The sequence below is a fragment of the Sycon ciliatum genome, chromosome 1 (genome assembly GCF_964019385.1).
Source record: "Sycon ciliatum chromosome 1, ocSycCili1.1, whole genome shotgun sequence".
NCBI lineage: Eukaryota > Metazoa > Porifera > Calcarea > Leucosolenida > Sycettidae > Sycon > Sycon ciliatum.
The window spans coordinates 8,639,715-8,769,199 of NC_088643.1; the positions used below are offsets into that span (position 1 = coordinate 8,639,715).

Below are 129,485 nucleotides of genomic sequence, written 5' to 3' on the forward strand. Positions count from 1 at the left end.
GGTACAACGATTGTTACCAAATGTTCACCCAGGAGGGTATCCCCGATGATGCCCTCCTGGGTGACGATTTGGAAACAATCATTGTACGTGGTGTAGGCGAGGACTTTGTGCGTTGCGAGTTGGAGGTGTAGTGCATATTTAAAAAAAATTGTTTAAGAAATGTCTTGTGCTTGCATAATTGGCAATATTGATTGTTTAAACAATTGGAAACTTTCCATTTTCTGCTGGGCTGGGTAATGATGGTCCAGCTACTTCCTCCGGAAACAAAAAACTTCGTGACTTTTTGACATGACTTTTCAAGGAGTTACTGTGCTCAACAAAAGTGTTCTATTGGAAGAGACACACTTCAACACATTCAAACGACATATCTATAATATCCACAGAATCGATTAGTGGGAGTAGAGTCTCAGTCCGGGTCACCAGCGCTCGACTCATCACCGCTGAAACCATTCCAAGTGGCAGGTCGATAGACGCGATGTCGTATGTCACGGAGAAGCTTCTCCGGGTCCCTGATCGTCTTCGCTGTTACCTAAATGCCTTTTCCAACATCTCGGCAGAGACCACGGTAGCCGTCAGGCGAAATTACTGGTCAGTCGGCGTCACGCATTTTTCACAAAAATTTGCGTTTCACCTGCTGGGAGAGTATGCGTGTACTCGAGTCTCATCCTGAGCACGTTTTTTTCTTCTTTTTTTCAGCTCCAGTATAGCTGTATTTTTCATTGCAAAGCCGTCCTCGATTGTTGTGTTCGTTGTTCAAACGAAGTGGACATTCAATCATGAAGGCAAAGGACATAGGAGCCTGATTGGAGTTTCTCGTGGCATAGGACGCCCACACAGAGACACTTTAGGATTTTCTGAATATAAAATACCGTACGCACGATGCTGAGATCAATTTGTGCGATATCAAATTGTTTGTGATCTACCACATCGAGCAGAACGGGATCCAAACACAAGCTTACCGACGGTTAGGCTGCCGACCTGACTGGACAAATGATCCCTGGCTTCACCAGACGCCAGACGTCGGACACCATGTCCTTTGCCGCGACGTCCATCTCCAAAAAGAACTCCATCTTCGTCGTGAAAAGGCTTGAAATACTCAATATTCAACCGAGATTCGCGGTCTCACCCTTTCTCAGATCGAATCATTTTTTGTTGTAGCAGTTGCAGGGCAGATCCCCGCCACTACTTCAACAGAAGATGGCTCCAAAGCATGCCTGGAACAAGCCATATCGAGGTTGCAAGCCACCCCTCTCAGCACTTTTTTTGAAGAAATTCGAAATTTCAATGGTGGAAGATATACTATGAAGAGAATTTCAAAAAGTATATTTCGCGGAGCGATCGCTCAACCTATGTCATTCAAACTTTGCAGGATGGTTCAGACGTACATGCTAGGCATGGAACCACAGAAGATGATATCATAGCTGACACACAGAGTCACACACACAGCAGATTCGTGTGCACAGATACTAAATTAGTGGACGTCGTCATCTTCTTCCCGCTGATCTCAAATGTACGATGACGTGCTATTTCGCCTGACGGCTGCAGCACTGGTACTCATTACCGCCTCCGCTCTCGCTCGAGGATGACCCGGAACAACAAACACAGGCAACGCCAAACATATCAAATTTCCTCCGAGGGATATCATAGTCGTACCAGCACTTCCCGACTGCCACGATCAGATCTCGCCTTCTCCTTTGTAACCAAGGACACATCGTCGATAGGGGTGAAACGATTAGTTCGAATATTTGAGTATTCGTTCGAAAATTTCAAACGAGCGAGTATTCGAAATTTTGCACTCAATCGTTTTTGTTTTTTTGTTTTTTTTTTGTTTTTTTAGTATTGGCATTCTATTTTTCAAAAACTCCGGTTGTACCGCTCGTCCACTGGTACGCATGTATAACCATGCATGCCTTTGAGTCAGTATTTTATGACTTGGACGATGCGATCACCACGGCAAGTAACGTTAGTTAAAGTTCTGAGATATGAAAGTACTGATGAAAATCGTTACTTTACACTCTGTACAAGACGTTGGAGACTTTTGTTCTATGTTCACAGATAATTTCTTCCCGAATTGGTCGAGGACTCACAAATCTAGCGCTATTGAATTTTGATAAAATACTCGAAATAATCGGATACTCGATCGAATATTATGAATGACTGATCGATTGGTCAAAATAGATACTCGTTTCACCCCTAATCGTCGATGTTGCTGGAAAAGGCGAGATCATCCACGTTGGGGTCTGGACTCTGCAGTGGCTGAACGACTTCTATTTTGAGCTTACTCATCTTGCTCTGCTGCACGAAGTGGCGGTTGTCACATCTCTACTTTCTGGAGCTTTGACATCTTGCCGACCTGTTCGCATGCAGACAGGTGTTTCGGGGATGGCGAAGATTTCAAAACGCTAGCTGCTATTGCCATTCATTTTCCACTTTTCTTGCTCCTCGTTGCCATTGTCCTGCCCTGTCAAGTTCTGAACTAAAAAATAGCTACGACGAGCAGTGAGCGCAGTGCTTTTCTTCTCATTGCGCCTGATGGACGAAAAATGAAAAAAAAACATGTTAGCTTTGCTTTATTTGCAACGTCGACACCCTTGCTCTGCGACGACTGTCGGCTCTCCAAAATATGAATCATGCTTTCCCACGATTCCGAAATGTCATGACATTGTTTCAGGCTGACAGAACCAGAGAGAGAGCGAAATAACAGCAGCGAAAAGTATTGAAAAAAAGTCACGAAGGTTTTGTTTCCGGAGGAAGTAGTTTACAGACTTGATGGCGTTGCTGATAGGTGGATAGTGTTTTATGAATGCAATTTATTGAGGACTGGTATATTGTACAACTTTCCTTTCACCTTTTTCTAATGTGCTTCTGCAGGGGACGTGGAGTTGTGTGCTCATATGGTGAGCGTCTGTTAACTGACACAATGGATGCCGTTCACATTTACACAAGTAGGACCCGCGGCTGAGCGAACTTCGAGGCAACTACTGCACACCTAGTGTGCCGGTGGTGGTGCATCATGGCGTCGGCTAGCGGTGGCTCTTGTGGGATGGCCATGTCAGTGACGGTGGCACTTATTGATGTGATCAAGAAGATCTTGAATGACTACCCTGATGGTGGGCAAATTCTGAAGGTAATTCCTGCGTATTGAAAGACAGTTATTGAACAGATTCTTGGCTGGAGGAAAGCAAATCAGCACACGAAGCACAGCAGCCATGTAGTTTCGACTAGGCCTTTCGTATCATTACTTTTCAAGTCGAATGCAATGGTGATTAACAACTAAGGCTATCTTTTAAAGTGCTATTTGGTCAATGCTCTGACCGCCAAATACAGTGCGTATCGGTTATAACGTGGTCGTGTAAAAGAATATAATGCCTAAAGGAATGAACTCTCATGTTTTCATAATCATAACATGGATTTCAAGTGCACATTTTATTCTTACAAGCAATTTTATTGTACAGTAGAATATATCGGTCCTAAGAATGGATATTGTGTAGCGAAACATTCCAGATTAGTACAAAGTATATCGCCTGTAGTAATAATATCTGTCCAATGCAAATCTGATTCGACTTGCGTTGGGTTCGTAGTGCTGCAGGTTCAACTGTTGTGGTCATGTAACTCATGTTGCATAGCCACATGGTAAGCCTATGTGACGATGACCAGCCGCATACACAGTAGCACTACATTGCATGTACGATGATCTTCCTACCTCTGCGCACATGCACATGATATGTCACACTTGATTTATCGTGTGTAAGAAATATTGGCAATAAGAATAGAAAGTCGTTTTTCAAACACCCACGCTATAACCGATACCTACTGTATGCAGTTGGCGCCACTAGCACTATCTTTAGAAGTACTATTTTGTCAATGCTCTGACCGCCAAAGTGCCGGTTATAAGGACTTCCTTGCTACCTTGTTAATAACCATTGTATTCGACTTGAAGAGTAATGATACGAAAGGCCTACTCGAATCTATATGGCTTCTGTGCTTTGTGTACTGACAAATATTGAAAGAAACACAACCAATCCACAACCAACGGACACTGATTAGTTTAGAGTTTTGACAGAAACGTTTTTCTCCGGAATTCATCAGTGACTACTCCAGGTAGATGTTAAGAGAATGAGTGAAGCCACTCATGGTAGCAGAAGATAAAGCTGCTGTATGTGCAAAAGGAGCCGCTAGGCGGGAGCCAACGAAATGGTGCAAAGAGCAGCACGGGACCAAGCGTATACTGGGAGATGTGTGCCTGACCTACATCAGGAGTGTTGCTCATCAACGCACAGTCCACATTGCCTTGACCTTAAAACAAAAAAACAAAAAGTTTTCTGCACCCGTAGGAACACCACCACCCTCAACGATCAGCGAGCAGTTGCAGCTCCAAAAGAGGTGTGTTGAAAGAGAGCAATGAATTTTCATTAAACCTTGCCGACATCATAATAATTATGGAGGTGTAGCATTCTTTATTCCCTCACACCGAGGTTGAACTCGCAGGGGCGTCGCACACGGTAAGGTCACTACGGTATTGACCGTACCACTATTTGCCCCACGTACTAGTACCCCATGGATCAATGAAATGCACTGATTTGAGCTCTAAATTCCCAAAATTTTCCGCTCAGCCATCCCTTCCCCACGAGTTAAATTGTACAGTCCAGATGGCTGACCGTACCACACTAAAATACCTTCCGACACCCCTGACTCGAGCGACAGAAACTCGCCCAAACATGCTGTAAGTTGTAGCCTGCAAGCACGGTGACCAGGTGACTGGTGTACCCATGAGCACGTGACCGCTTACTCAACCGCGTTTGATTGGGAATACGGGCCGAACGCTGTATAGCAGCCTTTTCAGACCGAAACCAGTCGACTCAGCATCCAAAAGACTACAACATGGACCAATCGCGGTCATCCTTGCTTCTATAGGAACGAAATGACGCTTTTAGTGACATTTTGCATACAAATCCCCATCTAGTAGGGCGCAGTCATCCAGTTTCGGTGGAAGTGCGGGAGTTCGTTTGGGAATAAAGGAGGAAGGGAGCGTCTCAGCTTCCTCGGACCAAGACCACTCGACTCAGCACCCCGAAGACTACACCTGGTGAACATTTGATTTTAGGGTATACTCCCCCTCCAACTGATTTTAGGGTATACTTCCCCTCCAACTGTTTGATGGTGGTGTTCCACATGTTTCTTGGTTTTAAAAGTCTGATGTATGTACAGTTGCGCTCGGTGAAATCCGATCCAAAGTGCAAAGCTGGTGCCCTGGACCAGTTCCAATTACATCGTTGTGTTTGTACACGTGTGCATCCAGCCACATTTGTGCCACTTCCAGGGCATCGAGGGCCGTGCAAGTTGAGGGCACGAAATAGGCACTTTGGGTCGGATTTCACCGAGCGCAACTTGTACACAAGACTTGCAGAAGCAGCAAGTGAACTCAACAGCTCTATGTTCGCTTCTATTCCTCTCTGTCTGTGTCCATAGGAACTGCTTCAGAATGCAAATGACGCCGGTGCGACACGTGTTCAGTTTCTACTGAACTGCAAACAGTACAGTACTGGTGGTGGTGGTCTGATTCACGCCAACATGGCATCGCTGCAAGGTCCTGCACTCTACGAGTACAACGACGGCGTGTTCCACGAGAGCGACTGGAAAGGAATCTGTCGCCCGTCGCGCAGCAAGAAGAAAAAGGATGTGATGAAAGTCGGACGCTTTGGCATCGGCTTCAACTCAGTTTACCATCTGACCGGTAAGAGTTAAAGGCTTTTAAACTAGCTGGGAATTACCTACAGATTTAGAACCTATCCAGGCATAGTGGGATGGTCTAAGACCATCATTAAAAGAAACAGAGGGTACCAGGTTCAAGTCCTGCTTGGAAGTGGAAGGGTTTTTTCCAGCCGTTCCGCGACCCACAGTTAATTGGGAGCTCGTGGCCTGGCACAAGGGAAACATGGATGCAGTGAATGGGATTTTCAGTCTTTGACCACTTTGTGGTGGGTCTGGTCTACTCACCTCCAACCGCTTTAGGAGCTGCATCTGTGCCTTGATCCTAGAGGGTGGTGGAGTTCCTGCGGATGCGGAAAATTTACGAGTCTCACGCGAACCGTGATTTTTTAAGAATTTATCGAGCTCTGGGGATTTTCACACCGGATTTTCGCAGAATTTAGGCCCAAACCCCAGTTAAAAGATATTTTTGGGGGTTCGGACCTGCAATCCTGCCCATTGGATCTTGTTAGACACAGTCAAATTTGATGAAACCTGGCTGGACTTCTATCTTCCCTACGGCCCACACCACAATGTCAGGAACCAGAAGAGTTCAATCCAAGCACATACCCGGAGAACCCGTGCGGAAACATGGCGATATTTTCAGATTCTTTCTGGTTTATCTGCCATCTTCCACTGGGATATTCCGGGCATCGTGAGTTCCCTCGGGAACGCAGACGAAAAGTCACTTTTCTCTGGTTTATAGCCAAAAATGGAAAAAACCCACTTGTACCGTATTTTACGGAATATAAATCACACTCTAAGGACTAGAAATTCACCCAAAAATGTCGGTGCGGCTTATACTACGATAGTCAAATAATAATTTAATGAACAGTAGTAACTGAGGTACCGTACTCCCGCGATCAGTACCTTTGGGGCACTATTTTTTCACTGTCCACCACAACTGGAGCACTCTTCAAGAGAGGGCACTATTCAAAAGAGGGAACTTTTTTTCAATGCTGGTACACTTGAGTCATCAAGCATAAAAACAAAGAAAAGCGGAGCCCCAAGTTTGCTGTGAACGATCATGACTCAGTAGAAACGGCAACAAGAACTGCGATTTTGATTCTGAAACCAATAGCATGGACAAGACTATTAGCAAAACAACACCAAACCTGCACAAGCGCTTGGTTATGAGCCTGGGGGGGGGGGGGGGGCTATTCAAGAGAGGGCTTTATTTTTCACTGGCTCAGTATCGGCTTGGAGACTGGGGCTTTAGCTGAAGAATGGAAGCGGGGAAGGGGGGGGGGAAACATGAAGAAGAAATATTACTACAGGCATGTGCATGACGGAATGCAAGACATATCAGAGGGGGAAGTGTGGGGGGGGGGGGGGGCAAGAACTAGGGTGCCCAAGGGTGTTCATGAACGGGCAGCTTGAAAACCGTCAGGCTGGGATTTGCGTTATGGCCCAGAAACAAAGGACAAGATCATGACAAACTAGGTTAGATTGCATGTGTGCAATGTATGAGATTACGGTGCACTTTGTGATATCAAGTGAAAATAGTGTGCTTCAAAGTAGTTGTAATGTTCACTGACCGAGGATATAAATAAACAAGAGAGCAGAATAAGTTTACAAGTTATCCGGTTTGTCCAACGCTAACGATTATAAGCAGGATAGTGGCGAGTCAAAATGTGCAACAAATAGCACGAAACCGCCTGATATGATGGCATTCAACGGCCTGAGTGCTAATTGTTGCACATTTTTGACTCATCATTATCCTGCTTATAATCACTAGTATTGGACAAAACGGATAACTTGTAAACCACTGGTTGTCTCTCTTTTTAATTCTAATCCTTGGCTCTCCATCCGAGTTTAGACCGAGGATATCATCCTTCTTTCTTGTGTGTTTGTGTGTGTTTCATGTTTCGTTGTACAGACGTACCTAGTATCATGAGTGATGGGCACATTGGCTTCTTTGATCCAATGCTGTGCCACATCACTGATGGCAATGGCGACGAAGACGACGACAATGTTGGCAGGCAGTTCACGGTGGAGGAGCTTACAGATGGCTTCCCAGACCAATACCAGACGTATAATGTGCTTGAGCATCAGATCACTCCCGGTCAAAAGCGCTTCAATGGAACATTGTTCCGGTTTCCGCTGCGACAGGCACTGAAAGAAGGAAGGGATCCAGACTCCCTTCTTTCCAAGACCATCTACAAAGAAGAGGACGTGGAGAGGAAGCTGTTTGCTTCTTTCCAGAAAGAGGCTGACATAATGCTACTGTTCTTGTCGAATATTCGCAGCCTGGAGTTGTTCAAGCAGCCACACGCCAGTGCTGCCGAGCGTATCCTGTGTGTCACCTACACCAGCATCGGCAATACAGACTCCGATGCAGCACTCAGCCAGAGGCTGTGCAAGGCAATGGAGTCACGGGCCCTTGCAACATTCGAAACACGCATCCGCGTTGCCGTTCAAACCACGGACTCTACTGCATCCGCTCAGAATTGGATGGTGCGCCATACGGTGGGCTCTGGTGACAAGAAGATCCTCGACACTGCGGCAAAGGAGAACCTTCACCCTTGGGTGGGTGTTGCGGCGCCAATCAAGGATGATGCTGATTGGACCAAGCACTGGCTGACAACGAGATACGAGAGCAACTGCGGGGGCAAAGTGTTCTGTTTCCTGCCGATCACGCCAATCGAGACTGGTCTGCCCGTTCATGTACATGGCTATTTTGCAGTTACCAGCGACCGACGCTCTGTCAAGTGGCCGTGCGCAGACGACAATTCATCGGAACCAAAGTGGAACGAGCAGCTAGTGCAGTCCTGCCTCAGCTCAGCGTACGTCGACACACTGAAGCGCCTGACAGAAGGCTGTCGATTTGAGATGCCGGAGACGAGCCGCTCTGGTACAGCTGATGCCCATGGGAACATGGTCTGCCGTGCGTACTATGCATGGCCTGATATGGAGCGGGTCAAGCATGGTGAGAACTCACCTTGGGCCTACCTGGTGCAATGTATGCTGCCTCTCCTTTTTGAAGAGAAGCTCCTGTGGTCATGGGCAAGAGGTGGCTGCTGGCTGGCAGTCAAGGATGCCTGGATCATGGAAGCCACGTGCAATCAGGCCATGCAAGCAGCTGCTGTGCAAACTGAACACAACAGAATCATCACGGACAGTGTTACCCAAGCTGTATACGCCTTTCTCCTGGCCATGAACGAACCAGTAGTTCTTCTGCCACCAAGCGTCATGGCAACGCTAAGCAGCACCTCCGACGACGCTTCGAAGCAGACACTGGCAAGGCGCACTATCCGACCCGGTTCTCTTCGGCAAATCATCCGCACCCTGCAGGAATCTAGCCCAGCATGCCAACAGTACATGCAAGGCAAGCGAGATGTTGCCAGTGCTATCACTAGCTTCATCCTGGCCGACTACAAAGTGGATGCTAAGCTGTCACAGCAGGAGGCCGCCAGGATAATGAAGGACGTTGAGCTGCTAGCCGTCTTTCCCACACTGCACAAGACAACGGTGCGGTCTCTTAATGACGGCTCGCCAATATATGCAACAGATACTGCCAAGCTTGTCCAGATTCTACCCGGCCTGGATGGTGCAATGCTGGACACAGTATCATTGGCAAAAGTTGATCATGGCACTGCGGCTACTATTGTCCACCTTGCTAAATCCCTAGGCAGCAGCCATCCAACGTTTCAGATGCTGCGCGATGACCATGTGCCGCAACTTCTCGTGCAGTCCATTCAGACATGGAGTCCGGCATTCCAACGTGGCCACACGACGAGTATAGCTTGGTCCGCCGATGGTGCAGCAAACTACCCACCACTAGCATGGTTGGAGAATGTGTGGAGTTGGTGCAGGGATCCCAGCCTGACGAAGAATTACCTTGACCAGCTTGAAGGCTTGCCTCTCATACCGGCAATTGATGGTCCAGACTCTGACCGCCTGCTCTGTCTTTGCAAGCAGTCAACAATAGTCAGTGCCGAAGACAGAATGGAGGACACCGTCAAGGAGCTGCTAGCTGTGGCAGGGTGCACTGTCATCCCCAAACCACGGGAGTTTGTCCACCGCACTGGAATCATTGGACAGTACATTCTACCTTTCCAACCCACTGCTGTCATAACTGCCCTTTTCAACGTGGTGAGGTCTTCATCTGTGGAGGCGGTGAATTGCCGTGTAGCCTCACTGTCTATCCATGCCTCGCAAGATCTACTTGCATTCCTGGCAACAGCTTCGCCTAATGAATTCACTTTAGAACAGAAGGAATTGCTACGGAAATTGCAGGTCTACGTATGTCACTCATCTGGTCTCACCATGGATCTTGCTAGCAGTGGTAAGCAGCACTATCTTCTGCCAAGAAACCTGCCACAAGATGTGCTAAGTCTAAAGTTGCCAGTGGAGTTTGTGCGGCCTACACCAGACGGCAAAGAAGAGAGCCTGCTGGAGTCACTTTCATGTCCCCAGCTTACCTGTGACGAGTTACTGGTTACATGGCTTCTTCCAACAGTTACCTGGCCAGTGAATATCACCATCCTCAACTTTGCCCTGGAACTGATTGTGATGTCAAAACTGAAGAAGGAATCTCTGCAGAGGATCAGAACAATGGCATTTGTTCCCTGCTCACCGTCTCGCTACTCACTGGCAAGACCAACAGATCTTGTTGATCCGGATGACGTCCTGGCACATCTGTATGACGATAGTGAACACTTCTTTCCACACGTACCCGAGGGCATCAATGAAGACAACTGGCTTCCTGGACTGAGAATGGTTGGTCTCAGGAAGGAGGCTGAGCTTATAGCTGAAACCAAGGTGGAAGTTCTGAAGGACAGGGTATCCAGTGTATCTCGCATCATGACTGGGTCAGCGGATCAAGAAGCTGCCAAGAAGAGAACAGTGAATCTCATCAAGTTCATCTCGAGACTGGATTTGGTGGCATCGTGCGGGCGATACATACAAGAAGAAGCACGCTGCTTTATGGCACAGCAACGTCCTCCATCCCATGACTACCCGACTATGCTCCCGTGGTGTGGGGAAGACAACAAGCAGCTGTATACACCCAAGCAGCTAGTCGCCATGCCTGATAGTAAGAAAGCCGCTCTCCTGGTTGGAAGCAGTGCTTTGCTGCTTGATGATGATCTAGTCCAAGCCATTGGCAGGGACGAGAAAGAGCTAAGAAGGTTCGGCTTGCAAACGGTTTCAGATCTACACAATGTTGCTGCTCAGCATCTGCTAGGGCTGGTTGAAACATTGGAATCGCAGCCCCAGGAAAGTGTGCCGAGTGAGAGCACACGGCGCTACTATGATCAGAGCTGTTTTGAAGTGTACCGCTACTTGAAGGCACTTCACGACAGAGATGAAAGCAAGAGTAAGAGCATCGTGGGACAATTCTTGACTGGCCGTGACTGGGTGTGGCTGAGTACACAGCAGCAGTGCAGGTTTGCGTCACCGAAAAGCCTGTTGTATTCGCTACCCGAGGGCATACGGCCAGAGTGCCTACAGCCATACCGCTACCAGATGAGCGACGAGTGCAAGGTACTGTTCCAGCCATTCTTCAAGGCATTTGGAAGCTCCAGTCGCCTGGATGAGAAAGATTTGGTGGATATTCTGCATGAAGTGCGCGATGATATTCCTGCTGGTGGACGAATGTCTGAGTGTCAACTTCAACTGGTGCTGGACATCATCAAAAGCAAAGCTTTGATGAATGGTGATCGGTATGTTGAGAGAGAATTGCTACTGCCCACGGCCAGTGCTGCTCTGGTCGATGCCAAACTCTGCAGGTTTTGCGATTGCGAATTCTTGCGCGCTTCGTCCGGAAGCCACTGCAATGCTGTCTCCCGTTTCAGCGTGCTCCATCCAGCCCTGGATCAACGCATTGCCACCAGGTACCAGGTTGCAGCCCTTAGTCCCGAGATTCTACCATCAAAGTCGTTAAGTTGCACGGCGAGCGAAGAGCACCGGGTGTATTTCGACGAACTGGCTAGTCTTCAAAGACAAGGTCCTTGGAATAGGCCTAATGAAGAGCTGCTCTTCAACAAGATGCTGGAGAATGCCGATGATGCGGGCGCACGCAAAGTGAAATTCATCCTGGATCGTCGTTGCAGTTCAGACAGCAATGGCCGAACGATGCTGGCCGAAGAGTTGCGCGAATGGCAAGGCTCCACACTCTGGGTGTGTAATGATGCCGAGTTCTCCGCACAGGATCTGGAAAACATCCGACAGCTCAGGACACGTGCAAAGCAGTCTAATCCATCCCTGATCGGTCACGAAGGACTTGGCTTCGGCAGTGCCTATCACCTTACAGATGTGCCTAGCCTTGTCAGCCAAGAGCGTATTATCTTCTTTGATCCTGCGGGCAAGAACTTTGGTGTAAGATCTAGTCGTGAAGAGCCAGTAGTGCTGGTCGATTTCATCAAGCATCAGGAAGGCGTCAGCATATTCTCTGACCAGTTCTCCACGTATCATGGAATTTGTGAATGCCAGGTGCTCTCTCCGACTGCATGCAAGTACCCTGGCACGCTGTTCCGGTTTCCTCTGCGCAGCAAACCAAGTGATATTTCCGCCCACTGTCCGTCCCCAGGCGAACTGAGTAAAAAGCTCGCCCAGCTTGCTCAAGGCGCAGATCAGCTGCTTGTCTTTCTGCAACATGTCCGAGAAATCAGCGTGGAGCTGATCGAACAGAGTGGCAAGCGGGAGCTGCTGTGTCACTGGCAAGCTGAGGTCAGTAAGCACATTGCCGGTGACCCACTGGTGGACAGGTTGCTCTTCAACACAACACAGAGATACAGCAGCTGGAGCGGCCTGAGCAAGGCGCTGGTGACTATCAGCAGGAATACTGCCGAGCCACTGCACACCGTGTACAAGCTGAGCACGAGGAACGAGCCGCGGGACCTCACTAGCAGCTGGCTGGTGGTCGGAATGTTCGGCGGTGCGGCGAGTGTGAAGTCAGCGGACAAGTTGAAGTCAAGAACCGGTGGCAGTGCTCTTGCGCCGTGGATTGCGATTGCCGCAAAGTTGAACGATGCTTCACTCCGCATTGAGCCGGTCGCAGGAGAACTCCATAGGTTTCTCCCAACAACGATCAGCACAGATCTTCCTGTGCACATCAGCGCATTCTTTGTGTTGTCTGGAGTAGGTCTGAGCCTGGCGGCTCAGGACGAAGCTGGCCAGTGGAACTCCAGCCTCATCGAGAACGATGCTCCTAGGGCTTATGCCATATTGGTGTCTGGCCTGAAGGCAATGATTGAGCAAGGCGATGAGCGGATGACCGATGATATGGCAAGCACTGTGTACTCGGTGCTCCCGCTTGATTCTCCTAAAGAGAGCCGTTGGGAAAGTCTCCAGTGTAATGTGCTGGAAGAGGTCACCTCCACCGTCCCGTTCCTGTGGACAAGCGCTGGGCGCGGCCAGTGGGTTAAATTGACTTCTGCTACCATCCTAGATCGGCAGTCGTTCAACGATCAACGCTTAGCAGGCTTTGCGAAGGATGTTTTGGTGACCATTGGTGACAGTCACGTGGGCCACAACACCGGTGGTGCTAATGAAGACCTGCTCAGCAGAATATTAGATCTATCTGGTCGAAATAGTTGTGCACTCACGTGTCAGAGCTTCTTCCGTGACAAGTTCATGAGTAACCTGCCTAGTCTGACTGATGAGCAAGCTGACAACGGGCTCAAGATGCTTGTTAGACTTGGACGAGACCAGCCAGACACATGCAGTTGGAGTGTACCACTTCTGAGAGTCAATAAATGTGTTCGATCTCAAGCTGGTCAGCTTTGCCTCCCAGAGGAATTGATTGTCCCGCACACCAAAGACGAACGCATCAGGTACCTCTTTAAAAATCGTCCCAGCATATGGCCATCGGACACGTTACGGGACATGAGCGGATTTCTAAGCGAGAAGAATCTTCTGCTTTCAGCGGTCGAAAACCTACCCATCAGCTTACTACTGCAAGAAGCAGAGCACCTTGCAGAGTCCTCTACTGATGGTGTGGATAAGCAAGCTGTATCCTGTCTGTGCTGCATAATAGCTGAAAAGGTCGAGAACGATCCACTTGGCAGCGAACCGTTTTTAAGCAAGTTACGCACTGTGCCATTTCTACCAGTGATGGCGAAGCCCAGTGACTGGTACTTTCCCTGGAAGGCTGAAGATCTTTCGGTCTCCTTGGCCTGCCTTGACGATCTGCTGCCGACGCGTCACACGGCAGTTGGTTCAGTGTCGCTTCTGCTGGACATCGATCCTGATCAAGAATGCCACAAGTTCTTCAGTAGGTTCTCGCTGGGGACAGACTCTCCGCCATCGCTGCATCAAATGGAACAGCAGATTGGAGTGCTGACGGACATTGTGGGAAATATGCCTGACGGTGTGAGCCAGCAAAAGCAACCTGACGAACTGCAACGGCAGCTGAATGTACATGTAGACACATGCATGGGCCACATCTATGGTTTCATGAAGCAGCATATGGACAGCAATACCCATCAGTTTGATGCATCTGGATTTGGTGACGTGACTTGCATTTGGAGTGGTCTACACGGTATGTTCAAGCTTCCTTGCGAAGCTGCAATGTCTGCACCTGAGGGTTACCCCGACCTCATGCCATTCCGACTAGTTGTTCAACAGCGCCACAGGGAAAACTTCTCGGAGGTCTTCAGGCACCTGGGTGTCAAGGATGAGCTGGGTGTGAATGATCTTCAGGAAGTTCTGTCCAATATCCATGCGAAGTATCTGGATGAGAATGGACAGAGAACATCATTATCTGAAGAGCATCGTGATCTTGCTATCAAGTTGATCGAGGTGCTTCATAAATCCACAGACCTTCTGTCCGATCGCAACCTTCTTCTTCCCACCATGAAGGGACTGATGCTGCCTGCAAACCAGTGTACCTACATTGACAGAGACGAACTTTCCGATTTGCTGAATGGCAGTGGTGAATGGGCAGACCTAATGGGTAATGTTGTTCACAAGTCACTGGCCTCTATCGCCCACAAGTTGGGTGCGGAATCTCTCAGTCAAAGACTGCTTCCTTCGGACAGTATAGAGTTTGAGGAGGAAAGTGTTGAATATGGTGAGAAGCTGACCGACCGCCTTGCTCATATCTTGGACGACTACCCCGCTGATGAAACGATTGTGAAAGAACTCGTACAGAATGCTGATGATGCTGGTGCCGAGAGCGTGAAGTTTGTTCTTGATTGGCGCGATTGGAGACAAGGGACTGGCGCTTTGCTGAACAAGGAGATGAGAGAATGGCAAGGACCAGCCTTGTTAGTATACAATGATGCCGCGTTCACTGAAAAAGATTTCCGTAACATCATGAAACTTGGCGGGGCAACGAAGAAGAAAGAGCTTGGCAAAATTGGACGATTCGGCCTGGGTTTCAGCTCTGTATATCATTTAACAGACCTTCCTAGCTTTGTAAGCGGAAACTATATCGTGTTCTTTGATCCACATGCCAGGTATCTGGGTTCACACCGTGTGAGCCAGCGTTCACCAGCAATGAAGGTCAATTTTGTGGACAATGCCAAAGGTCTGGAACCGTTCTCTGAACAGTTCAAGCCCTACCAGAACATATTTGGTTGCAACATGAACGACGCGTACGAAGGCACACTGTTCCGTCTGCCACTGCGCAGTCCGAACACGACAAGCGAAATCTGCAAAACACCCGTAAGCATCCGGGACGTGTTCAAGAAATGCTGGAGCAAGCTGTCTGACATGATGCTATACTTGCAGTGCGTGCGACAGATACAGGTCTACGAGATCCGCTCAGATGACTGTGAGCCGGAGCTTCTCTTTGCCGGCCAGTCCACAACTTGCGGCGGTGAGCAGGCAGCTATTTGTGAGTCCAGGCAAGGTCTGCGCAGACTGCATGAAAGGTTTGGTACCAGTATTTATGACCACATCGCTGCTCAACACACTGACAAGCCAACCTGGTCCACTGCAAGAATTCAAGTGAGCACAACAATGACATCACGTGGGACTAAGAGCTTCAACAACTTACCAGCTTCTACTTCCAATGGCATAGAAACAACACAAGACTGGTTGATGTGTGCAGGACTTGGCACATTACAGTCAAAGGTGAGACACCCACGGCTAGCAGTCAGCTAGATATTTGCAGTGGTACCTGCTCTGATTGGCATGTCATGGTATCCTGTGGTGTGTGTGTGTGTATGTAAAAAAATGAAAAAATAAAAAATAGGGATTCGCTGACCAGAAAAGCCTTTTCAATCAGCTGTGTAGTGTAGACCAGGCTAAAATCAGTGGCGGTCAATTCATCAGCCATGCAAGCTGTTGAATGGTGTAATCTCAGCATAAGTTGCTATGTTGAACATAGCTGTTCGCTATCGTCACTTCCGCGATGGGCATGTCTCTGAGTGTGTGTGTGTGTGTGTGTGAGTGTGTGTGTGTGTGTGTGTGTGTGTGTGTGTATGTGTGTGAGTGGGAGATGTACACGCATGCATGCGTGCATGTATGTGATGTCCTGTGTACGTGTTCGTGTGTTTGTGCCAATGCGTGTGTGCTTGTGGAAATCCACTTGATGCCAAGGAATGTTTTTGGCTTCGGCACAGGATGCTGATGGCCTCTGCTGAGTCACTGGTCAGTTTTGGGCGAGGTTTTGTTCGCTTTTTCAGTAAGAAATGTGACCAGAAAGGATGATGTACATGATTGCAGGGCCGGCGCCACTGGTACAGCCGGTACGGCCATGGCCGTACCAACTTCCCAAAAAGTCGGTCCACGTGGAACGTCCAAAACCGGGGAGAAAAAGTTTCGATGTATGATTTTGTACAGGGAGTGCAAGATTTGCCGTCTAAATTCCAAATATTTTCGGGGGAGGACCGCAAGACCCCCCTTAAAGATGGCACTTCGGCCACACCGCTCCATGGAAGCTGCCTCCGGCCCTGGATTGTGTAGGCTGTTTCTTGTGTCAGCATTGCCGTCATGTTGCATTTATAATGGGAAGACTCTCCGTTGCTCAGCGTGATGTGTTTTCTGCTCTTCCTCTGCAGGAGCTGGCCATGGGTGAACTGGGCAAAGAAAACGGTTTTGTGCCATGGGGTGGCTGTGCAATCAAGTGGAACGCTGCCAGTGACATTGCTGAACCTGACCTTGCAGGGATTGCCTATTCGTTCTTGCCACTGCCAATTGCCACAGGACTGCCATTCCATCTGAACGCTTGCCTATCCATGGCCACAGACCGCCGGAGCTTGGAGCATACGAATGATGACAGTCTGAAGACACAGTGGAACGAAGCTGTATTGACGGATGTCATTCCACAAACTTATCTACACCTGCTGGAAAGTATTGCCACACAATGCTTGCAGGAAGAACAGCGCAGAGTATTTGGACTCCTGTTTCCTAAACTTCACGACTCCTCAACGTTCTCCTATCGTGCGTGCATCGTGGAAAGCTTCTATGACAAAGTGCTGAGTGACGGCAACTTTGCAGTATTCTGGTGTGCTTCTCAGAAGCGATGGATTACAGGGAAAGAAGCGCTGTTCCTGGTGGACTATGATATGTTTGGGGATTACTACCCGGATGCTGTGCAGCTTCTAGATAGTCTCAACAAACCTGTTGTCGAGCAGCCGCCACATGTACGTCAAGCACTGAGGGAGATGCCCGCAGATGTCAGCGACAGCCATGCCAGCCATGCAATGACCTATCGGCAGTTCTACGAAGATGTACTGGCCGAATGTGCGACTGCTGCCAACACTAGCAGACCGGACGTTTTGAAGGCGTACACACGTTTGCTTCAATGCCTAATTGACAGTTACACGGCAACGCACGATGACTGGTGTCTGGAGCTGCTGTGCAGCAAGCTCAAGATTCCGACAAGCCATGGCTCACTGAGGATGGCAAGGCAACTGATAGACAGCGATAACCCAGTCCTGAAAGACCTGTACAGTGCGGCAGATGATGACTACTTCCCTGACGCGTCACTGCTAGCCAGCAAGAACAGAGATACTCTTCTTCAAGCCGGGTTAATACACGGACAGCTACCGATCGAGTATGTCAAGGAGCGGGCTGAGTCTGTACCCCACTTGGAGCGTGCTGCAGCCCTCCAGCGGTGCATTTCCATCCTGCAGTATTTGAAGTACCTGAAGGACATCTCCAAGGGAAAGGACAGCAGTGCACTGGTGAACACAGCACGGCTGCTCATCGCCTGCCCAATTCTGCCTGTATCGCAAGGCCTGCCTACCTATACGTTTGACTGCACAGGAAGCCGCATGCCAGGGATGTACTCCGCTAAGAGCATGTATCGTCAGCAACACATTCACATCTGCGGCTCACAGGAGTTGCTTCTTGACGAAGCCTTGCTCAAAAAGGACCTGGCCATGACAGATAGTCAGTTCAATGAAATCATGGCCCTTTTGGAGCTGAAAGACAAGGTGCCGTCAACTGCTTCCATTGTGAGGCAGTTCACTCACATTGTAGCAGCAACGACGAGTGACGACAACGTGCGAACAGACAAAAGCATCTCAACAACGGTCATGAAAGTGTGCAGTGAACTGGGTGCCAGGTTAAAGCAGCTAACTAGGGATGATTTGCCAGAGAATTCTGTGTGGATCAAGGATCGGCACCGCTTTGTTGAGCCGTGCAAAGCAGTTCATGTCCTCACCAAGGAGAATAGGTGGTACAACAAGCTGCTTCCTTACTGCTACGTTGTCGACGACCTAAGCACGGGCAATCAGCCACTGCCAGTGAAAGCACGGGATTTCTTTGAATGGCTAGGTGTCCGGGACAAGCTTGGCGCCGATGATCTGGTGGCAATAGTTCGGCGCATACGTGCAGAACTACACCAAGAGCTCAGCGTCGAGCAGATTGAAATATGCCAGTGCCTACTGCGGCACCTTGCAGACATGGTACGCAAGGAACCAGGCACGTGCACTGCTGTTAGTGACATCCTCCTGCCTACAATGTCAAAGCACTTGATCGAGCCTAGATCTTGCACGTACCTCGACTCGGATTTCCTTGACTCAGAATTACTGAGCAATAGTGGACAGATGCACAACTTGGCACGGCTGCCTGCAGAGGTAGCGCGAACTCTAGGAGCTGAGCCTATGACCAAGCACCTGCTCAACCGCAAACCACTGGGCTTCACATACAACAGAAAGGGACAGGCAGAGCCACTGACAATACGCCTGCGCAACCTGCTGCGTGAGTACCCAATGGGCATAACCGTGCTGAAGGAGCTCGTGCAGAACGCAGATGACGCCGGAGCAAGCCGAATCACGTTCCTGCTCGACGCCAGGCACCACGGCACAGAGACTCTCTTCAATCCCGGCATGGCTGAGTGGCAAGGTCCTGCACTGCTGTGCTTCAATGATGCCAAGTTTGCGGAGAGAGATTTCCGGAACATACTGCGCTTGGGCGGTGCAACGAAGCTGGACAGTCGAGAGAAGATAGGCCAGTTTGGATTAGGTTTCTCATCCGTTTACAACCTCACTGACGTTCCTAGCTTCATCAGTGATCGCTACCTGGTCTTGCTGGACCCTCATGCTGAAAACCTGGGGGAGCTCGTCGACATCGGAAATCCCGGCATGACAGTGGACTTTGTCACTCAGCAATCTCAGCTACAGAGCTTCAAGGACCAGCTGGCGCCATACGACAACATCATGGGATGCCGTGTGCTGGGTGACAACCTGCAACCATATGAGCATACCTTGTTCAGATTCCCCCTCCGAACGGAGGCAACGGCGAAACTCAGTGACATTCGGGAAGGTCATTCCACCACCGTGGAGGAGATCAAGGCGGTTCTCCTAAATAAACTTTGCAACGAAGCAGAGAGGTTCCTGCTCTTCCTACAGAGTGTTCGTGAGATATCCGTGCACATTATCGATGACAACTGTAAGCTATCTGCAGACCAAGTAGACGCTACTCAGGTTTTCTCATGCAGAGTTACAGAGATTGATCCCATCAACGATAACGATGGGTGCTGCCGGACCGCTCTCGAATGTCGCCGAGCGATGAAGACATGGGTTGAAGGCTGCAGCTCGAAAACCGAAGCAGCTTGTGCATACACCAAGCATCAGACGCAGCACCTGCTAACGATGGAAGCCGAGTACATGCAGACACGTGATCATGCCAGGCGAAAGTCCCAGTGGCTAATCAGTTGTGGCAGTGGACACGGTCGTGCCATTGCTGGTGCTTCCACAGCAGAAGGCAGGGAAAAGCGAGTCGTACCTTGGGGAGGTGTTGCCATCAAATTGAATGGCGACAAAACAATGCAGCGCCCGGATCCTGGCAAGGTCTTCTGCTTTCTACCGTTGCCCCAATCACAACCGTTTCCAGTTCACATCAACGCGTTCTTTGCAGTGGCCAGCAGTAGGCGAGACATCGAACACGCTGATGATGGGAAGTTTGGAAGCCAGTGGAACAAGAGTCTTCTTGAAGACCCAGTGGCAAGCTCTTACTTGCAAGCCCTGTTCCAGTGGACTCGTCTGGCTGGACTAGACCGGCTACAACGAAACGATATGTTGCTGAGTTCCATGCCTCACCCCCAGGAGAGCACCTTCTGGCAAACCTTGCCGACATCATTCTTGCATCTTTTATTGGACACAAAAGCACCAGCCTTGTTTTGGCTACAGACAGATGGTGGCGGCGAGTGGATGAATGCTGCTTCGATTAAGTGGGTGGATTGCAAGAAGTTTCGTGCACATTCATCGTCTGCAATAACTCTACTCCAGGCACTAGGGATACCAGCGCTGGCCTTGCCAGACATGTACCGGAAGCATAAGAAGGAGTTTGATGTGGTCGACTTTCAGACATTCTACAGAGACTACTTCTTCTGCGAGGGCGAGCGAATACCGGACGAGAGTCATGCACTGTTCCTCAAACTTCTTCTTGATGAAAAGAAGGAGGACTGGAGTAGAGAGCTGCTCAAATCTGAGAAGTGTATCCGCTCAAGCTCAGGAGATATGGTTGCATGCAAACAGCTTGTTGACCGAGAGTCACATTTGGCGAAACTGTACACGGAGGACGATGGGAAATTTGCTGCAAAATGCTATGGATTTGAGCGAGAGCATCTTCTTGTCCTTCAACAATGTGGCATGATTCACGAGACACTGCCGAACGAGGAGATCATTGGGCGTGCAAAGTCAGTTTCGGATGCAAGTCCTGACTGTGGCAAGGCTCGAGCGTGTCTGTTGCTGGAGTTGCTATCAACACCAGGATATATTGAGCAAATCAGCACGATTAAATCTGAACTGCAACACATTGAGTTTCTCCCGGTGGCGCCGAAACCTAGCACATACCACATGTCTTGGGCTGGTGATGGTCAATCATTCGTCAGTGCCGCCGAGTCACAGACTATGGAGTTCGTAAACCTGGCAGGATCAGTCAAACCACTGGTTGATTTGAATGCCGGTAAACATCATTCACACATGGCCAAATGTTTGGGCTACTCCACACCTACACTGAATACAGTCCTCGAGCAGCTGGACATAATGTTGTCAGAGAACAAAGAACTCCAGGAGCGTATTGAAGATGAAGAAGTGGTCTTGCAACAGCTGTGCAACCAACGGGCTACAGTGCAGGAGCACAAGCTAGCGTTTCTCCAGGACGCATCCACTGCCATCTATACGTACATCAACACTGCAGCAGAAAAATCAGATGCGTCACAGTCCACTGAACCAACCGCACAAGCAAGCGCAATAAAAGGGTTCTTATGCTCAAGAGCCTGGTTTTTGCACCTTGGACATTTTGTTCGTGCTGAAACGCTAAGCTTCTGGTCAATAGGAATGACGGGACCCCAACTGAACTACCCTCCCTTCTTCAACTCCGTCAGTGTCAGCCACAGGTCGCCCTGGAATCTTTGGCAGTTACTTGACATCACGGATAAATATAGTCCTGAATATGTGCTGAGGGTCATGTCCATAATCTATGAAGTGTACAACACAACATCAGCTGCAGCAGACACCAACGGGTCTGCGCAGTACAAGAATCTGTGCAAACTGCTGTGTCAACTAGCCGAGTTGCTGGTGGACGAACAAGAATTCCGAAAGGAGTTTCCATACAAGATTGTCCTGCCGGCAGAAGATGGACGCTTGTATTACCTAGAAAAGCTGTCCTTCGATGACACACCCTGGCTGGATGGAACTGAGGAGCAGCTAACTTCCGATGGCTCACCTCTTGTCCTTGCTCATCCCTCTATCTCATGGCATCTGTCTCAGGCGTTGGGCATGGACCGGGCTGCAAGTAGGCTGGTCAAATCTGAAGGTCTAGATTTTGGCTTGGAGTTTGGTCAGCAGGAAAGGCTGTGCGATCGTCTCACCGGCATTCTGGATAAGTACCCAGCGGATGTTAGCATATTCAAGGAGTTGATCCAGAATGCTGACGACGCAGGTGCAACTGCCATGCACTTCATTCTGGATAAACGTGCAGACTATCCCAATAAGAAGCTGCTAAACCCTAACACGGAGTCTTGGAAACAACTTCAGCGCTGCCCATCACTCTGTGTGTATAACAACCGGTCCTTCACGGACAAGGACATCGCGGGCATTTCCAAACTTGGGAGTGGCAGCAAAAGGGATGACAGTGCATCGACAGGAAGATTTGGAATAGGGTTTAATGCAGTGTACCATCTCACTGACTGCCCTAGCTTCTTGTCTCGTGGAGACAATGGTACAAACCTTTGTTTCTTTGATCCATTGCTGGAATTTGAGCCTTGTGCCACACGCTCCAAACCCGGCCGACGCTTCAATGTGACCCCAGAAAGAGAGGAACAGTTCTGTGACCAGTTCTCACCCTACCTGGGAGGAGTACTAGAGGATGCAGGGGCAACCGTCAGTGAGTCCACAGTGTTCCGTCTTCCACTGCGAGGCCATTACGAGACTAAATGCAAGATCGGAAAGGAGCCGAAGGAAGGGACTGTACTCATGATTGAACGTTTGTTCAATCAGCTGGGTGTGCACGGCGTTGAGCTGCTACTTTTCTTGAAAAATATTGTTTCAATTAAAGTTTCCGTTCTCACAACGACTGCAGGTAATGTGGACTTTGAGACACTGTACCACATTAGCCGAACGAACATGCGTGATGAGCTATCGGGTCTAGCACGGCACGCGTCTGGGGAAGATTGGCGTCAACAGACGTTTGTTCGTTCTCAGCAAGAAACATGTCTGCAAACACGTGGTCCAAGTGTCCAGAAAGAACAGTGGCTGATGATGCGATGTTCTGGTGTGGACCTCACGCAGCCTCCACTTACCAAGGTGCAAGAAAACCACAGCACGGATGAAGCCATCAAGGAAGGTCTCCGTCATGGACTGTCACCACAGGCAGGTGTTGCTGTAAGGCTCTCCGTGCCGTCATCCCAAGCCAGCCGGGCGAAATGTGGCGACGGCAAAGTGTTTACAACGCTTCCCACACAAATTCAATCAGGATTTCCAGTTCACGTCAATGGTAACTTTCTTCTGGATGACTCACGCAAGCACCTGGACAATGTGCGCTCTGGTGCTGGAGGAATTCGTGCATGGTGGAACGATTGGCTAATTGCCAGTGTAGTGTTGCCTGCCTATCTCCAGCTACTGTCCGAAGCTCGTCAATTTGTCACCTCGTGTCACAATCAAACCAGTGAAACTGGAGATTCCAGGACAGGTGCTGGGCCAACAACAACGAATGTACGTACATTCATCGGACACCGTGGAGACGTCTTCCAGACACCTGCACCGCGCCAAACTATGGTATCTGCGTCCCTGGACTGGTATTACTCTCTATTCCCACGGGCTGGGGGTGCAAAGGGAGACCAGTGGAAACTGCTCTGTCATCTTCTGTATGAGGAGCTCGCTAAGCCAGAGTGGAGAGTTTTGGCCAGTCACCATGCCGACCCAGCCGTATGGGAACCGTGGAGACCCTGCACCGGACCGGAGTTAGGCGTGTTTCATAGTCAGATGCATAGAAAAGAAGCAAAGCAGGAGCTATTCCTGCTTGTTGTTGGTATTGATGTTCCATTGACACAGGCACCATATTGGCTGTTGGAGGAGTTCAATGCAAGCACTGGGCATAAGGACAGCACCAGTGGAGGTCAGCCCATGAGTACACACGGCTATGCGTATCATGGTGCCCACGCCGGTCCTTCTGGAGCATCACTTCAGCAAGCACATCCGCTCGACTCCCTAAAGCAATCCAATGGAAGCTCACAGAAGACACGGGAGGATGTCGCCACCAAGATGTCACGAAAATACCTGCGAGCATTTCTCCGTCACAACGCAGCCAAGTTTATTCAGGACCAGGTCCTTGGAAGAAACGAGGCCAATCCTGTCAATATCAGCTGGATTCTAACCTACTGCCTTTCATTGGCCCCTGGAATTGCAGCTCAGCCAGATGAACACCGGGCTGAGTTTGATAAAATAGCAACAGGCCTCCCACTGCTCCTTACGCAGTCCAACAAACTGAGAATATTCAGCAAGGCTGAGCCAGCGATACTGACCAAGTTTCCTTCACTGATTGCTGACCGCTTGAACACTGTGGTGAACATTGAACTTCTATCACTGTGCAAAGTCCTGCAACAACTGCTGTCTCTGGAAAAATCTGGATGTACAAGACTATTATCTCTGGGTGACATAGCAAGCAGTGTGCCCACATTGCACAGTTGTCTAATCCGAGGAGTAGCAGTGTGTCATCAGCCTGAAGAATCGTTAATGGAGTGGCTATCCAGTTTATGGCAGTACATCGTAGCCAATCAGCAGCAATGCACGTGGGATGCCCTTGCTGCGGCACTACCCAACGTGTGCTTCATCTCGGCAGTCAGCGTTCGAGGAGACGAACATGTTGAACTGCTTGTGTCGCCGCAGAAAGCTGCACGGATCCTGAAGTGCGGCGGCGACAGCAGTATCCGACCCAACACTCTGCTCTCGGGCCTAGCCAAGCTAGGCATGTACTTGCCATCAACCCATCACATATCACTGAAAGAGCAAGCCGAAGTGAGCAAAATCTTCAGCATGATTGCGCCTGGCTGCACTGCGAAAGATGACATGGACAGGTTGATGAAGGAGCTGGCGCAAGTAGACTTCTCAGCCCTGGGTAACAAACTTACAGCTGGTGAAGCTGACAAAGTGCTGAGGCACTTTATTGACCTGTGCCAGGAACATAAATCTGGAATTCCAATGACACCTAGTCGCTATAGAGTTGTGTCAGACTCGCAGCGTAAGATTCTCTGCCGTCTTCCAATCTATCCTGCAGTTGGCGGCGAGAGAGTGCAACTTGCAGGAGTTCAGGAGTTTTTTCAGCTGGATGGCCAATTGCCCACCGCCGGATATGACAAGTGGTGTCAAGATCTGGAGAAGTCTGTGCAAGTTCTTGAGCGACTAGACTCCAACACTGAGTCTTTCCTGACGGAGTGCCTTGGTCTTCGGAAACTTAGTCAAGTGGATGTTCTCACCAAGTTGATCATCCCGGCACTGATGCTAATGACTGAAGACGACCGTGTTGAACACTTGCGATGCATACAGGATATGATACTTCCTATCCAAGATGAGACTGGGAAGACCACCATTCTGACAAGACTGAAGCCAGTTCCATTTGTGACTGCAGCAGATGGTCAGCAGAGAGTAGCCAGTGAACTCTTCAAACATGACACAGTGTTTGATGCATTCGTAGATCCTGGTTTCTTCGCCAACAAGTTTTGGCATGGTAACGAGTGGTGGCGCTATGACCGCTTTAACAGCGTGAAGCTTCTGCAAGAGCTTGGATTAGCTGCTACAGTCAACTACAGCCGGTTCATTGACCTGGCCAAGAGCATCGAGTACACCTGGTGTGGTGGGCAACTAGCACGCGGTTTGAAGAGTTTGTCGGTGGAGGAGGGTGTCGCAGCCGGCAAGTTGCTAATCACCACATTCAATAGCCTTGCCAGGCACAGTCTATCGACTATCCAAACTCAACCTCCACACCACGATAAGGATCGCAAAGCCCAGCAGGAGAAAAAAATCCGGCTTGCAAAGAACTTCATGAGAAATGTCTCCAGTATCAAGTTCGTCTTCCCAGTGGTGAAGCAGGATTTCTTACCGAATCTGCTAAGTGACTCAGTTCAGCACCTGGAACAGTATAGCAGAACTGCCCCAGTCAAACTGAGCGAAGCAGTACCGTACAAGTGCTACGACATTGCCTGGACTGTGCAACCAGTCTGCAGCATGAATCTCGAGCTCGACAGAGAAACCTGTGCGCATCTGGAAATCAGCCATGAACCAGATCTACGTGTTGTTCTGGCACATTTCTGCCACTTGATGCAGGCATTCACAGCTAGAACATTCACTCTGAGCCGTATTGCCAATGGCTGTGAGCAGGATCGAGAACACCTCAAGAACATTATCACGCAACTGTATACGTACCTAAATGCCAAGTGTCAACAGGCGGATACGTACGCGATTAAGATACGAGAGATCTTGCAGGACAAGCCATGTATACTCGCTGATGACAACAAGCTACTCTTGCCACCTGGGCAAGTAACCAAAGACAGCTTGCAAGGCATTCGGACAGAGCCGTACCTTTCAACGCTGCCCAGATGCTGGGAGGCTTTCCCGCACTTGATGTCCAAGACGTGTCTCCACATTTCAGATACTCTCACAGCTGAGCAATGTGCTCTTGCTCTCCGGCTTATCAAGCAAGCATATCCATCTGAGAAGAGCACGTTCCATGTAACACATAATGCCGATGTCTATCAGCTAATTCGTTACTGCTTCCGGGAACTAGTCAGATGCATCCGAAGCAACAAAATCCCATCCATACCATCAGCTCCTAGCGTGGCCGTAACAAATGCTCCCCAACTTCCAAGTCTTGGTGAAATATTCCTCCCAGCAGTGATCCTCCAGGCAATGAAAGACGACAACTATGCCACAATCAGCCTTCTCAAAGCGGCCGATATTGTGATGAATAACAGACGGTACTACTTTCGAAGAATGACTGCTTTCAACGAGCTGCAGTTTCTTCTGGCCACCAATGTGCAAAAGGAACTAGAAGTAGATGCTGAAATGGCCAGGGACATCGGTGTACAACTACTGTCGGAGGTGGTATCGGAGGAATTTGACGATGACGAGATTGACCGTACTGAAAACGTGATCTATGAGGACAACGATGGTGTGGTAGGGCAAAGACCAGACGAGTTGCACGCTGATCTGTGGAACATGCTTGACCTGCTGAAATCGCCGGAATTCAGCCACGGCATTAGACGTCTGCTGAAAGACGAAGGACACAATCCCAGGAGTTGTGATGACAATTTGGAACAGCTCTGGGGCGCGCGAGTTGTGGTTGTGCGTATGATTCAGACCATTCTCAAGTACAACGGACGCACCATTGAAGGCAGTGAGCAAAACCAGTCATGTCACTACAAGATCCATCCCCGACTTGCCATCTTCATCCGTAACGAGATCACACAGGATCGCGCCGATCAATACTTCTTCATGAAGCAGCTTGCAGAGAAGATCAGTGATGTGTTGTGTGACAAGAAGCCACTTCTGGAAATTAAACATCTCGCAACAATACTGTTCTGTGCCAGTCCAAGTGACATCGAAGATGCCCTGACGAGAGAGGATATAGCTGACTACAGAGATGATTCGATGGCAGGTGTTGACTACTCATCACCACCTCTTGGTGAAGAGGTTCCGACTGACCTTGATTTGTTTGATCCGTCTGAGAATCCAGAAGAGCTGTACTTTGGACAATCTGAGCTGGTGGTCTTCCACAATGACCAGGAAGATGTTTACATACTTGCGAAAATCATCAGAGAAACAACTCCACCTGGTACCAGTAACCTTCTTGCCCGAACATTCCTGATCGATATCGGTGCAGGCAGCGAGAAGATGGTCAGCGTGAATGACTTGTATCGCTTCACAAGTGCACTAGACCGCCAGCACACGGCTGCCACTCAGATGGCAATATTCACCGGAGTACCTTCAGCCAGGGTCCGAGGGACCTCCACACGTGCTGACCAATCCAGCCAGGCTAGCCAGGACAGTGAACTGAGCATGGACGAGGCACGGGCCAAGATCAAAGAAGAGCTGCGTGCGGTGTTTTCCGTCAAAGAAGCAGCAGAGAGAAAGAAGGTGTTCCGTCGCATGCAGATGAGGTGGCATCCTGACAAGCATCCAGGACAGGAACCTGTGTATACCGAGGCATTCCAATACTTGATGAATCTGCATGAGCACGTGTCCAAAGGTGGATCCATTGACAGCTTTGACTGCAGGATGTCCAGCGGGGCATCCAGCAGCGGCCATGACTGGGACACTGGCGATTTGTTCGGGCGCTTCCGTGGAGGCTGGCATTCCTCCCCACACTACTCCGGATACACTGGATCATCATCATCATCGCATCGATGGCGAGGCTCAAGAGGAGGGCATGGTTATCACTCATTCTTCCGGCATGCGTCATCACACTACGCTGGCTCATCACGTCCGGGCTGTAGAAGCAGGTAAGGAGTTATGAGCAACTGTCCACCGCTGTAAAGTGAAAATGTAACCACAAGCAGATAATATACAGTCAGAAAGTGAGATAGCTAGGCACCCAACAAGAGAGTACTAGTACACACACACACACACACACACACACATACACACAAATACACACAAGCACATACATACATACATACATACATACATACTCGGAGGGAGTTGTGGTTGCTCGTGAGAGTGCTCAATACACCAAGGTGCAGAGCCTACATGTGTACATACATACATACATACATACATACATACATGTAGGACTCAGTATAGAGTCCATGCACTATATGATGTCCAGCACCCTATATAGAGTCCATTGGTCCAAAATCCACTATACACGCCGATTAGGCCCAACCCTGACCGTTTCCTGGCACTAACGGGGTCAAATTGTATAGGCGTATGTGAGCTGTTCTGCACTGGCTGTCGCTATTAATCTTGGTGGGACAATCAACAATCGTGACCTGTTCCTGCATTATGGAATTTCTCATGTTTGTCTGCCATCTATCGATTGTCTACTGAGTTCCAGGCAGCCACTTGGTGGCGAATGTGAATGTGTTGTGTGCCCCATTGTCATTGATGTTGCTCCCATTGCTGTTGTTTGTTTATGATATCGTAGAGTGGATGCCAGGCGCTACCTCAAGCAAGCAGAGTCGGATGTGATACTACTGCAAGAGCAGATTCTAAGTGACATGCCGAAGAACAATGCACACGCCTGCTTCGTTGCCCAACAGGTCGTGGAGAAGGCACTGAAGGCAGCTCTGTACGTTGCCGAGTGTGGATTGACAGAGGAGAACCGGCGCGGTCATGATGTTCTGACCCTCGCTTTGCATCTTCGCCAAACAGCAGGCTGTGAGGGATTACTTGAGCACGCAAAAGTCGTTTCGCCGTACTACATGCCAACCCGCTACCCAGACGCAGCTCATGCCCAATGTCCGTGTGAGAGCTTCTCCGCCGATGAAGCACAAAGGGCTCTGCAAGCTGCCGAGCAGACTATTGCCATCGTCAACAGATTCGTACAGCCTCGGCTCTGAATGCACTCACGACCAACCAAGAAAGAGCTTCACTTCAAAAGACTGTTGCGAGAATGCTCCCACTAGCGATCTGGTACAGAAGCAGCGAGTGATGCTGTACTGTCTTGCAGTCGATGTGAGCTCCACACTGCTCCAGGTGTTGTAACTGTACTGCATGCTACTTCATGGTTCGCTTTGCTATGCATCTAGTTTTTTCTTACTTTGCATGTACTTCTTGTTCTGCATTATTCCAGTCTATCACATTATTCCAGTCTATCGCATTATTCCAGTCTATCGCATTATTCCAGTCTATCGCATTATTCCATGCACACTGTGATGACCTGCATGCATGGTTCCTGTATTAACAATTCCCCTTGCGACCGCACTCTACATACACAGGGATGCAGGACTGAAGCTGAGTTTTTTTTTCCATCGACTGGTTTTGCATCTGCCGCTTGGTTATTCCGCGCGTTCCCTCGGGAACAGAGGCGAAAATTATATTTCCAATTACTATTAGTTTTGCGTGTGTCTGCTTTTCTGCCGCGGTTTTTCCGCTACCATAGTGTGATGATAATGTCTATACCGTTATGTACATGCATGTTGCAGGCACGTACATTTCTACATGTACTGCTTTTTTCAGTTCTTTTCCAGTGTTCAGCTAGTACCGGTCAGTGCGCAGTCAATGGCACAATTTCCCTGCTTTATTTCACAGAGCTGTTTCAAGTACCAGCCACGTGGACGCAGTGGGCAAAACGGAACATTTTGCTGGCCCGGTGACTACTGAGTGTCCACTTTTCTGCCTTCTGTCATTTATTAATTTTTTCTGTACCATGGTGCGTATAGTTTGTGCACACTGCACTGTGTGATGCATATGTGTAATTCGGTATAATACCATTTATTTTACATGACGATTGTAGTTTGTTCACATATTTACATGTTTTTGTTTGTTTTCAGCCTGCCCACTTTTGCAGGTAATTGTACATGCCACTAGCACAGCTTGTTGCTTTTTTCCTTTTTCTTTCTTTACTTTTCTCTGCAGTGAAGTGTACATGGGTGTCATGCATATAATTGCACTGGCACCATTGCCTCTGTATTTCCGCATACGCGTGTTGTTCCGCGACACGCGCCCTTAGAGTGATCTATGTATTCCTGCTACGCTGCATCCTTTTCGAGTGATCTGTATTATCTTTTTTTCCTATTAGTATAAACGAGTGATCTGCTGCGCTCTCGCGACTCCAACACAACTAGACTCAGAACCAATACAGTCATGTACTGGCAATAGCATTACATGTACTGGCAACACCAATGCATTGTATTGTATGCATGTGATTGTATGCTTTGCTCCAGCTGCTGCCGTCAAATGTTTTAGTGCACTTGCTTTTTTCCCCGCATTTATCCATGTATGGGTGATCATTGTTGTCACCAGTCTGCTTTCGCACTTTCATTATAATAATAATACTCTTTCTAATTCTTTCATTATAACCTTTCTACTTCTTTCATATACTCAAGGCTCGTTTCGCAGCATTTCAGTGTTTCCTTGCTTTCTTTTTTGTTATTGTTTCTTGATAGTTTGTGATTGACTTTCTCTTCAATACTGAAGTACACTGTAGTTTAAAACAAATCACTTTTCCTGGTGCGCTGATTTCCCCGATTGGTGTATAGAAGTGACATACACATGTACACTCATAGAGTCATATACCTCGGTTATCCGGACCCTGAGCTAGCTTCTTACGGGCACTTCGGTCTACCGCGTACCCCTTGGGCGAGTTTCAGTGGTACATGTATTACTACTATTACTACTACTCTTTTGTCACTTTTCGCGGAAATAGTGACGTCATAATTATGCCATATCTATGGCCTTTCCCCATCAAAATGTATGTGAAGGGACTCGGATGGAGAGCCAAGGTTTAATTTATACAAACGAGAAAGGACCATGGAACTACAAGTTGCGCTATACTGTCCAGCCAGTTAGTTGTAGCACGTCAGTACCGTCGGTCAGTGTCATGCAATGTTATTGCAAGAGCTGATTGTTTAGTAACTGGTGGTGTTAGTGGACAGTAACTTGTAGTTCCTTGGTCCTTTCTCTTTTGTATAAAATGATTTGGAGTTAGGGACATTTCAAAGTAATTTAGTTACGGGCGGTACTCGGTCCCGGACCGCCCGGAAAAACGCTGTATGAGTGTAGATGTGCAATAGTAACATTCACCGAGTTAAGCATCAAGAGCTCATTGACGAGTTGAAGATGCTTGGCATTGCTGACACTGCACTTGCTTGGTTTGCAAGCTACCTGACCAGACGCGTCCAGCGAGTAAGAGTAGGACAAGAGCTAGGTGGGGCCCGCCCTTGCACAAGAGGCGTCCCACAAGGCTCCGTGCTCGGCCCACTGCTATTTTGCATTTACACCCGTGATGCACCACAGTGCTTCCAACATGCATTGAATCAACTTTATGCCGATGATATCACACTCTATATCAGGCACAAGTCCATCCAGATCATCACAACCCAGCTGAGTGCTGACCTTGCCGCTCTGGATCGCTACCTAGATCAGAAGGGACTGGTGTTAAACCCGTCCAAGACTCAGTTTGTCCTGCTCAGGCGACCGGGCAAGGAGCTGCCACCTGGCACCGCAGTCAACTGCCGGGGCACTTCCATAGCCCCATCTGCTTACGCTCGGTACTTAGGAATACTGGTTGACGAACATCTGTCTTTCTCAACCCAAGTGGATGCAGTATGTGCAACTGTCAATAGGAAGGTCGGAGCATTTGTCCATGCAAAGCAGAATATCAGCATTTTTGGCAAACGACTTTTCTATTTATCGATCATTCAGTCCACATTTGAGTTTGGCAGCACTGCATATATTCATTGCTTATCACAAACCCTATATGACAAGCTTCTTACTGCCAGCCGCGTAGCATTAAAGAGAATATTTTCGTTGGATAGAATGACTCCCATGGCCCACCACTCTTCTATACAGTCATACTAACTTGTACGCCCTTGAGAAACGCCTCAACTTCAAAACCTATGTATTTGTTTACCGCTGCCTGAATGGACTTGCTAGTCCTCTTCTGCGAGACCGCTTTACCTTGCGCGCCCATGGTGCTCGCACTGCAGCCACCACCCGTGGCCAAGTCTCTGCTGCTCTTGTTCTGCCCCCCGCTAACACCCGATATGGCTTTAGTGCAATTTCTTATTTGGGCGCTGCCAGGTGGAATACACTTCCACCGGCTTGCCGCATGTCTAGTTCACCAGCTGAATTTCGCTCATCCATCAAATTATACCTAGGGTTCCCTGTAAAAAGGCGCTGACGCCTGTTGGGAATTCCCTAGTAAAAGAAGAATAAATAATAATATATAATATAATATTAACTGGTTTTGAGGGAAAGAGACAAACGGGAAAAGTCTGAAGAAAAAATTGACTGTCACCACCAGGACTCGAACCAGGGACCCTCGCTTGTAGCCAGCGACGCTCTAACCACTGAGCTATGGTGTAGTCGTCATCCCAGAATAATAATAATAATAATATTCAGGATAGAGTTTGGTAGACCCCTTTACTTGTAAATAATACAGCACAAAACAGCATATCAAAAACATGGTCTTACCTGGTGCACTCTAAATTTTGCTTTGCCTGCTGCCATGCCGGCACAGATCTCCTCGCTGCCCGGTTCATGGACTCTCTGTGTGCTACTGTGCGTGCATGCGTGCGTGCGTGCGTGCGTGTGTGTGTTGAATGTTGCAATCCCAGCAGGGGTGTAGTCGAAGGGCTTCATTGCAAAACGAGATAAATCCATTTTGACCAATTTTCAGGAGGAGCGATTTTCTGTGATCAACAACTGGGTGGGTTTGGGTCAAATCTAACTTAGCAGATGAGAAGAGTAGGGTGATGTATGCAAATACAGGCTTTCTCAAAAATCAGGAGCCATCCATTTTCTCAAGCAAGGTGATTCTTCATTATTTTCGGGCAAAACCAGACCACGTCGCCGGACTAATCAGTATTATGAGATTAGAAAATGCAAGTGCAACGACTTCACTGAGTTGGGAACTCTGAAGGAGCTCACCAGCAACAGCACTGCCAGCAGCAGCGTCGTCCCTCCCTGACGCCTCCAGCATACTGCCCTTTTCAGTTTCGAAAGCGAAAAAACAACAGCTACGAAGAAGATGATACAAAAAGAACGAAATGACAACGTAGATGCAGCTGCTACAAAGCAACAACACGAAAACACTGTACTTTGAACTCTGACATCGACATTTTGCACAGACTCAGTTTGTAGTCGCGATGTTTGCCACGTGCTGCGCCAGCACTCGCTGGCTTGTCACAGGTCACGCTGGCCCGCGCGACAGGATATGTCGCACTTTGCTCGAAAACATCGGTGGTGTTTATCGCGTTTTGCAGTAGAACGTCAACTTCAACGTTGATTTTCAGTGGGATATGTCTCGTTTTGGAGAATTCTTTTTGGCCACCAGATGCAGTGATCCCTACTGATTCGATTGACACCAAAAACGCCATATGCATGAGATTGGCGTTTAGCGCGTTTTGCAATGAAGCCATTCACTGTTGCTAACGGTAACTGTTACTTATGCCGCCCATGCCTTCTGCTGTGCATCGCTTCCGGCGAAGGGGTTCAAAGGTCAAAGCACACCTGCCAACCTTTGCCAATCCCAGGTCGGGACAGCCAGTGACCAGTACAGTGGACTAAAGTACAGTAACAGTTTGGGGGAAAGGGAGCACACGTGTGTAGATCTACGTGTGAAAAGGCTGGCAACTACTTACTTCGCCGCGGATTTCGCTATCCGTTATTATTTTCTTGATGTGTTGAGAAGTTCGCTGGAATCCTCCATAATTATGTTAGGTTGATTGTTCTGATCAATGCATGGTTGTTTGCAGTAGATTGCAGCAATGACAGGGAATGGGACATGAGTAATCTGGTACTTCAAAGTAGTTGTCTCTGCTTATGATTCAGAAGAAGTGTGTCCTCCAATTCCGGAAAGGATTTTGACCCAGATGAAACTTAAAACGTGAAGCACAATGCATCACACACCTCAGCAACACACAGCAGCTGATCCACACAGATGGTCAATTTCTAGGACGAAATCAGGACCAAACACGACATTTTGGTTGATGGGCGGGACGTCGCCGGGGTTAGCACCTCGATATCCGGGGACGGTTGGCAGGTAAGTCAAATGTGTGTGTGTGTGCGCGCGCGTGCGTGCGTGCGTGCGTGCGTGCGTGTGTTTGTGTGATGATGTGCATGGCACTGCATGCCCCCCCCCCCACACACACACAAATCGAACAATCTGTTCACAGTGGCCTGACGGATGCTGCTAGTGAAGTGCTGGGCCGCCGCCGGGAGCAACTGCAAACAGAGTGGTTCACTGATATTATGAGAACCTGACTGAGCTCCACCGTGGCGCCTCTGCTCAGTGCATCCTTGAATCGCCAGGCCGTCATGCCAATCCACAATCCAGTTCGCCCTACTACATCAGTACAGCATGTGTTCAGTCTAGTCTGTCCACATCCGCATGATTTCCAGGCTGTCCAGGATTGAATCGGACTGATGATTACTTCAGCAGACTCCGGACTGATCTCCTCAGCAACACCTAACAAATACTTCGAGTTCGTGAGCTCCGAGTCCGAGGCTGAGAAGATCTTAGTAGCTCAGCATGTACATGTAGATCTATATCGTCGTCCGACTCTTTGCTCCATTGACATTTGTTTGCTCCTCCGATCAGGATAGTAAAGTGGGCCACGGGGAAAACCTCGAACTGCATTCACACAGAGTCCTGATGGAGACATTTCCAAGAGCAAACGCCACCTATGGCACTGGGCATGTACGACTCGTACATGCACTACGAGCAGTCCCACGGCATGAGATGTATGTATGTACTGAAGTATGTATTGTATTCTTTTAAAAATTATTTTACTTCGCAAAGTCAAACGGGATCGTTGCCCAATACTAGTAATATGATAGCGAAGGGTGGGGGTGGGGGGAGCGACATTACAACCATAATAGTGTCGTAATCAAAAATAATACGTCAGTACTCAGAAAGGCTAGGGAGAGATAAAAGAGCAGAAGAACGGCAGAAGGCTAAGTAGGCAAGGTGTATCACTGTTGTATAAGCATGCACTCTAATTATTTGGTAAGGACTGGTATAAAAGCACTAGTGGTATCACACTATGGGCGGCGAGACGCTATTAGTAGATGGTCACTGCATACCTCTGATCGAGTCTGTCACGCAATCATAGTATTCCTGGGCCTCCTCATCGTGGAGTTAGCATTCCAATATGCCTACTCCGTTCTTCAGGACTTTCGCAGTAGTGCCGGGATGCCGCCCACTGTCAGTCAGTCAGTCAACTGAGGAAGTCACTCCTAAAGAATACGAGGTGAGAGAGGTGGGCTAGGGCAGTAAATGTCATGACTGACTTTTTGATTTTTTTTGTCGGCCTCTCGCGCCATATTTCAGCGTCTCTACATGTCATGGGTTATACCAGGGAGTCGTACTATGAAAGGGCCGCTTTTACGACTGTAAAGACAATTCACAATACTGTACAACTTTTTGCAACGCGACGCGACACACACTTTCCGACAGTTGCGACAAGAAAATGCCTGTCGCGAGCTGTCGCATACAGTCGCGACTCGCAACGCTCCCGTCGTCGCAGAAGTTGAAGAAAGTTCAACTTTTGAGACATGCGGCGAGCAACATACACAAAATTAATGGAGTATGATGGGCACGTGCAGTGCAGGGCACTGGCACATAGTACTACTAGTGCATAGGGATGTCGCAAACACCAAAAAGATTGTGAGCCGTGCGTCGCTGTCGCAGCTCGTCGCAGGTGTCGCAAGTCGCATGTCGCGTCGCGAAAGTTGTATTGTGAACACTTGAACTACACAGTGAAACCACCAGTACGCAGCATAACATCACACAGCTGCGGCGATATGTGTAGACGTCGGTTTTAAGGCTGACGGTTATGGGAATATGCCGATTACGAGTACTTCAAAGTACTGGTGCAAACATCAAAAATCAAAAGTACCTTTCTCACTCTTTTAAAATTTAATGTTTTCTGCATGGCTGGATGTAGGGAGAGAGTGCAACAGTTTTTTTTTCCACTCAAAATATATTCGAGCAGTTGCTCTTGTTCTGCGCAACTCCGTCAATTTTGCCACTGTGACAAAATCGACTTTCCAGCGCAACTCTGTCGATTTTGCCATTGTGCCAAAAATCGACGGAGTTGCGCAGTACAAGAGCGATTGCTCGAAAATATTTTGTGAGTGAAAAACAACTTTTTCACTCTCTCCTTACAATTGTAGTTTCAGCCATGAAGAAAACATTTGAGTGAGAAACAGGTACTTTTGATTCAAGTGTTTTGTTTTCTCCAGCAGTAACCTGTGGTCTTTGTGTCCCTCCTGGTAGTTGATGTTGCCTGCCCATCCAGCCAGGTTGAGTGTCACGCGATGTCTTCCGATGTTCTTCTTGATACTACAAGGCTATAATCATGGCTCATAATGTTTGACTTTTCTTGCACATGGTTTCTTGCAGTCTCTATTCTTGGGTCTGGCAGACAGCTGGGCAGGGAGTGATGCAATAGAGTTTTTTTTGGCTGCAATGTATGTTTGTTTTAAATCTAGCCTGTTAGAGCTGTAGTGGCTAGGAATGTACATGTAACTCGTCATTGTGTTTCAGGCGATCCACCGTGCTGCCCAGTCACCCATGCTCACCACTGACCACACTGCTTCTGTGGCTGTTACAGCCGGCCCTTTCCCCTGCGTGCTGGCAGTCCTTTGGTAGATTTCCATGTTGTCCGCTCTTTTAACAATTATGTGGTTGCGGGTGTGGTTTTCTTCTACCCGTTTCTGGAAAACCGCTACGGTGATTAATGTCACTGCTCTGGTAGACCACTACCCTATGACGGAAAAGCTACTCTGCGAGTGAAACATTTTCCTCTCTTCCATGCGCTCACCGTTCGTTGTTGGAATTTATGTTGTGTGAAATGGCTACTGAGTGTAGCAGGTAGTCGGATAAAGAGGGCGTGCCATGGAGCAGAGGACCAGGGGACTACTGTAAAGATACAAAATTTCGGCAGCTATTTAATTTCGGCGATATCCGGCACTGACCCAAAGTGCTGATATAAAAAACTCTGCTAAACATTTTTACATCGGCTTTTGTGATTTTTGACTCCGTGCGAAAAATCGCCGAAAAAATCGCTGCTGAAATGTCGAAAATCGTGAAATGCCAGAATGTTGCAGCGCCGAAATTTCACAGTATTGTATTACCAATCAAATTCTCGCTTCAAAACAAATCATTTCATGTTTAGGATTGTTTATACTGTACTTCAGTAGGAATTGATTGTAGATGAACCTACAGGAGACTGTGGAACACTCAGATCATGTGTATTCTATGTGCTACCATTGGATCATGAAGGGGGTTGTAGCCCATTGTTGTCGCACGTTTACTCGTGTATGGTGTGATATTTATATTTTCAAAGTCATAAAGTTATTACTTGCATACTACCAGGTTCAATCGCATGTTGTGATAATCGTGTACAGTGCAGTGATCAAAGCAAAGACCAACCGAATATAACAATGCACAAGCTAAACGGATAATAGGAGAATGGACATGTTTTTGGCTGCACGGATTACAACATAGTTCAATGTGCGCCCAACAAGTGCACCTTGTCCTTGACGCAGCGGACGGAGGCAAGCATCCGTGCCCAAAACACACGCACTGTGGCATAGTCAAGTGTTCATCCGCAGATCGATCCAAGTATGCAGCGTAGAAGAAATACTAGTACACGGGCGCATATGATTTTCACATAACAACAAGATGCGTACCATAATGTAGAAAGTTACTAGAAGAAAACAAGACACTGACAAAGTGCATGACTGTACTACAATGTATAGCGGCCCAGCCGCTATACAAAAATAACTTATTCCAGCTGCACGTACAATGCTACCAGCATAGTTATGTGCATGCCATCTATGTACACTGCACTGCACTGTCATCATCAATTTCATCATCATCATCATCATAAGCCCGTCGGGGCGTCACAGAGCAAGTATGAACAAGCGAGCGCCATAAAAATCAATCGCGTGCAGCAGCGAGCAGGGACTGCACGTCAAGTGCACTGTGGTGAAAACGAAAGAAAGAAAAGGGAAAAAAGCAGCAAGCTGTGCTGGTAACACGCACCCTGAAAAGTGCCTAGACTGAAAAGAAACTACATTCATACGAGCATAATGTCTTTGTATACACAGAATCACACATGTGCATACAGTATGCACATAATTATCGTGTGCACCGCGGTGCAGAAAATATGGCGGAAGGCAGAAAAGTGGACACTCCGTCGTCAACAAGCCCGCGAAAACTGTTCTGTTCTGTCCTATTCCGTGTACAGGTACTGTTAGGCTTATACTTCTACTCGACGCAGCACTGTGAAATACAACAGGGAAATTGTGCCGTTTACCGAGCGCTGATCCGTAGATGAGTAAGACTGAAAACGAACCAAAACAAGCCACTGGATAGATGTAGCTGTGTCACGTGCCTGTGATACGCATTTATAGTAATTGTCACGCCATGGCAGTGGAGAAACTGTGGCAGTAGCCAGAAATGCATACCCATGCAAAACCAAAATTAATAATCCGCATGGAGACAGTAGTTTAATTAGAGCTATGAAAAGTGAAATAACTACACAGAAACTTCTTACAAGTTGATATGCAAAACCAGTAGATGAATAATTCAGCCGCGCAGTTCAGTCCTGCGTCCATGTGTCCGTAGAGTGCCATGGCGGGGAAAATAAGTTTAAAAGTTGATCATTGAGTACGGAATGCGATAGACTGGGACAATGCAAAACAAGAAGCACAAGCAAAGTAGCAAGAGTATTCATTGGTAACAAGTATCAAGTAGACGATAAACCATGGAAGCCATGCGGTATAATCAATTACAATACCTGGACCGATGTGGAGTTCACATCGACTGCAAGACAGTACAGCATCACTTGCTGTTTTCTGTACGAGATCACTAGTGGGAGCATTCTCGCAACAGTCTTTGAAGTGAAGATCTTACTATGTTGGTGCTGAGTGAATTCAGAGCCGAGGCTGTACGAATCTGTTGACGATGGCAACAGTCTGCTCGGCAGCTTGCAGAGCCCTTTGTGCATCATCGGCAGAGAAGTTCTCACACGGACATTGGGCATGAGCTGCGTCTGGGTAGCGGGTTGGTATATAGTACGGCGAAACGACTTTCGCGTGCTCAAGTAATCCCTCGCAGCCTGCTGTTTGGCGAAGGTGCAGAGCGAGGGTCAGAACATCATTAAGGCTGCGGTTCTCCTCTGTCAAACCACACTCGGCAACATACAGAGCTGCCTTCAGCGCCTTCTCCACGGCCTGCTGGGCAACGAAGCAGGCAAGTGCATTGTTCTTAGGCATGTTGCTTAGAATCTGCTCTTGCACTAGTATCACATCCGACTCTGCTTGCTTGAGGTAGCGCCTGGCATCCACTCTACGACATCATAAACAAACAACAGCAATGTGAGCAACATCAATGACAATGGGTCACACAGCACATTCACACTCACCACCAAGTGGCTGCCTGGAAGTCAATAGACAATCGATTGAAGGCAGACAAACATGAGAAATTCCAAAAAGCAGGAACACGTCACGATTGTTGATTGTTCCTCCAAGATTAACACCGATAGCCAACGCAGAGTCGCAGAAAAGCTCGAATACGCCTATACGATTTGACCCCGTTAATGCCAGGAAACGGTCAGGGTCGGGCCTAATCGGCATGTGTGCATGCACCACGAGTGACGTAACGCACCTGCGGTATAACTCACGCTCGGGCCCACAGGTAACGTAATACACCTCTGGCATCGCTTCGGGAATTCATTGTATAAGTTTGAAGGATGCGAAATGCGAAGAAAGTCCGAAGAGAAATAGACTGTCATCACCAATACTTGTACTGGGGATACATGTATTGAAATAGACTGTCATCACCAATACTTGTACTGGGTATACATGTATTGAAATAGACTGTCATCACCAATACTTGTACTGGGTATACATGTATTGAAATAGACTGTCATCACCAATACTTGTACTGGGGATACATGTATTTGTGTTAGGCAAGTGATGCTCAGCCACTAACCTATGGTCAGTGTGGCCTGGAGCAGATAAGTAAACAAATAGGCTGAAACCTGGAGCACAAACTGTGCCGTTACTACTGGGCCATTCTTCAAAAGTGTAACATTATCAGTGTCTGGATAAGGTTCAATGAGTTCGCATGCAGTTGCTGCGGGTGGACAAATTGACAGCAATACTTTCATCTGCTCGTAGCAGCAACAGAGACCGGGCCAACAGCTCACAGAATGACTTAGTTACAACAATTACAATAAACAGTTTGGACTCGGATGGAGAGCCAAGGATTAATTTATAGAAAATAGAAAGGACCAAGGAACTACAAGTTACGCTATAATGTCCATGTATCGCATGAGCTGATTGTTTAGTAACTGGTTGTGTTAGTGGACATTATATAACGTAACTTGTAGTTCCTTGGTCCTTTTTATTTTCTATAAATAAACAGTCTGTGCACTACTGGACAGCAATACTGACCTTTCCACGCCTGTCTGTTTAGATCTATGCAAGTACATGCGACGGTGTATGGTCTAAAAAAGAAGATATGAACGCGTACGAGTAGTCAGGGGTGTGTGTAGAGAGATACGCGTATGTAAGAGTATGTGTACCGTGTTTTCGGGAGTACAAGTCGCACCCAAAATGTGTCATGGATATCAGACATCTACCACCATTTACCACCGTCAATTGACCATTGTAGTATACGCCGCACCAACCTTTTTCGAGGTGAATTACTGGAGTTTAAGTGTGTGTGTGTGTGTGTGTGTGTGTGTGTGTGTGTGTGTGTGTGTGTGTGTGATTTGAAGCGCTGCCTACCTCTCCCCTAACCTCTCTGACAGTACCTCCCTTTGGGGAGCGGCGTGGCCATTTCTGGCAGCTGTCAATAGTAGTAGTAGTAGTAGTGTGTGTGTGTGTGTGTGTGTGTGTGTGTGTGTGTGTGTGTTTGTGTGTGTGTGTGTGTGTGTGTGTGTGTGTGTGTGTGTGTGTGTGTGTGTGTGTGTGTACTAGTACTCTCTTGTTGGGTGCCTAGCTATCTCATTTTCTGACTGTATATTATCTGCTTGTGGTTACATCTTCACTTTACAGCGGTGGACAGTTGCTCATAACTCCTTACCTGCTTCTACAGCCCGGACGTGATGAGCCAGCGTAGTGTGATGACGCATGCCGGAAGAATGAGTGATAACCATGCCCTCCTCTTGAGCCTCGCCATCGATGCGATGATGATGATGATCCAGTGTATCCGGAGTAGTGTGAGGAGGAATGCCAGCCTCTACGGAAGCGCCCGAACAAATCGCCAGTGTCCCAGTCACGGCTGCTGCGGGATGCCCCGCTGGACATCCTGCAATCAAAGCTGTCAATGGATCCACCTTTGGACACGTGCTCGTGAAGATTCATCAAGTACTGGAATGCCTCGGTGTACAAAGGTTCCTGTCCTGGATGCTGGTCAGGATGCCACCTCATCTGCATGCGACGGAACACCTTCTTTCTCTCTGCTGCATCTTTGACGGAAAACACCGCACGCAGATCTTCTTTGATCTTTGCCCCTGCCTCGTCCATGCTCAGTTCACTGTCCTGGCTAGCCTGGCTGGATTGGTCAGCACGTGTGGAGGTCCCTCGGACCCTGGCTGAAGGTACTCCGGTGAATATTGCCATCTGAGTGGCAGCCGTGTGCTGGCGGTCTAGTGCACTCGTGAAGCGATACAAGTCATTCACGCTGACAATCTTCTCGCTGCCTGCACCGATATCGATCAGGAATGTTCGGGCAAGAAGGTTACTGGTACCAGGTGGAGTTGTTTCTCTGATGATTTTCGCAAGTATGTAAACATCTTCCTGGTCATTGTGGAAGACCACCAGCTCAGATTGTCCAAAGTACAGCTCTTCTGGTTTCTCAGACGGATCAAACAAATCAAGGTCAGTCGGAACCTCTTCACCAAGAGGTGGTGACGAGTAGTCAACACCTGCAATCGACTCATCATTGTACTCAGCTATATCCTCTCTCGTCAGGGCATCTTCGATGTCACTTGGACTGGCACAGAACAATATTGTTGTGAGATGTTTAATTTCCAGAAGTGGCTTCTTGTCACACAACACATCACTGATCTTCTCTGCAAGCTGCTTCATGAGAAAGTATTGATCGGCGGGATCTTGTGTGATCTCATTACGGATGAAGATGGCAAGGCGGGGATGGATCTTGTAGTGACATGACTGGTTTTGCTCACTGCCTTCAATGGTGCGTCCATTGTACTTGAGAATGGTCTGAATCATACGCACAACCACGACCCGGGCGCTCCAGAGCTGTACCAAATTGTCATCACAACTCCTGGGATCGTTTCCTCCGTCTTTCAGCAGACGTCTAATGCCGTGGCTGAATTCCGGCGATTTCAGCAGGTCAAGCCTGTTCCACAGTTCAGCGTGTAACTCGTCTGGTCTTTGCTCTACCATACCATCACTGTACTCATAGATCACGTTTTCAGTACGGTCAATCTCGTCATCGTCAAAATCCTCCGATACCACCTCTGACAGTAGTTGTACGCCGATGTCCCTGGCCATTTCTGCTTCTAGTTCCTTTTGAACATAGGTGGCCAGAAACTGCAGCTCGTTGAAAGCAGTCATTCTTCGAAAATAGTACCGTCTATTATTCATCACAATATCAGCCACTTTGAGAAGGCTGATTGTGGCATAGTTCTCGTCTTTCATTGCTTGGCGGATCACTGCTGGGAGGAATATTTCACCAAGAGTTGGAGGTTGGGGAGCATTTGTTACGGCCACGCTAGCAGCTGATGATACGGATGGGATTTTGTTGCTTCGGATGCATCTGACTAGTTCCAGGAAGCAGAAACGAATTAGCTGATAGACATTGGCATCATGTGTTACATGGAACGTGCTCTTCTCAGACGGATATGCTTGCTTGATAAGCCGGAGAGCAAGAGCACATTGCTCAGCTGTGAGAGTATCTGAAATGTGGAGACACTTCTTGGACATCAAGTGCGGGAAAGCCTCCCAGCCTCTGGGCAGCGTTGAAAGGTACGGCTCTGTCCGAATGCCATGCAAGCTGTCTCTGGTTACTTGCCCAGGAGGCAAGAGTAGCTTGTTGTCATCAGCGAGTATACATGGCTTGTCCTGCAAGATCTCTCGTATCTTAATCGCGTACATATCCGCCTGTTGACACTTGGCATTTAGGTACGTATACAGTTGCGTGATAATGTTCTTGAGGTGTTCTCGATCCTGCTCACAGCCATCGGCAATACGGCTCAGAGTGAATGTTCTAGCTGTGAATGCCTGCATCAAGTGGCAGAAATGTGCCAGAACAACACGTACATCTGGTTCATGGCTGATTTCCAGATGCGCACAGGTTTCTCTGCCGAGCTCGAGTTTCTTGCTGCTGACTGGTTGCACAGTCCAGGCAATGTTGTAGCACTTGTACGGTACTGCTTCGCTCAGTGAGACTGGGACGGTTCTGCTATACTGTTCCAGGTGCTGAACTGAGTCACTTAGCAGATTGGGTAAGAAATCCTGCTTCACCACTGGGAAGACGAACTTGATACTGGAGACATTTCTCATGAAGTTCTTTGCAAGCCGGATTTTTTTCTCCTGCTGGGCTTTGTGATCCTTATCGTGGTTTGGAGGTTGAGTTTGGATAGTCAATAGACTTTGCCTGGCAAGGCTATTGAATGTGGCGATTAGCAACTTGCCGGCTGCAACACCCTCCTCCACCGACAAACTCTTCAAACCGCGTGCTGGTTGCCCACCACACCAGGTGTACTCGATGCTCTTGGCCAGGTCAATGAACCGGCTGTAGTTGACTGTAGCAGCTAATCCAAGTTCTTGCAGAAGCTTCATGCGGTCATAGCGCCACCACTCGTTACCATGCCAAAACTCGTTGGCGAAGAAACCAGGATCTACGAATGCATCAAACACTGTGTCATGTTTGAAGAGTTCACTGGCTACTCTCTGCTGACCATCTGCTGCAGTCACAAATGGAACTGGCTTCAGTCTTGTCAAAACGGTGGTCCTCCCAGCGCCATCTTGGATAGGAAGTATCTTATCCTGTATGCATCGCAAGTGTTCAACACGGTCGCCTTCAGTCATTAGCATCAGTGCCGGGATGATCAACTTGGTGAGAACATCCACTTGACTAAGTTTCCGAAGACCAAGGCACTCCGTCAGAAAAGACTCAGTGTAATAGTCTAGTCGCTCAAGAACTTGCACAGACTTATCCCGATCTTGACACCACTTGTCATATCCGGCGGTGGGCAATTCGTCATCCAGCTGGAAAAACTCCGCAACTCCTGCAAGTTGCACTCTCTTGCCGCCAACTGCAGGATAGATTGGAAGATGGCGGAGAATCATACGCTGGGAGTCTGACACATCTCTATAGCCGCTAGGTGTCATTGGAATTCCAGATTTATGTTCCCGGCACAGGTCAATGAAGTGCCTCAGCACTTTGTCAGCTTCACCAGCTGTGAGTTTGTTACCCAGGGCTGAGAAGTCTACTTGCGCTAGCTCTTTGATCAACCTGTCCATGTCATCTTTTGCAGTACAGCCAGCCGCAATCGTGCTGAAGGTTTCGCTCGCATCAGCTTGCTCTTCCAGTGATATGTGATTGGTTGATGGCAAGTACATGCCCAGCTTGGCTAGGCCCGAGAGCAGAGTGTCGGGTCGGATACTGCTGTCGCCGCCGCACTTCAGGATTCGTGCAGCTTTCTGCGGCGACACAAGCAGCTCAACACATACATCTCCTTGAACGCTGACTGCCGAGATGAAGCACACGTTGGGTAGTGCCGCGGCAAGGGCATCCCACGTGCATTGCTGCTGATTGGCTAGGATGTACTGCCATAAACTGGATAGCCAGTCTGTTAAGGATTCTTCAGGCTGATGACACACTGCTACTCCTCGGATTAGACAACTGTGCAATGTGGGCACACTGCTTGCTATATCACCCAGAGATAATAGTCTTGTACATCCAGATTTTTCCAGAGACAACAGTTGTTGCAGGACTTTGCACAGTGATAGAAGTTCAATGTTCACCACAGTGTCCAAGCGGTCAGCAATCAGTGAAGGAAACTTGGTCAGTATCGCTGGCTCAGCCTCGCTGAATATTCTCAGTTTGTTGGACTGCGTAAGGAGCAGTGGGAGGCCTGTTGCTATTTTATCAAACTCAGCCCGGTGTTTATCTGGCGGAGCTTCTATTCCAGGGGCCAAAGAAAGGCAGTAGTTTAGAATCCAGCTGATATGGACAGGATTGGCCTCGTTTCTTCCAAGGACCTGGTCCTTAATAAGCTTGGCTGCGTTGTGACGGAGAAATGCTCGCAGGTATTTTGGTGACATCTTGGTGGCGACATCCTCCCGTGTCTTCTGTGAGCTTCCATTGGATTGCTTTAGGGAGTCCAGCGGATGTTCTTGCTGATGTGATGCTCCAGAAGGACCGGCGTGGGCACCATGATACGCAAAGACATGTGTACTCATGGCCTGACCTCCACTGGTGCTGTCCTTATGCTCAGTGCTTGCATTGAACTCTTCCAACAGCCAATATGGTGCCTGTGTCAATGGAACATCAATACCAACGACAAGCAGGAATAGCTCCTGCTTTGCTTCTTTTCTATGCATCTGACTATGAAACACGCCTAACTCCGGTCCAGTACAGGGTCGCCACGGTTCCCATATGGCTGGGTCGGCATGGTGACTGGCCAAAACCTTCCACGCTGGCTTAGCGAGCTCCTCATACAGAAGATGACAGAGCAGTTTCCACTGGTCTCCCTTTGCACCCCCAGCCCGTGGGAATAGAGAGTAATACCAGTCCAGGGACGCAGATACCATAGTTTGGCGCGGTGCAGATGTCTGGAAGACGTCTCCACGGTGTCCGATAGACGTACGTACGTTCGTTGTTGTTGGCCCGGCATCTGTCCTGGAATCTCCAGTTTCACTGGGTTGATTGTGACACGAGGTGACAAATTGACGAGCTTCTGAGAGTAGCTGGAGATAGGCAGGTAACGCTACACTGGCAATTAGCCAATCGTTCCACCATGCACGAATTCCTCCAGCACCAGAGCGCACATTGTCCAGGTGCTTGCGTGAGTCATCCAGAAGAAAGTTACCATTGACGTGAACTGGAAATCCTGATTGAATTTGTGTGGGAAGCGTTGTGAATACTTTGCCGTCGCTACATTTCTCCTCGCCGGCTTGAGATGACGGCACGGAGAGCCTTACAGCAACACCTGCCTGTGGTGACAGTCCATGACGGAGACCTTCCTTGATGGCTTCATCCGTGCTCAGGTTTGCTTGCACCTTGGTAAGTGGAGGCTGCGTGAGATCCACACCAGAACAGCGCATCATCAGCCACTGTTCTTTCCGGACACTTGGACCATGAGTTTGCAGACACGTTTCTTGCTGCGAACAAACAAACGTCTGTTGACGCCAATCTTTCCCAGACGCGTGCCGTGCTAGACCCGATAGCTCATCACGCATGTTCGTTCGGCTAATGTGGTACAGTGTCTCAGTGTACACATTACCTGCAGTCGTTGTGAGAACGGAAACTTTAATTGAAACAATATTTTTCAAGAAAAGTAGCAGCTCAACGCCGTGCACACCCAGCTGATTGAACAAACGTTCAATCTTGAGTACAGTCCATTCCTTCGGATCCTTCCCGATCTTGCATTTAGTCTTGTAATGGCCTCGCAGTGGAAGACGAAACACTGTGGACTCACTGACGGTTGCCCCTGCATCCTCCAGTACTTCTCCCAGGTAGGGTGAGAACTGGTCACAGAACTGTTCCTCTCTTTCTGGGGTCACATTGAAGCATCGGCCGGGTTCGGAGCATGTGGCAGAAGGCTCAAATTCCAGCAATGGATCAAAGAAACAAAGGTTTGTACCATTGTCTCCACGAGACAAGAAGCTAGGGCAGTCAGTGAGATGGTACACTGCATTAAACCCTATTCCAAATCTTCCTGTCGATGCACTGTCATCCCTTTTGCTGCCACTCCCAAGTTTGGAAATGCCTGCGATATCCTTGTCCGTGAAGGACCGGTTGTTATACACACAGAGTGATGGGCAGCGCTGAAGTTGTTTCCATGACTCCGTGTTAGGGTTTAGCAGCTTCTTATTGGGATAGTCTGCACGTTTATCCAGAATGAAGTGCATGGCAGTTGCACCTGCGTCGTCGGCATCCTGTATCAGCTCCTTGAAAATGCTAACGTCCGATGGGTACTTCTCCAGAATGCCGGCGAGACGATCGCACAGCCTTTCCTGCTGACCAAACTCCAAGCCAAAATCTAGACCTTCAGATTTGACCAGTCTGCTCGCAGCCCGTTCCATGCTCAACTTCTCTGCCAGATGCCATGAGATAGAGGGATGAGCAAGGACAAGAAGCGAGCCATCGGAAGTTAGCTGCTCCTCAGTTCCATCCAGCCAGGGGGTGTCATTGTAGGACAGCTCCCCCAAGTAATACAAGTGCCCGTTTTTGGCCGGCAGGACAATCTTGCATGGAAACTCCTCGTGGAATTCTTGTTCCTCCACCAGCAACTCGGCTAGTTGACACAGTAGTTTGCACAGATTATTGTACTCAGCAGACCTGTTGGCGTCTTCTGCAACTGATGTTGTGTTGTACACTTCATAGATTATTGACATGACCCTCAGCATATATTCAGGACTATATTTATCCGTGATATCAAGTAACTGCCAAAGATTCCGGGACGACCTGTGGCCGACACTGACGGAGTTGAAGAAAGGAGGGTGGTTCAGTTGGGGTCCCATCCTTCTTATTGACCGGCAGTTTAGCGTCTCAGCACGAACAAAATGCCCAAGGTGAAAAAACCAGGCTCTTGAGCATAAGAAACCCTTTATCGTGCTCGCTTGTGCGGTTACTTCGGTGGACTTTGACACATCTGATTTTTCTGCTGCAGTGTTGAGGTACGTATAGATGTCAGTGGATGCGTCCTGGAGAAACGCTAGCTTGTGCTCCTGCACTGTAGCCCGTTGGTTGCACAGCTGTTGCAAGACCATTTCTTCATCTTCAATACGCTCCTGGAGTTCTTTGTTCTCTGACAACATTATGTCCAGCTGCTCGAGGACTGTATTCAGTGTAGGTGTGGAGTAGCCCAAACATTTGGCCAGGTGTGAATGATGTTTACCGGTATTCAAATCAACCAGTGGTTTGACTGATCCTGCCAGGTTTACGAACTCCATAGTCTGTGACTCGGCGGCACTGACGAATGATTGACCATCACCAGCCCAAGACATGTGGTATGTGGTAGGTTTCGGCGCCACCGGGAGAAACTCAATGTGTTGCAGTTCAGATTTAATTGTGCTGATTTGCTCAATATATCCTGGTGTTGATAGCAACTCCAGCAACAGACAAGCTCGATCCTTTTCACATTCAGGACTTGCATCCGAAACTGACTTTGCACGCCCAATGATCTCCTCATTGGGCAGTGTCTCGTGAATCATGCCACATTGCTGAAGGACAAGAAGATGCTCTGGCTCAAATTCATAGCATTTTGCAGCAAATTTCCCATCGTCCTCCAAGTACAACTGGGACAAGCGTGACTTTCGGTCCACAACTTGGCTGCATGCAACCATATCTCCTGAGCTTGACCGAATGCACTTCTCAGATTTGAGCAGCTCTCTACTCCAGTCCTCTTTTTGATCAAGAAGAAGTTTGAGGAACAGTGCATGACTCTCGTTCGGTATTCGCTCACCCTCGCAGAAGAAGTAGTCTCTGTAGAATGTCTGAAAGTCGACCACATCAAACTCCTCCTTATGCTTCCGGTACATTTCTGGCAAGGCCAGCGCTGGTATCTCTAGTGCCTGGAGTAGAGTTATTGCAGACGTTGCATGTGAACGAAACTTCTTGCAATCCACCCACTTAATCGAAGCAGCATTCATCCATTCGCCGCCACCATTTGTCCGCAGCCAAAACAAAGCCGGTGCGTTTGTGTCCAATAGAAGATGCAGGAACGATATCGGCAAGGCTTGCCAGAAGGTGCTATCCTGGAGGTGAGGCATTGCACTCAGCAACATGTCGTTCTGCTGCAACCGGTCTAGTCCAGCCAGGCGAGTCCAGTGGAACAGGGCTTTCAGGTAAGAGCTGGTCACTGGGTCTTCAAGAAGACTCTTGTTCCACTGGCTTCCAAACTTCTCATCATCAGCGTGCTCGATGTCTCGCCTACTGCTGGCCACTGCAAAGAACGCGTTGATGTGAACTGGAAACGGTTGTGATTGGGGCAACGGTAGAAAGCAGAAGACCTTGCCAGGATCCGGGCGCTGCATTGTTTTGTCGCCATTCAATTTGATGGCAACACCTCCCCAAGGTACGACGCGCTTTTCCCTGCCTTCTGCTGTGGAAGCACCAGCAATGGCACGACCGTGTCCACTGCCACAACTGATTAGCCACTGGGAATTTCGCCTGGCATGATCACGTGTCTGCATGTACTCGGCTTCCATCGTTAGCAGGTGCTGCGTCTGATGCTTGGTGTATGCGCAAGCTGCTTCGGTTTTCGAGCTGTAGCCCTCAACCCATGTCTTCATCGCTCGGCGACATTCGAGAGCGGTCCGGCAGCACCCATCGTTATCGGTAATGGGATCAATCTCTGTAACTCTGCATGAGAAAACCTGAGTAGCGTCTACTTGGTCTGCAGATAGCTTACAGTTGTCATCGATAATGTGCACGGATATCTCACCAACACTCTGTAGGAAGAGCAGGAACCTCTCTGCTTCGTTGCAAAGTTCATTTAGGAGAACCGTCTTGATCTCCTCCACGGTGGTGGAATGACCTTCCCGAATGTCACTGCGTTTCGCCGTGGCCTCCGTTCGCAGGGGGAATCTGAACAAGGTATGCTCATATGGTTGCAGGTTGTCACCCAGCACACGGCATCCCATGATGTTGTCGTATGGCGCCAGCTGGTCCTTGAAGCTCTGTAGCTGAGATTGCTGAGTGACAAAGTCCACTGTCATGCCGGGATTTCCAATGTCGACGAGCTCCCCCAGGTTTTCAGCATGAGGGTCCAGCAAGACCAGGTACCGATCACTGATGAAGCTAGGAACGTCAGTGAGGTTGTAAACGGATGAGAAACCCAATCCAAACTGGCCTATCTTCTCTCGACTGTCCAGCTTCGTTGCACCGCCCAAGCGCAGTATGTTCCGGAAATCTCTCTCCGCAAACTTGGCATCATTGAAGCACAGCAGTGCAGGACCTTGCCACTCAGCCATGCCTGGATTGAAGAGAGTCTCTGTGCCGTGGTGCCTGGCGTCGAGCAGGAACGTGATTCGGCTTGCTCCGGCGTCATCTGCGTTCTGCACGAGCTCCTTCAGCACGGTTATGCCCATTGGGTACTCACGCAGCAGGTTGCGCAGGCGTATTGTCAGTGGCTCTGCCTGTCCCTTTCTGTTGTATGTGAAGCCCAGTGGTTTGCGGTTGAGCAGATGCTTGGTCATAGGCTCAGCTCCTAGAGTTCGCGCTGCTTCTGCAGGCAGCCGTGCCAAGTTGTGCATCTGTCCACTATTGCTCAGTAATTCTGAGTCAAAGAAATCCGAGTCGAGGTACGTGCAAGATCTAGGCTCGATCAAGTGCTTTGACATTGTAGGCAGGAGGATGCCACTAACAGCAGTGCACGTGCCTGGTTCCTTGCGTACCATGTCTGCAAGGTGCCGCAGTAGGCACTGGCATATTTCAAGCTGCTCGTCGCTGAGTAGCTCTTGGTGTAGTTCTGCACGTATGCGCCGAACTATTGCCACCAGATCATCGGCGCCAAGCTTGTCCCGGACACCTAGCCATTCAAAGAAACCCCGTGCTTTCACTGGCAGTGGCTGATTGCCCGTGCTAAGGTCGTTGACAACGTAGCAGTAAGGAAGCAGCTTGGTGTACCACCTATTCTCCTTGGTGAGGATATGAACTGCTTTGCACGGCTCAACAAAGCAGTGCTGATCCTTGATCCACACAGAATTCTCTGGCAAATCATCCCTAGTTAGCTGCTTTAACCTGGCACCCAGTTCACTGCACACTTTCATGACCGTTGTTGAGATGCTTTTGTCTGTTCGCACGTTGTCGTCACTCGTCGTTGCTGCTACAATGTGAGTGAACTGCCTCACAATGGAAGAAGTTGACGGCACCTTGTCTTTCAGCTCCAAAAGGGCCATGATTTCATTGAACTGACTATCTGTCATGGCCAGGTCCTTTTTGAGCAAGGCTTCGTCAAGAAGCAACTCCTGTGAGCCGCAGATGTGAATGTGTTGCTGACGATACATGCTCTTAGCGGAGTACATCCCTGGCATGCGGCTTCCTGTGCAGTCAAACGTATAGGTAGGCAGGCCTTGCGATACAGGCAGAATTGGGCAGGCGATGAGCAGCTGTGCTGTGTTCACCAGTGCACTACTGTCCTTTCCCTTGGAGATGTCCTTCAGGTACTTCAAATACTGCAGGATGGAAATGCACCGCTGGAGGGCTGCAGCACGCTCCAAGTGGGGTACAGACTCAGCCCGCTCCTTAACATACTCGATCGGTAGCTGCCCGTCTATTAAGCCGGCTTGAAGAAGAAGAGTATCTCTGTTCTTGCTGGCTAGCAGTGACGCGTCAGGGAAGTAGTCATCATCTGCCGCACTGTACAGGTCGTTCAGGACTGGGTTATCGCTGTCTATCAGTTGCCTTGCCATCCTCAGTGAGCCATGGCTTGTCGGAATCTTGAGCTTGCTGCACAGCAGCTCCAGACACCAGTCATTTTGCGTTGGCGTGTAACTGTCAACTAGGCATTGAACCAAACGTGTGTACGCCTTCAAAACGTCCGGCCTGCTAGTGTTGGCAGCAGTCGCACATTCGGCCAGTACATCTTCGTAGAACTGCCGATAGGTCATCGCATGGCTGGCATGGCTGTCGCTGACATCTGCGGGCATCTCCCTCAGTGCTTGACGTACATGTGGCGGCTGCTCGACAACAGGTTTGTTGAGACTATCTAGAAGCTGCACAGCATCCGGGTAGTAATCCCCAAACATATCGTAGTCCACCAGGAACAGCGCTTCTTTCCCTGTAATCCATCGCTTCTGAGAAGCACACCAGAATACTGCAAAGTTGCCGTCACTCAGCACTTTGTCATAGAAGCTTTCCACGATGCACGCACGATAGGAGAACGTCGAGGAGTCGTGAAGTTTAGGAAACAGGAGTCCAAATACTCTGCGCTGTTCTTCCTGTGAGGATTGTGTGGCAATACTTTCCAGCAAGTGTAGATAAGTGTGTGGAATGACATCGGACAAAACAGCTTCGTTCCACCGTGTCTTCAGACTGCCATCATTCGTATGCTCCAAGCTCCGGCGGTCTGTGGCCATGGATAGGCAAGCATTCAGATGGAATGGCAGTCCTGTGGCAATTGGCAGTGGCAAGAACGAGTAGGCAATCCCTGAAAGATCAGGTTCAGCAATATCACTGGCAGCGTTCCACTTGATTGCACAGCCACCCCATGGCACCAGACCGTTTTCTCTGCATTCAACCATGGTCAGCTCCTGCAGAAGAAGAGCACAAAAGACAGAAATATTTTCATTGCGCGAAATCGCATTACCCCTGTACATATTAAAGGGGAAGTTAAGGCAAAAATTAAAATTTCACCAGTTGTAGTCTTCGGGGTGCTGAGTCGAATGGTCGTGGTCCGAGGAAGCTGAGACGCTCCCTTCCTACTTGAATCCCAATCGAACTCGCGCACTTCCACCGAAACTGGGTGACTGCGCCCTACTAGATGGGGATTTGTATGCAAAATGTCACTAAAAGCGCCATTTCGTTCTTATAAAAGCACGGATGACCGCGATTGGCCCATATGTTGTAGTCTTTTGGACGCTGAGTCGACTGGTTTTGGTCCGAAAAGGCTGCGATTCGGCGTTCCTCCTTTATTCCCAATCGAACATGGTTGAAGAAGCGGTCACGTGCTCCTGCGTACACCAGTCACCTGGTCACCGTGCCTGCAGGGTACAACTTACTAGCCTGTTTGACCTTTTTTGGGTGCAGACCTGTCACTCGAGTTGAACTCGAGTTGAACCTTGGTGTGAAAGTTGTCACCTGCTGGCGTGGTGACCAGGTGATTTGGGCACCCAGGACCACGTGACCACTTCTTCAACCATGTTCGATTGGGAATAAAGGAGGAACGCTGCATCGCAGCCTTTTCGGACCAAAACCCGTCGACTCAGCGTCCAAAAGACTACAACATATGGGCCAATCGCGGTCATCCGTGCTTTTATAAGAACGAAATGGCGCTTTTAGTGACATTTTGCATACAAATCCCCATCTAGTAGGGCGCAGTCACCCAGTTTCGGTGGAAGTGCGCGAGTTCGATTGGGATTCAAGTAGGAAGGGAGCGTCTCAGCTTCCTCGGACCAAGACCATTCGACTCAGCACCCCGAAGACTACAACTGGTGAAATTTTGATTTTTGCCTTAACTTCCCCTTTAAATCTGCTGGATGAAGATGGAGATGCCCGCGCATTCGGTATCAGGGAGTAATAAAATATCGGTATTTTACTGCTCCTTTCCTCAGAATCACGCTGTCCAGTGCATGTGGGTGGGTGTGTGGGGGGGGGGGGGGGATAGCATGCCATCACTTATACTTGTCGGCTCAGGCTTACGCGGGCTACCAATCGACGCGGTTTTATGGTCATGGCTTGAACGATGGGTCTTTGCCATGTGGGATTTCCCCTCAGCAGAAATTATAAGTTGCATGCGTGTACAACAATTTTATTTAAATTTTATGCTTTTGGTGACTTCACTGCCGTGATGGAGGCTGGCCGGCGAGGAGCAGGTAGCCATCGCTTGTGGAATCAAACACATGGTTCCACAATGTTGCTGATTCACCAAGAGCCAGGTCCATACGAGGAACATAAATCGTGTTATTTGCCATCATGACAAGTGCATTTCCATTGTTTTCAGTGTATTTCCATCATTCAAAATTTCTGAGATTTTTCCTTTTACCTTCATATTCATACTTTATTTTTTCATGTTCGCTGCCTCACTTGCCTACTGATCTGGAAAATGTGTGGTATGTGGCTGTTGGTTAGGGTGCATTCATACTACAGGGAATCAGCTAACTTTAGTACCGGTTTTAGCGTAACAAGTCTCATGTTGCATTCACATGCGCCAGTACAACTGATCGCGGGAAACCAGCAGTCGTACAAACATGACTCCCTTAGCTGAGGGAAACTAGTTCAAACTATCTGGCATGTAAAATACCGGTATTCTGGACTTCTTTTGGATGCTTCGCCTGTTCTGTCCGGAGTGCCCAAGGGATCCATTCTTGGGCCTCTCCTTTTCCTTGTGTATATTAATGATCTTCCCAGTCATGTTGAAGGTGTGTCCTTATTTGCTGACGATACTGCACTGCTCTGGTTCAATGAGAGTCTAGACAGGCTGTGAGACAGTCTCCCGCGTGGCATCAACGCAGTCCATCAGTGGATGACTACCTGGAGACTAAGACCTAATGTCGCCAAGACTGAGATATTATTCCTGCCGAACTCAGAGCCAACCCCTGCATTCACTCTTCCCGGATCCCTCACAGACCTCACAGTGGTAAAACAACACAAACATCTTGGTTTGGTCATTGACTCAGACTTATCGTTTTGTAGACATGTTGACTATATCTGTAGCAAAGTGAGCAAAGCTGTTGGCTACCTCGTGTCTCACTGCTCCCACCTACCGCTTGAATTTTTTTTTCTACAAAATCCACATATCTCCAGACACTGGGGTGAATGATGGAGTGTGGTGGTGGGGCCCATTAAGCTCCGCCGACCAGAGGTCTCGGCTTCATAGCTCCATGGACAATGCATTCGCCTTTTTATCATTGCTATATTCTCCCCATTTTTCTCTATTGCTCAACCACCTGGTCAACTCTACTAAGCAAATCTTTAATGTTTAATGAGTACCCTGGAAGTCCACAAGAAGAGGATACTGAAAGTCCTTTCCCGTAAACCATCATACTTTCCTTCTGCTGAGCTGTATGATAATTATTATGTTTAACACCTTCCCCATCTCTAGTCAAGCGGATCGAAAACTGTGAATTGTTGTTCATTCTATTCGTCTCGACAAAGCCCCGCTACACTTGCGTAAATATAACTGGTTTCTTCCCACTCGTCCTACACGCAATTCTTGCACTTTGCCTAAAGCCCGAAAATCACCTTATACCAGATTTCCGTTTTTCGCTGCCTATTCTCTCTGGCTGGCCCTGCCTCTATCAGTAAAATAGTCTTGTACTTCAGTACACTAAATGATTTCAAGTTCAACATGAAGCTTGTGTTCTAATAACTGCTAATTCTTCAACTCGGATGGTGAGTCAATTAAATTATGATGAAAAAAGAGAAGGACAAAATGCTCGCTGACTGGATAAGCTCTGGTTACGTTGGTGGACAGTTAGTCAGAACTCGTAACATTTTGTCCTTCTCCTTTTTGCTAATTCTTCATTCAGATTTGTTTCTCTTCGTCTCGCCCTGTGTAGGTTATTGCTTCTTGTAATTTGTATTTTTTTGCATTGTTTTTGCTTACTACCATGGCTGGCTATCGCACCCCTCCCTCCATATTGGCCTATATTCCCTGGCCACGGGAAGGTGAAATAAATAAATAAATAAAATTTACAACTCCCTGATTACTGCCTGGCACGTGTACTAGGTTTGTCGTGCCATTGCTGTATCTCCATTCTGCTCATGACGTTGCAGATCACAACCAATTTGAAATCCCACGAATTGTGCGCATGCGGTATAAGTAAATGCCGTGCGGATCGGATCGTGGCAATGTATCGATTTGTGTGTATGGTCGTCCTGTGCCACGCAAGAACTCCCATCAGACTCCTTTCTCCTCTGCCCTATTCATTGATTGTCCACTTTCCTTTTAAAACTTAGGAACGATTATAAAAAAAGATTATAAAAATTGAACTCGGATAAAAAATTTCACGGTTCGCGTGAGACTCGGCTGGAAGCCGGGCTTTCCGCATCCGTAGGAACGCCACCACCCTTCAAGGATCAAGGCGCAGATGCAGCTCCTAAAGCGGTGGGAGGTTAGCGGTGGGAGGTGAGTAGATCAGCTCACCAGCAAGTGGTCAAAGACCGAAAATCCCATTCACTGCATCCATGATACTGAGCCAATAAATATAATCAAAATAGACCGAAGAGAGATTGGAAGCTTTGTCACAACTCTGAGTTTCACGTATTATTACGATCATCAGGCAACTGATGGCTCCAAAACGGGCAGCCTGAACATAAGGGGGAGCAAGGTGGGAAATTCTGATCAAAATAGAAGAAATCCCATGGAAACGAGTTACGAAGCAACTATCCACGACTGTAACAAGATACTTTCTGACTGCTCATTATCTTGTTACAGTCGTGGATAGTTGCTTCATAACTCGTTTCCATGTGATTTCTTCTATTTTAATTATAAAAATTGAGGACTGTTTTGCAATGAAAAAGAATAGCTGAAAAAAGATGAACTTGAAAAGCGTGCTCAGGATTAGATTCTAGGACACAAGCATGGTCTAAGCAGGTTCTGCGGATGTCGCTCATAGATGCGAAATTTCTAGCAATGGCAGCGGAGAATGTTCCCATATATTTCCATCCAGACAGTAATGCTGACACATGAAACAGCCTATATGGACAGAACCCTTATTGTCCTTCCCATCAAGAGGAAATTCACACGCACATACACACCCAACCATTCATACCAGCACACGTCGTAAACCAACCACAGTGGATACCACTGCACATGTACAGCCAACTGCTAGTTGTGGATGTCTCACCTTTGACTGTAATGTGCCAAGTCCTGCACACATCAACCAGTCTTGTGTTGTTTCTATGCCATTGGAAGTAGATGCCGGTACGTTGTTGAAGCTCTGAGTCCCACGTGATGTTATTGTTGTGCTCACTTCAATTCTTGCAGTGGACCAAGTCAGCTTGTCAGTGTGTTGAGCGGCGATATAGTTATATACATTGGTACCAAACCTTTCGTGCAGTCTGCGCAGATCTTGCCTAGACTCAGGAATCTTTGCCGGCTCATCGCCACAAATCGTGGATTGCCCAGCAAAGAGAAGCGTTGGCTCACAGTCATCTGAGCGGATCTCGTAGACCTGTATCTGTCGCACGCACTGCAAATATAGAATCATGTCAGACAGCTTGCTCCAGCACTTCTTGAACACGTCCCGGATGTCCACGGATGTTTTGCAGATTTCGCTTGTCGTGTTCGGACTGCGCAGTGGCAGCCGGAACAGTGTGCCTTCGTACGCGTCGTTCATGTTGCAACCAAAGATGTTGTGATAGGGCTTGAACTGTTCAGAGAACGGTTCCAGACCTTTGGGATTGCGCACAAAGTTGATCTTCATTGCTGGCGTGTGCTTGCTGACACGTTGAGACCCGAGATACTTGGCGTGCGGATCAAAGAAAACTATGTAGTTGCCACTAACAAAGCTAGGCACGTCTGTCAAATGATACACAGAACTGAAACCGAGCCCGAACCTACCAATCTTGTCAGGCTCATCCTTCTTTGTTGCACCACCAAGCTTCATGATGTTGCGGAAGTCACTTTCGGTGAACGCAGCATCATTGTATGCTAACAAGGCTGGCCCTTGCCATTCTCTCATCTCCTTGCTCAGCAAAGCGCCAGTCCCTTGTCTCCAATCACGCCAATCAAGAACAAACTTCACGCTCCCGGCACCAGCATCATCAGCATTCTGTACGAGCTCTTTCACAATCGTTTCATCTGCAGGGTAGTCTTCCAAGATATGGGCAAGGCGATCGGTCAATTCCTGACCGTATACTACGCTTTCAAATTCCAAATCATCCGTTTCATACTCCATGCTTTCTGATGGCAGCATTCTTGTACTGAGAGATTCAGCTCCTAGGTCGTGAGCAATAGTGGCCAGTCTGCTGTGGACAATGTTGTCCCATAGCTCGGTCCAGCTACCAGTCCCCTGCAGCAGATCAGAAAACTCCTCTCTGTCAATGTAGGTGCACTCAATTGCTGGCAGCATCAGTCCCTTCATGGTGGGAAGGAGCAGTTCGCCACCAGGCACCAATGTTAGTGCGTTCAACTTGTGCAGCACCTCAATCAACTTGATGGCTAGATCACGATGCTCTTCGGACAACGGCGTTCTCTGTCCTTTCTCGTCCTGATAGCTGGCATGGAGGCTGGACAGAATTGCATGCAGATCAGTCATATCCAGTGTGACCTTGACACCCAGGCGGCTGAAGACATCGGTGTGTTTATGTCCCTGATCAACAATAAATCGGAATGGCATGAGGTCTGGGTAACCCTCAGGTGCAGACATTGCAGCTTCACAGGGAAGCTTAAACATGGCGTGTTGATCACTCCAAATGCAAGTCATGTCACCAAATCCAGATGCATCAAACTGATCGGTATTGCTGTCCATATGCTGCTTCATGAATCCATAGATACGGTCCATGCAGCGACCAACATTTAGTAGTACTTCTAGCACCTCCAGACTCTTCCGCTGGTTATCATGCGCTGGAATCTCCGCAGCAATAGCCGTCAGTACCTGAATCTGTTGTTTCATGTCTTCCAGCGACGGAGGAGAATCCGTGTCCAGGGAGCATTGACTGAAAAGCCAAGAGCATTCTACATCAGGATCAATGTCCACAAGAAGTGCCACTGAACCAACTGCCCTTTGACACTTCGGCACTAGATCGGCAATGCTAGCAACAAAGACAGGGGATTCTTCAGCCTTCCATGGTAAGTGCCAGTCACCGGGCCTTTGCATAACTGGTAGAAATGGCACCGTGCGCAGGTCTTGTAAAAACTGATTTCCAGGTAAATTATCCCTGATCCTTTCAGCTATGATGCCGCACAGATAAGATACAGCTTGCTTATCCAAACTATCAGTAGAAGACTCTGCCAGGTACTTAGCTGCTTGAAGTAGTAAGCTGACAGGCAGGTTTTCGACCGCTGAAAGCAAAAGCTTCTTCTCGCTTAGAAATCCGCTGATGTCCCGTAATGTGTCCGATGGCCGCATGCTGGGACAATTTTTAAAGACGGTCCTGATGCGTTTGTCTATGGTGTACGGGTCAATCAACTCCTCTGGGAAGCAGAGCTGTCCAGCTTGAGATCGAACACACTTATTGACTTTCAGAAGTTGGACACTCCAGCTGCATGTGTCTGGCTGGTCTCGCCCGAGTCTAATCAACATCTTGAGCCCGTTGTCCACTTGCTCATCAGTCAGACTAAGCAGGTTACTCATGAACTTGTCACGGAAGAAGCTCTGACACGTGAGTGCACAACTCTTTCGACCAGATAGATCTAATATTCTGCTGAGCAAGTCTTCATTAGCACCACCAGTGTTGTCGCCCACATAACTGTCACCAATGGTCACCAAAACATCCTTCACAAAGCCTGCTAAGCGTTGATCGTGGAACAACTGCCGATCTAGGATGGTAGCAGAAGTCAATTTTACCCACTGGCCGTGCCCAACGCTTGTCCACAGGAATGGGACGGTGGAAGTGACCTCCTTAAGTACATTGCGTTGCAGATCTGTCCATGGATTGCCTTCAAGCGTAGTAAGGGGGAGCACAGAATACACTGTGCGTGCCACATCATCTGTCATCTTTGTATGTTCTCGCTCAATGAGTTCCTTCAGGCCAGACACCAAAAGAGAATACGCCTTTGGAACATCATTCTTTAGAAGGCTAGCGTTCCACTGTCCAGCAGCACGGTGTTCCTCTAAGCTTGGCCCTGTCGCTGACAGCTGAAAGAAGGCACTAATATGCAGCGGAAGACGTGTGCTAATAGACGTTGCAAGAGCCCTATGAAGTTCTCCGTAAACTGGCTGAATGCAAGGTGGTCTGCCATTGAATCGTGCAGCAAGCATTACCCAGGGCACGCGAGCAATGCCAGTCTCTGCTTTCAACTTCTCTGCTGATTCTAAACTTGCATTGCCACCAAACATTCCAACCACAAGCCAGTTTCTGGTGATATAGTGAATCTTGTCTGTCAGGATCAGCTTGTACACGGTGAAGGGAGGCACTTCGCCTTTCCTGCTTATAGTCACCATGTTCTCACACATTCTAATCCAGCTGCCGTCGCATCTCTGTGTTGTGCTGAAGAGCAACCTGTCCGCCAGTGGGTCACCAGCAATGTGCTGATTGACCTCAGCTTGCCAGTGACACAAAAGCTCTTGGTTGCCATTCTCATGGATCACGTCAATAGTGACTTCCTTGATGTGCTGCAGAAAGATGAGCAGCTGATCCATGCTTTTACCAAGCTCAGCCAATTTATCACGAAGCTTGACTGTGCTTGGACAGTGGCTAGAAATCTCACTTGGTTTGCTCCGCAGCGGAAACCGGAACAGCGTGCCAGGGTACTTGCATGCAGTCGGAGAGAGCACCTGGCATTCACAAATTCCATGATACGTGGAGAACTGGTCAGCGAATATGCTGACACCTTCCTGATGCTTGATGAAATCGACCAGCACTACTGGCTGGTGAAGAGTAGATCTTACACCAAAGTTCTTGCCCGCAGGATCAAAGAAGATAATACGCTCTTGGCTGACAAGGCTAGGCACATCTGTCAGGTGATAGGCACAGCCGAAGCCAAGTCCTTTGTGGCCGATTAGGGATGGATTTGATTGCTTTGCTGTTGTTTTGAGTTGGCGGATGTTGCCCAAGTCCTTTGCGGTAAACTCAGCATCGTTATGGAGCCATAGAGTGGGAGCTTGCCACTGCTTCAACTCCTCACTCAGCAGTGTTCTTTTACGAACATCTGGAATATGACGGCAGTCCAAGGTGAATTGCACTTGCGTAGCGCCAGCATCCTCAGCATTTTGAAGCATCTCCTTGAAGAACAGCTCCTCGCTTGCCTTAATCTCTGAGTCTGATTCGTGAATGCTGGCAATTTCATCAAAATACAGCACAGGCTTTTCATTCACTGTGCAGGTCAACGAGTCTGACGGTAGAATGTGAAGGCTGAGGGCGTCAAGGTTGTATCTTTTGGCGATGGATTCATCCAGATCTGGATGCAGCAAATGGAATTGAGAGACAGTGGTATATTCAAACTGTCCTTTTGGGCAGAGCAAGAAGCTACAGTCACAAAACCTGCAGTGTTCTGCATCAACCAGAGTTGAATTCGAAGTGGGCAGTAAAAGACTTCTCTCAGCAGCCTGATCATCATAATCAGACATCATAGATGGATGTCTGATGATATCCAGCACCAGTTGAAGTTGACGGTCAGACATTCGTTCACCAGCAGGAACATCATCGCGCACTTCATGCAGAATATCCACCAAGCCTTTCTCATCAAGGCAAGCGGAGCTTCCAAATGCCTTGAAGAATGACTGGAACACTGGTACCTTGCATTCGTCACTCATCTGGTAGCGGTATGGTTGTATGTACTCTGGCCGTATATCCTTGGGTAGGTCATACAACAATCTGTGCGGTGACACAAACCGGCACTGCTCGCGAGTATTCAACCACACCCAGTCACGGCCAGTCAAGTATTGTTCCACGATGCTCTTACTCTTGCTTCCATCTCTGTCGTGAAATGCCTTCAAGTACCGGTACACTTCAAAACAGCTCTGATCATAGTAGCGCCGCATGCTCTCACTCAGCACACTTTCCTGGGGCTGTGATTCCAATGTTTCAACCAGCCCTAGCAGATGCTGAATAGCAACATTGTGTAGATCTGGAACCGTTTGCAAGCCGAATCCCAGTAGATCCTTCTCGTCACTACCAATGGCCTTGAACAGATCAACATCAAGCAGCAAAGCACTGCTTCCAACCAGGAGAGTGGCTTGCTTTCTATCAGGCATGGCGACTAGCTGCTCGGGTGTGTACAGCTTGTTGTTGTCGTCTCCACACCACGGTAGCATGGCCGGGTAGTCATCGGATGGAGGACGTTGCTGTGCCATAAAGCAGCGTGCTTCTTCTTGTATGTATTGCCCGCACGATGCCACCAAGTCCAATCTCGAGATGAACTTGATGATATTCACGGTTCTCTTCTTGGCAGCTTCTTGACCCGCTGACCCAGTCATGATACGAGATACACTGGATACCCGGTCCTTCAGTACTTCCACCCTGGTTTCAGCTGTAAGCTCAGCCTCCTTCCTGAGGCCAACCATTCTCAGTCCAGGAAGCCAGTTGTCTTCATTGATGCCCTCAGGTACGTGTGGAAAGCAGTGTTCACTATCGTCATACAGCTGTGCCAGGACGTCATCCGGATCAACAAGATCGGTTGGTCTTGCCAGTGAGTAGCGAGACGGTGAGCAGGGAACAAATGCCATTGTTCTGATCCTCTGCAGAGATTCCTTCTTCAGTTTTGACGTCACAATCAGTTCCATAGCAAAGTTGAGGATGGTGATATTCACTGGCCAGGTAACTGTTGGAAGAAGCCATGTAACCAGTAACTCGTCACACGTAAGCTGGGGACATGAAAGTGCCTCCAGCAGGCTCTCTTCTTTGCCGTCTGGTGTAGGCCGCACAAACTCCACTGGCAACTTTAGACTTAGCACAGCTTGTGGCACGTTTCTTGGTAGAAGAGGGTGCCGCTTACCACTGCTAACAAGATCCATGGTGTGGCCAGACGAGTGGCATACGTAGATCTGCAATTTCCTTAGCAATTCCTTCTGATCTGAAGTGAATTCGTTAGGTGAAACTGTTGCCAGGAATGCAAGTAGGTCTTGCGAGGCATGGATAGACAGTGAGGCTACACGGCGATTCACCTCCTCCACAGATGAAGACCTCACCACGTTGACAAGGGCAATTACGACAGCAGTGGGTTGGAAAGGTAGAATGTATTGTCCAATGATTCCAGCGCGGTGAACAAACTCCGGTGGTCTGGGGATGACAGTGCACCCTGCCACTGTTAGCAGCTCCTTGACGGTGTCCTCCATTCTGTCTCCTGCACTGACAATTGTTGACTGCTTGCAAAGACAGAGCAGACGGTCAGAGTCTGGACCATCAACTGCCGGTATGAGAGGCAAGCCTTCAAGTTGGTCAAGGTAATTCTTCGTCAGGCTGGAATCCCTGCACCAACTCCACACATTCTCCAACCATGCTAGCGGTGGGTAGTTTGCTGCACCATCGGCGGACCAAGCTATACTTGTTGTGTGGCCACGTTGGAATGCCGGACTCCATGTCTGAATGGACTGCACGAGAAGTTGCGGCACATGGTCATCGCGCAGCAACTGAAACGTTGGATGGTTGCTGCCTAGGGATTTAGCAAGGTGGACAATAGTAGCCGCAGTGCCATGATCAACTTTTGCCAATGATACTGTGTCCAGCATTGCACCATCCAGGCCAGGTAGAAGCTGGACAAGTTTGGCAGTCTCTGTTGCGTATATTGGCGAGCCGTCATTAAGAGACCGCACCGTTGTCTTGTGCAGTGTGGGAAAGACGGCTAGCAGCTCAACGTCCTTCATTATCCTGGCGGCCTCCTGCTGTGACAGCTTAGCATCCACTTTGTAGTCGGCCAGGATGAAGCTAGTGATAGCACTGGCAACATCTCGCTTGCCTTGCATGTACTGTTGGCATGCTGGGCTAGATTCCAGCAGGGTGCGGATGATTTGCCGAAGAGAAGCGGGTTGGATGGTGCGCCTTGCCAGTGTCTGCTTCAAAGCGTCGTCTGAGGTGCTGCTTAGCGTTGCCATGACGCTTGGTGGCAGAAGAACTACTGGTTCGTTCATGGCCAGGAGAAAGGCGTATACAGCTTGGGTAACACTGTCCGTGACGATTCTGTTGTGTTCAGTTTGCACAGCAGCTGCTTGCATGGCCCGATTGCACGTGGCTTCCATGATCCAGGCATCCTTGACTGCCAGCCAGGAGCCACCTCTTGCCCATGACCACAGGAGCTTCTCTTCAAACAGGAGAGGCAGCATGCACTGCACCATGAACATCCAGGGTGAGTTTTCACTTCGTTCCACCCGTGTAATGTCGGGCCATGCATAGTACGCACGGCACACCGGCTTGTCATCGTCGTCATCACCTGCACCAGGCTGGATCGTGTCAGGTACAGTGAAACGACAGTCGTTCGTCAAACGCTTCAGCGTGTCTACATAGGCTGGGCTGAGGCAGGATTGCACAAGTTGAATATTCCATTTGGCTTCGCCCGACTCATTGTCCGCGCACGGCCACTTGACAGAACGTCGGTCTCTGGTAACTGCAAAATTGCCGTGCACGTGAACGGGCAGGCCAGTCTCGATTGGTGTGATTGGCAGGAAACAGAACACTTTGCCTCCGCAGTTGCTCTCGTATCTCGTTGTCCGCCAGCGCTTGGTCCAATCAGCATCATCTTGGATTGGTGCTGCAATGCCAACCCATGGGTGAAGATTCTGCTTGCCTGCGATCTCCCAAATCTTGTCATCGTTCGAGCCAACTGTGTGCCGCACAAGCCAATCTCGAGCGGTTGAAGCATCATTGCTGGAGTGTAGTGCGACACACATACGACTTTCCAGCGTTGTGAGTGTCTCGGACTTTATCGCGTTGCGTAATCGCTGGCTCATTTCAGTGTCAGAGTCAGTTTCTCCAATACATGTATAGGTGACATGCATGATACGCTTAGCAGCACTGGAGCGTGGCTGCTTGAACAGCTCGAGGCTGCGAATATTCGCCAAGAAGAGTAGCATTATGTCAGCCTCCTTCTGGAAAGAAGCGAACAACTTCTTCTCTACGTCCTCTTCACTGTAGATGGTCTTGGATAATAGTGAGTCTTGGTCCTGGCGCAGGGGGAAGCGAAACAGGGTTCCGGTGAAACTCTCTTCGCAAGGAGTGAGTTGATGCTCCAGAACATTGAATGTCGATGCCTGGCCAGGGAATGATCCTGCAAACCCTTGCACTGGGAATTTGACCAGTTCTTGCATAACACAACGCTTGGCACTAGTGGCATTGGTCTGGTCGTCGTCAGAATCATCATCATCATCGCTGTCAGTGTCAGTACTAGAAGGGTCTCTGATGTGGCAAAGGATTGGGTCAATGAAGCCGACGGAAGTTCCACTCAGGATGGCTGGAACATCTGCATCAGGACACAGGAAACAGAAGTGAGGGAAAGAAAATCTTGTCAGTGATGCCTGGAACATGCATGCTGTCTGTTCATTACCGGAGGGCCCACGGAGCATTCTCACATGCAGTGCTTCAAAAATATGCACTTGAGCAAGAATGCTTCAAGGCTGGAGGCACTCATACACGTTTTCTGGCAACACTTGGAAAGCACTGCCACTAATTTCAAATTTCCAAGTTAACGGTGAAACACTACAGCCCTTGAGCTACAGTAACTACGAACACTGTAATTCGAGTAACTTCTGCGTCGTGCTCGCCTACACAGTGTAAGACCAAACGGAATGGGAAGCTTATAATTCTGAGAATAAGACAAGTAGGCCGTCATCAGACAGCTGTGATCACAACTACCACCAGTGCTGGCTGTCCTAGCTACCAAGGGGGTTGAAGGGGGTTTCCCCAATATTTACACACATCAGCTACGTGCTGTCACAAAGCACACCCCACACCCATCACAGAGCACACATTAGTGCGTTGTGACTGTCTCCTAGCCAGCCCAAGGTACAATATTTGTCAAAACAATCCGGCCAATGCTGCATGCATCGTAGTCGACTACCATGTGCAGCATTGGCCGGGTTTTTCTGGCGAGTATTGTGTATTATGGGTATCAGGGTTCACAGATCTGATTCCAGCAAGAGGTGATGTTTAATCCATAATTGCAAGGGAACTAAGTGCCTTACCGGTCAGATGGTAAACTGAGTTGAAGCCGATGCCAAAGCGTCCGACTTTCATCACATCCTTTTTCTTCTTGCTGCGTGACGGGCGACAGATCCCTTTCCAGTCGCCCCCGCGAAACACGCCATCGTTGTACTCGTAGAGTGCAGGGCCTTGCATTGATGCCATGTTGGCGTGAATCAGATCACCATCACTGTACTGTTCGCAGTTCAGTAGAAACTGAACACGCGTTGCGCCGGCGTCATTTGCATTCTGAAGCAGTTCCTGTGTACAGACACAGTTGGAAAGAAAAGTCCAGTTAATAATAATAATAATGACAGTTCGCATTGCATGAGGTCAACGCATCTGTTAACAATTTCGAGCCAAGCAGCTCTATCAGAAGCAGATTGCACAGCATCCAGAAGCGACAGATTAATGCATTGTAAGTCTTTCTTGACAACGTCGATCCATCTCAGAGAGTTAACCTCGTGAAAAATCCACTTTTCTCATGCCTGACCGAGGGTCATTATTTGCAAGGTTCAAGGTACATTACACAAGTTAAAGTACCTAACAAAATGAGTTGATTTCGGAAAACGTCTGAACGCCTTCAGGACACTGGGTTGTATCATCATCTTGAATTTTCCTTATGTGGCTTTTTCTGTGGATTGCGTAATTACGCGTCTGCGCAATTTTTGGAATGATTCAACATGAATCGCATCTTTTTCTTACAACTTCCGTCTTGATGCCGTTATGGGTGCGCTGCTCGGATAAGCGAGACATAAGTGTACTAAATTTAAAAGAAAGGACCAAAATGTGGCATGTTATCCGTAGTTTGTGTCCAACACTAACAGTTACAATGTATAAGCAAGATGTTGTGTAATCAGAAGGTGCAACAGCTAGCACAATACTGACTGATGTGGCACTGACATTCAACGACCTGATGACTTGCTGATAACTGTTAGTGTTGGACACAAAATTACGGATAACAGGTGACATTTTAGTCCTTTCTTTTAATTTTATTTTCCTTGGCTCTCCATCCGAGACTAAATTTAAGTCCACCTCACAATTCTTTTCCCGGATTCAGTAGAGAGACCATTGAACAACGTTTTCGTGACTGACATGATAGTCGTGAACCATTGCAGCCACTATGCTTGCCCGGCTGAACGCCGATGCATGTTGGTGCTGTTCAATACAGTCAGTAACTCTGGCATATATCTCAAATAAACTACACTATCGAAGGGTCTAGGTCGAAGAAAAAAACTCTTAGCTGTATAAGATTATCGCCGAAAAGCTAAGATCAAAATCTAAGATTAATCGCTTGGCAATTGCACAGCGGAAAATTGACATTAAAATATTATGTAGAGCTAGTCCGCAAGTGTGTGGGATTGAGACACTTTTTGACTTGAGTTTTTGTTGTGTAGATTCTCTCAATTTTGCACAGGCTTCCGGTTAAGGGTATACTGGGAAAAATTCGAAACTCAGCGATCAAAGAAAATGAGGTCGCCAGTGCAGAACGAAATTGTTCAGGCTTGCAACATGTTTGCAATTTTGCAGCTGGCCAGCACAGGACATTGTGGTGTCCTTGCCATTGCTCAAGACTCCACTATCTTCCTCTTGAGGAGAGCTTTCCAAAAAAACTGTCAACTGGCGCTGCTTTCCTGGACATGTCAAAGGCCTTTGACAAGGCCCAGCATCAGACACTTATCGAAGACCTATTCCAGCTTGGAATCTCCGGCACAGCCCTGAACTGGTTAAGCGACTACCTCTCAAATCGTCAACAACAAGTCGTCATCAGCGGCGATAGTAGCTCATCTTTCACGTGCTCAAGTGGGGTTCCCCAAGGGTCTGTACTGGGACCACTATTGTTTGTCATATATGTCAGGGATGTGGCCAGTGAAGTGGATCAGTTTGCCGTCCAGGTAACCCAATTCGCGGACGACATCATGCTACACGATAGCAGGAAGGACAAGGTAGTGCTGTCACACAACCTGTCTTCAGCCATCACCCATCTCAGCAACTGGCTTGGTGAGCGCAACCTAATCCTGAATAGTCGAAAAACACAAATATTGTTTATTCCTGTCAATCGTCATGACGACAAGACATTGAATGTGCACTGTGCAGCTACACTCCTCCAGCAAGTGACAAGCGCCAAGTACCTGGGCTTGCACATCGATGACGACCTGAAATGGAACACAATGGTTGACCATATAGCCAAGACAGTGTCCTCAAAGATTGCCATTCTCTTCCGCCACAGGCAGTGCCTCCCAATGCCATGCCGCTCAACCTACTTGAGATGTATAATTTTACCCACATTCCAATACGCGTGCAACAGCTTTTCCTCTTCCCTTTCCTCTGCACAACGTGATCGTCTTGAGAAACTTCTCAAGCGAGCTGTGCGTGTTGTCTGCTCTGCTCCGTTCCTGTCTCCAACTGCCCCTCTTTTTGAACGCCTCAGCATTCAACCCCTGCAATCAATGTATTGCCGCAAACTCCTCCTGCTAACCTTTCGTGTAATTCATAATAACTGTAGTGTGCTTCTTCATGACCTTGTCACACCTCTGTCACACACCCGTCGAACGAGGAGCACAGATGTTCCCCTGCTTCTTTTCCCGAGGATCATATCTGCCGCTGCCACACGCAGCCCTTCATATCAATGTCCCGCTCTCTGGAATAAGTTGCCTGCATCTATACGATCACTGAAGAAACCAGGTCAATTCCGGACCGCTCTTTTACCCCACCTGAAAAATTCACCGACTTACGTTGCTCACTGATCAAATAATTATGCAATCTTTCCTCTGCTAGCTAGCTGCTGTCTTAAATCCTACTCTTTTTTTCTATTTTCTTTTTTTTTCTTTTTAATCTTTTCCTTACATTTGTGTGCCTGTTTGTCTTTAGTCGATCTCATGTAATAAGGCAACACTGCCTGTTTGTTATTCGACGTTAAATAAACCAATCCAATCCAAGTTGAATGGAAATTACGATCCCAAGAATACCAAAGTTATCCAGTGATAATTCAAATCACATGCACGCGTGGCGGTGTGTGTGTGTGTGTGTGTGTGTGTGTGTGTGTGTGTGCTAGCACATTTGATCCATGTGCCATTGACGAAATAGACCAGCAGCCTATCAACCAGAACATCGCTGGCAAGCCGGATGCAGCAGAGGTGGCGCGAGCTATTCGACAACTCAGCAACGGCAAGGCCGCTGGCGCCTCAGCTATCCTGCCTGAGTTGGTCAAAGCGGGTGGTGAGAGTTTCATGGAGGCACTGTTGGATCTGTTGCACCATGTCTGGGATGACGAGGCTGTTCCGCAGGAATGGGTAGACTGCAACCTTGTGCCAATCCCAAAGAAATGTAACCTCCCATTGTGTGATAATTGGCGTGGCATATCACTCCTGGATGTTGTTGGGAAAGTTGCTGCTCGAGTACTTCAGTCCAGATTACAGATTATTGCGGAGAATATTCTACCCGACTCCCAGTGCGGCTTTCGTAAGGGTCGATCTTGCACAGACATGGTGTTTGCAGTTCGCCAAGTCCTGGAGAAGTTGTACGAACATCGCTGCCCGGGATACGTTGTCTTTGTTGATTTACGTAAGGCGTACGACTCAGTAAACCGTGAATGCATGTGGCTGATTCTCGCGAAGGCAGGGGTCCCTAGTAACATCGTAAACATCATCAAGTCATTTCACACCTCCATGTCGGCTACTCTCTCCATCGGGTCAACACCCATCCAACCCATTGCAGTGAAGAGTGGTTTGCGGCAGGGCTGTTGTATGGCACCAGTCTTATTCAACATATTCATGTGGGCTGTTTTCCAGAGATGGTCCAGAGTGGTCGAGCATGTGCCTGGTATCGGCGTCCCGTTGGCATTCAATCCTGGGGGCTCGCTTTATTTCAAGAGAAAGCGTACTGACGATCAGACTACCATCAACGACTGCCAGTTCGCTGACGACTCTGCACTGTTTGCCACTACCCGTACTGCTGCTGCTCTTGCTCTGGATATGTTCATCGATGTCTCGTCTGCATTTGGTCTGACCGTCAATCTGGACAAGACCAAATTTATGGCGGTTGGCTATGGTATCACGGATGATGACCGACTTCCTCTTCCTGTGAAGAATGGCACATTGGAATGTGTGCGTGAGTTCCGATACCTGGGTGCTGTTATCCATGATTCTGGCCGATCTCACAAAGATGTATCGACCCGTGTTTCATCTGCCTCCCGTGCTTTTGGAGCGCTCCGTCATGCTGTCTTCAATGACCACAATCTCTCTCTGCGCACCAAGCGTCTGGTTTTCGAGGCCTGTGTTCTGTCCTTACTGCTCTATTGTGCGGAGACGTGGGTACCGCTGCAAAGTGATGTGCAACGGATCACGACCTTCTACTACCGGTCGCTTCTTTCCATCATGAGTGTTGCACAGCGGGATGTGTGGGACTTGAAGATAGCCAAGGACACCATTCTGAAAACATGGAATGCAGCAAACCCACTGGATATCCCCGACCGCCTCATGCAGAGAAGACTGGAATGGCTTGGGCACGTGGTACGCATGCCTGAGGAGCGGATGCCGCGGATGTTGTTGTTTGGCACATTGCTGCCACCACGCCCAGCGTGTGGCCCGCGGAAACGATGGCGAGACGCAATTAGGGTCGACCTGCGACGAATAAACATCGCCGACGAGTCATGGTTTGACACAGCGCAGGAACGATCTGAGTGGCGGCAAGCTTATCGAGCAATACAACCAGCTCAGAAACCGGCTCGGGAGATAGTCTGCGAGGTGTGCCGGCGTGCATTTGCTCGGCAGCAAGATATCGCCCGCCACAAGTGCATCATGGAACGGCGTAAACCAGTCCAGCAGCAAGCCAACAGCCGCCAGTGCTCCCAGTGTCACCGATGGTTTCGGAGTGCGGGTGGCATTGCAGTCCATCGCTGTGTCCAGTCCAATTCTGCCCCGAATGTTGCCAATGCCACAAGCTCTTCACCTGTACGCCTATGTATTCGGAAACCGTGCTGTACCGCTCACTGTCCCATTTGTGAACGCTGCTGTAAGTCGATCCGGGGCTTTGCTATCCACAACTGCAACCGATCCACCAGGCGCCCAACTGCTGATGAAAGGGACAAGTTCCAATTGCAATGTCAGAATTGCCGGAGGCGTTTCAAAAGGCGAAACGACTTATCCCGTCACCAACGCTCATGTCTCCTCTCGTCTCCGTCTCGCTCAACGAGAAACACGTGACCTACATGGCAGTGTATACCAGGACCAGGACCAGGTGTGTGTGTGTGTGTGTGTGTGTGTGTGTGTGTGTGTGTGTGGTTCGGTTGGTGGGTACACTTATGCCTGATTGTGTTGGGCCTGTTGCCAACAGGCTCGGCTGCATGCATGGCCAGCAATCGAGGACATCTGGGAGTTGTAATTTTTGTACTCCTCCGAGGTGTGATTTTTGGCGTGCTGTCAAAAAAATGAAGAAAACGGTTGTTGTTTGATCCTTTGGTGTAATCTTTGTAGCTAGTCGAAGCAAGTTGCTGTTTGGAGCAGAAACGCTGAAATTGACTATTTTCTGCATGTACTCATGCATGTACTCATGTACTCAGGCATGCAGTCTCACTCGTATTTTAGCTCTTTTTCTGGAATGGATGCTGCTCTGCGCCCCTTGGTGAACATTTCCTGCGCTCGTGGAGCAGCTGAAAAGGACCACTGGTATGTCTGGTTCCTGGTTTGAAAGTGGAGAGTCGACTTTTGTGTCTTGAAAAAGGAGTAGAGAGTGATAAAGGTACGTCTGTAGCTTATTTTGAGTGCTCTTCGTACATTTTTGATCGTGATAGAAAAACTCAGACCAAAGTCAGCGCGATGATGGCCGATCAGATTTCTTGTGGATTTTTTAGTTGTTTCGTCTCGTATCTATGTCAGTATCGTGATGGTGAAGTGGAGAGGGTGATTTTCTTCCTCTGGGCTTCGTTCGGCCGACTTTGCTTCTTCCTCGTTGAAAAGTGATGCTGAAAAAAAGGTCGATTCGCAAAATTATGTTGATTTTGAATGTACGTGATGACATGCGATTGCTGGCTATGATGGTGTATTGTTGTATCTGCCACCTCTGTTGGTTTCAGGGTTCATATACTTTCTATTTGAAGTATACATACCTGTTAACCATGGACTGCTTCTGGCTAGATTAACTCTTGTGTAATCAATGGTGCTAGTGACGCTTATATCAGATCCACTCTGATTTAGCCACCCACACTAGTAGCAAGTATTACCTTCACTGGGGCAGGGGTAACTGCAGTTGGATCCCGGGACGGATACCCTGATGCCGTCAATCCTTTTTCTGCACCTTGTCCTCACCCACTTACTGAGGTGTGGTGAGCCCATAAGTGGGATCATTTTCAAGTCCACCCAGAGTTTTGGGGATTTCAGGGGGTGTCGGCCGTTGGGCGGTTCAATAGCCAATTGAGCCATCTTTCCAAGATTCCTTTTGAGTCTCTCTCCCCTCTCCCGGGGAGACCCACGTGACCAGTTTTGGCAGTGAGCAACAAGTACAGTACATAGTGTGTGTGTGTGTGTGTGTGCATGTGTGTGTGCGTGTGTATGTGTGTGTGCGCGTGTGTGCGTGTGTGTGTGTGTGTGTACGTGTGTGCATTTGTGCATCTGTTCGGGGGTTCAGAGGGTGCCCATGGCCTTCCTATGGATGTTACCAGCATGTTGTTTACCTTCAAGGTTTGGCCACCATCTGGGTAGTCTTTCAGAACATTCTTGATGAACGTAATCAGCGGCGGTGGTTTGACCGATACGTAAGTTCCATGACAGCTTCCGCCGCTGGCAGACATTGTGCCCCCACACGTGTGTAGGCACGCGTCTTGTTGTTGGCTTAGTCAATGCTTGTACAGCTCCAGGCCGCCATTGATGTCATTGTTCACGTTGACAATTCCCCATCCAGCGCAAGCGTTCTGTCATGCAGGAAATCAACACACAAGAAATGTAGTGAAAACTGAGGAAACGTTTTCGACAGCGCATTGTTCAGGAGGACACTGCTAGTTTCTGTTGTGCATTGTCATCCAGTATGTATTCTAATAATAGCACAGCCACAGTATTCCAGGTAGCTTCTAAATGTAGGTGTTTGGACACGGACGGAGAGTTGGTTAGTAGTAGTTTCCTGCCATATTGAATACTTCTGGAATATTGGCCGTTTTTACCTTTGTGCATTGACGTGCCTCAGACGGCGACCACCCGGTGATTGAGCGGTTATCTGCGGTTTTTCTTTGTTAACCGTGCAGCGGAATTGTTCACTGTATTGTTTATTCCAATTGGTTCCTTTCGTCTGTGTTTGGCTCCTGATGTGCTAGCTGTGTGCTTTCAACCTACCATAAGAATCGCTGCGCTCCCATTATTCCATCAGAGAGATGATGATGAGAGAGATGATGATGCGATGAAGCATTCAGTTTTCTTGCAGTTGTTGCTAGAGTCGGTGTTACGTTTATTTCTTGTACTTGTGTGAAAAGATCGAAGAACACCACCTATCGAAAGGCGTGTGTTGTATGAGTGTCTACAGGGACATTATTAGCAGTTCGAAACTGAATAGGAGGGGCGTTCTCCATCACTCCGAGGCCTTGTTGTTGTGGATTGCCGATAGCGGATTCGGCGGATCTCGTGATCCTCCATAACACGCATCGAAAGCGCTCTCAGGTCGATGTTACTGCTCGAAGGAGAAGCGAAGGCTGAGCTGTTCTGCCGAAGTGCAATCGCATATCCCAGTCGCACAGATAAACACTACAGTGCAGCACGGCGTGGCCACTATGGCAATGGATGGTGATAAACTTGATTTCTATAACAAATTAGAAGCCCAGCATCAAGCCGCACTTCCATAGGGCCTAGGGAACGCTTGGCTCGTGGTTTCAGACGTAGCAACTAATAATTACAAGGTGTCCTAGGCGGAGACAATATAGCAGTCATTGATAGAAACACAGCCAATCGATAACGAACAGACACCGATTTGTTTTGACAGAAAAAATTTTTCTCCAGAATTCATCAGTGACTACTTTTGGTAGATGGTAGAGAATGAACGAAGCAGCTCATGGTAGCAGAAAATAAAGCTACTACAAGTGTGAAAAAGCTGTTGCAAGGCGGGAGGCAGCAAAATAGTGCGAAGAACAACGAGTGGCAAGAAGTACTCACTGATGAATTCTGGAGAAAAAAGTTTCTGCCAAAACGAATCGGTGTCCGTTGGTTGTCGATTGGTTGTGTTTCTATCAATAATTAGATATCAGCAATAAAACAGAACTTTTCCCTCTAATTAGCCGGTTGTGTGATCTGTGATAAGAATGGCATTGCGCAAGTGGCGGGGAATTGTATTAGCTGTATTTTGAGATTTTTGACATGATTATCATAATGGTATCTATGTATGGCAACACGATGCAAACCGCATGCCGCCTAATTAAGTGTCATGGCCTGATGCCGCACACGCAGGCCTTTCACGATGGCGTCTTTGTCCGCTATGGTTGGACTCAGGCGTGTCTGCCTCGGCAATGTATCTCAGTGTGGCATGGCCTTCCTCCCACCGCACGCCCTATCCTCCCCGGCGGGAGGTCTTCCTGCAATACGACACAATGACCTGCGGGATGTCACTTCCAGGCTCCCTGCAAGGCTCCTGGATGAGGTGGCCTACAACGTTGTGGTGGAGCCTGGTCTGCAGCCGTTGTCCAGAGAGCGGTTTCGCCATCGCACTGCAATCCGAGAGGACGGCGCCCGCCTTGATATTGCGCCCAGCGGAGTCCCCGGTTTGAGCGAACTTGATGTTCGGGTGTTCAACCATTTGGCTAGCTCAAATCTGGCTCACTCTCTCTCCGCTACATATGCCAAACATGAAGGATAGAAGCGTCGACACTACGAGGAGCGAGAAGTTGAACATGCTGTGTTTGTGCCACTGGAGGGCAGGGAAAGGCCACTACTGCTTTCTGCAAGCGCATCACCGCGCTTTGCGAGAAGTGGAAGGAGCCGTATTTTGCCATAATGGCTTATGCCTGGTGTCGGCTTGGCTCGCTCAACCATTGCGTGCCTCAGAGGACACCGTGGTCGCCCTCACACAGTACCGTTGACACGCTCCGCATCGCTGGTGGTATCGGAGTGCTGCTTGCCTGGCTAGCAATCTCCCTTGGTCATCCTGCATAGCACGTTCATGTAATAATTGTATTACCACACATTCTGGATGTAATCTTCATTTGAGCATGACTCATATTGGAGAGGTTACGCACAACAAATATCCGTAACATCTTGACCGTCCGGGGTCAAGTAACGACAGTTGCTACGAAGATTCGCCCAAACGCGACCGAAACAGAACAGATCTACAAAACTGTTTCGTCTCGTGGAGTACAAATCTACTGATTTTTTACAATTCCCTGCCTTGAGTCTTGTTGTACCCGCGCGCCACGTCGACCTACTACGAAAATGTTCACACGCTGCGCGCAAGTTCACGGTTTACGAATATTAAAAAGAGAGGACCAAAGGTTTACAAGTTATGTGGGGTTTCTTCGTCCAACACTAACAAATATACTTTGAAGTAAGCATGATGCCGGTGAGTCAGAACATGCAATGATTAACTGACTGCTGAGATACTGTCGTCCCTTTCTAATCCAGCACTTTATAAACCAGCACCCTCGATAAACCAGCACAATTTTCAGTAGCCAAAATGTCCTCTTCATGCACATTGCAGCAGTAAATCCGATTTTGTTAATCCAGCACCCTCCCTAATCCAGCAGATTTTCCGTGGCACAAATGGTGCCGGATTATAGAGGGACCACTGTACTGACATTCAACGACCTGATGCTTATCAGCATCACGTCTCGGAATGCGCAAACCAACCACTGCCTTCCAACTTGAAGGTTCTAAGTTAGGAACTAACGTAAGAAAGGGGAACTGAGTCAGAATCTATACGGCAAAATGTACGTTGTGTGACACTACAATGTACTTGCTATTGCCCTTTGTTGGCCCTGACTTTCGAACCTTTCGTCCTCGCTTTCAAATTTTAATCCTTGGCTCTCCAGCCGAGTCCGATTTACAAATATTCGCTAACTTTTTTTCATTAAAAATTTCGTTAGGGGACATCCGGCCGGCATTATCAATAATTTTCACGGAACGAAAAAGTCTAGCTACAACCCTCCCCCACCCACCCACCCACAATGAATGAAAATACTGACTTTACAGCGAGAATGAATCGATGTTTATGCCATCAATATTTTTCAAAACGAAACTCTCCTCGACTCACCCGAGTACCCATGAACGAAACTTTTAATAACAATAATATTTCCTTCGCCACAATAACATTGTGTTTATTTTGCCCGTAAAAGAGCCTTGTTACAGTGGTGCAAGTGGTACAAGCGATCGACTTATAGCTGATGACAGTACATGTACAGCAGCTACATCATGTACTACTACTGTAGTAATAATAATTATTGGTTACTGTGCGGACCCAGAAGACTGAAGTGGAAGCATTCAGCACAACCCCCATTCGCTAAGCAGCGACATTGCACTGCGCACGAGGTCACCATAATTCTGCGACTATCGTGGACGACGCATGATCAACATTCAAACAAACAGTTACATTGTACTTACTTCTTATGATCTATCCAACGCGAACTTCCAAGACCACCACTGAAACGTAAGACGCACGAAAGACAAAGCCCAGACGCTTTTGAAGCAACATCTCGCCGAGTCTCGGCTCAGGAAAGGTTCAAAGCTGCTGTGGTCTTCTTGGCTGCATGATCTCCGGTAGGTCATACTCATAATAGTACTCTACACTGTAGATCTACAGGTCATGTACCATGATCATGATGATGTAGACCTACCAGATGTACAAACTGTACAGAGTTTGGGCACTGCGGTTATCATGGTTATGCGCACGGAGATCTGGGGGGGGGGGGGGGGATGCCGCCGCCGTCAAGCGCCGGTTATCTCGATCTTGTCAGGTCGCAAAAATTAATTATTATAAATGAAGCCTTTGTCTTTGATTGAAGACCGGATCGCGGAGCCTGCACACGATCATCATAATCATGGATCTCTTGCCTGTCAAGCACGAGTCAAAGCCCGTTTTCAGTACCATCACGGACGAGTCTTGGAAGTATTAGTTGGTCTCTGCAGGACCACCCAAGACCAAGCGCTCTGTTGCCTTCGTGGGCAATATGTATCTAATATTGACTGAGTACGAGGTCAATATAGGAAATAAAAGCCGAGTAAAAGACCGAGGCGAAGCCGAGGTCTTTTACGAGGTTTTTATTTCCTATACTGACCAAGTACGAAGTCAATATTAGATTTATCACGACAAACAGTCCGTATTTCAAATTCCAGAACGATAACCTCATGAATCCCGGTTTTATGATTGCACAACCGTTGCACCACCACCTACTCATGCAGTGACAATACTGCACTAGGCACCGTTCAACTGCGCAACCCCTAAGCAGTCAAATATAAGCAGTCAATATAGCCCTGAGGAGTGAAATATGCAGGAACATTTTGACTGCTTAGGTATGGCAAAAATCTATGCGAGTCAATACTAAGGGAGTGATAATTCCCCAGATTGTACAGAGTAGTAGTAGTATTGACATAACCGCGGCAAGCCGCTTATGTACAACGGCATGGGAGAGGATAACAAAAAATGAAAATATATTGTTGGGGAAATCCACGCTATTATCGAATATTCAACAATGACGGGTGTGGGATTAATTCCCCTAATGTGGAAGTACGTTCTTATTGTTGAAAGCACTAGGTGATCTGCACTCTACAATGTGACCTGTGCGATTATATTGCACAGAGGACCACCTAATACAGTTCATCGTGGACAGAAGCGAACAGGCAATGCCAGGCTCTTCCATTTACGTGCATACATGCAGTGTACATGTAGCAGAGAGTGGACGAGCATCAGCCAAAGTCACCGTAGATGCCACCTCCATGCCTATTGTGACCGCCCCAAACTTCTGGCCTAGGCCTTTGTACTGCCGACCGTGGCGTTTCTCCTCCAACTCTGGCCGAAACCGCAGCAGCAAAAGCAGCAGCAGCAGCGATATCAGCAGCGGCAGTAACAGCAGCAATAGCTCTGGCGGAAGCTGCAGCAGCAACAGCAGCAGCAACAGCAACAGCAGCAACAGCGACAGCAGCAGCAACAGCAGCACTCCAGAATCTTCTGAACCGCAGGCAAACACCACTAGCAACGCAAGCCAGAATCAGCCACAGCAGCAGTGCAACGCTAGCATTGCTGACTTCCTAAGGGAAAGTCGTGAGAAGTCTGCTGAAGCCACTTCACTGCCGTCCCCAACACAAGCTAGCGAACATGAGAAGCCTGACTCTGGCATCACCGCCATGAGCCTCAGCACCTCCGGCAGAGGGGACAAGCGGCCCCATGCTCAGGACTCACCGCTGTCAAGCGCTGAGCCAGCTGCGAAGAAATAAGATGATGGTACACACACGTGACCGGGCACTGCGCCTACTGGTGACTAATGCGTTTAGCTTAGCAAACAAATTTGGAGAATTTGTCCACACTGTCACGCATCACAATGTTGACATCGCTGTTATGACCGAAACCAAGTTTGATGCAACTATCATGCCAGCTGATGTGACGATCCCTGGCTACACGACGACTCGGAAGGGCAGGAATGTCTTTGGAGGTGGAGTTGCAGTCTGGACGAAGTCAGAACTCTCGGTTTCCCATCTCCAAGAGCTGGAGATTGAAACTCATGAGATCCTTTGGGTGTCTGTAGCCCTGGGGCACGATAGAAAATGACTTTGGGAGCGGTTTACTGCCCTGGAACATCAGCTGCAAATGACCTATCCCAAGTGGAGCACCTGGACCAGAACTTGGACAACATACGCAGTACTGGCACCAACATTGTCATAGCCGGTGACTTCAATGTCCACCACGCCGAGTGGTTGCACAGTTCGAAGACGACCGCTGCCGGCGACGCTTTGGAATAACTCTGTGCAGCACACCAACTCACCCAGCACGTCGATAAGCCAACCCAAGGTAACAACACCCTGGACCTCATCCTCTCTGACTTTGTCTGTCCTGTCACAACCACAACTCATGCCCCACTAGGAAAATCAGATCATGCCGTGCTGATCTCAGACTTCCTTACCGTCTCTCCTCGGCGAGAGCCCGCCACTGTTAGAACACCATGGAGGTACAACCGTGCAGACTGGGGTCAGTTCCGTGCCTTTCTGAGGGTAGCCGACTGGAACGTGATAGTTTCGGGTGATCCTGAGGAGTCCTGTTCTTGGCTCACACAAGTGATCAGCGCAGGCATGAAGAAGTTTATCCCAAACCGAGAACATCACACTCACTCATCAGACCCACGCTGGTGGACCCCGGAATGTGCTGATGCCCTACATGCAAAGGAAAGCGCCTGGACAGCCTGGCGACGTAACCCTGGCAACTTGGACATCAAGTCCTCATACATTGAGGCTGTCAACCTCTGCGCTGCCCGGTTCCACCGGGCCAGAGTCTCCTTTGAGAGACGGCTCCGCAACAAGCTCACGTCTGGGTCACTTACGGACAAAGGGTGGTGGACTACGGTGAAGCAAGCTGCTGGTCTGAGCCGTGCAAGTGAGACCCCGCTACTTGTGGACCAAAGTAGTAAGAGGGAGTTCCACTCCAGCGATGACAAAGACAACTGCTTGGCAAGATACTTTGCCACGAAGTGTAGTCTTGGAGATCGTGACATATCTCCAGACTCACTCACTCCCAGTGCTCAACCTTTACATGGCAGACTAGATTGTATCCATTTTCGAGTGTCTGATGTCCAGCGACGGCTAGCCAGGCTCAACCCTTGCAAAGCCACTGGCCCTGATGGCCTTCCAACTCGGGTCCTGAAGGAATGCTCTCGTGTGAGCTGGCCCCAGCAGTCACCAAGCTCTTCGAACTGTCCTTCCGATGTGGAATCCTGCCATGTACCTGGAAGTTGGCGCATGTCGCGCCAGTGTTCAAAAAGAACTCCAAATCTAATCCGGCCAACTACCGCCCAGTGTCTCTTCTCTCGATCCTCTCCAAGGTGATGGAAGGCATCGTCAACTCGCAGGTGGTCAACCATCTTGAGCGGAACCGACTGCTTCCTGACAGCCAGTATGGATTCCGTAGAGGCAGGGGAACTGCTGATGTCCTGACAGCCCTGCAGAACGAATGGGTCCAGGCTGTTGCAAACGGTGGATCTGCTCAAGTGATAGCCGCGGATATAGCTGGCGCGTTCGATCGTGTGTCGCACACTGGTCTCCTGTACAAGGCAGAACGGGCTGGCATAAGGGATACACTACTGACTTGGCTTCAGGACTACCTACATAGCCGCCAACTGAAAGTTGAGGTGAGCGGTCAAGCTTCATCTGCTCAGCCTATCACCGCGGGAGTACCTCAGGGAAGTATCCTCGGGCCGACTCTATTTCTTATCTACGTCAGCGACATCGACCAATGTCTTACCCCCGGAACGCGCCTTAGCTCCTTTGCTGTGACACCACGCTATACAGCCTGTTGCAACCAGGAACTGCTGCTCCCCACAATGCCTCCTTACAAGATGCCCTACATGGCCTTCAAGAGTGGGGTGAGCGGTGGCGGGTGACATTTGAGCCATCCAAGTCACAGCAGCTACTGTGCACACGATCCTTGGACCCAGCCACTCCAGGCATCTCATATTTTGGTGGTGTCGACATTGCCCAGGCATCAACACTGAAGCTGTTGGGTATATTGTTCGACTCAAAGCTTTCGTTTCGCCAGCACATCAGCAGCATGGCGGTGAGAGCAAGTCAACGTCTTGGGCTTTTGCGCCGAGCCGCGCGGATACTTGACACCAATGGCCGCCTGAGTGTCTACCGAGGATTCATTCACCCTATGCTGGAGTGTGCTCCACTGGTCTGGATGTCTGCTGCCCCGACCCATCTGGCCAGGCTCGACCGCATTCAGCGGAAGGCAATGGCCATCATAGGACCAGATGTGCTCCTCCAGAGTCTGGCTGCACGACGCACTCTCTCTGGGCTGTGCTACATGTACAAGCTTCAGTGCATCGAAAGCCCACAACAGCTGACCAACATTGTCCCACCAGCTGCACCCACTGTGGTTCGTCCACGAACCCGAAACACACATGCGGTGACCCATCCTCACCAGCTCCTCAATACCCTACCACCAGCTGCACCGGAGTACATCAGGCGGTCCTTCCCGTTTGCCCACATCAGTTTGTGCAATCAACTGCCACCCTCCCTGTTCCAGCCACCAATGTCCCTGAAACGGCTGCACCGCTTCAAGGCAGCTGCATGGAAGCACTTGCTACACACTGACTGGCTGTGGGCTACAGACCACCTCTGAAAGCCACTGCTGCACACACCTGCGACGAATTGCCAGCCACTCTGGTCTAGATTCACCCTGCCGTATCGCTCGAGAGCTACCCACACATCTCTCAATCTCTCCCTTTTTCCACTAGTAGTATGGGGCTGACGTGATGACGTCACAGTTCCTTCGATACGCATAGCAACGATCCCACTAGGGGCAAACTAAAGTAGCGTCGTCGCCACCGAGCCAGTTGTCAGTGGCAACATATAGGAATCCTGTACTTGTCTTCGTTTCTTCTTTGCTGTTTTCAGTGAATGTCTTGTTTTCTCTTTGTCCTTGATTTCGACGGTGTTGTCCTGCTCATTACTTTACTGAGACGTCTCTTGTGACTGTAGCCAGTGCAACGGAGGATTTTATTGGCGTGACAAGGTAGATCGCTGAGATCGAGCATGAAAAACGCTCTGCATTAGTAGCTCTTGTAGAATGTTTTCAGTGCTGATCTACTCGTGCTGGCTTCGATTATTTTCGCTCTACACGCGGCGAGGAGACAAATAATTTTGATAACCGCAATCATGAATCAATAAGATAATCTGAATTGACATTTGTGTATACTTTATCCATGCAATGTAAAACGGTGGAGACAATGTGCAATAAAACGATAATCGGAAAATAGGAAGAAATAGTGTAGGGAAAGTTGAAGTCTCGTGCCATATTCTTTCCTGGGGACTGTACTGGTGTTGGATATTCAACGGGCAGAATTACCAGATGATGGTTGATGGATGAAGGAGATGATGGCTTAATCTTGGCTGCGTGCATTCTCATTTTCGCGTGGCCTGCCACTACTAGTGTTTCACAGATTCACAGCGGCCCAGAGTGTCACAGCCATACCTGGAGGAAGAAAGGTGTCGGAGAGAATTGGTTGCACAATGCAGATCAACCCAACCATTTAGTTGGTTGAGAAGAGGGGTGAGCACTACTCTCATGTTATGGCATTTGTTGGATGCAGGATTTCCTTCAGCCGTTTGAAATCCTGTATCATGTGCATTCGCGGTTGTAGGCGTATAAATTTTAGTTTGAAATTTGCACCCTCCTGCGGAGCCCACGCTGCTTTGGCAGTGGCGGAGGCTCGCTTGCCAACGTAACCGTCGGAGACCATCATGAACAATGGACTGACTAATTATTCACTTGTCCTGTCTTTCTAAATAACATGTTATTGCACATGTTCTTGGTTTAGTTTTTTGGCCTTTTTCGTGCTTTGGAGTTATTTGTTGTTTTTGGACTGATAAGGTTGATTTGCAAAGTAGTGAAAAAAAGCTGGTTGGTTTTAGTTTTACTTTGCACATTCAAACGGGATGACCACCCCATATAAAATTTCCGAACGTGAATTCATTTCATTATATTTTTATTGATTTTCCCCGCGTTGTACCACAGTTTGTTGACATGTTGTTCAGGTTATTTCGCTTCAACGTTTGAGGTATGAATTCCATAACTGCAGACTCGACATGCAAGCTCCATACTGACCAGGCTGTGTCAACACCAGGTGCTTGCTTGACTTTGTCCGTAAGGCCGAGTTTGCATAGATGATCCCTAGTCGAAAATGAGAGACGAGGCGGTAGCAGACGGCTGACGTCAACGCATAATGATTTCACACAAAACAAGGCTGTGGTCGGAGATTGGGGGTAGACCGTGAAGATAGGTTATCTGATCAGGTCGCGACTAGACACTCAAAGATGAATGTGTTACAGAGGGTGTCACAGAGTTTAGCCACTGCTGTAAACCGTGAAATTATTGCGATGGTCTAATTTCTGCGAAATTCGCAACCGCGTGGAAATCGCGAAATTTTGACAGCGCAAAAAGGAGATCCATGAAAGGTTTAGCAAGAATGCCACAGGTTTAGCAAGAATGCCATTCTGCAATCGCAAAATTAAAACCTCGCAAACCTGTCCGGATTCTGAAAATGCGAACTAAAAACGCCGCGAAAATTTCACGCTTTACAGTAGTGTTTGTTTGCTTCCTTTTTTTGCTTCTATTTACTTCACCAGATGCACAGGCATTTCTGCCTCCTCGCTTGACCATTATGGCTAGACTCACAAGAAAATTTAATGGTGAATGTTTTGCAGACGGCGTTACAGGTATAGCTGGAGGAAGCAAGGCGAGAGAATCGGTTGCACACAGCTTTGAGATAACAACACTCGTGACAAGGTAGAAATTTATCACACCGAGCAGACCGTATCTGGGCTAGGCCCCGGCGGATAATGCTCGAGAATTAGATGGATTCTGCTTTTCAATATGCTCGCATTCTGGTCCAAAATAGCACTGACAATGCTTGAATTCTGCTTCGGAAAAATGGAAATAGTGGTATAGATTACTAATGTTGCAGATTGATAACAGCATACAGCATACATGTATTTTGTAGCACAAGTCTTGTTCTAAGAAACAGGAAAAATACAAGAAGCTCAGAATTATTCATTACTCAGCAGGCGAAGGCGCGGTAGCAGTCGCGAGGGCATTGTGAATTCTCACGAAAATGCCATATTTTGCAGCAATAATTATGCTAGTTTTCGTAAGAATATGCTAGTTTTCTGCAAAACTTGCCGGATTATGCTAGCGCAGTGCTAGTTTCCAGGAAGTGCTAATTATGCTAGATATAATGCTGGCATCATCCACCAGCGCCTAATCTGGGCACTATCTAGCTGTGCGACATTTGAGCAGCTTGTGAATTCCAATGTATGTGCATGGTTATGCAGCCGTTTAGCAATCTCAGCTAGCTAGATCTTGACTACTGATCAGGAAGTTGTCAATACTCGAAGATAAAGTCCCGGACGTCGTCCATATTATTATCGTCTTTCATCCCAAGAACGACCGTGCACTGCGCATGATGTGCCATATAAATAAGAAGATCCAGTGAAGCAGCAGGGCATGCATGTGTGGTCCTCGCACTGAAGCCTTCCCAATGTATAGAATGCAATAAAATTGACGAATTATAAGCCAGAACCTTCCAAATGTATAGAATGCAATAAAATTGACGAATTATAAGCCAGAACCTTCCAAATGTATAGAATGCAATAAAATCGACGAATTACAAGCCAGAATGGAGGCAAAACATGCATCCCTTAGGTGAAAAATTGAAATAGAGGAACACGGTACGCATGCAGTACATGCTGTAAGGATAGCCTGTGCAAAATATAACTATTGGACTCGATTCCCAAAAGTGGATGCTGGCAGCGTGTGCGTCTTCTCTTGACCATATTGCTGCACGCAGCTGTGTGCTCAGCATCATGGTTGCTGTGCCGAGTGAAGAACTCATGGGAGCATGGGATTCGCGAGAAGCTTTGAGTCTCGCCGCGTCCTTGAGCTCTGTGTCTCGTGTCCATCGACACTACGGTTCCTTGAGTCTCTTTGCGCTGGGCCTTCAGAGTTGGCATGGCAAGGCAAGAGACAGGCAGAAAGGGATCAGTCACAGGTAATACTGCATAGGATCAAGAGCATGAAACCCAGAGTGTACAGCTAGTAAGGGGTGCTGTCGCCACGAAATTCCCGGATTACATCATTCATTTAGGGATGTAGTGCACACAAGCAGTATTCAAGTAGGTCTTTTTCTTTACAACTGCAGCTCAGACGTACGCACCTCGCCACTTCTCGCCGCATATCTGCACCAAATAGGATGTAATCCAGGACGTGAATTTCGCAGCAACGGACACCCATGCAGAAAGGTCAGCAGCTGCACACTCTCGGTGTCATGACTATGTACTCTCTTGATAGCACATTCCAGAGCAAGTCACACAGGAAAGCAAGTGTTACGATCAGAGTGATCGGCAATGACACTGGCCGGTTGGAATATGGACAACCGCACAATGATACTGTCTACAGTTCTGTCGGGCGCAGAAAAACGACCAGGCTAGAATTTCACCAAGCACAGCATGCCAATGTATACACGGACGGTGACTCAACTGGGCATAGACTGCTATACATGAAAAAAGAACGGTCTAGGCTTGGAGTCCCCCCCCCCCCTCCCCCAGTTCTTCGGCGACCAACACTGCAACAGTACTGTATCCTTGCATGACCTAGCAGTGTATAGCAGTGTAACTATAGTAGTGTATAGTAGTGTATAGCGCTGCAGTGCACCCCGTTACCGGAGACCATTTGCAGATTAGCAATCGCACCAGCTGTACATATCCACCCACCCGATACCCTCCCATAGCAGCATAGCGGATGGGGTCTGATTGAGGAAGATCAAGCTAGGTTGCGAGAGGCAACTGCCCAATCCACACCCATGGCAAAGTGAGGCGTCTTGCAGCTGCATTTGCGAATTTAACACAGTTTCCTCTGGCCAGCTCTTTAGCAAAACTCTACGTGTGTCATGCACCAAATAAGGCCTACAGTCCATTCAGAAAAAGATGGGCCCTGGCTCTGGCGAGCTCCCGTATTTGGCGATTTTTCGTGATTTCATTGTACACAGTGCAGTGCTGCGAAATTTGAACTTTGAAAAAGAGTCCAAAAAGGGTACCTGAACTGGGGTTCGAACCCCACAATGCACTGTTGCAGGCAGGGTCAAACGGCCTGGATTTTGATGGTTTTTTCCAATTCAATGCTTCTGGGGCAAAACCTGGCCGATATCCTATTCTTGTTATGGCTTGCTTTTTGGACAAATAGACTTCAGAAACATAATTGGAAGAGGATTCCAAAGGGGATTGCAGAAAAAAATTCTAAAAAAACTCAAAGTTTGACCCATTTATGGCCAAAAGCTAGAAGTCCATCTCTTTCTGAATGGACTGTAATGCAAAGTATGCCTGGTGACAGCTTACCTGAAGGGTGTGTCAGCATCCAGGCAGTGCTGTCGTTTATGGTTGATTTTGCTGCTAGTGCGACGTTCAGCCCTTCGCGGGGGTGCTGGAGCAGAGGAGGTCTGTGCAGAAAAATGAAGAGATCAACAGTCTCGGATGGAGAACCAAGAATAAATTCATAGAAAAGAAAAAGGACCAAGGAACTACAAGTTACGCTCTAATGTCCACTAACACCACCAGTTACTAAACAATCACCTCATGCGATAACACTGCACGACACTGACCGACGGCACCGACGTTCTACAACTAACTGGCTATCAGCTCTAGCACATTGTGGATGCGCACTCCAACAGATTTCCAGCTTGGAAGGTTCTAAGTAGTTGATCGCATAGGAGGGTAAGGTGAGCGCAACCAAGACAAGCACGAACTGAAAGTCTCAGCTGTGGAGGACGTCGGCGGATATAATGCATGTCGATGACGATACTGGCAAGACCATTGGACAATACGGTCAAACCACGATTCAAGGACACAAAGCAACATTCCACAAAGCTTGTGTGGTTCAAAGATGTGAAGATCAATTAAAGTGGAAGCTATACGAACAAGAATCACGCAAACCGAACGCCTCAGTAAAACAGTACTGTACTTCGACGATGACAATTTAGATGGACAATAAGCAGCAGTAACAAGCAGCAGTCGGTCAGTGTCGTGCAATTTTATCGCAGGAGGTGATTGTTAAGTAACTGGTGGTGTTAGTGGACATTATAGTGCAACTTGTAGTTCCTTGGTCCTTTTTCTTTTCTATAGATCAACAGTCATGCATTCATTCTAGAATGAATGCATGACTGTTGATCTCTTCATGTACCTGAACCTTTGTTGAAGCCCTAGGGCCTCAACAAAGGTTCGGTTACTTTTCATTTCCAAATCCAAATGAAGGAAGGTTACGTGCTCTAGGACGGTTGGAAACCAGATCTCTGAACGTGCTTAGTCTCAAGATCTACGTCACACTCTGGAAAATTGGAAAAAGAGGAAATGCACGTCAAGAGCATGAAACAATGAGAACGATAACACAAAGTGAAATAGCACTGCTTCTCCAGAGTTGCTTTCAAAAGTAGCACATAGATTATTCAGGCACAGATTACCACATTTTCCTGGAGTAAAAGCCTCACTTTAAAGTTTTTTAATGCACTCATAATTCACCCGAAAAGTCGTTGCGGCTTATATTATGATGGACCTGAGTAGATGGTTGTCTTTTGTGAAAAAAATATCTGGGTGCGGCTTATACTGCACACGTACCTCCAGTGAGGCTTATACTGCGGGAATATGATATCGTCCTGCATCATAGTAACATGACACTCATAAAATATGCCATGACAAGCGCTGTGCACTGCTACTAGTCATAATACTCAACGGTCCTAGAATGTTCTTCACGAGAGAACTTTCATTCGTTTAGATTAGGATTCTTCAGCCATAAAGAACATTCGTTGCAGTCCTATTCAGAATACTACGGCACTCAAGAAATAGCCCAAGGTGGGTGGTAGGGAGTATTGTAACTGTATGCAACCAGCTGGCCTTGTTCAGCATACTAGCATTATGGTTTCGGAGAAAACTATGATTTCGTGCGTTTTGTGCGTTCTACACATGTTCTTGCTTGGCTAGGCATGGGCGGGTAATGCTAGCACTATGGCTGGCATTACAGTCCCTTTTTTCCAGGTGGCATAATGCTGGCATTATAACACCATTTCGCAAGCAAAATTGGCATTACAAGCATAATTGCCGGTCGACAACGGTGTCATGCAAGAAGCTGGCTAGGTCCAGTTCCGAAAATCGTGCATCTGAACCCGTCCGGCTTCGTCCGGAGACTTGACGTTGCAAATCCTGTCACTGGTGCTAAGTTGAACGGAAGCTTCCTCACTGCTGTTTAAGTTTTTTTCTTCTACGCTTTGGCCTTGATCCAAGACGGCCTTCTTAAATCGACTTTTCCAACTTTCAAACTGGCGTTATGGAGTAGTGTGAGCATTATACGTGGCATTATATCCTCATATTATGAGCATTGCCTTTGGCATTATTGCAGCAAATAACTAGCATTACCCGCTCATGCCTATGCTTGGCTGTGCGCGCTTCACTCGTTTGACACTTTCATACAATGACTCGTTACAAAACTCAGTAGTTCTATACGGGCTGGCTATCCTCACACAAAACCAGGTTTCTACACATGCTGTTTGTTTTCAGCCGTACCACAATTCCATGCTTCACATCGGCTCAGTTGCTTTTGCGAGTTCACACCCATCGTGGAAATTGCGAAAGCTTCCAGGTTTTCCAAGATTCCCCTATTTCCAGTACCAAAGAAAATTCACCAACATTTGCAACAGTGAATGAGGGTAACCATGGTAACACGTGACTGCAAGCCCTGTACATCAGTAGGCAGTGTGGATCAGGGAGTACTAAAAACACGTTTTTTTAGTACTTCCTGATGTGGATCCACAGGTGGATGATGGTTCATCTGTATGCGTGACTTCTCGCTGGATGCTCTGCGGGCAGCGAGATTGCATACATGCGCGTGGTATGTACACGTACCTGTTCCCTTGCATAACGCGGGGAAACGCAATGCCAGGTGGGGGGGGGGGGGGGAGGGGGTGGAAATGGTGTTGTACCCCATAGACTGGAATGGCACACTGTTCTCTTGATAAGACATATAGTACAGCTCTGACCAGAGAAAATCAGAAATTCAACTTCATGAATATAATTTAGTATAATATACTAAATTATATTCATGAAGTTGAATTTCTGATTATAGCAGCGCTGTAGTAGCTGGCCCTCGGAGACAATTTCACACACTCAAACAAAGCACTCACTTTGTGGTTTCACGAATACTCGTTAGGACAGAATTATTAGTTGCACACTCGGCAAGTAAAGATAAGAAGTGAAAAGCACAAGAAAAGAACAATGCAAGAAGACAAAACACACGGCGAGCGGCAGCCATGTTTTTGGTCATCAACCAATCAGCAATCTATATAAACCGGTCGCCGACGAAATTCTAGAATATTCCAAAGCTGTGAACTGTGATTGGTTAATTATGCTAATGTTCTAGAACAATAACACTAGCAGCCAATCACAGTTCACAACAGACAGTCATACGGGTTTAGCCATACACGACTCATACATTACTCACGAGCGACTCACGGAAAGGGTAATAACATGCAGATACAAAATACGCAAGGAGAGAAAAAATGTAACTAACTGCCCATCTTGGGGTTTGAACCTAGGAATCTGTATCCACACAAGCTCTACAAATAAATACTCTTTTATTGCGAAAAATATACTTTATATCAAAATGCAACTCCTACACTACTCCCCCCTACGAAAATAAATCGTCCCCGATTTCAAGTGAATACATCAACACAACACACACCAAATTCAAAGCAACACGGCATATACCAAATTAAATAAGAAGAAAAGAGGACACACATTCTCACGCACGTACGCACTCGCACGGACACACTCGCAATCATGCCGGCACACATGCGCACACTGGCATGCACAGTCACACATGGACTGTCTCACATGGGCTTGACCCACATACACTACGCCACATACAATACACCACATTCACTCACCTACTCATTGACACACGCACACTCTCACACACACTCACACACACACACACACACACACACATAGAAATCTGTTCAAAATGAACTGCCTAATCACGTTCGAGTACACAGAGCCATGCGTGTAGTGCTAGGGCTGTGTGTCGCCCAAAGCTATTTTATTCATGAGGTTAGATTTCTCCGGCCAGTACCTTAGAACTGCAGTGCAAGACGGGGACCACCATCCACAGAAATGGTGATTTCAGGATCAGCCATTTCATTTCCATGGAATTTGAGCAGTTTAACCAGACAATTCTCTTTGGCAAGGTCCAGTATATTTCATGGCGGGTTTCCCTCATCCATAGCCTGCGGTCATTTCACTGCCCTGGCTTGCATCGTCGGTAACTCCAGTAGTCCTCCCACCGTGTGCTGACGGTGTCCCGGTGAATATCCCCACAGGCAGTTCATGAGCCACTGCTTCCGTGGACTGTCGATCCAGTGTCGTCTTAAAGCGATACAAGTCATTCACACTGACTGGCATCTCGTTGTCTACACCAATATCAATTAGGAATGATCTTGTTAGGCGGTTCCTATTGCCGGTTGGAGTTGTTTCTCTGATGATTTTCGCAAGTAAGTAAACATCTTTCTGACCATTGTGGAAGATCACCAGCTCAGATTTTCCAAAGTACAGCTCTTCTGGATTCTCAAACGGATCAAACAAACCACGGTCAGTTGGAACCTCTTCGCCAAGAGGTGGCTGGGAATAGTCAGTGCGTTTCATTGCCTCATCGTCGTGATACTCAGCTATCCGCTCCTTTGTCAAGGTGTTGTCAATCTTGCACGCCTCATCGCAGTAAAGCATTTTTCTAAGACACTCGAGTGACACAAGGGTCTGCTTGCCACACACTATGTTGCTGATCGTCGTGGCCAGGCCGGTCATGAACGAATCCTGCGCAGCACCGCTTTGCGCCGTCTCGTTGCGGATGAAGATTGTAAGACGGGGATTAAGTTTGTAGTGGCACGGTTGGTCTTCTTGACTGCCCACAATAGTCTTTCCATTGTACTTGAGAAAAGTCTGGATCATGCGCACAACAACAATCCGAGCACTCCGAAGCCGTTCCAAGTTGCTGTTGCAGCTGTTCGGATCCTTCTCAGCGTGTTTCAGAAGGCGCCTGATACCACTGCTGAATTCAGATGACCTCAACACGTGCAGCATATTCCATAGGACACCGTGTAACTCCTCAGGTTTTGATTCTAGTGCATATTCGAAAGTCATGAACTCAAAGATTCGGTTGGCATCACATTCAACCTGGGTATCATCAAACTCCTCGGACACCACCTCAGACAGCAACTGTACACCGAAGGATTTTGCCATTTGGACTTGTGGGTTTTCCATTTTCAGCCCAAATGTCGGCAAGAACTGAAGCTCGTTGACAGCAGACATTCTCAGAAAGTAGTATTGCCAGTTGTTCATCACGATCTCTGATGCCTTGACAAAACTGACAGTACTGCAGTTCTCCCTGCCTTCTTCAGCAGTACACGATGGCAAGAATATTTCACCAGCAGGCTCAGGTACATCAGTAGGTGTTGCCTTGATGCCAATAGCTATTGGTCTTGGAAGCATCTCGTCACTTGGCGAGCAACTGAAGAGCTTCTTGAAGAAATACTGAATGAGGTGATACACTTTAGGATCCTTGTTCATGTCGAATGTGCTCTTCTCGATCTCGTGCTCATGCATGATTAATTGCAAAGCTTGTACACATTGCCCTGCTGTGAGGTGGCCTGAGATGTCGAGACACTTCTTGGACATCAAGTGTGGAAAACTGTCGAGAAAGTCACTGGGCAGCGTGGAGAGGTATGGCTCGGTGCGCGTAGAATCCTCTTGTAGACTGACTTTAGTGACTTGTCCAGGTGGCAAGAGCAACTTACTATCATCCACAAGTATACATGGCTTGTCAAGCAAGGCCTTCTGGATGCGATCCACGTATCCATCCGCCTGTTGACACTTGGAATTTAGATATGTATACAGTTGCTTGATAATGTTCTTGAGGCGTTCTCGATCCTCGTCACAGCCATCGGCCATACGACTGAGAGTGCATGTTCTAGATGTGAGTGCCTGCATCAGGTTGCAGAAATGTGCCAGCACCTTATCCAGGTCTGGCTCATGGTTCATTCCCAGCTGCTTGCACACACCGCTGTCAAGATTGAACAGCGCACTGCAGACTGGCTGCACAGTCCAGACAATGTCGTGCCACTTGTGTGGCACAGAAGCGCTCAGTGAGACTGGGCGGCTCCCGTCACACAGCTGTGCCAGCTGCCGACTACCAGAGTCGGCAAGAAGCTTCGGCAAGAAGTGCTGCTGCATCACTGGAAACACAAACTTGATATCACCGACATCCGCTGGGCTACTGAGGTGATTGAACGGTCTGATGAGTTCTTCAGCAGCTGTAACACTCTCCTTCTCTGACAATTTCTTCAAACCATGAGCTGGCGACCCACCAAACCAGGTCGACTCGACACTCTTGGTCAGGTCCATGAACTGTGTCTTGCCAACAGTTGCAGTGAAGCCGAGCTTTTTAAGGAGCGGCTCATGACCACCGTGCCACTCAGGACGATGCCAGAATTCACTCGCAAAGAACATTGGATCGACAAATAGATCAAACACTCTGCCATGTTTGAGGAGTTCACTGGCAAGTCTCTGCCGACCATCCTCTGTAGTCACAAATGGAACTCGTTTCAGTTGTTCCACAATTTTAGTCTTTGCAGCAGCATCTTGGATAGGTAGAACCTTATCTCGAATGTATCGCACATGCTCGATACGATCGTCTTCAGTCATTCGCATCAGCGCTGGTATGATCAGCTTGACTAGTACCTCCACTTCATCTATCTTGCGTAGAGTGAGGCGCTCCGTCAGGAACGACTCAACATCTGGATCGAGCTTCTCAAGCACCACTACAGACTTATCTAGAGCTTGCCACCACATATCACATCCTGCTCTGGGAAATCGATCGTCCATCTGAAAAAAGCCTGCCATTCCGGCAAGTGAAATAGCCTTGTTACCAACTGCAGGATAGATTGGAAGATGGCAGAGAAGCTGGCGCTGTGAGTGTGACAAATTCCTGGAGTTCGGGCTCAGGCCAACGAAGTTCGTCAACACCGCCTTTGCTTCAAGCAAGGTCAGTGTATTGGGAACACTAGAGAAACTAACCTGCTCAAGTTGACTTATCAATTCGACATAGTCATCTTTTGGAGTACAGCCACCTGCAGTGATGTTATAGCATTTGTTTATCTTACTAGCGTCCTTTAGTAGGCGGCTGAATACTGGCAAGTACATGCCAAGCTTGGCAAGGCCTGTGAGCAATGGTCCTGGTGAACCACGGTCACTTCTGTCGCTGCACCGTATGATGCGGCCAGCCTTCTCAGGTGAGACCAACAGCCCAATGTGCTGGCCGTTCTGGATGCTTGTTACTGGAATGAAGCTGACAGCATGGAGAGCAGACGCTCGTAGAGTGTGCCATGTCGATCTCAAGTGTTCTGTGACGATAAACGCCCACAGATCTGCGAGCCAGGTTGTCAGGCTGTCATGTTCCACCAGGTGCTGCACCGGTGCTGCTTGCAACAGGCATGGGTGCAGTGTTCGGACGCTGCTGGCAATATCACCCGGAGATAGCGGTCTTGCACAACTAGATCCTTCTAAGGACAGCAGCTTCCGTAGGACTGGGCACTTCTGGATCAGGTGTACATTGACTACAGTATCCAGACGGTCAGCAATCAGAGAAGGAAACTCGGTCAACACTGCAGGGCCAGCTGCACCAAATATTTCCAGCTTGTTGGACTGTGTCAAAAGAAGCGGAAGACCCGTTGCTAGTCTATCAATCTCATGTACCGAAGGCATTTGGGAGTACGGATCCAAACAATAGCTCAGAAGTTTGGCAACATTCTCGAGATTTGCTTTGTTGACGCCAAGTGACTGCTCAGCAACCAACTTCCCAGAGCATTGAATGCGGAGAAACTCACGCAGGTATGCTGGTGATATCGCAGTGCCAACAGCTTTCGGTGTCTTCCGTGAGCTTCCATTGCCAACAGTGTATGCTGCTTGGAATGCCAATGCATGAGGTTGCTGACTTGTCATGTCGGTAGAGCTGCTCAGTGAGTCCACATTGAACTCTTCCAACAGCCAGTATGGTGCCTGTGTCAATGGAACACCAATACCAACGACAAGCAGGAATAGCTCTGTTTCTTTTCTATGCATCTGACTATGAAACACGCCTAACTCCGGTCCGGTGCAGGGTCTCCATGGTTCCCATACGGCTGGGTCGGCATGGTGACTGGCCAAAACTCTCCACTCTGGCTTAGCGAGCTCCTCATACAGGCGATTGCAGAGCAGCTTCCACAATGTCATGTCCCCTGTCGTACTGCCAGCACGCGGGAACAGAGAGTAGTACCAGTCCAGGGACGCCGGCGCCATGGTTGGGCGAGGTGCAGCTGTGAAGACTTCTCCCCGGTGTCCGGCAGGGGCACATACTGGTGTTACTACTAACGGTCCACTTGCTCTTGCGTCTCCAGTTGCACCGCGTGGATTATCACACGAGGTGACGAATTGACGAGCTTCTGAAAGTAGCTGGAGATAGGCAGGTAGCGCTACACTGTGCAATAGCCATTCATTCCACCAAGCACGAATCTCCCCAGCACCAGACTTGACCGTGTCCAGGTGCTTGCGCGAGTCATCCAGAAGAAAGTTTCCGTTGACATGAACAGGGAAGCCAGTTTTGAGCTGTGTTGGAAGCGTTGTGAACACTTTGCCCTGAGTGGCACATTCGATGCGGTGGGTTGGCGATGCCAGCATAGGCAACCTAGCGGCCACACCTGCTTCTGGTGATAGTCCATGGCGATGACCTTCTGTGATGGCTTCATCCAGGCTAAGGTATCCTGCTGCTGGGGAATGGTGCATACGATCCACGCCTGAACAATTCATCATCAGCCACCTTTCCCTGCTCTCATTTTCACCTTGTTTTTGTAGGCAGGTTTCTTGCACGCAGTGAATAGACATGGCTTTCTCAGGCACACCCCGAGGAATACGGGTTTCCTCGGTGACGCGCTCTCTGCTGATCTTGTACCACGTGTCTAGGCCATCAGCCTTGGTGAGCACTGACACTTGAATGGAGGCAACATTCTTCAAGAACAACAGCAGTTCAATTCCATGCTCACACAGCTCGTGGAACAAATCCTCAACGTTGGATGTTGTCCAAAATTTCGGATTCCTACCGATCTTGGCTTCGGTCTTGTAGCTTCCTCGCAAAGGAAGACGGAATACTGTGGACTCGCCGTCACTTGCCATTGCATTGTCGAGAATCGTCCCCAGGTACGGTTCCCACTGATCACGGAACTGTGCCTCACTTTCTGTTGTCGGCTTGAAGCGTCGGCCGGGTTGGGCGTCTGTAGCATGAGGTTCAAAGTTGAGCAGTGGATCAAAGAAACAAAGGTTTATTCCATTTGCTCCACGAGACAAGAAGCTTGGGCAGTCAGTCAGATGGTACACTGCATTAAACCCTATTCCAAATCTTCCTGTCGATTTGGGGTCATCCCGTTTGCTGCCACTTCCAAGTTTGGCAATGCCTTCAATGTCCTTGTCTGTGAAGGACCGGTTGTTATACACACAGAGTGATGGGCAGTGCTGAAGTTGTTTCCAAGACTCTGTGTTTGGGTTCAAGAGCCTCTCATCTGGATAGTCAATACGCGTGTCCAGAATGAAGTGCATGGCAGTTGCACCTGCATCATCAGCATTCTGTATCAGCTCCTTGAAAATGCTCACGTCTGCTGGGTACTTCTCCAGTATGCCAGCAAGACGATCGCACAGCCTTTCCTGCTGACCAAAATTCAAGCCTGCAGACTCGACTAGCCTGTGTGAGGCATGTTCCATGCCCAGCCGTTTTACCAGGTGCCATGGAATATCACCATGCGCAAAAACAAGGGCCGATCCATCAGCCGTCGACCGTTTCTCCGCGCTGTGTAGCCAGGGTGTGTTGTCAAACGTCAGCTGGTTCAAGTAGTGCAGGCACCCGTCTGCGCCTGGCAGGACAACGCTGCGCCGTGCATCCTCGGCCAGCGGGCCTGGTTTTACTAGCTGCTCGGCTAGCTCGCGGAGTAGCTTACATATCCTGTCATACTCCTCAACTGTAGATGTCCTTGCTTTGTACACACTGTAGATTATGCACATGACCCTCTGTACATATGCGGGATTGTACGTATCCGCGATACGAAGCAGTTTCCAGAGATGCGGGTACTTGTTGTAGTTATCACTGGAGTTGAAGAACGGAGGATAGCTGCTCAGTGGAGATTCACCTGTGCTCAGTGTCTCAATCGACACAAACCGATAGCCGTGCCAAAACCATATTTTTGACGATAAGAATGTTATCAGTTCTTCCTCGGTGGTGTGTGCCGCTTCTGATCTGCACACTGCTGTATCCAGGTATTTAAAGATGTCAGAAGAGGCCTCATGGAGAAACCTCAGCAGCGGCTTGTCTTGGTGCACTGCGGTTGGTCTTCTCTGCAAGCATTGCAAGACAGCTTCCTCGTCATCAATACGCTCCTGGAGTTCTTTGTTCTCTGACAACATTATGCCCAGCTGCTTGAGGACTGTATTCAGTGTAGGTGTGGAGTAGCCCAAACATTTGGCCAGGTGTGGATGATGTTTACAATCAACCAGTGGTTTGACTGATCCTGCCAGGTATATGAACTCCATAGTCTGTGACTCGGCGGCACTAACGAATGATTGACCATCACCAGCCCAAGACATGTGGTATGTGCTAGGTTTCGGCGCCACCGGGAGAAACTCAATGTGTTGCAGTTCAGATTTAATTGTGCTGATTTGCCCAATATATCCTGGTGTTGATAGCAATACTAGCAACAGATGCGCTCGTGCCTTTCCACATCCAGGACTTACATCCAAAACTGACTTTGCCCGGCCAACGATCTCCTCACTGGGCAGCGTCTCGTGGATCATGCCACATTGCCGAAGGACAAACAGATGCCGTGGTGCAAAGTCATAGTGCTTTGCAGCAAACTTCCCATCATCATCCGTGTACAGCTTCGCCAAATCTGATTCTCGGTCAACAAGCTGGCTCAATCGCACCATACCACCTGAGCTTGAGCGGATACACTTCTCATTTTTGAGTAGCCCTCTACTCCAGTGCTCTTCCTCTTGAGCAAGGAGAAGTTTGAGGAATTGTGCATGACTGTCGTGCGGTATGCGCTCACACTGAGGAAAGAAGTAACGAGTGTAGAACGTCTGAAAGTCAATGGATTGCCCTGCTGCTGAATAGTCGCTGTCAACCAGTGAGCACATTTTCTTCAGCTCCTGACGTACATACACCGGCTGCTCGACAACTGCTACATCGAGACCGGCAAGTAACTCCACGGCATGCGCATAGCAGTCACCAAACCTGTCGTAGTCGACCAGGAACAGCGATTCCTTTCCCGTCATCCACTGTCCCCTTGCTGGACACCAGAAAACTGCAAAGCTGCCATTGCGCAATATCATGTTGTAGAAGCGGGCAACGATAAGCGACCGATACGAGAATATGGAGGATCCATCGGTGGCGGGAAACAATCGTCCGAATGCACTGCGCTGCTCTGGTTGCGCTTGCGTAGAGTGACTTGCAATGCTCTCCAGCAGGTGTAGATATGCATGTGTAATGACATCAGACAGGACAGCTTCGTTCCACCGTGTCTTCAAGCTGCCATCACTCGTATGCTCCAGGCTCCGGCGGTCTTTCGCCACAGAAAGGCAAGCGTTCAGATGGAACGGCAGTCCGGTGGCAATTGGCAGTGGCAAGAACGAGTAAGCAATCCCTGCAAGATCAGGTTCAGCAATATCATTGACAGCATTCCACTTGATTGCACAGCCACCCCATGGCACCAGACAATCTTTTCTGCCTTCTTCCACGGCCAAGTCCTTTAGCAAAACCAACAAACAAAACAAGAAGCAGGATTAGCATGGCATCCATTCATACCCTTCAGCAATCAACACTGATTCAGTCATGATGCACCAAACACATGCACACGATACTGCAGTTCGGGGTACGGGCATAAACCACTATTTAAACTCATGATTGCGAGGGGGTGGAGATTCGAAATCGACGATTATGGTGTTGCACATGCGCTTGGTGCATTGTCTTTTTGTTTGCTTAGCTTTATTTTACTTCACTATAAGCACAGGTAAAAAAATCTGCCTTCTCACTGGGCGTATTCCATCAGGGCTACATGTCACATAGCAAGCAGGTAGTGGTGCTTTCCTGCAGATCCGAGGCGAAGGCGAAGGATCTACATACTTCTCACGGGCTCCAGATGCCACCTATCGGTCAGTCAAGTGCCAGTCAGCCAGCACTGGGACAAGGCATGAGCTGCCAACTTCTTTTACACCATTTGCATTTTAGTAAGCTGGCCATGAATTGGTGTTTAGTAAGATTGCCAGGAGTTTGTGTTTAGAAACGTGGCCGGGATTCGGAGCTTAGAAAAATGTCCAGGAACTGGTGTTACAGCTTGTATCTTCTACTACTTTGAAGTTTTTGGGGACGGTTGGCGGTTTTCGTGCTCTGAGGATCAGCCTCAGCGGCACTCCTACAGCATCCCTTAAGCAGTGACCAAACCTTTGTGTACCTTACGATGTCACTTGATGAGAATCTAGACCTAGCCCTGGTGGGATTCAAGGACCTAATTGACCTGGGCGAGCGGAAATCAGTAGACCAACCATCAAGCCTTTCTCGCCCGGAACTCGTCAAAGAACTCCGGAAGATGGGCGTGGGAGTGCTGCCGCAGCCAGCTAGTCCAAACGGTACGTTGGAACAATTGTCTAGCCTTGTATCATGTGTTTCAACCTTGTCCAAGGAGATTGTTATGTCGAGGGAAGATAGAGACAGCACAATGTTGGCCCTGAAATTGGAAATCCAAGAGCTGAGGCGTGAAGTAGTAGAGCTTCGTCAACAGAAGTGTTCCATCCCTGACCCCTTACCACACACCGTACCCACGTACACATCCCAACAAAACGTGGCCATGGGACCTCCAGCTGCGAAGTCCTACAGTAATACCGTACGCACCCAGCATGCTGCAACACCACAAGGTACAAGTCCAAGTAGTACCCAGACCCAGCCTGCCCAACAAAGCCCAATGTGTGCTGCATGCACCAGTGATACTTGTAGTTGTACAGTCCACGCAGCCGACACACAATGCTGTGAAGCAGGGGTCACTGGCATATGTAGTACAGAGCCAACACAGAACACGTGGAAAGAGGTGAACCATAGACGAAAAGGACGGCAGGACAAATTCACGGACAGCGTATCCAAAGCTCTGCGGGCTACTATAACCTCTCGGTACGTGAAGGAATCACCTAACACGGAACCTGCTGATCCGTGCGTCCTGACAGGGGTGGTGCCCATCAACAAACTTGTGCTCTACGTTGGAAGCATCAACAGCGGTTGCAACGCTCACTCCATCAGAGACTGGTGCGAAGCGAGGGACGTGGAGGTATTAAATTGCTCCGTCATGGAGTCCAAATACCTTGGCACATCGTATGCCAGAGTCACTGTGGCTGCAGAACATGAAGAGCGTGTACTAGACAGAGCCTTCTGGCCCGAAGCCATCAGCCACTCAGTACGCAAGTGGCGTTTTGCGGACAGCCCCAAAGTGACGAAGCCAGCTTCCAATGCGTAACCTTTATCCCTCCTCTTCCACTTCAACCCCTGCGCCTCTCAACGCTCTTGCCCCACCTTTCTTCCCCCATTCTGTACATGCTGCTACTCACCGACTTACAATCTGTGTCCTTAATGCTCGCTCCATAGCAAACAAGTCTGGCGAACTCATTCAAATCTGTGAAGATCACACACCCAGCGTAGTATGCATCACAGAGACCTGTCTAACTCCCACACAAGCTTTCCACGTGCCACACTATGAATGCTTCCGTCGAGACCGACCTGTTTTAGAAAATAGACAGAACCGTGACCCACACAGGGGGTATGGAGGAGTTCTAATCTTAGTTCGTGAAGGTCTGTGCACTTCCATTGATCAGCTACCGGATTTTCAGCAACCGGGCTTGGAAGCGCTAGCACTTCGGCTTACACTCGCTGAACATAAGCTTGTCTCACCTTCTGACCTGCCAACAACCCACCTAGCAGTAGCCTGTATCTACCGTGCTCCTTCCCCGTCGACGGATGACTTCTCGACTTTTCTCGACCGCCTCCAAATAGCCCTGCAATCAACACAAAGGAAGCCCGAAGCCCTTGTGATATCAGGCGACTTCAACTGTAGGTATTCCGGCTGGTGCTCAACTGACCAAACGGATGCACAGAGTCTGAGTCTTGACAACCTCTTCTCATGCTATAATTTGACCCAATCGGTAACCTTTCCCACCCACCTCCGCTCGAATGGACTTGGCAGCTGTCTAGACCTTATCGCGAGCAACATCCCTAACCAACTCAACCACATTCAACACGTGGCTCCTCTTGGCGCATCAGACCATGCCGTCCTGCTGGCTGAGTTCTCCTCCTCAAAGTCTTCCCCCACAGCAGCCAGCATCTGCCGTAGCCCACCATCTACACAAAAATACAACGTCCTGAGTGCCACGGATAACATGTGGAATGCCATGAATGTTTTTCTCGCAGCTGTACCCTGGTCTCAGGTCCTTGCCTCCCACTGCATCGACACGGCTGTCTCCGCATTCACTGACATCCTTGAAGGTGCCTTGGACCTATATATAGGAAGATCCTCACCTCCTCGTCGGAAATCACGCCACAAACCCTGCCCCTGGATGACTCCATCACTGAAAGCAGCTATTAAAGTCAAGAGCGATCTCTACAGCATCTACCGGAAATACCCATCCCCTACAAATTTCAACAAATACAAACACCAACGTAACTATGTAAAATGCCTTTCCAGATCCTGCCATCGCTGGTACATCCGCAACCTCCGTGCCACGATATCTCCCACAAACCCTCGCCTCCCATCCCTCCCTGTGCTCATTCGTCAACTGCGAAATACTACCAGCGCCCGGGTTATACCTTCGAAGATGGTGGGCCCCAATGGTCGAACAAGCACCTCTCCGGCATCCATTGGTAACTTATTGAACCGCCACTTCGTTAGTGCTGGCTTACAGGTTGACCCCGATGCTCCTATTCCCACTATTTCCTCTCTACCTCCACCAGCAACTACATTCCACTCCCTGATCATCACCTCATCGACTGTTCACAAGTATATTGCAAGACTGCCTCTGAACAAATCCCCCGGAGCTGATAGGATCACCAATGAGATCCTCAGGAAACTGAGCTACTCAATTGCCCGCCCACTCTCCATTCTTTTTAACCTTTCCCTCTCCTCCGGCACATTCCCGTCACGATGGAAGTCAGCCACTGTCATTCCAGTGTACAAAAATAAAGGCGACAAGAACAACCCGTCTAATTACCGATCAATCTCCCTCCTGTCCTGCGTCTCCAAACTGCTAGAGAGAATAGTGTACGACCGCTTGTACGACCATATCTCCCCTCTTCTTCACCCCGCACAATCTGGCTTCCGTCGTAAGGACAACACATCCCTGCAATTATCCCGCATAATCCAAGACCTCTGCTCCCTAAAAGACCAGCGGCAGGTCTCCTGCATCTGTTTCTTCGACCTCTCCAAGGCCTTCGACACCGTGTGGCACAAGGGCCTGATCGCCAAACTTCGTGCCCATGGTGTCTCCGGCTCCCTACTCGCCTGGATAACTAGCTACCTCTTGGACCGAAATCAGTGCGTCACAGTAAATGGAACCTTATCTGACCCCGAGTCTGTGACATCCGGAGTGCCCCAGGGCTCCATTTTAGGTCCCCTGCTCTTCCTCACATACGTTAATGACCTCCCCTATTCAATTCCCAATATTTCTTTGTTTGCAGATGATACCACTGTCCTTGCTTCCTCCCCATCTCACGCCACCCTGTACCCCAAAGTTCAGACCTGTATCAACGACATTGTTCACTGGATGAGCACTTGGTACCTTAAGCCAAATGTGACCAAAACCGAGCTCCTCCTGTTTCCCCCTCCCACAGATCCAGTGCCCATCTTCCACTTTCCCGATGATCCCGGTCACCCTATTTCTGTAGCGCCCCACCATAAACACCTTGGCATTGTCATAGATTCCGCCCTCTCCTGGTCTCACCATGCTGATCATGTGTCGTCCAAAGTATGCCGATCTGTCGGCATAATGTCAAGTCACTTGTCCCATTTGCCCAAAAATTGCCGGATTAATTTTTATAAATCATACATTCTTCCCCTCTTCACGTACGGCTTCCCTGCCTGGTCCACCATTAACAAAACCCACATAGGTAAATTAGAAGTTCTCCATCGCCGTATACTGCGAATCATATTCCGTACTGATCGTTATACCTCAAATCTAGACTTGTATGCTGCTGCATCCACTACCACTCTGCAACATTACCTTGATGCTTCCAAGTGCACCCTGGCGCATTCAATTTTCCTTGACCAGCACCCTGCTCATTTACAGTCCCTTAATTGGTTCAATTCAGGTGGCACCACCCGAAGCTGCGTTCGTCTCCCCCTAGCTAGGTCTACCCTATTCGTAAATTCCCCTTTCTTTTCCTCCTACTCCACGTGGCTCCAACTGCCTCCCAGTGTTAGACAAGCTCCAGATATGCCCAAATTCCGTACCCTCGTCAGACAGCACTTCAGTATCTCCCAGTAAACAAAGTCACAGTCACCACTTCCGCTGCATAGCTCGCTGAGCATCCCATTGCTTTGTAAGTTGCTAATCCCTTCCCACTTTGTGTACGTGCTCTTAATTTTCTTTTTTTCTCTTCTTCCGTGGTTGGTCTCACCCTCTCCTCAATTCAATTGGCTGTCTTGACATGCCACGAGGTGCAGAAATAAATAAATAAATAAATAAATAAAATCCCAAACTCTCATTTCACAATGAAACTCCAGTATTACGTACCTCCGGGGAATAAAAAAAACAATTAGAAATCTGTACTTTATGGGCAAGGTCCTCTATGTCTGAGGTCTAATGACATGGGTATGCATGTTCCTAGACCAGGTATATCGGATGCAAAGAGACATTATGTTATGTCCTGGGTTCTTTATACTGAAAGGAGCTGCATCTGCGCCTTGATCCTGGGGGGGGGTGTTCCTACGGATGCGGAAATCTCGGGCGAACCATTATTTTTTAAATATACAGTAGAACGATTATCCGGACGTCAATTATCCGGATGATCAATTATCCAGATCGCCTGGTCTGGCTGGTTTTTCGAGATTTTTGCTGATTTTCGCCACTCAGAGCACCATTGAAGCGATGCACAAGATGTAATATATTATTATTATTCACACATATCCGCCGGATGAGTACGCGTGGCCCATGCACCATGGGGACCCACGAATACAAACCAGCATATGTTCCCTCAGCAATACAAGCAAGCAAGCAAGCAAAGATAAATGAGAGCCCAGGCAGCGAAAACAAAACGAAGAGAGATGAGGACATAGGCAACGAAAACAGTTCCAAAGCGTAGCCAGGGATTGAATGTGTGCATATGGGTACGACAGTTAAAGGGGCACTCCGGGAATTTTTCGGTGGTGTGTTCTCTTCATGGGGCCTTATATGGCCCCCAAGGAATGGGGAATCGCGAAAACTAGACCCAAAAAGTCGATATATGAAGCCAGGGAGGGCCAAGTTTGTCACCTCTTTTGATGGTTTTGATGACGTCACGTGTGATTAGTATTCAAATTCTCTGCATTTGAAGATCTTAGTTGTTTGAATTTCCTGGTGATGAAGAACGATGTTTGGTCGACATTCCCAAGCTTCACAACTGCGGACGGAACCTGAAGGACCCCCTGAGGTGCCACTGGTAGAAGCGCAGCCTGATGAGGGCCAGGAGATTGGAGCGGACGACTTCACTGGTCCGAGTACGAGGATCCGAAAATTCTCTATACGCCGTGAGGCATATGGTCAGAACAGTTTTGTTTAGACAAGCTGACGCGAAGTCGGGGTGATGTGTAACGCATGTCAAAGGGCTGTCAATGCTAACACCTGCAGCACTCTCTCGACAGCGAAGGTAATCGACTGCCCTCTGCATCACCCCACATTTCTGGCAGAAACACCAATCGTTATTTCCTTGTCGACCAGTGAAGTCGTCCGCTCCAATTTCCTGGTCCTCATCAGGCTGCGCTTCCACCAGGGGCACCTCAGGAGGTCCTTCAGGTTCCTTAGAGTATGGTCGCAGTTGTGAAGCTTGGGAATGTTGACTAAACATCGTTCTTCATCACCAGAAAATTCAAACAACTAAGATCTTCAAATGCAGAGAATTTGAATACTAATCACACGTGACGTCATCAAAACCATCAAAAGAGGAGACAAACTTGGCCCTCCCTGGCTTCATATATCGACTTTTTGGGTCTAGTTTTCGCGATTCCCCATTCCTTGGGGGCCATATAAGGCCCCCATGAAGAGAACACACCACCAAAAATTCCCGGGGTGCCCCTTTAATACGGCTAGTGCAGCCGTACAGAGCGCAGCAGTACGAAAATACAAAATGCCACAGCAGCAGCCAAGAGTGTGCAAACACTAAAAAAGAAGATCAGTCCATGAAAAAATTATTGTCGCCACAGGTAGATAGTTCCGGCAAGAATGCATGCGTGCACACGAGTAGGCGGGCAAGCATGTCAGGGGTAGGCGTATCATTATAGCCAGGCTAATTAGCAGTGCTGTTTCGCAATGAATTCCATCGGCATTTATCATGTGCCACCTTCCGAAGCTGGGCTAGGCCAGGTCGCGACAGAAGCACAAGCCCCAACTTCTCCCGATAATCCAGTGAGAGAGTGGTTAGCAGTGGTGTTATTGGTCTGCCTCTCCTTCCCCGCAAGGCACCAGAAGCAGCAAAATCGAGAGCGACCTGTGGCGGCGCCCCTGATGGCATCCGGAGCACATGCCCCAAGAAGCTCCATCGCCTCGCCGCGATCTCCTTGGAGATGGGCCGGGTGCGTCAGCGGTTGTAGAGTTCCGTGTTTTTGATTATATTCAGATACTTTATACGGAGTAGCGAGCGGAGGTGACGGCGGTGGCAAACGTCCAGAGACGTTCTGAGTGCCTCAGTGAGGCCCCAGGTAGCGCAGTTGTAAAGCAAAATGCTTAGAACGTAGCAATTGTACAGCCTCAGCTTCAACGTTAGGGAGACCCTGATGACTGTAGAAGGCTTTGCATCCGGCCAAATGTCTGCGATGCCAGAACCATTTGGTGTTTCATGTCCTCGGCAGTACCAGCTCTCGATCCAACCGGCTTTGCCATCCGCCATTCCTCTTTCCCTCAAGATGTATTACAACAGTCAAAATGTCAAAATGTACAACGCTAGTTTTAGATCGATGTGTAACTGCTCCCTTATCCAAACATTCTTCTCATCCGAACCCCCCGGAGACGGCGCGCCTGAGGGGAGCTGATAATTGGCACTCTACTGTAATGAACTTTCACAGTGGGTTTGCGCATTTTGCCTCCGAGAAGTGATGTTCCAAATCTCTTTTTTCTCACTGTGTTGCTAAAATGCTGGCATGTGCACATAATCTGGAAGAAGACACGGTACTGAATCAGTGACTATGCGGTATGTGTCTGCTTCAGTAATATATAAGTATGCCAGAATACATGATGGCCCAGACTGTGTGGCTGCTACTCAAGTTAGGCTTACCTTTGACTCTGCTGTGCCAAGTCCTGCACAGAGCAACCAGTCCTGTGCTGCTGCCGAGCCATGAGAAGCAGACATGTTGAAGAATTTCAGCCCATCCGATGTCATTGATGAGCTCACTCGTATCCGTCCAGTGTGCCATCCTGACTTGGTCGGATGTTGAGTGGCAATGTATTCGTGAAGACTGTCACTGTGCAGTTCATGTAGCTTGCGGAGACCCTGCTTAGCCCATTCTGCCTCTTTCCTGTCGTCACTGCATATGTTAGACTGACCAGCAAAGAGCAGCGTTGGCTCAAAGTCCTCTGAGCGGATCTCATAGACCTGTATCTGTCGCACGCACTGCAAGTATAGCATCATGTCAGAGAGCTTGCCCCAGCACTCCTTGAACACGTCCTGGATGTTCACAGGATTGCCGCAGATTTTGCTTTCCGTGTTCGGATTGCGCAGTGGCAGACGGAACAGTGTGCCTTCGTACGCGTCGTTCATGTTGCAACCAAATATGTTCTGGTAGGGCTTGAACTGTTCAGAGAACGGTTCCAGACCTTTGGCATTGTCCACAAAATTGATCTTCATTGCTGGCGAGACTTTGCTGACACGGTGAGGGCCGAGATACTTTGTGTGCGGGTCAAAGAAAACTATGTAGTTGCCACTAACAAAGCTAGGAAGATCGGTCAAATGATATACAGAACTGAAACCCAGGCCGAATCGGCCGATCTTCCCAGGATCGTCCTTCTTGGTTGCACCACCAAGTTTCATAATGTTGTGTAAATCCCTGTCCGTGAACGCAGCATCATTGTATACTAACAAGGCTGGTCCTTGCCATTCTCTCATCTCCTTGTTCAGCAAAGCGCCAGTCCCTTGTCTCCAATCACGCCAATCAAGAACAAACTTCACGCTCTCAGCACCAGCATCATCAGCATTCTGTACGAGCTCTTTCACAATCGTTTCATCAGCAGGGTAGTCTTCCAAGATTTGGGCAAGACGATCCGTCAAGTCCTGACCGTATGCGACGCTTTCAAATTCCAAATCATCCGTTTCATACTCCATGCTTTCTGATGGCAGCATTCTTGTACTGAGAGATTCAGCTCCTAGGTCGTGAGCAATAGTGGCCAGTCTGCTGTGCACAATGTTGTCCCATAGCTCGGTCCAGCTACCAGTCCCCTGCAGCAGATCGGAAAACTCCTCTCTGTCAATGTAGGTGCACTCAATTGCTGGCAGCATCAGTCCCTTCATGGTGGGAAGGAGCAGTTCACCACCAGGCACAAATGTTAGTGCGTTCAACTTGTGCAGCACCTCAATCAACTTGATGGCTAGATCACGATGCTCTTCGGACAACGGCGTTCTCTGTCCTTTCTCGTCCTGATAGCTGGCATGGAGGCTGGACAGAATTGCATGCAGATCAGTCAAATCCAGTGTGACCTTGACACCCAGGCGGCTGAAGACATCGGTGTGTTTATGTCCCTGATCAACAATTAATCGGAATGGCATGAGGTCTGGGTAACCCTCAGGTGCAGACATTGCAGCTTCACAGGGAGGCTTAAACACGGCGTGTTGATCACTCCAAATGCAAGTCATGTCACCAAATCCAGATGCATCAAACTGATAGATATTGCTGTCCATATGCTGCTTCATGAATCCATAGATACGGTCCATGCAGCGACCAACATTTAGTAGTACTTCTAGCACCTCCAGACTCTTCCGCTGATTATCATGCGCTGGAATCTCCGCAGCAATAGCAGTCAGTACTTGGATCTGTTGTTTCATGTCTTCCAGCGACGGAGGAGAATCCGTGTCCAGGGAGCATTGACTGAAAAGCCAAGAGCATTCTACATCAGGATCAATGTCCACAAGAAGTGCCACTGAACCAACTGCCCTTTGACACTTCGGCACTAGATCGGCAATGCTAGCAACAAAGACAGGAGGTTCTTCAGCCTTCCATGGTAAGTGCCAGTCACCGGGCCTTTGCATAACTGGTAGAAATGGCACCGTGCGCAGGTCTTGTAAAAACTGATTTCCAGGTAGATTTTCCCTGATCCTTTCAGCTATGATGCCGCACAGATAAGTTACAGCTTGCTTATCCAAACTATCGGTAGAAGACTCTGCCAGGTACTTAGCTGCTTGAAGTAATAAGCTGACAGGCAGGTTTTCGACCGCTGAAAGCAAAAGCTTCTTCTCGGTTAGAAATCCGCTGATGTCCCGTAATGTGTCCGATGGCCGCATGCTGGGACAATTTTTAGAGACGGACCTGATGCGTTTGTCTATGGTGTACGGGTCAATCAACTCCTCTGGGAAGCAGAGCTGTCCAGCTTGAGATCGAACACACTTATTGACTTTCAGAAGTTGGACACTCCAGCTGCATGTGTCTGGCTGGTCTCGCCCGAGTCTAATAAGCATCTTGAGCCCGTTGTCCACTTGCTCATCAGTCAGACTAGGCAGGTTACTCATGAACTTGTCACGGAAGAAGCTCTGACATGTGAGTGCACAACTCTTTCGACCAGATAGATCTAATATTCTGCTGAGCAAGTCTTCATTAGCATCACCAGTGCTGTCGCCCACATAACTGTCACCAATGGTCACCAAAACATCCTTCACAAAGCCTGCTAAGCGTTGATCGTGGAACAACTGCCGATCTAGGATGGTAGCAGAAGTCAATTTAACCCACTGGCCGTGCCCAACGCTTGTCCACAGGAATGGGATGTTGGAAGTGACCTCCTTAAGTACATTGCGTTGCAGATCTGTCCACGGATTGCCTTCAAGCGTAGTAAGGGGGAGCACAGAATACACTGTGCGTGCCACATCATCTGTCATCTTCGTATGTTCTCGCTCAATGAGTTCCTTCAGGCCAGACACCAAACGAGAATACGCCTTTGGAACATCATTCTCTAGAAGGCTAGCATTCCACTGTCCAGCAGCACGATGTTCCTCTAAGCTTGGTCCTGTCGCTGACAGCTGAAAGAAGGCACTAATATGCAGCGGAAGGCGTGTGCTAATAGACGTTGCAAGAGCCCTATGAAGTTCTCCGTAAACTGGCTGAATGCAAGGTGGTCTGCCATTGAATCGTGCGGCAAGCATTACCCAGGGCACGCGAGCAATGCCAGTCTCCACTTCCAACTTCTCTGCTGATTTTAAACTTGCAGTGCCACCAAACATTCCAACCACAAGCCAGTTGCTGGTGATGTTGTGAGTCTTGTCTGTCATGATTAGCTTGTACACGGTGAAGGGAAGCACTTCGCCTTTCCTGCTCATAGCCACCATGTTCTCACACATTCTATTCCAGCTGTTGTCGCATCCCTGTGTTGTGCTGAAGAGCAACCTGTCCGCCAGTGGGTCACCAGCAATGTGCTGACTGACCTCAGCTTGCCAGTGACACAAAAGCTCTTGGTTGCCATTCTCATGGATCACGTCAATAGTGACTTCCTTGATGTGCTGCAGAAAGACGAGCAGCTGATCCATGCTTTTAGCAAGCTCAGCCAATTTATCACGAAGCATGACTGTGCTTGGACAGTGGCTGGAAATCTCACTTGGTTTGCTCCGCAGCGGAAACCGGAACAGTGTACCAGGGTACTTGCACGCATTCGGAGAGAGCACCTTGCATCCACCAATTCCATGATACGTGGAGAACTGGTCAGCGAATATGCTGACACCTTCCTGATGCTTGATGAAATCGACCAGCACTACTGGCTGATGAAGAGTAGATCTTACACCAAAGTTCTTGCCCGCAGGATCAAAGAAGATAATATGCTCTTGGCTGACAAGGCTAGGCACATCTGTCAGGTGATAGGCACAGCTGAAGCCAAGTCCTTTGTGGCCGATTAGGGATGGATTTGATTGCTTTGCTGTTGTTTCGAGCTGGCAGATGTTGTCCAAGTCTTTTGCGGTAAACTCAGCATTGTTATGGAGCCATAGAGTGGGAGCTTGCCACTGCTTCAACTCCTCACTCAGCAGTGTTCTTTTACGAACATCTGGAATACGACGGCAGTCCAAGGTGAATAGCACTTGCGTAGCGCCAGCATCCTCAGCATTTTGAAGCATCTCCTTGAAGAACAGCTCCTCGCTTGCCTTAATCTCTGAGTCTGATTCGTGAATGCTGGCAATTTCATCAAAATACAGCACAGGCTTTTCATTCACTGTGCAGGTCAACGAGTCTGACGGTAGAATGTGAAGGCTGAGGGCGTCAATGTTGTATCTTTTGGCGATGGATTCATCCAGATCTGGATGCAGCAAATGGAATCGAGAGACAGTGGTATATTCAAACTGTCCTTTTGGGCAGAGCAAGAAGCTACAGTCACAAAACCTGCAGTGTTCTGCATCAACCAGAGTTGAATTTGACGTGGGCAGTAAAAGACTTCTCTCAGCAGCCTGATCATCATAATCAGACATCATAGATGGATGTCTGATGATATCCAGCACCAGTTGAAGTTGACGGTCAGACATTCGTTCACCAGCAGGAACATCATCGCGCACTTCATGCAGAATATCCACCAAGCCTTTCTCATCCAGGCAAGCGGAGCTTCCAAATGCCTTGAAGAATGACTGGAACACTGGTACCTTGCATTCGTCACTCATCTGGTAGCGGTATGGTTGTATGTACTCTGGCCGTATACCCTTGGGTAGGTCATACAACAATCTGTGCGGTGACACAAACCGGCACTGCTCGCGAGTATTCAACCACACCCAGTCACGGCCAGTCAAGTATTGTTCCACGATGCTCTTACTCTTGCTTTCATCTCTGTCGTGAAATGCCTTCAAGTACCGGTACACTTCAAAACAGCTCTGATCATAGTAGCGCCGCATGCTCTCACTCAGCACACTTTCCTGGGGCTGTGATTCCAATGTTTCAACCAGCCCTAGCAGATGCTGAATAGCAACATTGTGTAGATCTGGAACCGTTTGCAAGCCGAATCCCAGTAGATCCTTCTCGTCACTACCAATGGCCTTGAACAGATCAACATCAAGCAGCAAAGCACTGCTTCCAACCAGGAGAGTTGCTTGCTTTCTATCAGGCATGGCGACTAGCTGCTCGGGTGTGTACAGCTTGTTGTTGTCGTCTCCACACCACGGTAGCATGGCCGGGTAGTCATCGGATGGAGGACGTTGCTGTGCCATAAAGCAGCGTGCTTCTTCTTGTATGTATTGCCCGCACGATGCCACCAAGTCCAATCTCGAGATGAACTTGATGATATTCACGGTTCTCTTCTTGGCAGCTTCTTGACCCGCTGACCCAGTCATGATGCGAGATACACTGGATACCCTGTCCTTCAGTACTTCCACCCTGGTTTCAGCTGTAAGCTCAGCCTCCTTCCTGAGGCCAACCATTCTCAGTCCAGGAAGCCAGTTGTCTTTATTGATGCCCTCAGGTACGTGTGGAAAGCAGTGTTCACTATCGTCATACAGCTGTGCCAGGACGTCCTCCGGATCAACAAGATCGGTTGGTCTTGCCAGTGAGTAGCGAGATGGTGAGCAGGGAACAAATGCCATTGTTCTGATCCTCTGCAGAGATTCCTTCTTCAGTTTTGATGTCACAATCAGTTCCATGGCAAAGTTGAGGATGGTGATATTCACTGGCCAGGTAACTGTTGGAAGAAGCCATGTAACCAGTAACTCGTCACACGTAAGCTGGGGACATGAAAGTGACTCCAGCAGGCTCTCTTCTTTGCCGTCTGGTGTAGGCCGCACAAACTCCACTGGCAACTTTAGACTTAGCACAGCTTGTGGCACGTTTCTTGGTAGAAGAGGGTGCCGCTTACCACTGCTAACAAGATCCATGGTGTGGCCAGACGAGTGGCATACGTAGATCTGCAATTTCCGTAGCAATTCCTTCTGATCTGAAGTGAATTCGTTAGGTGAAACTGTTGCCAGGAATGCAAGAAGGTCTTGCGAGGCATGGATAGACAGTGAGGCTACACGGCGATTCACCTCCTCCACAGATGAAGACCTCACCACGTTGACAAGGGCAATTACGACAGCAGTGGGTTGGAAAGGTAGAATGTATTGTCCAATGATTCCAGCGCGGTGAACAAACTTCGGTGGTCTGGGGATGACAGTGCACCCTGCCACTGTTAGCAGCTCCTTGACGGTGTCCTCCATTCTGTCTCCTGCACTGACAATTGTTGACTGCTTGCAAAGACAGAGCAGACGGTCAGAGTCTGGACCATCAACTGCCGGTATGAGAGGCAAGCCTTCAAGTTGGTCAAGGTAATTCTTCGTCAGGCTGGGATCCCTGCACCAACTCCACACATTCTCCAACCATGCTAGCGGTGGGTAGTTTGCTGCACCATCGGCGGACCAAGCTATACTTGTTGTGTGGCCACGTTGGAATGCCGGACACCATGTCTGAATGGACTGCACGAGAAGTTGCGGCACGTGGTCATCGCGCAGCATCTGAAACGTTGGATGGCTGCTGCCTAGGGATTTAGCAAGGTGGACAATAGTAGCCGCAGTGCCATGATCAACTTTTGCCAATGATGCTGTGTCCAGCATTGCACCATCCAGGCCGGGTAGAATCTGGACAAGTTTGGCAGTCTCGGTTGCGTATATTGGCGAGCCGTCATTAAGAGAACGCACCGTTGTCTTGTGCAGTGTGGGAAAGACGGCTAGCAGCTCAACGTCCTTCATTATCCTGGCGGCATCCTGCTGTGACAGCTTAGCATCCACTTTGTAGTCGGCCAGGATGAAGCTAGTGATAGCACTGGCAACATCTCGCTTGCCTTGCATGTACTGTTGGCATGCTGGGCTAGATTCCTGCAGGATGCGGATGATTTGCCGAAGAGAAGCGGGTCGGATAGTGCGCCTTGCCAGTGTCTGCTTCAAAGCGTCGTCTGAGGTGCTGCTTAGCGTTGCCATGACGCTTGGTGGCAGAAGAACTACTGGTTCGTTCATGGCCAGGAGAAAGGCGTATACAGCTTGGGTAACACTGTCCGTGACGATTCTGTTGTGTTCGGGTTGCACAGCAGCTGCTTGCATGGCCTGATTGCACGTGGCTTCCATGATCCAGGCATCCTTGACTGCCAGCCAGGAGCCACCTCTTGCCCATGACCACAGGAGCTTCTCTTCAAACAGGAGCGGCAGCATGCACTGCACCATGAACATCCAGGGTGAGTTTTCACTTCGTTCCACCCGTGTAATGTCGGGCCATGCATAGTACGCACGGCACACCGGCTTGTCATCGTCGTCATCACCTGCACAAGGCTGGATCGTGTCAGGTACAGTGAAACGACAGTCGTCTGTCAAACGCTTCAGTGTGTCCACATAGGCTGGGCTGAGGCAGGATTGCACAAGTTGCATATTCCATTTGGCTTCGACCGACTCATTGTCCGCGCACGGCCACTTGACAGAGCGTCGGTCGCTGGTAACTGCAAAATAGCCGTGCACGTGAACGGGCAGACCAGTCTCGATTGGCGTGATCGGCAGGAAACAGAACACTTTGCCCCCGCAGTTGTTCTCGTATCTCGTTGTCAGCCAGCGCTTGGACCGATCAGCATCATCCTGGATTGGTGCTGCAATGCCAACCCATGGGTGAAGATTCTGCTTGCCTGCGATCTCCCAAATCTTGTCATCGTTCGAGCCAACTGTGTGCCGCACAAGCCAATCTCGAGCTGTTGCAGCATCATTGCTGGAGTGAAGTGCGACACACATACGACTTTCCAGCGTTGTGAGTGTCTCGGACTTTATCGCGTTGCGTAATCGCTGGCTCATTTCAGTGCCAGAGTCAGTTTCTCCAATACATGTATAGGTGACATGCAGGATACGCTTAGCAGCACTGGAGCGTGGCTGTTTGAACAGCTCAAGGCTGCGGATATTCGCCAAGAAGAGTAGCATTATGTCAGCCTCCTTCTGGAAAGAAGCGAACAACTTCTTCTCTACGTCCTCTTCACAGTAGATGGTCTTGGATAGTCGTGAGTCTTGGTCCTGGCGCAGGGGGAAACGAAACAGGGTTCCGGTGAAACTCTCTTCACAGGGAGTGAGTTGATGCTGCAGAACATTGAATGTCGATGCCTGGCCAGGGAATGATCCTGCAAACCCTTGCACTGGGAATTTGACCAGTTCTTGCATACCACGACGCTTGGCACTAGTGGCATTGGTCTGGTCGTCGTCTGAATCATCATCATCATCATCGCTGTCAGTGTCAGTACTAGAAGGGTCTCTGATGTGGCAAAGGATTGGGTCAATGAAGCCGACGGACGTTCCACTCAGGATGGCTGGAACATCTGCACCGGGACACAGGAAACAGAAGTGAGGGAAAGAAAATCTTGTCAGTGACGCCTGGGACATGCATACTGTCTGTTCATTGACGGAGGGTCCACGGACCATTCTCACAGGGCAGTGCTTCAAAAATATGCACTTGAGCAAGAATGCTTCAAGGCTGAAGGCACTCATACACGTTTTCTGGCAACACTTGGAAAGTACTGCCACTAATTTCAATATTCCAAGTTAACGGTGAAATACTACAGCCCTTGAGCTACAGTAACCAGAAGTACTGTAATTCGAGTAACTTCTGCGTCGTGCACGCCTACATGTAAGACCAAACGCAATGGGAAGCTTATAATTTTGAGCGTAAGACAAGTAGGCCGTCATCAGACAGCCGTGATCACAACTACCACGAGTGCTGGCTGTCCTAGCTACCAAGGAGGTGGAAGGGGGTTTCCCCAAAATTTACAAACACCAGCTACATGCTGTCACGAACCACACCCTACACCCATCACAGAGCACACAATAGTGCGTTGTGACTGTCTCCTGGCCAGCTCAAGGTACAATATTTGCCAAAACAATCCGGCCAATGCTGCATGCATCGTAGTCGACTACCATGTGCAGCATTGGCTGGGTTTTTCTGGCGAGTATTGTATATGGGTATCAGGGTCCACAGGTCTTATTCCAGCAAGAAGTGATGTTTAATCCACAATTGCAAGGGAACTAAGTGCCTTACCGGTCAGATGGTAAACTGAGTTGAAGCCGATGCCAAAGCGTCCGACTTTCATCACATCCTTTTTCTTCTTGCTGCGTGACGGGCGACAGATCCCTTTCCAGTCGCCCTTGCGAAACACGCCATCGTTGTACTCGTAGAGTGCAGGGCCTTGCAGCGGTGCCATGTTGGCGTGAATCAGATCACCATCACTGTACTGTTCGCAGTTAAGTAGGAACTGAACACGCGTTGCGCCGGCGTCATTTGCATTCTGAAGCAGTTCCTGTATACAGACACAGTGGGAAAGAAAGGTACAGTTAACCTCGTGAAAAATCCACTTTTCTCATGCATGACCGAGGGTCATTATTTGCAAGGTGCATTACACAAGTTCAAGTACCTAACAAAATGAGTTGATTTCGGAAAACGTCTGAACGCTTTCAGGACACTGGGTTGCATCATCATCTTGAATTTTCCATATGTGGCTTTTTCTGTGGATTACGTAGTTACTCGTCTGCGCAATTTTTGGAATGATTCAACATGAATCGCATTTTCTTACAACATCAGCCCTCACCATCGTCTATACGGATTTCAAAAGCGTCGACCTCCATTTTGAAAACATGGTGGCTGGCGGCGCTACCCGTAGGCGCACGTTTTGTACAGCGTTGGTGAGGGCTGAACTTCAGTCTTGATGCCGTAATGGGTGCGCTGCTCGGATAAGCGAGACATAAGTGTACTAAATTTAAAAGAAAGGACCAAAATGTGGCATGTTATCCGTAGTTTGTGTCCAACACTAACAGTTACAATGTATAAGCAAGATGTTGTGTAGTCAGAAGGTGCAACAGCTAGCACAATACTGACTGACGTGATACTGACATTCAACGACCTGATGACTTGCTTATAACTGTTAGTGCTGGACACAAACTACGGATAACATGTGACATTTTAGTCCTTTCTTTTAAATTTATTTTCCTTGGCTGTCCAGCCGAGACTAAATTTCAGTCCCCCTCACAATTTTTTCCCGTATTCAGTAGAGAGACTGGGCCATTGAACAACGTTTTTGTGATTCACACATTAATCGTGAACCATTGCAGCCACTATGCTTGTCCGGCTGAACGCCGATGCATGTTGGTGCTGTTCAATACAGTCAGTAACTCTGGAAAATATCTCAATCAAATTCCCAATCGAAGGGTCTAGGTCGAAGAAAAAACTCTTAGCTGTATAAGATTATCGCCGAAAAGCTAAGATCAAAATCTCAAGATTAATCGCTTGGCAATTGCTCAGCGGCAAATTGACATTAAAATATTGTGTAGAGCTAGTCCGCAAGTGTGTGGGATTGAGACACTTTTTGTTGTGTAGATTCTCTCAATTTTGCACAGGTTTCCAGTTAAGGGTATACTGGGAAAAATTCGAAACTCAGCGATCAAAGAATATGAGGTCGCCAGTGCAGAACGAAATTGTTCGTGCTTGCAACATGCTTGCAATTTCGCAGCTGGCCAGCACAGGACATTGTGGTGTCTTTGCCATCACTCAAGACTCCATTATCTTCCTCTTGAGGAGAGCTTTCCAAAAACCCAATATTGTGAAGATGAAGTAAGTTGAATGGAAATTACGATCCCAAGAATACCAAAGTTATCCAGTGATAATTCAAAATCACATGCACGCGTGGCGGTGTGTGTGTGTGTGTGTGTGTGTGTGTGTGTGTGTGTGTGTGTGTGTGTGTGTGTGTGTGTGTGTGTATCAGCCTTGCAAGCTGTTAAATGGTGTAATCCCAGCACAAGTTGCTATGTCTAACATAGCTGTTCGCTATCATCGCTTCCGCGATGGGCATGTCTGAGGTCTGAGGTGTGTGTACATGGTGTGTGGGGGGGGGGGGGAGGGGGGTATGTGTGTGTGTGCATCTGTGCATCTGTTTGGGGCCGGTTCAGAGGGCGCCCATGGCCTTCCCATGGATGCTACCATCATGTTGTTTACCTTCAAGGTTTGGCCACCATCCGGGTAGTCTTTCAGAACATTCTTGATGAACGTAATCAGCGGCGGTGGTTTGACCGATGCGTAAGTTCCGTGACAGCTACCGCCGCTGGCAGACATTGTGCCCCAACAAGTGTGTAGGCACGCGTCTTGTTGTTGGCTTAGTCAATGCTTGTACAGCTCCAGGCCGCCATTGATGTCATTGTTCACGTTGATAATTCCCAATCCAGCGCAAGCGTTCTGTCATGCAGGAAATTAACACACAAGAAATGTAGTGGAAACTGAGGAAAATTTTTTGACAGCGCATCGAAAGCGCTCTCAGGTCGATGTTACTGCTCGAAGGAGAAGCGAAGACTGAGCTGTTCTGCCGAAGTGTAATCGCATACCCCAGTCGCACAGTTAAACACCGCAGTGCAGCATGGCTTGGCCACTGTGGCAATGGATGGTGATAAACTTAGTGATTTCTATAACAAATTAGAAGCCCAGCATCAAGCCGCACTTCCATAGGGCCTAGGGAACGCTTGGCTCGTGGCTTCAGACGTAGCAACTAATAATTACAAGGTATCCTAGGCGGAGACAATATAGCAGTCATTGATAGAAACACAGCCAATCGATAACGAACAGACACCGATTTGTTTTGACAGAAACATTTTCTCCAGAATTCATCAGTGACTACTTTTGGTAGATGGTACAGAATGAACGAAGCAGCTCATGGTAGCAGAAAATAAAGCTACTACAAGTGTGAAAAAGCTGTTGCAAGGCGGGAGGCAGCAAAATGGTGCGAAGAACAACAAGTGGCAAGAAGTACTAACTGATGAATTCTGGAGAAAAAAAGTTTCTGTCGAAACGAATCGGTGTCCATTGGTTGTCGATTGGTTGTGTTTCTATCAATGATTAGATATCAGCAATAAAACAGTACCCTTTCCCTCTAATTAGCCGGTTGTGTGATCTGTGATAAAAATGGCATTGCCGCGGAAAGTGGTGGGGAATTGTATTAGCTGCATTGTGGGATTTTTGACATATCGTAATCCATATTATGGCAACACGATGCAAACCTCCAACTAAAGACCACCTGCCACTAAAGACCGCTTTTTCGGAACCAGAGGTGATTGTTAGTTACAGGTTCACTGTACTAGTACAGTGTACTATGTACAGTGTACTATGTACAGTGTACTATGTACAGTGTACTATGTACAGTGTACTAGTACAGTGTACACTATGTAGGCATAATAGAGTTACAGTGATCCCGACCTCGCTGCCGAAAAGGGATCGTCTAGCTGGCTCACATGCCGCCTAATCAAGTGTCATGGCCTGATGCCGCACACGCAGGCCTTTCGCGATGGCGTCTTTGTTCGCCATGGTTGGACACAGACGCGTCCTCAGCAATGTATCTGTAGCATGGCCTTCTTCCTACCGCATGTCCTATCCACCCCGACCGGAGGTTTTCCTGCAATTAGACACAATGGCCTGCGGGATGTCACTGCCAGGCTCCCTTCCAGGCTCCTGGATGAGGTGGCCTACAACGTTGTGGTGGAGCCTGGTCTGCAGCCATTGTCCGGAGAGCGGTTTCGCCACCGCACTGCAATCCGAGAGGACGGCGCCCGCCTTGATATTGCGCCCAGCGGAGTGGCCGGTTTGAGCGAACCTATTTTGATGCAGTTCGGGTGTTCAACCTTTCGGCTAGCTCAAATCTGGCTCACTCTCTCTCTCCACTACATATGGCAAACATGCAGGGTAGAAGCGTCGACACTACGAGGAGCGAGAAGTTGAACATGCTGTGTTTGTGCCACTGGAGGGCAGGGAAAGGCAACTACTGCTTTCTGCAAGCGCATCGCCGCTATGCTTTGCAAGAAGTGGAAAGAGCCGTATTTTGTCATAATGGCTTATGCCAGGTGTCGGCTTGGCTCGCTCGACCATTGCGTGCCTCAGAGGACACCGTGGTCGCCCTCACACAGTAACGTTGACGCGCTCCGCATTGCTGGTGGTATCGGAGTGCTGCTTGCCTGGCTAGCAATCTCCCTTGGTCATCCTGCATAGCACGTTCATGTAATAATTGTATTACCACACATTCTGGATGTAATCTTCATTTGAGCATGACTCATATTGGAGAGGTTACGCACAACAAATATCCGTAACATCTTGACCGTCCGGGGCCAAGCAACGACAGTTGCTACGAAGATTCGCCCAAACGCGACCGAAACAGGGCAGATCTACGAAACTGTTTTTCGTCTCGTAGAGTACAAAACTACTGATATTTTACAATTCCCTGCCTTGACTCTTGTTGTACCCGCGCGCCACGTCGACCTACTACGAAAATGTTCACACGCAAGTTCACGGTCTACGAATATTAAAAAGAGAGGACCAACGGGTTTACAAATTATGCGGGTTTTTTCGTCCAACACTAACAAATATACTTTGAAGTAAGCATGATGCTGATGAGTCAGAACGTGCAACGATTAACACAACACTGACTGATGAGATGCTAGACATGATTTTACCGTTCACACGCAATTTTCGACAGGCGGCGTGTAGCATGGTGTAGAGGGCGAGTCTACTGTGTTTTGTGTGTGTTTTACTGCCATTCAACGACTCCTGTGCCCTGATGCTTAGCAGCATCACGTCTCGGAATGCGCAAACCAACCACTGCCTTCCAACTTGAAGGTTCTAAGTTAGGAACTCACGTAAGAAAGGGGAACTGAGTCAGAATCTATACGGCGAAATGTACGTTGTGTAACACTACTTGCTATTGCCCTTTGTTGGCCCCGACTTTTGAACCTTTCGTCCTCTCTTTCTAATTTTAATCCTTGGCGCTCCATCCGAGTTCGATTTACAAATATTCGCTAACCTTTTTTCAGGAGAATGAACTTGAAGACACCACTGCAGCTGTACTTATGGTTGATAAATATGGTGGTAAAGACACACATGGCAGTATGGCGGTAAACACACGCCTGCCCACACACGCTCTCTAGGCTGCAAAGTTCTGGCACAGAGCTCTCCTTCTCACCACCACCACCATCAGTTCGCGCCTGGCGCCTGGTCGATGCATGGCTGGCGGTATCCGGCATAGCAGGCTGGTACATCAAGTAGCGCATGGCACATAGATGATGACACAGCAACGACATAGCTCGATTGCGACGTACGTTTCGTCCCCGCTAGACTCATCAGGCAATCTTCTTCTTGGATGTCTTCATACGGAGCTTGACTCAGGAGAATGAACTTGAAGACACCACTGCAGCTGTACTTATGGTTGATAAATATGGTGGTAAAGACACATTTTTCCTCGTTGCTGTGTCATCATCTATGTGCCATGCGCTACTTGATGTACCAGCCTGCTATGCCGGATACCGCCAGCCATGCATCGACCAGGCGCCAGGCGCGAACTGATGGTGGTGGTGGTGAGAAGGAGAGCTCTGTGCCAGAACTTTGCAGCCTAGAGAGCGTGTGTGGGCAGGCGTGTGTTTACCGCCATAATGCCAGGTGTGTCTTTACCACCATATTTATCAACCTTTTTTCATAAAAAATTTCGTTAGGGGCCGGGGACATCCGGCCGGCAATAGGGAGGTTTCGCTCTACGGAATTCCGTATGAAAATAACGTAGGAACTGCACGGAATATTCATACGTAAAAATCAGAGCTGTTGGGTTTCGCTCTACGTGATTTCTCCACGACTGCTAAACATGCGTTGTTGCTTTGGAGACGCGTTGGCTGCATGCGCCCACCGCATGCACTGTGAACCGAAACCGCATTTTCCATTTTTGTTTTGCACGTGGTGTACGGTGTGTGTACCTTGTGTTTCGCGCGGCTTGAACGTTGCCATGGACAAATGCGGAAAATGCGAAAAAATATTTCACAAAGTCCTACGGAGGACCCAACGTAGGAAAGAGCTTTCCTACGGAAATCCGTAGAGAGATTTACGTATGAAAGTTGCCCTCGCTCCCCGGCGCGTACGACATACGGATTTTCATACGTAATTACGTAGAGCGAAACCTCCCTATTAAGTATTATCAATAATTTTCACGGAACGAAAAAGTTTAGCTACAACCCTCCCCCACCCACCCACCTGAGTGTAAAATACTATTGACTTTACAGCGAGAATGAATCGATGTTTATGCCATCAATATTTTTCAAAACGAAACTCTCCTCGACTCACCCGGGTACCCATATGGCCATGAACGAAACTTCAATAATAATATTATTTCCTTCATCGCCACAATAACATTATTGTGTTTATTTTGCCCGAAAAAGAGCCTTGTTACAGTGGTGCAAGTGGTACAAGCGATCGACATAGCTGATGACAGTACATGTACAGCAGCTACATCATGTACTACTACTGTAGTAATAATAATAATTGGTTACTGTGCGGACCCAGAAGACTGAAGTGGAAGCATTCAGCACAACCCCCATTCGCTAAGCAGCGACATTGCACTGCGCACGAGGTCACCATAATTCTGCGACTATCGTGAACGACGCATGATCAACATTCAAACGAACAGTTACTTACTTCTTATGATCTATCCAACGCGAACCTCCAAGACCACCGCTGAAACGTAAGACGCACGAAAGACAAAACCCAGACGTAACGCTTTTGAAGCAACGTCTCGCCGATTCTCGGCTCCGGAAGGCTCAAAGACTTGAAAGAGCTCTGGTCTTCTCGGCTGCATGATCTCCTCCGGTAGGTCATACAGGTCATGTACTTGATGCAGACTGCCATGATAATGATGATGTAGATCTACAGTACAGAGTTTTGGCACTGCGGTTATCATGGTTATGCCGCTTATGCGCACGGAGATGTGGGGGGGGGGGGGTGCCGCCGCCGTCAGGCGCCGGTTATCTAGATCTTCAAACGACCCACGTGCCCTTTGCTAGGTTACGACCAATCAGCAGCCTCGGAGAGCGGGCTTTGATATTCCATCAAAGCCCGCTGTCATTGACAACCTGTACGAGAAAACCATCAAAGCCCGCTGCCATTGGCAACTGTACGACAAAACCATCAAAGCCCTGATCATGCCCAATCTCAGTCTTTTCAAGGTGATCTGGCTATAAGAACAAGAAACCGATAGGGGTGGTGGTCGGGGATGCGGTGGCTCTCAACTTGTGGAGTTGGAAATCCAGCTCCAGCACCGCAGAACTCTCAGCAGTATGCAGCGTGAGCAAGGCGTGTATGGTGGAAGTGAAAATACTTCCGTGACTCTTCAGCCACGTCTGGCTCTTGACACGGAGTCCTGAGAACTTGTGGAGTTGGAAATCCAGCTCCAGCACCGCAGAACTCTCAGCAGTATGCAGCGTGAGCAAGGCGTGTATGGTGGAAGTGAAAATACTTCCGTGACTCTTCAGCCACGTCTGGCTCTTGACACGGAGTCCTGAGAACTTGTGGAGTTGGAAATCCAGCTCCAGCACCGCAGAACTCTCAGCAGTATGCAGCGTGAGCAAGGCGTGTATGGTGGAAGTGAAAATACTTCCGTGACTCTTCAGCCACGTCTGGCTCTTGACACGGAGTCCTGAGAACTTGTGGAGTTGGAAATCCAGCTCCAGCACCGCAGAACTCTCAGCAGTATGCAGCGTGAGCAAGGCGTGTATGGTGGAAGTGAAAATACTTCCGTGACTCTTCAGCCACGTCTGGCTCTTGACACGGAGTCCTGAGAAATTTCTCACGAAACAGGTTTTACTCTTGGTTTTACATTACTTTCCCTTTGCTGTAATCTCTGTGTGAAACTTACGAACGGGACGAAAACGACATGCACTTTAGACTTCAGGCTGCTCTGAAATCCCAAACGAAAGGCCGACATTGTCCACACTCGAGATCACCCAAAGAATGAAGCGAGTTTGATTGAAAATCAAAAAAAATGTTGGGGATCGTCTGAAGCATATTCAAGCGAGGTACAGTCGGGCTTGATGACTGATCAAAGCCCTCGGGCCCAGCCCTTGGGCCTACGGCCCTCGGGCTGGACCCTTGGGCTTTGATCAGCCATCAAGCCCTCTGTACCTCGCTAGCTCGCGCTTGATTATCTACTTGTCAGGTCGCAAGGCCGGAGCCTTGCACACGATCATCATGCATGATCAGGGAGTCGTATGTACTTACGACTCCCTGATCATGATCATGTCCTGAGGCTGAGGCAGGCTGAGCTGAGGCCAGTGAGGGAGTCAAGCTCAGCTGAAAGCCAGGAAGCTAACCCAACAGTCAACCCTTCTAAAAATAATAGTAGTAGTAGTAGGCACTTCAGTCACGTGACATGACCTGTCAAAAAGTGCTAACGCTGAATCGCGTACATGCGTGGCACCAAGGAAAGGCGCATGCATAGATCGATCTGTAGCTGCACGGAAGCTGCGCAGGGCCTTCTCGTGTGGCGCAGCATGTAGCTGAGGCCCTCAGCTTTCGTTTGAGCCCACATACGTCATGATGCGGCAATTTTTTGAACTCACGTACAGTTCGAGTAAAATCGGCAAGGATTTTTCGGGCATTTCACTTGGTTGCACGCATTTGCCATGTAGCTCATCGTCTTCAGCGTCGTATTTCCTTTCGGGATCAGTTGTCCTCGTTCGTCCGACACTTTGCGCATTGCTGCGCAAGGAGAAATAATGCGAGGTGTTATTGGAAGCGAACCGCGACAGGCGTCCTCCCGGCAATAATCCTTGTTCGTCGGAGCCCATGCGCATGGCTGCGCAAGAAGAAATATTGCCAGGTGTTATTGGAGTCGCATCGGAGCAGTCGTCCTCTCCTGCAGGCGACGAGTAGGACAGTATATACTTCGGCGACTGGACCAAGAGAGCTGACATCAAAACGGCCTGCTCGGAACAAATCGTCAGCTGATCAGCAGGTGGCTTCCAGCGACCAAGAAAAGCATTGACGGTGATATTATACCAAGAATCCAGCACACACTCTATGCACAAAATCTCTCATGCTGGAGTTGCTGAAGTTTCAGTAGTCCCAAAAATTTGCAGACGATGTTCTATTGTAATAGTTTGTCATTTCTTTCCGTCAAATACCCGGTAAATTCTAGTTTGCTCAGTCTTCGGCTCATTGTTCTTCCGTACTCATCACCAAGTCAGTACTGTACATGTAGCAACAATGTTTTCTGGCACTGAATTATTGTAGTTACTTTATCTTACCTCAAAGTCTCATCTTATGCTTTTCCGAAGGCTTCTCTGCACTGTTTTCATGCTGTTGCGATGGAGTTGCTATGCTGTTGCTATGGAGTTGCCATGGTGACCATACCCGATATCTTCGTCGGAGCTGCCGGACGGATGAAAAATCCGAAGTTTTTCCAAACCATGCTGTTTCTGCATTCATCTGGTTATTTTGACCTGCTTCCAGCGAGCCTGGTATTTTGCCACTATAGACACTGAAGCAAGTTCTGCCAATTTCTGATATGCTGCTGGTGCCGTCGAAATACTGAAAATGCCGTTATTCAATTCTCCGACTTTGGGTGGCTATATCTCTGTGCTAAGTTATTCTTTTTGCTTCAAATTTTCTGTGGAGTCTTCCTAAACCTATCTGAATCAGATACAAAAAAGAAATACGCGTATTTCTCGTTTTGAAAAAATCGCCTGAAGTGCCTAGTAGTAGTTCTATTCGAAGCTTCACTTCTTCGGGTCCCGTGACGCGTGCCTTTCCGCCGGGCTCAGTACTGAGGAGGATGTAGATCTACATCATGATTGTTGTTAGTGTCCTAGGCTCTACAAAAAACAGTGCGTTTTTTTATAATAGACTCTGAAAACCTTGAGAACGTACTCAAGGACACTTTTGAGAAAATGTCATGCGAGTTGCGTCACGAAAATCTGCGCGCGAAATTCGAAAAACAAGGTGTGACTCGTGGCATTTCGCCATCTTGTTCAGAGTGTCCTTCGAGCTCCTTGCCTCGTGGCCGGAGGAATCATTTTGTTGCTGACTGCTCTGTGGCCCTATTTTGCTTTTTCTCGAGTGTCTTTTCGTTCGTGGTAACTTGTTCTTTCGACATGCCACATAATTATAACAAAACGCGAACGGGCCATGGTACATGGTGGTGTCTGTTTTACAATTTTTTGCGAAGACGAGGAGAACAATGGCTGGGCATCGAATTGGTCCCAAGTATTCCATTCGTCATGCTGCTGTTGCGTGTGGCGTCAGCATTTCCACCATGAACAGATGTACCAGGGATGCTGACGGCGAAAACCAGCGTGGGGGGTTGGCCTTGTCTGTCTCCAGTGATGAAGGCAACGAGAGTGACAATCCCTGATGTGAGACTCGTGCCATGAAACCACTCAACCCTGACGGATTTGCTTTGGACTGTATAAGAAGTAATTTACGGATTCTATGCTGCGAAGGAGGACCCAACACTAGACAAAGTTCCTGCTCGCTGCAGAGAAACCATCGACGATTTTCCAGACATGAGCAAAACTAGCTCTTGGAAAATGTTGCGTTCCATGGGATTCCAGTGTGGCAAGACCAGAGGTATCACACAAATAATGATGGAACAGCACAGGATTGTGTCATGGCGGCATCGCTACCTGTGAGACATACCTGGATGAGACGTGGGTCAATGCACGTCACACAGTTACTAGGAGGTGGTACGACAATGGTGACAGGAGTGTATAGGCAAGCAACCAAATGAAGCACCATCAGGTAAAGGCAAGCGCGTTATTGTTCTGCATACTGGTGGACGGGACAGATTCGTGAAAAACTGCGCCGATGTGTTCGTGACTGGAGGCCGGCGCCAACGATGATATACGTCGTCGGCTGTCCGAGCACATCTGTTCACTGTGTAATACTGTCGTCACAAGTGCAACACAAAACACGGAATTATTGGGGCCGTTTCGTTCCTCGCTGGTCTTCTACTATTCGCAGATGTTGAACCAGACACAATTGTGACCTATTTGCATTGTGTGTGTGTGTGTTTGTAAAACTGCTCATGCTTCCTTTTTGTTAGTCTCTTTATGGGAGCTGTGTGAATTGCCTTTGTGATTTGTTGTGGTGTTTGAATTTTCACTGCATTCTTTCAGGGATCGAGGAAAGTTTCCTACATGCATGCTGGAATGTTTTGATTTATTGAGCTAATTGCAATACAGGATTTGAATTATTCAGTACAGTTTGCCACAATAAGTCGTAAAAAGCCACGACTCACTGGTTTCCTACAATTTACAAAGGTTAGGAGAACTGCAGACAGCAGTGCACAACTGCACAGCCATGTGCATGTACATGTACATGCATGCGCTGTGCTACAGTATACATGGTATACCGAAAAAGAAAAGAAAAAAAAGAATCAAGATCAACTGTACTGGATTCGAACCCATGCCGGGCACCATGCAAGTGATGAGCTTTCCTGGCTAAAACTTCCGTTTAAAAAATCAAAATCCACTGAAAACCATTTAAAACCGGATTTCCAGCCGAAACCCGGCCGAATATCTAACTTTGACAATTATTATTATTCCGACTCCCAAACTTAATTTTCTTCGATCCAAGACCCACACAAACGCAGCTGTGAAGAAAAAATTTCAAATTTGGAATGAGAACAAACTAAAAAATCAAAATCGACAATGGTCTGTTATAAAAAAACGCACTGCAGCTCTGGAATGCATTTCCATTCATTGCCATTGGCATTGGCACTGCAGACGCAACGACTGTTACCATGGTTACCTGAGCTGAGACTAATAGTACCGGTACTAACTGTTATTACTTCGAAGTACATGTGGTGGTACCGGTACTACCGGTGGTTGAAAACCTGGAAGGTCAGTCTTCGGCTGATTGTTTACTGAGTCTGTAACTGACTACAACCATAACCCGGTTGGCAGAGTCCCGGTCTTGAGTAAAGAGGGTCCGAACCAGGGAGTAGTATTGTATTACTCCCTGGTCCGAACCTGGGTTTTCCCGGTTCAAATGGTCGCAAGACCGGGACACTGCCAACCGGGTTATGGTTGTAGTCGGGAGCACTATGCGTCCTCACCTTGTAACCAGGTAACATGCCGTCAAAATCGATAACTGTAACTTGTAGTTCCTTGCATTGGTCCTTTTTGTTTTCTATAAATTTATCCTTGGCTCTCCATCTATGTCCATGCAGACATTTCTTGCACACGGTCACCTGATGAGCAGCCGCCCTTATCTATACATGTACGGCGAAACGATCGTCGTGTGAAACTGCTGCTTGTTACCGCTGCTTATTGTCCATCTAAATTGTCATAGTCCAAGAACAGTGCTGGTTTACTGAGGCGTTCGGTTTTGCATGAATCTTGTTCGTATAGCTTCCCCCTTTACTCACATCTTTGAGCCACACAAGTAATAGTTGTGTGGAATGCTGCTTTGCGTCCTTGAATTGTGGTTTGTCCAAAGGTCTTACCAGTATCGTCAGCGACATGCATGGACATCCGCCAACGTCCTTCACAGCTGAGATTTTCAGCTCGTGCTTGTCTTGGTTGTGCTCACCTTCCCCTCCTATGTTATCAACTACATGTGCTTAGAAGTTGGAGTGCGCATCCAAGATGTGCTAGACTGCTGTTCCCAAAGACGTAGTCTGAAGGGAGTTCCATTCTAATGGGAGGCTGTAGGGTTGAGATAGCAGACAGTGGATGGCTAATGAATGAATAGCCTAGCTAGAAAATACATGTAGATCTACATGGTATTATAATAATTATTCAGACACATCATTGTACTCGCCCAAAGGTTTACATGTTTTCCGCAGTTGTCTTTTTTACTAAGTCCACTAGGCTCCCGAATGCGGAAAGTGGTGGCGGGGCCCTGCTGCTCAGCCGACCCAGGTGGTCTCGGCGTCTACATGTAGCGCTATCATGCAAGGTGCTGGTGAGGAACAAGAAAGTGATACTTGACAATCCGCACACAATCATAACTCCATTCATGATAGTCTCTGTTTATCTGTCTGTATCCGTTACCCGTGTTAGCTAGTTGCCAGCAAGCCGGGCTTCGGAAACAGGAACATCTGCAGATGCGTCATCCATCCCCTTATGCCAGGGAAAGGGTGAGCGGCCCTAATATAAGGGTCCAAAAAGTTCTGAACTACATAATACGTACATGTATTATATGTACGTCATGTAACGTGAGAAAGGGGAATTTGAGCGGGCTCAAAACGAAAGCAAGCTAGCATCGTAGCAGAACTAAGAATGTTAGCTACAAGATGATGACCTAGGACCACGGCACAGGACGGCCGCGGCTCACATGGAGAGCGCCAAATAACCACCCAACTTAAGAGTTCATGTTTTATCGAAGCCTTGACAAGCAAACAGAGGGGAGGTTACGCAAACACAAAGTCAGACAGACTGGAAGGCACTATCTCGTCGTACATGTACTACATATTGGTTTCAACGGTATTTACATGTACACCTGCGACGCTAGCTTGTACAATCATGTAGAATAATTGCACAGTAAAACCCGTCAAGGCGACCACTGCAACCAGGACCAACGCCAGGGATGCTAACCCCAGTCAAATGAACCTGGATACGGAGACCACCTGGTAACAGAGGCCACGTTTGAAGGTCCCGTGAGCGGTTGTCCTAGGCAGAGTTCACTGTACAGTGAAACCTGTCTAAGACGACCGCTCAAGGGACCTTCAAAACATGGTCTCTGGAACCAGGTGGTCTCCTTATCCAGTGTCATTTGACTGGAAATAGCATCCCTTGGTCCTGGCTGCAGTGGTCCAGGTAGTCACCTTATCCCAGTGGTCGCCTTGACAGGTTTTACTGTACTTGTGGTCAGGTGGATAAACAAGCGGCAATAACAAATACGATTGTCACACGACGTAGACTACGTTTCGCCATATGGATGCTGACGAAGGCGCAAGTCCCCAGTACTGGCAGTAGTGCTAACGCGCTCGCCTTCCCCTTTTTCTCACGTTAATAAGTTCATAACTACTCATACCTGGTAAGGCAGCTTGAAGCAGGGGGTCTTGTTTTGCAGCATATGAACGCCGGTTTCAATCAGTCTGTCCCCACAGGATACCGCAATTCCGCGGATGCGCAATTTTCCGCGTTATTGGCCATCATCCGCGTTTTCGTGAGATTTCGCATAAATCCCGCGTTATTCAGAGAAATGTACAAGAAAATAGTGCATGCTTTTGAAAATGCACTACAAAGTCGTATGGGTTCATGAGTTTGTACGACAAAGTTGTATTCTTGCATGAGACTTATTGCACGCTAAAGTTGTACCAGTGACAGAAAACTCGTGCATAATGACCGCATTAACCCGCATATTTGCCGCATAATCCCGCATATTTGCCGCATAATGGCCTGTTTTCGCCCGCATAATTATGCGCATAATTTTAGGAATTTGTCCGCGTTATTCTGTGAGGACAGATCAGTATACCGTATTTTCCGAATTCTACCATGGTGCGGTACGGAGGGCCTGTTTTCAGCCAACCAGTGCTCGTCTAACATGTTTATACTGCACGAGCAGGAGATCTCCAGATAAGGTTCGTTGTTCTGGAAACGCGTAGGGGTACCTGGCATAAGTAGGATATGACCCTCGTAGTCGGGACACAGTACCCTCATAATTATAAATCCCTCCTGCTATCGCAGTCGGGATTTATATTCAGCCGGTACAACTCTCTGATTCGGGTTATACCCTCAATGTATAAGCCGCACTTTGAAGTTTGAATACTCAAAATTCACCCAAAAAGGGGGTGTGACGGGTACTAATAGATGCATGTTCTCGTGACCAAAAATGGGGGGGGGGGGGGTGGCGCCTTATACTCCGGAAAATACGGTAGCTACTGAAACGAGCTATTGCCAGTGACTAGCCTATGTTCATGACCTTGATGCATCTTCACGGGCCGTCATGGGAAATTGACCCGGCATGTAGCGGCACCAATCATGAAAAACAGTTTGACTTTACGAAAAGAAAAACAAGAGAAGTTGGAACTGCATGGATGCTATAGTAGTACCGTAAAGTACCATTGATCCCCCCCCCCCCCCCCACGCCATGTCGCTTCCCAGCTGGGTTTTCGGCAGGGGGCGGGAATTAGATCAAGGCTGTCAAGTGCAGTACGATGTACAACAACGTAGAAGTTCAGACTCGATGTGCTGGATTGTGCACATTTTCATCCTGGATTTGCAAATATTGTGTACAGCAGTGCATGCGTCGGTTCAACATTGTATTTTCGTTGTATACGCCAAAGTCGCTTCACAGGTAGAAAATCGACAGGGGGCGGGAATTAGAGAGGGGGCGGATCAACGGTACTTTACGGTAGTACCAAGAGGATATCACCTCCTAAGAGTGTGCAACTCTGCTGTATGGGGTCTCCGGCGGAGAAAACTCACATCACGTGTCTCAGGTATGTTTCGTACTACGTGCGAACGAAGGATAGCGTGCGTGCAATCCGAATATCTGCCATGATCATGCTGGGGATTTGCATACGCGTAGTGAGGTTCTGTCAGAGAGCGCCTTTTTTTTATTACTCCGCTGCTCG

The 129,485-nt window shown here is 48.5% G+C and overlaps 4 protein-coding genes across 4 annotated transcripts; 2 read left to right on the forward strand and 2 right to left on the reverse strand.

Moving 5' to 3' along the window:
- The first annotated feature begins 2,845 nt into the window (after window positions 1-2,845).
- Window positions 2,846-30,767, forward strand: LOC135812048 (sacsin-like). Its single transcript, XM_065325369.1, has 5 exons — window positions 2,846-3,127; window positions 5,470-5,734; window positions 7,628-15,771; window positions 16,701-28,087; window positions 28,732-30,767. Exons 1-5 carry the CDS (start codon window positions 3,014-3,016, stop codon window positions 29,144-29,146), a joined length of 20,325 nt encoding a protein of 6,774 aa, XP_065181441.1. The 5' UTR covers window positions 2,846-3,013; the 3' UTR covers window positions 29,147-30,767.
- Window positions 30,768-37,718: 6,951 nt separating this feature from the next.
- Window positions 37,719-72,697, reverse strand: LOC135812052 (sacsin-like). The gene is made up of 5 exons (XM_065325380.1): window positions 72,581-72,697; window positions 65,913-66,171; window positions 56,982-65,191; window positions 41,356-52,724; window positions 37,719-39,612 (listed from the first exon to the last, which is right to left on the reverse strand). Exons 1-5 carry the CDS (start codon window positions 72,695-72,697, stop codon window positions 39,198-39,200), a joined length of 20,370 nt encoding a protein of 6,789 aa, XP_065181452.1. The 3' UTR covers window positions 37,719-39,197.
- A 5,110-nt stretch (window positions 72,698-77,807) lies between these two features.
- Window positions 77,808-78,305, forward strand: LOC135808699 (sericin-2-like). Its single transcript, XM_065321956.1, has one exon. The coding sequence runs from the start codon at window positions 77,808-77,810 to the stop codon at window positions 78,303-78,305; it is 498 nt and encodes a 165-aa protein (XP_065178028.1).
- A 10,493-nt stretch (window positions 78,306-88,798) lies between these two features.
- Window positions 88,799-120,753, reverse strand: LOC135812063 (sacsin-like). The gene is made up of 5 exons (XM_065325392.1): window positions 120,602-120,753; window positions 116,105-116,341; window positions 114,158-114,416; window positions 105,238-113,441; window positions 88,799-97,487 (listed from the first exon to the last, which is right to left on the reverse strand). The coding sequence occupies exons 2-5, from the start codon at window positions 116,219-116,221 to the stop codon at window positions 89,889-89,891; spliced, it is 16,179 nt and encodes a 5,392-aa protein (XP_065181464.1). The 5' UTR covers window positions 116,222-116,341; window positions 120,602-120,753; the 3' UTR covers window positions 88,799-89,888.
- Between the last annotated feature and the right edge of the window lie 8,732 nt (window positions 120,754-129,485).

Bases quoted from the DNA above. Each gene is read 5' to 3' on its own strand.
- LOC135812048 (XM_065325369.1), top strand. From the start codon at position 3,014: ATGGCGTCGGCTAGCGGTGGCTCTTGTGGGATGGCCATGTCAGTGACG. The intron at 15,772-16,700 runs GTGAGACACCCA...CTTCCTCTGCAG, and splicing joins TTGGCACATTACAGTCAAAG to GAGCTGGCCATGGGTGAACT. The intron at 28,088-28,731 runs GTAAGGAGTTAT...ATGATATCGTAG, and splicing joins CGTCCGGGCTGTAGAAGCAG to AGTGGATGCCAGGCGCTACC.
- LOC135812052 (XM_065325380.1), bottom strand. From the start codon at position 72,697: ATGTCTGCCAGCGGCGGAAGCTGTCATGGAACTTACGTATCGGTCAAA. The intron at 66,172-72,580 runs GTAAACAACATG...GTCTGTACACAG, and splicing joins ATGGTGGCCAAACCTTGAAG to GAACTGCTTCAGAATGCAAA. The intron at 52,725-56,981 runs GTGAGACATCCA...CTTCTTCTGCAG, and splicing joins TTGGCACATTACAGTCAAAG to GAGCTGACCATGGTTGAATG.
- LOC135808699 (XM_065321956.1), top strand. From the start codon at position 77,808: ATGCCTATTGTGACCGCCCCAAACTTCTGGCCTAGGCCTTTGTACTGC.
- LOC135812063 (XM_065325392.1), bottom strand. From the start codon at position 116,221: ATGTCTGCCAGCGGCGGTAGCTGTCACGGAACTTACGCATCGGTCAAA. The intron at 114,417-116,104 runs GTAAACAACATG...GTCTGTATACAG, and splicing joins ATGGTGGCCAAACCTTGAAG to GAACTGCTTCAGAATGCAAA. The intron at 97,488-105,237 runs GTAAGCCTAACT...GTTTTGCTAAAG, and splicing joins TTGGCACAGCAGAGTCAAAG to GACTTGGCCGTGGAAGAAGG.